Source organism: Prionailurus viverrinus, chromosome X, assembly GCF_022837055.1.
Source record: "Prionailurus viverrinus isolate Anna chromosome X, UM_Priviv_1.0, whole genome shotgun sequence".
NCBI classification, from domain to species: domain Eukaryota; kingdom Metazoa; phylum Chordata; class Mammalia; order Carnivora; family Felidae; genus Prionailurus; species Prionailurus viverrinus.
In genome coordinates this window covers 83,215,669-83,359,847 of record NC_062579.1, presented here as the reverse complement: position 1 = coordinate 83,359,847, position 144,179 = coordinate 83,215,669, and the positions used below count along the sequence as shown (strand labels likewise).

Genomic DNA, 144,179 nt, shown 5'->3' with positions numbered 1-144,179 from the left:
CGGAGCACAAGCGGGGGAGGGGCAAAGAAAGAGAGGGAGACCCAAAATCCGAAGCAGGGTCCAGGCTCTGAGATGTCAGCACAGAGCCCGACACGGGGCTCAAACCCACGAACCGTGGGATCATGACCTGAGCTGAAGTCGGACACTTAGACGACTGAGCTACCCAGGCGCCCCTCAGTTCAACACTTTAAAAATATTTGCTCACATTTACTCAATGAGAGTAGGGAGACACTGAGTTTCTATTAGTAAAAGTATATACCTTTTTTATTATTTTTGAAATATGGCCACCACATGCACTTATCACAACAATAGCTATTATGTATTGAGCACTTGCCATGTATCAGGCAGTGTGCTAAACGCTTTACATGCATTATCTCACTTAACCCATCATCATCATCATCATCCCCATTTAATATGTGAGGTCCAAAGAAGTGAAGTGACTTTGTCAAGGTCACACGGATAGTAAACTGTGGAGCCAGGATTTAAGTTCAAGCCGGCTGACACTTGAGCCTATGAGCTTAACCACTATAGTTTATTGCCTTCAACCATAGCAAGAATCCCAAGTTGACATTTTAACCTGCAGATTTGTTTCATTTCTTTTGTTTTGTTTTGTCCCTCAGAACTGACTATGATGGAGATAATTTACAGGGATATAATTGTAAAACCACATTTAAAAGATTTTAGAATTTTGCCTGTGTTTTTCCATTTTCTTGATAATAAACCATTTCCTATTCTCCTGAGGCTCTTGTTTTGCCTTTAGTTTCCTCTTGCAACTTTCCAAACCAGGCAACTTTCAGGGAGGTGTACTAGAGGATGAAAATTTTATTTTTTTAAAATTTTTTTTAATGTTTATTTATTTTTGAGAGGGAGAGAGACAGAGTGTGAGCAGGGGAGGGGCAAAGAGAGGGAGACAAAGAATCTGAAGTAGGTTCCAGGCTCCGAGCTGTCAGCACAGAGCCTGATGCGGGGCTCGAACTCACAAACCGTGAGATCGTGACCTGAGCCGAAGTCGGATGCTTAACCGACTGAGCCACCCAGGTTCCCCGAGGATGAAAATTTTAGATAAGGAAATAAACCCTTCAGGGGTGCCTGGGTGGCTCAGTCAGTTAAGCATCAGACTCTTGATTTTGGTTCAGGTCATGATCTCATGGTTCATGAGTTCAAGCCCCACATTGGGCTCTGCACTGATGGTGTGGAGCCTGCTTTGGATTCTCTCTCTCCCATCTCTCTCTGCCACTCCCCTGCTTGCTCTCTCTCTCTCTCTCTCTCTCTCTCTCTGTCTCAGAATAAATAAACTTTAAAAAGTTTTTAAAAAAGAAGAAAAGAAACCACTCTTTTCTGATAAACAGCACTGTATTATTCTGTTTCACAATCCTAGCTGATTGTGGAGAGTTGATCACTTTAGGCAACTCCCAGCTTGTTAATCTCACAGTTGGTGGCACACCCTTCAGCTTGCACGTGCTCATCACAAAAACGGTGTGGTTGGCACCATTGAGGGCTGGCTTCTTTTTGCTTTTGATTTTTTTACTCAAGGGCCCCAGCCTCCTTCGTGAAAGAGATGGCCAACTTCCATCTCACCAATTACTTTGGGAAGCATTGGCAGAAACCCAGGGTAGTCGGCACCATATTTATGATGTATCCCAGAGCTTTCTAAATACCCCTTTTTAAATTGGCAGCCCAGAATGTTGCCTGCCTGGCCCATGGCTTAATCCTTTCTGTCTCAGAAATCCTGTTTTCACGATGGTGTGGCAGAACTCCAGCGTTGGTGAAGAAGGAGGGTATGGTTTGCATACATGCATATTGACTCAAATATTAAAAGGCAATTTTCTGAGTTTTGGTAGACACTAGTGGGCATACAGTTTCCAGAGAAAGCCCCATTTGGTGGGTTTCCTCTCCCTGCTATTTATAAACAGGTGAAACCAGATTATAATGAATGTCAGAGGGCAGCTGTGACCTGCAGGTGGAATACTGATGTTGACAGCTGTGTAATTACAATGGCGTTTTATTACTGGGCATTTCATATGTATGGTTATAATGAAGTGTGGATAATTTAGAAAAATGACTGATCATGAGCAATGCCAGGGCATCTACAATCTGAACTTCACCTTTCTGTTAGTTAAAGCAAAACTTGCAAACAGGACTAGAAATGAAAGGTAACACACCTGGTGAAAAGACTCCCCTGACCCTGGTTTCTAGTCTGTCCATTCATTGCGCGTACTTCTGTGGAAAACTAAAAACTTAATATTGGCTGAATACATCTGGGTTCAAGATCATACCTCTTCCTCCACCCTCTGCCCTGCTAATTCTTCATAGGCACCGGTCTGCTTTGAGTATTACTAAGATGTCTCTAACTAGGATTGAGGGTTTCGAATCAAGTGCAGGGATTGGAGGCAGTTTTGTGTCTTGGTGCCTGAAAAAACAAAGCCTCCTTCAAAAGCTGAAGAGAAATGCACAGTGATCGCATTTGGGAATTTCAAATGGGAGCGCATGGTCTGAAAATGGAACAGAATATTTGAAATCAGGACTGCCCCAGAAAACTTGGATAATTATAGCTGTCATGTATTTCAAGCACTTACTATGTGCCAGGCACTTGGAAAAAATACTTCCCATGTATATTATCTCATTTAATCCTTTCAACAACTCTAAGAGGTAGGTCCTAGAATCCCCATCTCTGCAGATGAGGAAACTAAGGCATGTTGAGTTTAAGACCACTTGCCCAAGGTCATATAGCAATTATATGCCAGGCCTGGGATTCAAATGCAGTTGTAAGTCCAAAAACCTTTCTCTTGATCACCAAGGGGGTCTGCCATTCTCTTAGATGTTGAGGCTTTAAATAGTTTCTTTGCAGAAGTGATTCACAGGGTAGGAGTCAAATAAGTATTTCCATCTGTGTATGACCTGCACAGTTTTTTTTTGCCATATCTGTGGACAACATAAATTATAGGAAGGGCGTTCAAGCAGGATCTCTCTAATTCCATGGGGGTGGGGTGGGCAGCCTTCTCCACCTTAGCCTTATCCCCATAAGCCTACCCAGGATCCTTCTTGGCCATCCCAGTTGGTCTCTGGAAAGTGAACTGCCAAGACTATACTACTTTCACCTCAACTTAAGCAATAGAAGTCATAAAATCATGAGTTGGATGATAGATGTATTTTTAAATCTTTTAAAAAAATTTTTAATGTTTATTTTTGAGAAAGAGGGAGAGAGAATGTGAGCAGGGGAAGGGCGGGGGTGGGCAGAGAATATGAAGCGGGCTCTGTGCTGACAGTAGAGAGCCCAATGTGGGGCTTGAACCCACAAACTGTGACACCATGACCTGAGCTAAGTTCAACCAACTGAGCCACCCAGGCTTCCTGATAGATGTATTTTTAAATGTGCATCAAAATAGGTAATGTTCATCTGTCACGACCCGAAATCACCTCATGTACTACCTGATCTGGATAATCTCTAACTGACCTTCTAACCTTGACATCCAGTGCAACAGTTAACCTCTAAAAAGAGTTAAGCCCCTGCTTAACTGTCCTCCATTTTCTGAGAGATTTGTCACAGCTTTTCAAAAGGAACTGGGGACTTCCAAGAGAACAAGCTGCTTCTATTTCCACAGCTTCTGACCTTCAACGTCCATCTCAGATGTCACATCCTTAGCAAAGCTTCCTCTGAACACCCAATCTGAAGTAACCCCCCTCTAATATAACGTAACCCCTGTCTTATTTTTCTCTTAGTACTTATTGCTATTTGAAATCATCTTGTCTGTTGACTTGTATGCCGCCATAATAGTAAATGTTCATGGGGTATTAGTCAAATGAATGCACATGATGAAGTAGGGATTCTAAAGTTAGGGTAAGACCATGGAGCTGATCAAACAGGCAACATAAGGAAAGCTAAACTTTGGGTGATGTAATTTATCCAACAAGGCAATGATCCAAAAAGGCATAAAACTGTCTGAGATGCTTACATCACTCATTCCTTCTTGAGCACTTACTGTGTTCAGGACACTTATACTAAGCTGTCCCCTGTGGACTGGGTACTATTCAGCTCTGGGGTCTATGTCATTGGTAACCCCCAGTTCCATTAATGTAACTCACGTTTACTGAGTGACTACTGTATGTCAAGCACCGTTCTATGCTGGGATACTGTAGTAAACCGGACAAAGTTCCAGCCCTCTAGTGAAGGTCAAATCAAGAGCAGGCACACACCTTTATATAGTTTTTCCCAGATGGCATTTCCTAGTGATACTTTACCCTTCTAGCAAAACCAGATCTTTGCTTTGAAGGTGGTCCTAGGTTCACCCTCCCTGACCCACTTATATTTATAACAGCTACCATCTATTTACTGAGTATGCATGATGTGTCGGGCACTATGCTTGAGGGCTTTATATGCCTTATATGATAGAATTTTTCCAATAACCCCACAAAGAAAGAACTAGTATTACCCCCCATTTTATAGAGGAGGAAATCAAGGCTCACTGAGATTAAACGGCTTGTCCAATGACATGTAGTTGTTATGTGGTAGAGTGGATTCAAAGCTGGGCAGGACGCCCCCTGGAGCTGTGCAAACCAGCTCCTTAACCAGGAGTGTGCAATGGTGCCTCGTATGAGTGACATATGGCCTCTCTTCACTTAGGAAATCTACCTCTGAGATTCTGACAATGCAGACACTCTCAGGTACAAGATTTGCCTGAGGAGCTGGCAATGAGATAGGCAGAGGGGTTTCAAGATCTGCCTGTGTGGTTCAAAACACGAGGCACTAGCAGATATATGTTATGAAGCAGTTGCTATGATTCATTACACCCTAGGAATAACACCGACTCTCATTAAAGATCAAATTATCGGAGATATAGTTCAAAAGGAAAACTATATTTCTGGACTTATTTCATTCGAAAATGATTAACCACAAAGCAATTAAAGAAAAGCTGAGGAAAACCGCCAGTGCATTTGTGGAGAAAATATTAAAACTATATCTCAATATAGGCGACTCAGATTAAGAGAATAAACACATTTCTGCTATCAGTTTTATCATCATATATCATGCAGGTTCAGTATAGAACTGAAAGCTAGAAAATATGTTTTGGTTTTACACCGATTCTGCATTTTACTGAAATCCATTGATTTGATTAGCAAGTTTTCAAAGCAACTTGTCTTGTCTTCTTTCATTTAGGTCTCATAAAAACCTTGTAAGGTAGATCTTAGTTTTAGAAAAGTCTACATTTCAGGTACAGAGTGGACAAGTAAGTTTCCAAGAATACCAAAATAGAATTAAAGCAGCGAAATTTGGTCTACACCACCAGGGCGCAACAAAATGCCACATTTTTAAATCTCCCTACAACAAATGAGATCTGCTCTGCGCCTTCCACTTTTCCAGCTGGCTAAAAATGCACTCTCGTGCATGGTTTTTAGAGGCCTTCCCTCTGCCAAGGTTGTTGAAAGCCCTAGCAAATCGTGCAGACCAGAACTTTCAGGGCAAGCCCTCTGCCTTTTGTCCATACTGATAAGTTTATCATGCAAATGCACAGGTCTCTTGCGGTAAGATGTGTCACTTGCTTCTGTGTCACCCTTGGACATTGGTGAGGGGGTGTCTTTGCTGATGTTGGCAGTCTGATGGCCTAGTATCCAGCCTCTCTTAAGTGTACCATGCAGCCATTCTCTCTTGAGATCCTATCTCCTCTTTGGGCCACTAAAAGGGAACAAGGCTAGTCCTCGCTGCTCAAGGAATCTGTCATCACTCCCACCTGCTCTCAAGTCTTGGACTTTAAGAACTTCCAGGTTGGGTAGCTTTGGCCACCTCTACTCAGAAGTGCCCATCTCTCTTTTTTTTTATATTAAATTTATTGTCAAATTGGTTTCCATACAACACCCAGTGCTCATCCCAACAGGTGCCCTCCTCAACAGAAGTGCCCATCTCTTAACCCTCTGGGACAAGCCAGCATAATTCCTCTCAGTAAACCTTTTGAAATCAAAAGCTCTGGATTCAGGTGATCTTTGAGGTGCCTCTCAACTTCTGCTTTTGACATTGTAAAACAAAAGCTCCCAAGACAAGGGAACAGAAAGACTTGGCTATGTTTCGATGTGGAGGGAGGGAAACATACCTACCATAGCAGAAACAAATTATAAAAAAAATTAATGTGTCTATAAATAACCCTACTGAAAATTTTGTTACAGTTCCTATTGGCAGGTTTTTTTTTTTTTAATTTTAGGCATGTTATTTGTAAGTCAGCAGTAACGATGGGTCTACATTTTAGCAGCTGATTTCAATACTGTGCCTGTTTGTTAAACATGCACAATTCTCCTACTACTATACTACATATTGTATGGCATATGTAAGGAGAAAATGTATGGTTTTGTCTTTGAGATGTAAGGAAATGAATTCACAATGTGCTCTTTGACAATCTCTTGCTGGTGACTTTCAGATCCCACTATCCCAGGAGCTAGGATTTTCTTTTCTAAAGATTATGGCATTCACAGGGAGTGTCTCCTTTTCTTTTTTCCTTTTTTCTCTTTTTGCATTCACTTGAGAAACATTATATGCTAGCCATGGGGCCAGGGCTATGAGGAAATGGTGCTGTCCTTGCCCTCAAGAAGTAGAAACTAGGTGGAGGAAGAAAATAGACCTGCAATATCAGAGTAGCTTGATAGAGGAGGCTATATTTAATTTAGGGCATAAAGGATGAGTTGGAGTTTACTAGAAAAGAAGTGGGAAGGAAAATTCCAGAAAGAAGTAACCACATGGGCAAAAAAGGGAAAACATTCCCTTAAAATAAAAAATTAAAAAAGAAAGGAAATGAAAGAACATAGCAAGCTCAGGGAACTCTCAATAATTTGATTGGAGTACAAAGTCTGGGGGTGGGGGACAATGATGAAAGACAAGGCCTGGGAGCTAGTCTGGGTGTGATTCAAAATGTTCCTATATGCAATGCTAAGGAGTTTGGGATTCTTCTTAAAGGCCATGAGAAACCAACCAAAGGCTCACGCATGGAAGTGGCAAAACCAGAACAGCATTTTTTAAATGCTCTTTGTGGCAGAAGTGCCAAGGATAGACTAGAGGAAGGTGAGACTAGATATGGAGAGAGTAGTCTTGTGGCTCTTGATGAGAGTTGATGAAGTAAGTCAAGAGAAGTGGGAATGGATTTGAGGTAATATTGATCACTAAAAGGTGAGAGAGCCAAAGATGACTCCCAGGCCTGGGGTGATCAGGTAGATGGAGAGGACATTAACTAAAATCAAAAATACCCGAGAGGGCCACGGTTGTGTACAATGAGTTCTGTTTTCGGTATGTTGAATTTCAGGTATCTTTGTGATATCCAGGTGAAACTACCTAATAAGCCATTTGAAGGATCAGCCAGCAGCTTGTTTAGAGAAGTCAGGGTTGGAGTTAGAGACTTGAGAGTTGTTAGAGCACGGTTGTTGAATAGACTATGGCAATAAGCGTGGAGAAAAAGAAAAGGCGGAGTCTAGGGGTTTGAGGGACAGGTAGCTGGAGTAAGAGAAAACCCCAAAAGAGACTGAGAGAAGCAGCAATCAGATGAGGGCAGGAAGAGAAAAGGGGCATGGAAGACACAGGTAAAGACAGGTCCTGGAAGGAAGGGGTGGTCATACGTAACAGATGCAGAGTAGAGGTAGGTGAGATAGGACAAGGATTGGAAGGGCCATCATGAATTGCGCAACTTTGACTTCACCGGTGGCTTTTGTTGGAGCAGTGTTTGGGAGCATAAGGCAGACTGCTGTGGTGTGATGACATAAGAGGAGATAAGGAAGAAGAAAATAGTGTATGAGGTTTATTCGGTCGAGAAGCCCGGCAGTAACTGGAAAGTGAGAAATATGATGGCAGCACAGTAGGCAAAGTTAAAAGAAAGATTGTTGAATGTGGGTGAATGCCTATGGAGAGCGAGAGGGAAGCTCTGGGAGAAGAGACAGCTGATACATGGACTTGAGTCTCAGACAAGTCAGGGGAGGATGAGTTCTAGTCCAGTACTTCTCAAATGGTCTGTGATGAAGGATCAGCTTTTTAAATTTCCAGACTGGTACTCGTGTGAAATGTAATAAAAATTGCTAGGAAAATGCAGTAAAAAACATTCAAAATATAAGCCCCAACTTTTCATTATCAGATCCAATAACATACAATTATCTTATCAAATTGCTATCGAAATTTCTAAATTCCTACCCTTGATTTCAGTGCTTATGTTGTTGTGGATCACTATCAAACAGTTTGAGGATTGGAAGGGGTCACCACCATACTTTGTATAGCACAATTCTAGACCGTAGGACCTAGAAAGGAGGAAAGAAAGAATACTCCTTCTTCCAAGAGAGAGGAAGGAAGAAAGAAAGTACAGGAGATTAGAGAGAACACTTAGGAGTGGAATGAAGGAGAGTTGAGGGAATTCCCACTGGCAGATAATTTTTTTTTTTTTGTAGTGAAGTAAAAAACCTGACCTTTTCAAATGAGTCAAGCATGAGAGGATTTGGTGGGAGGATTGGTGGAGTGTAGTAATGGGTTGAAACAGCTGCTGTGGGAAATGAAAACTGGAACTGAATAAAGATGAATGAAAGAGTTGTAAAAACAATAGAAGGAAGGCCCAGCTGAGGCTGGAAATCATAAATTGGTTGTGGAGCCAATCAGTTCAATTTTGTGATTTTTTTCTCCCCCTAGCAGTTTTGCAGCTTCAGGGCAGGAGCAGAGAAACATACAGTAGGGTTCTGGTAATTTGGTGGGCTCTGTGTGCAAACTGACACGCCCACAGAAAACAACTAAAAATGCTGGATAAAATGCAACACACATCTTAAAGGTATCGAAGAGCTGGAAAGGTAGTAAGGAATTATAAGCCCAGATTGTAGTGAAGGCCAATTGAGGTAGTTCCTTCTTCGAAAAAAATTTGCTGAACTTAATTTAAGCTTCGGAGAATAAATCACCAGTGATGTGAAAACACAGAGTCAGGGGCCTACCCAAGGTGGGGAGCTCCTCCCCAGAGAAAACTGGCGTAACAAGGAGCTAAACCATCAGTGTATTCGTGAGCCAGAAATAACCCCCTACACACCCATAGGGAAACTTTGAGGAAAGAACCCTTGGTACTGAGTGGAGGGGGAAGCATCTGCCCCGAGAGGTTTAGATACAATCTCATCTAATAAAGGTTTGCAGCCTAAATTCACATTACCCAGGTGCTCCAAAAGACCTCAAGCTCTGAATTTAGTTTAGAGTAGACCCCAACTAGTAGTGCCAGGAAGCACCTGGCATATCGCAAATCCTCTCTGCAGAACCCACCTCCTCCTGAACCTCAAAATAGTTTCACAAATCATTTTTCAAAACAATGAGAAGATCTTAGTTGAAAATCACTAAACACACAACAAAAGGAGGCACCATGCATAAGGCAAATCGGAAGTTCAAATGAGACAGACCTGAATCCAAATAATTCAAGTAATTACATTGAAATACAAATTGACTAAATGCTTATGTTAAAAAAGAGACTAAATTTAAAAAGTCTCACCATATGCCATTTACAATAATTACATTTAAAACATAAAGATACAGAAAGATTGACAGTAAAAGGATGGGAAAAGATATTCGCACAAATACTAACCAAAAGAAAGCTGGTACTACTATCTTAGTATCAGACAAAATAGATTTTGAGGCAAAAAGCACTGCTAAAGATATATAGGGTCATTTCTTTTGAATAAAAGAAATCTTTATAAAAGATTTAATTGAATAAAAATTCAATCCCACAGGAAGATATACAAATGTTAAATTTTCATGAACCTAGTAATGGCCTTAGAATAAAGCAAAACTCAACAAAACTATAAGGAGAAACAGACAAGTCAATAATCATAATGAGAGCTGTTAACACACCTCTCTCAATAATTGATAGAATAGACCAAAAATATCAATAAGTATCCAGAATATTTAAATAACACAATTAACAAAACTTATCTAATAATAATGTATAGAACACTGAACTCAACAATTACAGAATACGTATTCTTTTTAAGCCCACATAGAACATTCACCAAAATTGACCATATACTGAATCATGAAACAGAGGATTAAGGTAATAGAAATGACATTTTATGATCACAGTGCAATTAAGCCATAAATCAACAAGAAAATGATAACTAGGAAAACCACATATGTTTGAAAATTTAAAAACATACTTTTTATTTTTTTAATGTTTATTTATTTTGAAAGAGGGAGAGCCAGGGAGGGGCAGAGAAAGAGGGAGAGAGAGAATCCCAAGCAGGCTCCGTGATGTCACCGCAGAGCCCTATGTGGGGCTCAATCCCACAAACCGTGAGATCATGACCTGAGCTGAAATCAAGAATCAGACACATAACCAACAGAGCCACCCAGGCTCCCCTAAAAACATCCTTTTAAATAAACCACGGGCCAAAGACAAAATCATATTGGAAATTGTAAAATATTTTGAACTGAACCAAAATGAAAATACTACCTATCAAAACTTGTGGGATGTAACTAAAGCACTACTTAGAGGAAAGGCTATAGCCTGAAAAAAAATTACATTTGAAAAGAAATAAACGGGGGCGCCTGGGTGGCACAGTCGGTTAAGCGTCCGACTTCAGCCAGGTCACGATCTCGCGGTCTGTGAGTTCGAGCCCCGCGTCAGGCTCTGGGCTGATGGCTCAGAGCCTGGAGCCTGTTTCTGATTCTGTGTCTCCCTCTCTCTCTGCCCCTCCCCCGTTCATGCTCTGTCTCTCTCTGTCTGAAAAATAAATAAATGTTGAAAAAAAAAATTTAAAAAAAAAAAAAAAAAAAAAAAAAAGAAATAAACGTTGAAAATGAAAGACCTAGGCATCTATCTTGAGGAGCTAGAAAAATAAAAACAAAATAAACCTAAGAAAATACAAGGAAAAAAAAACATGGTGAAGTTGATCCTGGATTAAAGGTTAGCAGGGCAGATGTGGTTGATGGCAATAAGTGTGAGGGAATTGTGGAAGCTAGTGGAAGTATGGTAAGAGATTACTGCTAATGGGAATCAAGCTGAGCAGAAAAGGAGGTGAGCAGAGGTGGGGAAAGGAGAGGATGTAAGGAAGATTGGAGAACAGATATGGATCCAGGGACATGAGGTCACAAAGCCATGAGATCCTAAAGCAGTTCAGTGGGAGTTAGGAAGTGACAGGTGATTGCATAGGAGTTTTTGATTAACAAGCTATCCATAATTTTTTGAAAGCCCTCCTTTGACCCAACATTCCTCTCTAGCTATCCTTTCATTTTTCTGACCCTCTTTGAAGCCATATGTTTCAATCGGGTTGTCTATATACACTATCTGCAGTTCCTCATCTCCCTATTCACCTTTCGAAGGGCTTTACTCTGGCTTCTGGCACGTCCACTCCAATGAAACTACTCCTGTTACCGCAACAGGCAACCTCCATATTGCCAAATCCAAAAGACACTTCCCTACCCTCGTCTTACTTGAGCTTCCTGCAGCATTTGCCAGTGAACGGTTTTTAAAAATTTTTTTAAATGTTTATTTATTTTTGAGAGAGAGAGAGACAGAGCATGAGTGGGGGAGAGGCAGAGAGAGAGAGGGAGACGCAGAACCCGAAGCAGGCTCCAGGCTCCAAGCTGTCAGCACAGAGACCGACAGGGGGCTCAAACTCACGGGTCTTGAGATCATGACCTGAGCCGCTGAGCCGAAGTCAGGCGCTTAACTGACTGAGCCACCCAGGCGCCGTATCCCCCGCCCCACCCGGCAGCATGTTAAAACATTTTCTTCTTTGGCTATTGTAACATGACGCTGCTGGTTTTCCCCCCTACCTCACTGACTGCACTTGTTTAGTCTCCTTTGCAGATTTCTCCTAACATTGTGATATTTCAGGACTTGGTCCTTTTTCTTTATATCCCTTCTCTAAGTCAGCTCATCCAGACAGGGTGTATAATACCATCTGTATGCTGATAACTCTCAAATTTGTTTCTCTAGTCAATATACTCATCTGAGACCATGACATGCAGATTTGACCATCTCCATTTGGGTACCTGACAGATACCTTAAATTTCTTATGCCACAAACTCTTTTTCCCTCCTCCAAACCAGCTTCTGTCCCTATCCTTCCCCTCCATCTCAATATGTCACCACCACTTATTCAGCTACTTAAACAAGAAATCGAGGCATCATCTGTAATTTCTTTCTTCACCTCGCCTCAGGAACATATCTATATTAGCCTTATTGACTCTACCTCTAAAATTTATGTGAATACCTCCCTTCATTTCATCTTAAATGCTACCACCTATGTCCAGTGGGGCCTAACCTGGATTGTGGACATTTCTTGACCGATCTCTTTACCTTCTCTCTGTTTTCCTACTACATTCTAATTATTCTAATTAGAATATATTCTAATGTATTCTCCACCCAGCAGCAAAACTGATCTCATTGAATCCTTCAATGGCTTCTCATTTGGCTCTTTGCATAAAAGCCAAATTCTTTACTATGGCTATGCATGATCTACTCTTGCACCTAAATAAGTAAAAAGAAGACTAAATAACACTATACAACAACTAAACCTAACATACATCTGTAGAGCATTCCACTCAATAACAGCACAATACATAATCTTCTCAAGTGCATATGGAACATTCTCCAAGATAGACTATATTCTAGGCCATAAAACATCAAACATTTAAAATGATCTAAATCATACAAAGTATATTCTCTAGCACAAAAGAATAAAATTAGAAATAAATAAAGAGATTTGGGGAATTCACAAATATTTGGGAATAACACACTCCCAAATAACCCACGGGGCAAAGAAAAAAAAAGGAAATTAGAAAATATTTTGAGATTAAAGAAGGCAAAACTACAACATACTAAAATTTATGTGATACAGCTAAAGCGGTGCTCAGAAAGAATTTATAGCTGCAAGTCCTTTATTAAAAAAGAAGAGGGGGGGCGCCTGGGTGGCGCAGTCGGTTAAGCGTCTGACTTCAGCCAGGTCACAATCTCGCGGTCCGTGAGTTCGAGCCCCGCATCGGGCTCTGGGCTGATGGCTCAGAGCCTGGAGCCTGTTTCAGATTCTGTGTCTCCCTCTCTCTCTGCCCCTCCCCCATTCATGCTCTGTCTCTCTCTGTCCCAAAAATAAATAAATGTTGAAAAAAAAAATTTAAAAAAAAAAAAGAAGAGGGACTCCTGGATCAGCCAATTAAGCGTTGACTCTTGGTTTCAGCTCAGGTCATGATCTCATGGTTCATGGGTTTGAGCCCCACATCAGGCTCCGTGGTGACAGTGCAGAGCTTGCTTGGGATTCTCTCGGATTCTCTCTCTCTCTCTCTCTCTCTCTCTCTCTTTACCCCTACCCTGCTTGTGGTCTTTCTCTCTGTATCTTTCTCTCTCTCTCTCCCTCTCTCTCTCTCTCTCTCAAAAATAAATAAATAAACATAAAAAAGAAGAAACAAATCAATAACCTAACCTTCAACTTTAAGAAACTTGAACAGAAAAGACATCCAAACATGAAAAAAAGACAGTAGGATAAGAAACAGGGAACAATGGATTTACAATACAACCAGAAAACAATTAGCAAAATGGCAGTAGGAAGTCCTTACCAATCAACAATTCAATGTAAATGGATTAAATTCTCCAGTCAAAAGACATAGAATGGCCAAATATATTGAAAAAAAAATCCAACAATATGCTGATTACAAGAAACTCATTTTAGCTTTAAAGACACACATTAACTGAGAGCAAAGAGATAGAAAAAGTCTTTTCAATAAAATGGTAACAAAAAAAGCAGAGGTAGTATCAGACAAATTAGACTTTATTTTTTTAAAAAGATTTTGTTTTTAAGTAATCTCTACACCCAATGTGGGGCTCAAACCTACAATGCTGAGATCAAGAGTTGCACACTCTACTGACTGAGCCAGCCAAGAGCCCTCAAAATACACTTTAAACTAAAAATGGTAATAAGAAACAAAGGTCATTACATAGTGATAAAGGGGTCAATCTGTCAAGAAGATACAACAATTGTAAATATTTGTGCACCCAACATTGAAGCACCTAAATATATAAAGCAAAAACTAACAGAGCTAAAAGGAGAAATAAACAGTGAAACAATAGTATTTGGGGACTTTAATACACTTCTCTCAACCATGGATAGATCATATAGACAGAGAATCAATAAGGAAACAGTGTATTTGAACAATGTTTTAGACCAAGTGGACCAAACAGACACATACAGAACATTCCATCCAACAATAGTAAAATACAAATTCTTCTCAAGAGCACATGGAATATTTTCTAAGAAAGTAGAACAGAAGAGCAAATTAAAGCCAAGCAAACATAAGAAAGAAAATGATAAAGATTAGAACAGAGATAAATGAAATAGAGAATTAAAAAATAGAGAAAATTAACAAAACAAAAGTTCGTTCTTCGAAAAGACCAGCAAAATTGACAAGACTTCTGTTAGACTGACCAAGAAAAAAAGAAAGAAAATTCAAATTGTTAAAATCAGAAATGAAAGAGGAGACATCAATACAGACATTACAGAAATAAAAAGGATTAGAATAGAATATTATGAACAATTTTATCTCAAAAATTAGTCTAGATGAAATGGAAAAATTCTTAGAAACACACAAACTACTGAAACTGACTCAAAAAGAAATTGAAAATCATAATAGACATATAGGAAGTTATAAGATTGAGTCATTAAAACAAAACAAAATAAATCCCAAAAAAGAAAACCCCAGGACCAGATGGCTGGTCCAGATGGGCAGAGAGAGAAGGAGAGAGAATCCCAAACAGGCTCCATGCTGTCAGTGCAGAGCCTGACGTGGGGCTTGATCTCACGAACTGCGAGATTATGACCTGAGCCAAAATCAAGAGTTGGACACTTAACTAGCTGAGCCACCTAGGCACCCTGAACTCTACCACATTTTTAAAGAAGAATTAACACCAATTCCTCTTGAACTCATACAAAAAATAGAAGAAAAAACTTACTGGCTTATCCTATGAGGCCAATATTATCCTGATACCAAAGCCAGACAAAGATGTCACAGTAAAATTCAGACCAATATTTCTTACGAATATAGATGTAAAAATCCTCAACAAAATACTAGTAAATTGACCTAGCAACATAAAAAAGGGTTATACACTGTGACCAAACAGGATTAATCCCAGTATTTGCAGGTTGGTTTAACATTCAAAAATTAATTAATGTAATACACCATATCAACAGAATAAGGGACAAAAACTACATGATCCTTTCATTAGAGAAGCATTAGACCAAATCCAACCTTTCAGGATAAAAAGACACCCAACAAACTAGAAATAGAAGGGAACTTCCTCAATCTAACAAAGGGTATCTTTAAAAATCCATAGCTAACATCATACTTAATGGTGAAAGACTGAAAGCTTTCCTCCTAAGATCAGGAATAGGACAGGGATGCTTGCTCTCACCAATTCTTTTTGACATTGTACTGGAGGTTCTGGCCAAAGCAATTAGGTAAGAAAAAAAATGCATCCAGATTAGAAACAAAGAAGTAAAAATATCTGTTTGCAGAAAATATGAACTTGTATATAGAAAATCCTAAGGAATCCAATAAAAAACTGTTGGAACTAATAAACTAGTTTAGCTAGGTTGTAGGATACATGATCAATATACAAAAATCAGTTGTGTTTCTATACAATGAATAATCAAAAACTGAAATTAAGAAAACAATACCACCTATGATAACATCAAAAAGAGAAAAATACTTAGGAATAAATTTAACAAAAAAGTGCAAAATTGTACTCTGAAAACAATAAAATATTGTTGAAAGAAATTAAAGAAGACCTTAATAAATGGAAGAAAATCCTATGTTCATAGACAGGGAGCCTTAAAATTGTTAAGGTGTTGATATTCCTCAAGTTTATCTTCATTTAATGCAACCTCTATCAAAATCCCAGCTGGCAACTTTTCAGAAGTTGACAAGATGATCGTGAAATTAACATGGAAATGCAAAGGTCCCTGAACATCTAAAACAATCTTGAAAGAGAAGAACAAATTTATATGGATCATACCTCCCACTTCCAAAATTTATTACAAAGCTACAGTAATCAAGACAGCATGGCTTTGGCACAAGGACAGACATATAGATCAATGGAATAGAATTGAGGGTCCAGAAATAAATCCTTTTATTAATTTTTTATTTATTTTTGACAAGGGTGCCAAGACCTTCAACAGGAAAGGTCAACAGGGATGGAAAAGTCTTTTCAACAAATGTTTCTTGGATGACTGGATATCCACATGTAAGAGAATGAATCTGGACACCTTCCTCATAATATACACAAAAGCTAACTCAAAATGGCTCAAGGACCAAAATATATGAGCTAAAACTGTGAAATTCTTAAAAGGTAACAGGTGAAAATCTTCCACGTGGCAATGCTTTCTTAGATATAATACCAAAAGTATAAGAACAAAATGATATATGGATTACATCAAAATTAAAAACTTGGTTTCGAAGGACAACATTAAGAATGTAAAGAGACAAGCCACAAAATGAAGAAAATATTTGAAAATGATAGGTCCAATAAGGGATTGGTATCCAAAATATAAAAAGAATTCTTACAACTCAATAATAAAATGAATAATTTAACTTAAAAATGGGCAAAGGAGGGGCACCCAGCTGGCTCAGTCTCTAGAGCATGTGCCTCTGAATCTCAGGGTCACGAGTTCAGACTCCACATTGGGTGTGGAGCCCACTTAAAAAAATGGGCAAAGGATTTTAATAAATATTTCTCCAAAAAAAGATACACAAATGATTGATAAACACATGAAAAGATGTTTATGTTAGTCACTAGAGAAATTCAAATCAAGACTACATTGAGATACCACTTCTCACCCACTAGGATGGCTACAATAATACATTTTTAAAAAAGAAAACTAGTGTTGACAAGGATGTGGACAAATTGGAAGCCTCATACACTGCAGGTGGGATTTTTAAATGGTGCAGCTGGTTTGGAAACACTATGGCAGTTCCTCAAAAGATTAACCATGGAGTCACCATAACTCAGCCCTCCCACCACTAGGCATATATACACAAGATAAATGAAAACACACATCTACACAAAAACTTATACACGAATGTGCACTGCAGCATTATTCATGAAAGTCAAGAAGTAGAAACAACTAAAATGTCAATTGATGAATGAATAAACAAAATGTAGTATATCCATTTCATGGAATATTATTCAGTCATAAAGAAGAATGAAGTACAGGGGCACCTGGGCAGCTCAGTCAGTTAAGCATTTGACTCTTGATTTTGGCTCAGGTCATGATCTCATGGTCGTAAGATTGAGCTTCGAGACAAGCTCCACACCCAGCATGGAGCCTGCTTAGGATTCTCTCTCTCCCTCTCCCTCTCCCTCTCCCCCTCCCTCGCTCATGCTCTCTCTCTCTCTCTCTCTCTCTCTCTCTCTCAAAAAAATAAAAGAATGAAGTACTGATATATGTTGTGCCAAGGAGGAAACTTGAAAACATTATGCTAAGTAAACTTAAGGCAGCCACGAAAGGACAAATATTGTATGACTCCATTTATACACAATGCCCAGAATAGGCAAATCTGTAAAAACAGAAGGTAGACTATTGGTTTCTCGGGTTTGTGGGAGTGGGAGGAAATGGAAAGTGACTACTAATGGTTATAGAGTTTTTTGGGGGATGATGAAATTATTCCAGTAAGTAAATAAGAAGAGATGGCTGAATATCTGCCACAATCATTGTGCATTGCCCATTCTGAGAGAATAAACTGTAAATTATGAACACTTCAGCCGTGGATAGAGTGGGGTGCAATGAGGTACACTTCAAACAGGATCCAGTCAAGGTTACGGGGCTCAGATTTCCCCCTCCTCGGTGCCATGAGTGAGCCTTAACTTTAAATCAAATATTTGCACAGAAGGGACTTTTAATTCAGAAGATCCTTTTTTAAAAATATTTTTATGTGTATTTATTTTTGAGAATGAGAGAGACAGAGCACTAGGGGCAGAGAGCGAGGGAGACACAGAATCCCAATCAGGCTCCAGGCTCTGAGCTGTCAGCACAGAGCCCAACGCAGGGCTCGAACTCACCAACCATGAGATCATGACCTGAACTGGGGTTGGATGCTTAACCGAATGAGCCAGCCAGGTGCCCCAGAACATGTTTTTATATTTTAATTGGCAATGTTACTCCTCACCCATCCATAACTGTGCCTTCAGGCAACTGGAAGAGGTGTTCCAGAACATGATGAATGCAGTTATAGAAAAATAACTGTATGTTTATGATTGAATTTAGAGGTTGGGCACAGCTGTGGTATATACATTTTCTTTCATACCCCATTGTATGCCTAAATAAGAGTAGATGAAGTCTTTAAGGAGGAGAGAAAAGAGAGTCACGTAAAGATTGTCCAAACTATGTTCGACACCTTCATGTTTTAGTTGCATGTGACTCCTCTCACTACCCAAATATTACTCTTTTTGATCATCTCCTCCCTAAAAAGCTTCCCTCTCCAATCTACAACTAGCTAGCATTGTTAATTCTTCCGCATTCAGTGTAGATATTGCATATCTAAATGTCATTAAGGAGTTTATATAACTTTGTCTCAAGGAAATAGCTAGCAAAACAACATTCAACAAGTTTGCACTCCAGTTGATGATAGAAGATACAAATGAAACAACTAGAAAACGGTCCAAAGTAGATCCTGGTCCTTTGGCTCTTTGATGTGTTCATGGGATAAAGAAAGGACCCAGGAGGGAAGATCTGTTTTGTCATGAAGAGAACAAAATGGGATTTATCAATTTGAATTGAAAAGTGGGTAAAGAATCCCAGTATTTATTCACATATTCATTCAACTATAAAAGGGAACTAATCACCACCTCCACCACCACAACCATGTGTTACATGTGTACAAGGTTAGATCAAAGTGGTAGCTAATAATATTACATTCTGCAGTTGTTCAAGAATGACAGTTGAGAAAGTTTGATGACAGAGGATAAAAATAACACTTGTTTGGGCATAAATGGAAGTTTTTTTTTTTTTCATTGAACCATGGGAACATTCTTCGTCCCACCCACACCCCCAGAAACCTAAGAAATAATTTTGTGACATTAACCAGTATTTACTACCTGATCAAATTATAATGATTGTCTATTTTCTGAAATTAAAAAATGACTGTATTGGTAAACATGTGGATACACTGAGGTAATGATAACATAATCAGTAACTATTGGGTTAAACTCAATTTTGAGTTTTCCCAGTAGCAAATAATGTACACAACCTTTGTTCAAGAGGTTTTTAACACTTGTATAATAAAACATTTGACAAGAGTTAGCTAATAGCAATTTAGAGGCAGATGTACAGGCAGAAATGCTTATAGTTTGAATGTGCCTTGTTGACAAAGAGATAATGGCCTGTTTATCATTTTTTTTTATTTAAAAGAAACATGGAATCTTTACCTCCAGCTTGACAGTTGGTTATAAAAAGCAGAAGACACCTTAAAGTTTCCTCTGGAGGGTATTATCACTTCGTTCCAGTATCAGTGGTGGGTAGAAACACATATGCTCTATCACACTTCGACCTTTACACTTCAAGTCAAGAGAATCCTGAGTGAGGTCAGTTTTCCCATCTAGTGTGCACTTTGCTTAGATGTAAAAACAAACAAACAGGCAAGAAAGCAACCAAAAAACCATTTTCACAGAATTTGATCTGTAGATTTCATTTACGCTTGAATGAAATATGTTTGTTTCTACGCTGGTGACTTTGCAAGAAAACAGGGCCAGGAGAGGCATTTCCTCAAAGGCTAAAAGGAGGCATTACCACCACCACCACTACTTGCCAGGGGATTTGCAAAGCATGTTGAGGCTCAAGGTTAGCATGGGAGATGAGCCAGGCTCAGGAGAAGTTAACACAGAAAAAGGTTAGAGTGTTTTTTCCCCTTACAACAAAGTACTTCAGATAGTAACTCCTGGTGGTCAGGTAACGGTGTGTTTTCTGCAATGATCAGGTTTGGGATTGTCTATTTTCTTTACGCTTGTGAGGTTTGAAATTGGCATTTCAAATCCTTGGGGGGAAAGCTATTTTTGTAATTCAGCTGGGATGTCCTTGTCTTAGGGTTTCCCATTGCATCAGTCCCTTAGCCTGGTACTATAGCCATGAGAGTGCTGTGTCTTTTAGATGAAATGCAGAAATAAGGACATGATTATGGTGCTTATTAAAGATTCCTTGCTATTTTCACAAGAGTAGGGGCGTTAGACTCTTGTCTACTGGCCAAATTCTAAATTGGGAGATTACATTCTGCTTTCCTAAATCCCCCTAGCAGAAGCAGCCATCCACGGTATCCTACTTTGCTTCCTTTGCTAAACTGTTGTGTGATATCATTGAATGGCGCTGGTTTTCTACTCTAGAAGTGGTTACTTCATAGTGGAGTGGTGAGGAAATCAGTACCTATTGTCTGATATTGTGTTTGACCCAGTTGCAGACAAGTTAAAAAGTAGGCTCTGAGAGTTAAGGATGAAGTACAAAACAAAACAAAACACCTTAACAGTGTAGCAGTGATTGTGGAACATTTTTTAAAAAATGAATCTGCTTTCTCTTCTGCAACATAGACCAAAAAAATTAATGTTTTTTTTTTCACTCCACTGGTAGTCGATAAGGAATAATCATTTGCTTCAAATAGGAAGATAGTTCTAACAGTGATGATGAGGTTTGAGAGGATGAGATCACATATCACAGAACAGTTAACCCATCTCTTTTGTCCTTAGGCTGCTGCTAACCATTCTAGACAGCTGATCCATTTCATAAAATCTCTTTTTAAGGAGGTTTTTTTTAAAAAAAAATCTTTTCTTGGTAATATATTTTAGTGTTCCTCAATCTTTCCATGACAATGAAAAATTGTTTAATGTCACCATCTTTTATCCATCGCTAACCTTGCTATCGTGTCGTGGTTTTGAGAGGCAGTATAGCACAATGGCATGGTTTTTGAAATCTGACATTTAAATCCTTGCTCTATCACTTTCTAGGTGTGTGATGTTGAGTGATTTACTTCTAAGGTTCAATTTCCTCATTGGTAAATGAGCAACCTCAGAGGGTCGCAGTGAAGATCAAGTGAGAGGATATATTATTTTGAAGGGTTATGGGGTAAGGTGAAGCATAGTATTCAGCACCCAAAAAATAGTGGTCAATAAATATTGGATTGTGTACACAGATCTGACTTAATTCATAAACTCTTTGAGAGTGGGAAGCATACTTCCTGGATTTCTACATAAGTACAGTGTTGTGCACATAGTATGGTGCAGGGGATCGATATTTATTGCATGAATGAACTTTTTTCGTTCCTGCGTGGAATAAACAGCCCTCAGCTATTTGCAAGATCCCATTTAGCTCAAAGATGACAAAATCAATCAATACTCTGATGTCTCCAAATGTACTGACACCTTACTTTGTCTAGATGTTTTGGCATGGTGTAGATACAATGCAAATAACTTACACTTTCTATCAGGCTAATTTCTATGAATTTTAATACTTGAGTTGTCTTAGGTGCCCAGAATGGGACTGACTCCATCATACGCTTCCTCATTCATCCAAGCCTTCTTTGATTGAGAATTTTTTTTTAATGAATACTAAGAACCATCTAATTATACACCTGAACGAAACCTTCCAACTTGTGACTAAGTACACTACCTGCCCTATTTACCTGTAAGATCTGTGCTGACTACAGATATATTTCAAACTGCTTTGCTCCCAAGCCAAAAAACCAAAACCGAACAAAACAAGCACCTACCGCCGCAAGTTCCAGAGCACAATCAACATCCTTGAACCAGGGAGATATTGGTTAGGACTTTATTCTTTGCTTTTAAACGTTTGCACGGGGCTAGGAGGGAAAGTTGGGGGAACAAGGGAGAGGTACATAGATTTAACCAGGCTTGAATATTTGTCAATAAGGAAGGAGTATTGCTCTTCGCCATAATCTTGGAAAACCCCTGGTGTGTGCTTAGGTGGGCATTAAAACGACCTCAGTGTGGCCATTTCCCTGATGGCTTTGTACATACTTTATAGGGGCGGTCTCAGGTGTGGAGCTCCAAGCACCTGCTTGCTCAACTCCCGCAGTTCAGAGACCAGCGTATTTGAGGCCGGTGGCTCAGGTTTCACGTAACTCGGCTCAAGTGTCACTAACACTATGTGCAGTGCCGGTCATCGAGCTGTGCTTTGGGACTTGGATACTTAACTTCGGACTTTCTTCCCCCCCCCCCCCCCTCACTAGTTTTCCTTTCCCTTCTTCCTCCCCTGGAGTGCCCACCTCCTTCCTTTGCTCGCACTCTCTGCTTTCTCTTTCTTGTTTCCTTCTCCTTCCTCTCTCTTAGGCTTTCTGTCTGTCATCCATCCTCTGAGGGCCACAGTGCTTGAGGCTGTGCGGCTCGGGGAAGGCGCGAGTCCCCGCGGGACAGGCGCGAGGTGCTGAGCGGCTAAAGCGCGAGGCGCGCGCCGGGCCAGGGGCGCGCGCCGAGCAGCCGCGTGGCCGGGCGGCCGGCCGGGAAGCGGCGCGCGCGCGCCCCGCGAGCCCCTGGCGCGCCCCCGGCGGCCGGGGCCGCAGCGTGCTCGCCCCCGCCGCCAGCTCGCCTCACTTATGGGTCGGAAGCGCTGCGTGGGGGAGACTGTTCCAAGATGGCGGCGGGTTGCTGCGGGGTGAAGAAGCAGAAACTGTCCAGTTCGCCCCCCTCTGGCTCGGGTGGCGGTGGTGGCGCCTCCTCCTCCCACTGCAGCGGAGAGAGCCAGTGCCGAGCTGGGGAGCTGGGACTAGGAGGCGCCGGCACGCGGCTCAACGGGCTGGGAGGTCTAGCCGGAGGAGGTAGCGGCAGTGGCTGTACCCTCTCTCCCCCCCAGGGCTGCGGCGGCGGCGGCGGGGGGATTTCCCTGTCGCCACCTCCGAGCTGCGGAGTGGGGACCCTACTTTCTACCCCGGCCGCCGCCACCGCTTCCTCGCCCTCCTTGTCCGCCGCCTCGTCCTCATCGCCCGGCTCCCGGAAGATGGTGGTGTCAGCGGAGATGTGCTGCTTTTGCTTCGATGTGCTCTACTGTCACCTGTACGGATACCAGCAGCCCCGGACCCCCCGGTTCACCAACGAGCCCTAGTGAGTACCGTGCCCTCCGCCGCCCTCTCCCTTGCGCTCGGGATGGGGCTCAGAGTTGAAGCAAAGTACGAGTCCGCCTGCCCGCCGGCGGTGGCCCCTGCCTCTCTCTCTGTCCGGGTCCCCGGAGCCACTCGACCTAAGTAAGGGAGGGCACCCCGCGCTTTCTGCCCTCCGAGGCAAGCACCCCACACTTGGAGCAGGGTGCTGCTGCAAGAGATGGCTCACTGGTTCCCAAAGGTAGTTCGCTTTCTCTTTGCGATAACTTCGAGGAGTTTTGACCCTTTCCTTCTCTCCTTCGCCACCCCGCGTTCCCACCGCCCTGGTTTTGGAGATCTGGATTACTCAAGGTGTTGACCTCTCCTCACTTTGGTTTCCATTTACCCCACGTGAAAGCCCCGCCAGTATTCCCGCCCCGCGTACCTTGCACAAGGAGAGTTACCATCCCATTGCAGGGTGAAAGCAACTATCCAACTTCTGTTCTGCTAGTGATGGAACTTAGCTCCGGAGCTTATGAGGTTACCCGTCTTTTCCTTCGGGTTTCCTTGAGTCCGGGGGAAGGAGGAGGTTTTTTTTGAAAAACACATTTTCCCTTCCTACCTATTTTTATCCGAACATACCCATTAAAATGTGTTTCTAGTGAAGCGCACCGCCAGCTCTCTCACAGAAGAGTGAGACCTCTTTTTTTTTTTTTTTTGTTAATTCCACCGCCTGCGTAATAGCTCATTCAGACAGAGAGCTGTCCCCTATACAGTCACTGTCAGTTTGTACGTTAAGCGTGCATTCGCTTTTGTGTCGATTTCACTTGTAAAAAATCTATGTTAGGCTCCACGATTTGAGAGATAATTAAACAATCCCAACAGTAAGTGTGTAGGAATTTTTATGCTTTCTTTTGGCTTGTGTACTTTCAGTTATTTTACCCTTCAAGTGTGTGGTTGAAATTGTTTAAAATAGCAGTTACAGCTAAAAGCAGGTTAATTCTAATCCCCATCCATTTGGATGTGTGGGAGATGGGGCATATGGTTTTTTTTTTTTAATGTGTAAACTGAGTGTAAACTGATTTTTTGAGTTAAATGCTAGACAGAATGTAAAGCCCAAGGAAGGGCAGAATGACAAAGAGGGTAATTGTTTTTATTATGAGTTCTTAGCATCATCAACAACAAAAATAATAGAGAAAAATTTCTGTGAAACTTCTACTGAAAACCATCAACCCTTTTCCTAGCTAACACAAGTGCCCCTTGTCGCCATATCATAAATACCTGAATTGATGTTCTTTTCAAACTGCTTCTTTTCATTTTGTGAGATTAGGGGATTAGACTACTACTGGATAAGTATAAACACTTCTGCCTAGACTAAAAATATTAAATTAATATGTAAAGTGCAAATTGCAATAAAGTGTCCTGGTAATTTTAAATTTGTATTGTTTGTTTTCTTTGGCTTAGTACTTTAAATGTATTTAATTTTGTATTTTTGCCACTGTTCTGTGGTCTGTGCATTTTCATTCTGACTTGCTTCATCTTTGGGCATTTATTCATAAAAAATGCATGAAAGAGCATCCAGACTGACACTTTGCCCAGTAAACTAAATATTTTAGAAATTTCATAGTTTTAATTCTGGGAATGTACATCCTAAACCCACACCTTTACTTAACCAATTTGTTTTTTTTTTTTTTTTTTTTTTTTTTCAACGTTTATTTATTTTTGGGACAGAGAGAGACAGAGCATGAACGGGGGAGGGGCAGAGAGAGGGAGACACAGAATCGGAAACAGGCTCCAGGCTCTGAGCCATCAGCCCAGAGCCTGACGTGGGGCTCGAACTCACGGACCGCGAGATCGTGACCTGGCTGAAGTCGGACACTTAACCGACTGCGCCACCCAGGCGCCCCAACCAATTTGTTTTTTGGTTAAGAAGTCAGATTCATTTGAAAGAAACTGCCATGTAAAAAAAAAAAAAAGATCTGTGAAATATTTATTAGCTTGAGTCACTTATTTGTGACTTCTCTGCCTTCTCTTGGATGTCTATGATGTATTAAAGCCAGTCGTGGGATGATACATAGGTTGGCTCTGCAAAGTCATGGGACTGCAAAAATTCACTCCTGTTCAGTTACATGACTTTGGCAAAGGCTGTTTTACTATTCACGCTCCATTGCTCCAAAGCATATGAGAACACACTTTCGGGAGGTGCTATTTTCACACATTTTCAAGTGAGTTTGGGTTAACTGAATGACTATAACGAGAAGTTTAAAAGGAAAGTGAGCTTGACCAGTTCACACAGAAAAGGGTTTTGACGCTGTCATTTTAACTGGCCACTTGGCACATGTTTTTAAGGTATTGCTTGTCTTCTAATACCCCATCCCCTGGATTTCTTTTTCATGGACTTAAACAGATAAGGCACACTTTTCACCATCACAGATATGTTGAAACAGTGGTGGAAGAATCATAACCATTACCATCTAGCAGGCCTTGAATGTGTCATGTGTTCAACAAAACAACTAATTTAGAAGAGACACTGATCACGACCAAAGGGAAGACAAACGTTTACTTAAGGGGAAAGAGGACTGCATCTTATTTTCATTTGTCTTAAAGTCATTTTTGAGGTGTATTGTGGAAAATTCGAGAAAATTTCCTAAAAGCAGTGTTTGTGGGAGTGAAGTAACTAATCTCTTGACAGCGCCTTCATGACCACCACACATTTTCTGTTTTACATATTACGTATTTAACAGCATCGTATACTTATTAGTGGCTTTGTGCTGGGGGGGCGGGGCATAAGCTGTAAATGGACATACTTCTTTTTTTCCCTCAGTTATTAGTGTCATGTCATGAGCAGCAGTGTTTGAGGTCTTGTCTCTGTCCACCAAAAGACATGCTTTCAACAACTCAGATTCTCACGTGTAAAAGCACACGGCTTTCACCCCTTCCCAGGGCCTTTCTGTCACAATGTCTGTACGTAGTGAAATCTGCCTTTTACAGGTTTAGAAGTTCTAGATCAAATTACGCTTCCATTCTGAAAGATTATTAGAAATTTCCTCTATGTGTTTCAGGTTTGGGGAAAGGATGTCAATGTATGAACAGGCTGTATGGATACAAATTCTTCACTGTTGGTGGCTGTTTCTTGGAGTACCTATTCACCACACAGAGGTGGCAGTAGCTACAGCTTGAGAGGACAGTGAAAACTTGTTTAATGGAAGACAAATAACATTCATGTTGAAAGTTAGGAACGCATTACTAAATCCCTGGTCTCCGTTGTACAGGCCCATTTGCCCACAGAAATAAGGTTTAAGACATGATTTTAAACGTGACTTTGGTTGCTTTTTACTATTCAAAATCCGAGGTCTTGGACTCATGTGGGAACCCAGACAGTCATGTTACGGGAAGCCATTTGCTACAATAAAGGGATCCACTGTGCCAAGTGTTGAGCCGATTAGATTCGAAGCGGCGGTTCTCAACTTTGGCCACCCAGTGGAATCCTTGGGGAATTATTCAACCTATGGATACCCACCCCACAATCCCAGAGATTCGGATTGAGTTGGTCCTGGATGGGGCCTGGACATCAGGATTATTAAATGCTCCTCAGGTGATTTTACTGTGCAGCTGGGGCAGAGACCCACCCGTTGTACAATATTCAGCTGGCCCTGTCTCCTGAGATTCACATGAACTTGGTCTGGGGTGGTGCCTGGGAACCCGTATTTTATAAGCAGCCCGGTGTATTTTTGGTAAACAACCGGTTTCAGAAACACTGGCAGTGTGGCCTGCTGAAGACTTGACCCGGGAGCTTGTGTGACGTGGAGGCTCTCAGGTCGCACCTCAGACCTGCTGGATTTGAATCTGCATTTGAACAAGCTCCCCAGGTGATTCGTCTGCACTTTAAAGTTTGAAGGGGAGTGGTTCTCCAACTTTAAAGTACATCAGAATCTCCTGTAGTGCTTGTTAAAGCACAAATTGCTGGGCCCCATTCCCAGAGTTTCTGATTCAGTCTTCCTGGGGTGGGGCCCTGAATTTGCATCTCTAACCAGCTCCCTGGTGAAGCGCTCCTGCGGTTCCCAGGACCACAGGGCTGAGACCCACTGGGTTATAGGGTGGTGGGGACCCCAGGAAAGTCCTGGAGCAACTGTAAAGGGAAGGGCAGTTTCCACCGCCAGTTTTCCAGTAAAGCACTTCCTGCTTCCATGTCACTATCCTTTGTCATGTTCTTTCTAACTTAGCACCAGGGAGATTGAATGCTGCCAAGATCATAGTAAGAGTCCCAGGTTCTTGGGATGGTTTCTGTCTGCAGTAGGGGGGAGGGGTGACTCTTAGAAACCGGTGGTGTGATTTTCGGTCTTCCCCCACCCCCGGAAATGGTAAACGTGAGGGGCACATTTTAGGGGTTAAAAACAGCACAAATATGGTATCTTAAAGTGAGTTGTATTGATTTTGGTAAGGAAAGCCCCCTTTTGTTGCCATAAAAAAAATGCTTTGATGATTAGCTCAACTAAATAACACGTTGTGATAACATTTTAAAAGCTTTTCCTTACACTTATGCTTGCCGGATTGGATTTTAAGAATTTCCCTCATTAACAAAGAAATATAAAAGGATCCTGCCAAGGCACTGGGATTGTTCAGTCTTCTATGTTTAATGCTGTGTTGCATGTCACGTCCCATGAACTATTTGTTTTAATCTCCTTACCACCTTTGAAGTTAATGCAGCCCTGCATTGTGTATAGACCATGGCTCATAAAAGATACTTTACTATTAACATCAATACTATGGTTTTCCATTGCAGTGAATGACATATAGTTTTAAAAAATCCACCCCTGGACAGGCAGCTCTTGAGAGACTCCAATCAGGTGTTTGAACAGTTAACTCTTTCTTGTCTTGTCACAGCAGTCAAATTACTGTTTTCCAGCATACTTGGGAGGAATTGGGTTGTTTTAGAAAGGCGAAGTAGTAACAGTCCTGTGACATGTTTAAAAAGGTGATTGGACAGTGCAACTCAGGTCAAAGTGATATTAATGCAGCCTTTTAAACACAAGCTATTATATTTCTATTGTGTCTTTTTTAATGAAGACTGACCAGAATAGCCAGAAGGTTTATCTGTCTATTGCAGATGATGCTACTGGGCCAGTACAGATTTCCCTACCTATGTTGGCATAGTGGTTGGCATAATTTTTCTTCAAAAAAAAAAAAAACACCACACATCTTGTCTGGAAAATTGCTGAGCACTTTTAAAGGTATTATGCAGGTTGTTCTTCAACAATGTTGATTTCCATTGGAGGGCAATCTAGTGTCGTGTCTTATAGAAAAGAAAGCAGGCATGCCCCCAGTTTGTCATGTATTCTGTAAAAAAAACAGCCAGTGACTGAAATGGAAGGATGTAGAAATATAAGTTACAAAATTATTTTTATATCCATGCATAAAGGTGTATGTAGGACAAGGTATATTTAGTTAAAAAGAAAAACTCAAAGCTTATTTTACCTTCTCCCCCATATGGCCAAAGGGAGTGATCATCTAGCTCATAATTTTGCTTGCTTAGGAATAGTGTTTGTGCTGCATCAGGTCCCATTGAGTGGGTGGCAACCAAGCAGGGATCTTTGCTGGGATCTCTCAGTCCAATAGGAAGAAAGACCACTGCTGAGAAAGTGACAAATGCTCTGTTAGCCCATGCGCATGAGTTGTTGGGGTGTTTTTCCCTAAGTACGGGTTTCACAGAGACACGCTAACGTTCACATTGCTGTCTTTAAAAAACTGTATACACTTTTTGAAATTGTGTTGAAACACTACACCTTATTATTGCAAAGGATTATAATTTTGAAGTCAGTTGGGCTTCCCACTTAGAGACCATCTTACTTTCTGAGAATGTGTATGTGTGAAACACTAAAACTTGTGCAATGAGATTAGTCAAAGTTCCCTATTTCAATAGGCGTTATTCTGTTCTCTCGATGTCACACATGCTTGCCTGTTTTAAAGCCGCACAATGACCGGGGCTTTTTACATTTAAATTTTCTTCAATGGTCTTTTTTTTTTCTTTTAGAACTTGTGTAATAATGTCTCTTTTTGATACTGTTCTGAATCAATTAAGCTAAGTAAGTGAGGACCAGCAGTAAAAGCCAGGGGCTGCCAAGAATGGACTGTCAATGTGTAAGCTGTCTTTCCCCAATCAGTAATTGGGCGGTTGCTCACAGGACACTGGAGACAGTGTGGGAAGCCAGCGGTTGTGCAGGTGGGAAGAGTAGATTCCCCAACAGCAAACTTAGAGGTGAGCTTCTGTAGTTACAGTGCTGCTAAGAGCAAAAATGAGCTACAAGCTTACGTAGTAGAAATAAAAGAGCCCGAAGGAAGAAGCGTGGTGTAATAGCGTAGCTGGTTGGGTGGAGCATAGTTTATATTTGGTCCAACAATAAGTGGCATCTTTTCTATCTAGTGTGGGTGTATTTTCTGCAGCCCTTAATGTACCATACTTGCAAACTTGCTCAACCTTAAAAATGTTAGTTTTGAAAAGCTGCGTGGAAATTTTATGTCATTTTATGTTATTTTATGGAAAAAAAAACCCCTGTTATTTCTTGTAGCATGTACGTTAGGCCGAGTTCCTTGGTTGGAAAGCGAAGAAACAGTTCTGTCCTCACAGAGCTTACAGTCTTGTTCAAGGTGTGGTACAGACATCAAAGTCACTTCAAATGCTGACACTGCAATATATACATGATTGTATATGAATTAAAACAAAATGGAAAACACCGTATGTAAGCATGGTGATGCCATGGAATAAAGGAGTGGTTAGGAAGAAGGCTTTTGGGAGAGGATGACTCCTGAGCCAAGTTTTGAAATGGCAAGGGTACAGAGATCACTGGTGAAGAGTCTGGTGTGACCAGTAGATCTTGAAGTCTTACTGGCGGTTCTCGAACTCATTGGTCATCACCATACCTCTTGTTACAGTACGTGGGGATTCCCAGCAGCTGTCTTCAGCTGCCAGCTTGCACCCTCAGCATTCTTCATACCACTCCCCTTGCTCTGGTCTCAAAGATCAGAAAACTTCAAGGAAGCTCCAAGTAGGCTTTTGTCTTGGGAACCCTGTGGGAAGGCTGGATAAACGATAAGTGGATCTGGTTGTTGTTTTTCGTGTTAGGAAAAGAACAGTATTTACAGAAGAGCCCTCTGGGATGTAAGGTGAATTGGAAGGAGAAGAGTCTCATGATAGGGGATACCAGCTAGGTTTGAGGTCTGAGGGCACTAGGAAGACTGACATTGGAAAAGTGGGGAAGCCACCCTAGGGGCAGAGTTCATGCATATAGGAATGTGGCAAAAGCAAGACGTGGAAGAAGGTATCAGCATATGCAGGGACTCGCACTCCAGGGCCAGGTTTTGTGTGGGAGTGGAAAGATTGCAGCTCACCTGTTTTTTGGCTGCCATCCTTGCCTCCTCTTTTCTTGGCTCTGGGCCTAGCTATTCTTGTGCTCAGGAAAAGTTTGTTCAACAGCTTAGTTGGAATGGCTATGAAATTTGATCACAAGTGTAAGAACCTCCCCTCCCCCTTCACCTATTCCCAGTTGTATCTAAATTTGAGAGAAAGGAGAGGAAGACACGTTGGTTTATAGAATTTGGATCAAGTGTAAATATCCCTGAGATAGCTTTTGGGTGAGGACCTGAAATTAATTGACTGCATGTAAGTAAAGAGGCATTGCAGACAAAGAAAATTCTACCAAATTCCCATTGCTGGGGGAAGTGAAAGGGAGAGAGGCTTTGAACATAATTTTGTTTACAAGCCTGAGGAACCAGGAGGATGGTGGTCCCACTAAAAACATGGAGCTGAAGGTATGGGAAAAACAAATAGTTGGCCAGGTGAAATCAGATTTCTCATTATGTGGTTTTCGAGTGTTGGCAGTTATCAAATGTCATTTCTTTTTCAATTAACAGAACCACAGAGCAGCGACAGAGCTATTGTGAGGGTTTGGTCAGTCTCTTGGATCCCTACAGCCTTCCCTGCCCTAGTTGGGACTTTGAATGCTCAGATGAGTAGAGATCAATGATAGTTTTCAGCTTTGTGTTGCTAGTAAAATACTTGACAGAATGTTGGGTCTCCTGAATGTAGCTATATATATATATATATATATATATATATATATATAAAATATATGTGTGTGTGTATATATATATGTGTGTGTATGTGTGTGTGTATATGTGTATATATATATGTGTGTGTGTGTATATATATATGTTATATGTGTATATATATATATATTCCATTTGTAGAGCAGTCAGCGATTCTTATGTTTCCTTATGTGAATATCCTAACAGAGCATTCAGCAAAAATAGAGCCTCATGGAGGACCATCTCAAGAACTTATAGTTTCAAACCTTGGATTAAAGGAAATTTCTGAAGGGCTGGAAGTACGGTCTGGTACTAGATTCTCGGTCCTGTGTCCTCAGGCTTAGCAAGTAAGAAATCAAACTGGATCCATTTTGCAGCTTTGCTCACAGTGAATGATAGATGCTATCAATGGACAGGACTGGCCATATTGCTTCACAGTCATTGTGATCTTCAGTGGATGGGCAAATGTGAAAGCTCTGCTTGAGTCCAGGCCTACTAATATTAGTTTTTTAAAAAATGAGGTCTGTGATAGTCTTGATGATTCTTGCCTTTCCTCTATCTGTTTCATTTTACAGATAATCCACACTGTGACCCAAAGCCACATGCAATGCTGGGAGAGCACAGTTGACTGTATTATGCAATATCCTGCCAGAAGATGCTGACCAGCTCTCTAGTAATGGAAAGTAGTGAGATTGACTTAACAGCCTATGTAGCTTGCCTGGCCATTCCATATATTTTCTGTAAGCATATGACACGCAGTTCTAGTAACGTACCTTGTATTGAGATTTTGGATCGCTGCAAGGTGTCAACACCAGATTCTCTGCTTTGCTTCAGGCATGAGTTGATCTCTGAGTCATTCTCATTGAATGGAATCTATGAAAAATTGGTTTTTGTGCTGTCAGCCTCTAGGCCCCACAGCACTGTGACTGCCTCAAAGAGATGCTTATGTGTTAGCCACACTAGTGTGCTGCTTCTCTGTGACATTATTATGGCCTATGTAGCCTAACAACCATAGAGGCATAGATGTTTGGGGTGTAAGCAAGTGATATAGCTGGTGAAACTTGGGTCTCAGTATATATGTCACTGTAGTAAGAGAAATACCTTTCATATCCTGATTTTGAACAACAGTGAGGTAAGTGTTTAGATGATGGGTCCTTTTTTACATCCTTTTCAAATTATTATTTGGTAAGTGGAAGCTGATGTTGGTAATTTGGTCACTAAGGGAGAATCTCACGAAGTCTTCTGGCCTTTTTCCATGTTAGAGAGAGCATTGCTCTCAAGGCATTTTATGAAGTTTCCCATGATTAAAACAAATCGACAACTCTCCATGCTTCCTTGGCACTCCAAACCCAAGACTTGCCATCAGCGTGGCATACTTGGTTTCTTAGTTCATGGAGTAGCTCTTTGATGTTAGGACTAGGTGTCAGGTAATCAGTGAGTAAAGGTTTTTGCATCTACCCCACCCTCTTGTCAGTTCAAAAAGCTCTCACAACAACAAATGGGAATGCTACTGTTCTCTTTATCTGACACTAATAAGGTGATGATGTGTGGTTTCTGATGCGTTTTACCCCACAGACTCCTCAAACCATTGCTCTGTTTGGCAAGTCCTTTTGCAGAAATCTACTCTTTCACCATGGGAAAGCGTTAACTCTGTGGAGAAAGAGAGTCACAGAGGGCTGGAGGCAGGAATGGAGGGCACATGGGAGCCAAGGAGGGAGAAAAATGTGATTATCGTCAAGTGAGGTGAAGCCTGGATTCAGGGAAGAAAAAGAAGACCTAGTGCCTGGTCTGGACTAGGGCTGCCCCAAGAGGCATATTTTGCAATATTACAAACCCGGGGATACCTCCTTTAGAACCAGTGGCCATGGTGCTCTCGTTAAAAAAAAAAAAAAAAAAAAAAATTATTCCTGAGAAACAGATGCACAGCGTAAAATATAGTAATACTAGAAGACTTGTATATGCACCCCCTGAGTACTTCCAAGAGACCATGTTGAAATGAGAATGAGGTCTCTGGGCAAGTTTGGTGGCCATGGGACAGATAGCCTAAGTATACCCCAAACAGATAAAATGTAGGCACTCTCTGATCATCATTGTTTCTTTTTTTCTTGGCTTGTCTCCGAACATAGTTCTAAATCCTCAGGTGTTCAGATGTGTCTTATTTTTAGATCTGTGTTTTTCGGTGGTAAGAGATGTATGAAGTTTCATTTATAGCTTGCGCAGTTATTCTCCATAACCAAGATTATGGAGCAGATAATATTAAAGGATAGACTCAGCTATAATTTCAGACTGCAGAATGCGGTTATGCATAGGAAGGCATTCTCTTGACCAGATTCCGGTCTTCTATACCTTTTCTCCAGTGTCTCTCAACAGGACATACTATGGTCCATCTAATTTGCCGACTACATTCTCACAGATAACTGGAGGGTCGACCATTTTCAGTTAATCAGTTTCTCTTTAATCATACAGATGTATGCTTCTTTTAGAAAATTAATTGATATATCTATTAATTAGTGGTTAAAAAACCACATAACATGAGACCAACCCTCTTTCCAGATTTTTAAGTGTACAGTACAGTACTGATAACTGTAAGTGCCATGTTTAGCTTATTTTTTAAAGATTGTTTTTAAAGTTTATTTGTTTTGAGAGAGAGAGAAAGAGCATGCATACGTGCACAAGCTGGGGAGGGGCAGGGAGAAAGAGAGAGAATCCCAGGCAGGCTCCACGCTCAGCTCAGTGCGGAGCAGGACACAGGGCTCAATCTTCTCACCAACCGGGAGATCATGGCCTGAGCTGATATCGAGAATCTGACGCTTACCTGACTAAACCACCCTGGTGCCCCTAGCTGATTTTTTTAAGGTACGTGGTAGTGGCTCTACCCCAAAGCAACGAATGTTTCATTAGAATTTGGGAAATCTCTTAAAACTTAATCTTGCAAACATGTATTAGAGATGTACAAAGCTTATTGACAGGAGAGCCTAATTGAGGCTTTGAAGTATTTATTTTTCCAAGCTTACTGAACAGTATGAGTAAATTAGATTAAAGGCATTAGAGTCAGAAAGAACCGTTAAAAAATGTTTCACTCTAGTAGGGTGTCAGTATTTGACGTGGCATTTATCATTCACTTTATTAGTATACTTAATACCACCTATCTGTATTTGAATAGAGCTTGATTTTCTAGCTCTCTTTTTGCTATCCTCTGTTCTTTATGGCTTTCTAATGAATTTGCTAATGATCATATAAGGAAACATCTTTGATAGGTAGGAACTTTGCCATTGTTTACTCAGTCTTAACAGTGAAAGGACCAAGGGCCAAGGCATTACAGGGGAACGTTCGTTTTGACAGCTGAACCTGATATATCTGAGGAAATGTGTTTTCTAGAGAGATGGAAAATTGGAAAACACGTTGCCTAATGGGATACCATAAGTAAGGCCTTTTAAGTCCATATGTGTGTATATAAACCACTTTAGTTAAGCACTTCTTGAAATTGCTTCTTATTTGCTTTAATGAAAAGCTCATATCTAAAGCCAGTAGTGGAGTACTCACTTTGGGAGCACATATACTAAGTGTGGTAGTGGAATCTGAAATAATAGGTATGGTCAAGTCATGGGTCTTGAAAGTTGTTTATTTGCCTCATTGTCTACGCAACCAATGCAAGATTCTTTAGCGGAGGTATAGACATTTTTTAATATTCTCCCTCAATTGTGATGCATTAATTTGGATTGTGGAGCAGTTTCTAACTTCTTCCATTTAGGGATGGCTTTGCAGCTTTAGAGAAGAAAGTAGAATTTCCACTATGATTATCCCTTTCCTTGCAGACCTTTTAAAATGAATATTTGTTTAAGCTTCAAGATTTATTTGACAATATTATCTTAAGATGGTGTATTTTACATCAAAACCTATCGTTCACACCTGGTACTGCTCTTCATATTGTAAATTCTCATATTTCAGTTCAACAAGTCATATAGTGGTTATGGGTGGAACACCATGGGTGTAAGGTAGAGGTCTATAAAATAGGCATAAGCCATGATTCCTGCCCTTGAAAAGCTTGCAGTCATATTGAGGAGGTTCATGAAACAGATAATGGGGTCACATGATTTAACGGCTGAATAAATGATGGAGACAATGAGGTCTGTAAGAGTTTGGACAAAGACTAATGTGGGCTTGGATTATACAGGAGGGCTTCATGGACAAAGTAGGATTCAGGCTGGGAAGACCTTTCACAGATGGATAAAGCATTCTAGACAGGGAAACAACTTAAAGACACAGAGGTCAGAAAGAGCATTATACAGTAGTCAATGGGTACCAATCAAAGGTATATTGAAGCGGGGGAGATTGTAGCAAGAAAAGGGACTCGTCAAGCGATTGCTATAATTCAAGCATTGGGAAATGAAGGTCTGCCAGTTGACAATTTTAAACTATTAATGGCCTGTGAATTGCTTCTTTCTTGGTAAAGTTTCCCTTTTGTCCAGTTAATTATGCCTCAGCAGCTCCTTTAATGTCATGAATGTCATGAAGCCTGGACAAGAGACTTGGAAATAACGTAAGCAGGAGTCTGCTGTGTAGACAAAGTGCTTTCATTTATCAATAGACATTCAGCATAAGTCAGTTAGATTAACACTGGTTACATCACCCTTTGCCTGAGTGCCTTCTACATTCAGTGTTCTTTTTTTCTTCGAAACTTCAGTGTCTCAAATGTGAAGTTGAGAAAGTTGAGTACCAACAAAGATTGTGTAATTTAAAAAATAAGCTACCCTAACTATTATAGAATTAAATGGCTTTAAACCACTTTTTTTCTCCTTAAATGAATGAAGAGATTTTACTTGGATGTTACAATTGTAACTCACATAAGGTGGGTCCTGGAAAATGATAATAATTATAGGAGAATTGTGTGCTAATCATTGAATGATGTTATTTATCAAGTTAGCTTCAACATAGATTAGTCTAATGGGTATGTTCTTTCTGGTTCCTAACATGCCCTATTCTAGAATGCTACAACTCTAAGACACAAACTAGATAAACAAAATCTGTAAAAGTTTTATAGTGTTACCCAAAAACAAAATTCTAAAATGGTTTCCTGAATTACAATAAAACAACATATTTTTATTTTATGTTGAACAAGATTTGCCCGTTGAAGAAGAAAGAGCAGATTCTTAGTATTTTTGTTGATGATTTGTCTGTAATTATATGAGATATACGTTTAGGACCCAAAACAACTTTTTCAGTGATCACTGTAAAATTTAGTTTCCTTTCATTTTATTTTAGTAACTCTCTTCTTTTTTTCCTCCTGACTATGTTTCAGAATAGAAGAAAATTATTTCCTAACTGTTAGACTGATCTCTGACAGGGTCTAGCCACATAACCATGAGTGTTGTGGCAACATACTCAGGAAGGAAAAAAACAACACTGGCACAGTGCTTATTAGCAGTGTTCTCTGCCTAGTCAGTTCAGGGTTGTCGTTGTTGTTGTTGTTTTTTAATAAGTAAACGAGCTCTCCATGTCATAGCCTTGAAGTATGAATAATATGTAATTTGAATTACATATTACTACAGTGAGGTAAAGGAATGCCAGATGTTAAAAGAAAAGAGTGGTAGTGAAGTCTTTTTGTGTCCAAGCTTTTGAAGAAGACGTGGACTTTGACCTAGGGACACGATCGTAGACCTTTATTAATAAAGGTGAACACTCTCATCAAGGGAAGGAGAGGTGATTTTGTTTATACAGGGTTGCACCGTTTAGATGCCAATTTCACTTTTCACAGGCTTCAAACAATAGGCACGTTAAATGGGCAGTGGCCTCCATAGTGTGGAGCACAATCAAGGAAAAAAAAAAGGCAGTGGTTTTCCGTTTTGGCTATGGCAAGAGAACAAGCAAATCCTATTTTAAAGTGAAAAAAATGGGTGTGGGTCCAAAGGGTCCTGGTTCCTGTCTCCATTGGCTGCTCTTAGAACCTTTGCTGTGTTTATTTCAGTACAGTCTAGAGAAATTCAAGTCAGTTTTTACAGAAGAGGAGCATTTCAGTCTTGAAGCTTTCTTTCACTTCCATGAAGAGTATAATTATTCACCATCCCATCATAACCATGTGTTAACCCTTTGCTAACTTAATTAACTTGCACCAGCCCAGCAGAGCCACTGGTGCTGTCTTGTTCTCAGAATTATTGTTATACTTATTTGTGTATTTTTGACTCCTTATCTCTCCCACCCCAAAATTGAAGTATAAGTCAAGGAATATCCTTCTCTTCCCCTTCCTCAACATAATTTCTCTTCGGAGCTTTGTCACTTTTGAGAGAAGCAGTCTTGAATATCTGAAGACTTTATAGCAACTGCATTAAGTAATTTTTGCCACTTAAATTCTAGTAGTGTTTACCACTTTGCATTATCTAGAAAGCTTGCTGGTTCTGCTAGTCTTCCAATTTGGGGAGGTGGTGGAGTGATGAGGAATAAGAGATTGTAAATTGATGACTTCTAAGTTTTTTCAAACAGTGGATTTGAATATCTAAAGGAGTGTGTTTAACTGGACTGATTTTCAATTTGGGGCAGTGCTAGATCTCAGAGATTTCTAGAAGTTTTTCTAAGAGGGTTTTAAAGCAGAGAATGAGAGATGGTCCGTTGGGTTCCTTCCTATGCCTTACCTGAAAGTGAGGATCTTTGTGTCTGTATGCATAACTAACACCAAAAGATCTTTGTGGCTTTATTTGATATTGTTTACTATTTGAAGACTGACCTGGCTATATGTAGTTATACACAGGATGGACATGTGTTTATGATTCTTAAAGAGGCATAGCATAGGCTTTAATTGCCTGCTTTTACTCTATGATTCCATTCATATCGAATGTTGGAACACTTGGAAGGCTATTTGGTACTATTTATTTTTCTGGTGTTTTTAGTTGGTACTATTTATTTTCTGGTGTTTTATTTTAAACTGTAGGTTCCCATATGTTTAGATAAATGCTTCCTACCTAATATTTCTACAGTCAGGAACTTTTCATCTAATGTCTAAGAATGGATTTTAGGGGGTCAGCAAACCACAGTGGATATCCTACATTTGGTGAAAAAAAGGAATACCTTTATTTGTTTTTATGGAAATTCTTGATGTGTCTGTTCTCACATTAATATAATTTAGATGAAGGAAAACAGATTTGAAGAAGCCTGACCCAAGGGATTTTAAGTTATCCTGAAAGCACAAATAATATTTTAGCATGTAATTTCCATCATAAAATGTTTTATGGCAGACTTGTTTATGTCATAGTTCTGAGTCAAAGCTGAATTCAACACATTAGTCTTTAACTTATCCACAATTAATATCTTCTGGCTACGAACCAACACTGCTTCATGACTCTTAAACCATTTCCTTATATTAATCACCAGCTGTAGAAATGTGCTTTATTTGGGGGGGCCATTTAAAAAAAGAAAATGAAAAAATTTTTTCACTTCCTGAGTTACTGCATAGTTTACAATGCAAAGAAAACATCCAAGCGTCGTTGGATAACAGGATAGTTACTAACCTAGCAACTTATTCACCCATTTTAGCCTTAAAGTACACAAGATTCAGATTCTTCCAGTTACCGTCTCAGCAAAATGAAAAATCGTTTAATCAAGGACTTTAATGGTTGCTTATAAATTCCTGAAATTGCAGATTTTAAGTTCATGAATTCTAAAGATACATAGTAGGAAAAGCCTACCATGTTATATACCTTCATTGTATGCTGATGCTGGTTTAAAAAAATATGTATGCAATAGGACAGGGAAAGTAAATGATAGCATCATAAGTATCAGTGAGACTACTATGGATTTGTATGAGTGATTTCCTCTATATTAAGGATCTGCTCAATTTAAATTGGTTTTCTTAGAAAAGATTTGAATGGCTTTGTAGTCACTCTTACAGTGTTTCAAACATTTAGTGAGTGATTCTCAATATTTTTCTTCCTGAAACACGACTCTGTGCCTTGCAGCATAATTCCCAAACCCAGCGTTTCGCATACAATTCCAGGTGCTACTTTAAGAGGGGAAGGTCGGTTACTTTGAAAGTATTATGCATTTGTTCTCATTCTTCTCCCCACTTCTCCCTCCCCTTCTCAAACATACACACACAAAGGTATGAACAGGTTGTTTTCATATCATACCTGCAGCTAAATTCATTCAGGACTCCCAGAACTACCTAAATGAAGAACCACTTATAATATGTTTGACTAGACATCTCCTAATTTAGTATGAGGATAATGCTACCATTGAGATCAAACTTTTTCACAACTTTGGTTTGGCAACATTATAATGAATCATCAATTGTGTGGGGTAAAATAGTAAATTTTCTATTAAAATGAGTTTTAAAATGTTTATGATTCTTTAGAGAGTTCAAGACTTAGAGCTTATAATCACCATCCACCTCATTTCATCTATGGAATATATTGAGACCTTTTCTTAGTAACCTTTCATCTGTTACAACTCTAGGCATTGAACTAGATTCTGTGCTTTCAGTCTTACCATGAGTTGGATAAGTCATCGTCTCTCTTGTCCTTTTATTTAAAATTAACATATGTGAATCTTTAAAAAGTAATACTTAAATAACACTGAAAATGCAGCCAAATGTTGATAACAATAAATGCCTTTTTATCGCATCTATTATCAAAAAACACATTTATTTCCTGGTAGTCACCAAAGGTAAAATGGAATGTAAATCTAGGCTGATCATATTTTCTCTCTTCTAATTTTATAGATGTTGATGAATACTTTAACCTAGCAATTTATGTGTAGATCTCACCAAGGACCCCCCCTATATTTCTGGGTACTTTTAAGAGCTGAAGGTTACAGTCTTTTTAGAAGACACCAGTCTCAGAATGATTTTCAAACTCAAGAGGGGATTTCCAGAATATTGGCATAAGGATCTCAGAAAATCTACTCCTCTACAAAAGCAGCGTGGACACTGGCAAAAATTTTCAAGACTAACCTTTTCAGAATTCTTGAAATTAATCAAAGACTTCCAACAACCTGAGGAGCATTTACTCATTAAAAACAGCTGATTTCCATGAGAACAGTGAGCTTTGTTGTGTTTTAACTTGCCCTATTCCTGTCTCCTTTTGCCCACTTCCACAGGGAAACCAGCAGCCATGCAACCACAGTAGCTGTGAAAACCAGTAGCCACTGGAGGGGTCAAGCTCCCCAAATATCCCTATCACCAAGAATTATCACTATTTGACCTGCCGAGCAGCTCCTGGAAGGGCTCCGTTCACAAGGCTTGTCTTTATTTGACCTGACTCATCCTTGTTCAGTGGAAAAGCATTATCAGGGCAGTTGTTGAAAACAGGCAAGGGCAATTGTTTAACATCGCATCTGCCTGAGCAAGTGATCCCCGGGGAGGGCAAAGGAGAGGCTGGCCGAAAAACTTAAAAGGAGGATCTGGGGGTGCGATAGGGGGCTTTAACAAGCTCCAGGATATTCCTGGGTATCTAGAAGATCACAGACATGTGTAGGGCTGTGTGTATGCCCAGAAAAGACTTAAGGAGGCCCTATTTGCTCACCACTGGTTGACTTTAAGAACCTACGGAATCAGGAAATGAAGGCTAACGCAGAGTTGCAAACTGCTGGAAGGCATGCCCCAATACACACACACACACACACACACACACACACACGGTCTCTTGACATACGATGAAAGATCTACTGGTTCAAGACATTTTAGAAAATCTCTTTCCAATCATTAGCTGACCCCTAAGCTGAGTGGAGACTTCAATTGGCCACACATGACAGGGAATACAGATTTGACAGAGTTAGTCCAGGGAAGTCACTAAACAAACAACAAACCTTGGGGAAGGACCTGATTTCCAAACTTGCTATGTTACATTATTTAAAATGTCCTCTTTTCAACAACAACAAAAAATAAAATACAAAGACATAGGAAAGTATGACATACAGGGAGATGAACAGTCCATAGAAACTGTTTCTGAGGAAACTCAGATGTGCTTATTAGTCAAAATTTTAAATGAACTATTATAAATCTATTAAAAGGAAATCATGTCTCAAGAATTAAAAGAAAGTATGTGAATGTCTCATCAAGTAAAGAATATCAATAAAGAGATAGGAATTATTTTAAAAGGAACCAAATGGAAAATTTGGAGTTGAAAATTTCAATGACTGAAATGAAAAATTTACTGATGTAGTTTAACAGCAGATGTGAATGACAGAATTAAGAATCAGCAAACTTGAGGATAGATTAATTGAGATTATATACTCCAAGGACCAAGAAGAATGAAGAAAAATGAGCAGAACCTAAGAGACCTGTGGGACACCGGCAACTATACCAATATATATATAGTAGGAGTCCCAGAAGGAGAAGGTGGGGCAGCAGAAAGAATATTTGAAGGAATAATGGCTGAAAATGTCCCAAATTTGTTAAAACAACAACAACAACAAAAACACATTGATCTACAACATCCAAGAGGCTCAGCTCAAAGTAGGATAAATTCAGAAGGATTTACACCTAGACACCTGATGGTCAAGTTGTTGAAAGCCAAAAACAAAGAGAATCTTGAATGCAGCATAGACAAGGGATCCTCAATAAGATTAACAGCTGATTTCTCATCAGAAAGCATGGAGGCCAGACGGGCAGTGGGATAAAATATTCAAAGTGCTGAAATAAATGGATTGTCAACCAAGTATCTTACATCTAGCAAGACTGTCCTTCAGAAATGAAGGAAAAATTAGGACATTTCCAGATAAATGAAAACTTAGAGAATTTATTGCTACAGATCTGCTCTACAAGGAATACTAAAGGGAATTCTTCAGGCTGAAATAAAAGGACACTAGATAGTAACTTGAATGTACACAAAGAAATAGCACTGGTAAAGGTGACTACATAGATAAATATAAAAGACAGTGTAAAGGTATCCTTGTTTGTAACTTTTGTTCTATCTGATTTAAAAACCAGCTCAGGGGTGCCTGGGTAGTTCAGTCAGTTAAATGCCTGACTCTTGATTTTGGCTCAGGTCATGATCTCATGGTTGTGAGATCGAGCCCTGCATCAGGCTCCATGTGGGGTGTAGATCCTACGTAAGATTCTCCCTTTCCCTCTCCCTCTGCCCCTCCCCTGCTTGTGCTCTCTGTCTCTCTCTCATATCAATCAATCAATCAGTAAAATAAAACACAGCCAAGTGAAGCAATAATTATAAAACTATTGATTGGCTTATCATGTACAAAGGTAATTTTAATGATGATAGTAGCTTAAAGGAGCAGGGTAGAGAACAGAGCTATAATGGAAGAGAGATTTTGTACACTGTTGACATTGGTCACTATTAATCTGAACTAGATTTTTTAAAATTAGATGTTAATTATAGCTCCCAAGGCAGCCATTGAGAAAATGGCTCAAGCTAGAGTAAAGAATTGGTAGTTAGCTTTAGAAATCTCATTACTTTGCCATGCAGGTTAGATTCTGGGAGTGCAATTATAGATTCTTTATTTTCAAAGTGAAGTTTTATTTGAAAGTTTTTCATATGCTGTAAACAGGTTGAAGTATATTGCCTACATAGCATATTTTGGGCTCTTTCCAGGTAAACCTTAATAAAATACTAAGAAAACTTCATACTTACCAATTCTCAGAACAATCTCATGAACTAAGAGTTTGTTCTTACCCAGTTTTTAAGATGGGAAAACTATAGCAAAGAGAATTTAAGCCTTGCCTGTTTCTTCTTAGCAGGATTTCTAACATTGTGAAAGTTGCAGTACTCAAGCTTTGGTTTTATAACTTAGTCCTCCCCTCTCCTAAAAGTGGTTAATGGCACATATTTATCTTTTGATATTAAAATTAATGTGTTTAAGGGGCACCTGGGTGGCTCAGTCATTTAGGCATCTGGCTTCAGCTCAGGTCACAATCTCATGGTTTGTGAGTTTGAGCCTGGTGTCTGTCTGCTGTCAACAGGAAGCCCACGTCGGATCCTCTGTCCCCCTGTCTCTCTGCCCCTCCCCTGCTCACATTCCCTCTCTCTCTCAATCAAAAATAAAAAAATAAAATAAACACTTAAAATTAATATATTTAAGGTGCACCTGGGTGGCTCAGTAGGTTACACATCCGACTCTTGGTTTTGGCTCAGGTCATGATCTTGCACTTCGGGGGTTCAAGCCCTGCATTGGGCTCTGTGCTGATAGCATGGAGCCTGCTTGGGATTCTCTCTCTCCCTCTCTCTCTGCCCCTCCCATGCTCACGCTGTCTCTCTCTCAAAAGAAATAAATAAACTTAAAAAAATAAAAATATGTTTAAGAATTTTATGACACCTCTCAAGGTTAACTGACAGTTAAAAATCCCTCCCTGAGCTTGCTTCCCTCTCTTCTAGAACTAATTCAAAGAGACCTTCAGTCTGATGTGTAGCATCTGTCACAAAAAGTATATATCTATTGCCTAGAAAGTTGTTTTTAGGGGCCCCTGGGTGGCTCAGTCATTTAAGTGGCTGACTTCGGCACAGGTCATGATTTCACGGTTTCTGAGTTCAAGCCCTGCGTCGGGCTCTGTGCTGACAGCTCAGAGCCTGGAGCCTGCTTCAGATTCTTTGTCTCCCCCTCTCTCTGCCCCTACCCCACTCACACTCTCTCTCTCTCAAAAAATGAACATTAAAAAAATTCAAAGAAAGTGGCTTTTAGCTCAAGTAGAGGTCTTAAGAGACTGTGGGAAAAAATTTTTTCTTTTCTGAAATAAGTATAGCACATCAATTAAAAAAATGTTGAAGTGTTTTCACAGAAATTTTGAATTTTAGAAACAAATCATCTGTCAGTCTGCAAATTAAATGCATCCTTGAAAAAGTTAATGCAAATAAGTATTTGTTAAGAATTTACTATGACCAAGGCATTGCAGGAGATTGAAGGATAGGTAAGATGTTTTTCTTGCCCTCATCAAGGCTTGTTATTAGGACAAGTGTGAAGTGTTGTAATATTTAATTAATTTTATATTAATGCTGACTTCAAAAACAAGAAAGAAGAACTGTAGAGTTGTAGTATAACCTAACCTCTTGGAATGTTCATAACCTAACAAAGTACGGAATGGACTTACAGGTCTAGATGATAAATTCCGTTATAACCCACATTGTAACACTGGTGACTTGTTCCTACTGGGAGAAAATCAGCTGTAACTTTGACTCGCTTTCAGTTCTGTTGGTTTGAGGAAGAAGTAATGTGGCCAACACCAATGACTCAAAGCTCCGGACAGTTTTGAATGGATCTGGAAGCGGCCGCCAGTAGCAGGAAACCGGGAGTGCACTGCTTCTGGGGGGCTGGCTGTCGAGAGCTGGGGTGTCAGGCAGAAAAAGCGGGATTCCTTGTAAGTAGGAAGCTATTGAACCCGTGCTCTCAGAAGGGACTACCATCTTCTCTCCCCACCCCCCAAGGGATCTTAGTCTCCTTATTTAGCATTTGTTTACCAAGCTTAAAGAGAGTAGTTTAGCAATTTTGTAGTAATGTTTGGGCTTAGCAGCAAGCTGTGCGTGGTTGAGGAAGAGAGAAAGGAGGCAGTTCCAGTATACAGATAAAGAAGGTGCTGGTGTTACCTCCACAAGGCCAGAGCAACACCCTCGAGTGATGCTGCGGGTTGTTTATGATAGCACAATTCCTGTCTATAATATACTTGTAACAGTCTTTTATTTGCCCTCACAACAAACCCACTGTGCTATTTTAAGCAAATTAGTTCAGTTATAAATTAAATTATTTTTTAAGTTATTTAATTTTTAAATTGGCAAGTCTTAATTAAATGAACTGTTCAAAGATGATTGACCTAGACATTAGTTACTTTGGGAATAATGAGATAGATACAGCTTCCCTGCCCTTACGAAGTTTATACTCTAGTAAAAGAGCTAAGTTATGCACTGAGATAACTGTAATACAAATAAGTAAACACCTTATAGAAGGACAAATAAACCCTACAGAGGTTAGAGAGTGAAGGGTGTGGATGGAAGATTTTAGCTAAGATGACTGAAGCGTCATCTGGTTCACAGACATACAGAGGTGAAAAGGAAAAGGAAATTTACAAACCACCTATATTCCCATGAAAAGTCTTGGCTTTACCAGAATAAGCCTGCATCTTTTTGAGCATGGCTGTCTGGGGATAGGCAGTCATCATGCTAATGAGAAGTTAATTTTCTAAACATCATGCCAGGGCAGGGGCAGAATCAATGGTAAAGAATCCTTCCAGGCCTGGGGTTTTAAGAGTAGGTCAAAAGGGACAGGATAATAGGTCAAATTAACTCAAAGGTAGTCTGTGTCCCTAGATGTGACAGACATTGTGCCAGGTACAGCTAATGCTGTGGTCCCTTGCCCTCAAGCAGCTAGCTCACTGTCTGGCAGGAGAACCCAGAATGCTGGATCAATGGAAGAACCTATCCCTAAATCCCACTCCATAATCCCTAGGCCTTCTAAACTGGGTGGAGGGGAATATATCAGATAGAAGGGATACTTTAAAACCTTCTGGTCAGAAAATTGTGCCCCCAGGATGAACCTTTTTCGAAGAAGTAGTATGTGCACATGGTATGAAATTCAGACATCACAAGGGGACAGTGACATGGAGCTCTCCCTCCCCCCCACCCCCATCTCCGGCTTCCCAGTTCCCCTCCCCTGAGGCAATCACTGCTGCCACCAGTTTCTTCTGCATCTTTACAGAGATAGCCTATGCACAGACTAGCACGTATGCATATACACATACCCTTTTGTGTTGCACAAAGAGTAGCATAGTATAATACTTTTCTACATCATTTTTGCAGTTAAGAGTCAATCTTGGACATACTTCTATATCAGCACACCTAGAAATGCCTAGTTCTTCTATTTTCTCATTTAACTTTTAATTTTGAAATAATTTTAGACTCATAGGCTGTTACAAAAATAGTACAGAGAGGGGTGCCTGGGTGGCTCGGTCAGTTGAGCATCTGACTTTGGCTCAGGCCATGATCTCACAGTTCATGGGTTTGAGCCCCACGTCAGGCTCTGTGCTGACAGCTCGGGGCCTGGAGCCTGCTTCGGGTTCTGTGTCTCCCTCTTTCTGCCCCTCCCCTGCTTACACTCTGTCTCTCTGTCTCTTGCTCTCAAAAATAAATAAACGTTAAGAAAATAGTACAGAGAGAGTCCCATGTACCTATCACCAGCTTCCCCCACTAATGATATAACTATAGTATATTAACAATTTAAAAAAACTGATTGCCACAGTATAATTAGACTATAGTGCCTCTTTTTTTTCAATGCCTGCAAGATATTTCATTGTATGGATGTACCATTTAACCAGTGCCTTATTGATGGATGTGTAGATTGTGGCATTGCTGGTATAAAGACAGGAGACAGTAAATATCCATGTATTCAGGGCCGCTGCTAGCACATATATTGCCTCTGTGTGAATTGCATGTCTATCTCCCACATTGGATGGTAAGCTCCTTTGATAACAGAGACCTGATATTTTCATCTTTGTATCTTCTTTCCCTTCCCCTCCTCACTCCACTATTATCCACCTAGATGGAATATTGTTTTATATAAAAGTGTTGAGCAAATTTTTGTTAAAAATTTTTCTTAAGCCAAGGAAGTTAACAGGTGATTTTTTAATCTGCCTCTTGGTACTGCAGAAGGTGTCATAAAAGTTTTAAACCCAAATTATTTTGAATTAAAATACCTACACATCCCACATTTGTAGGAGAGAAAAAGAGTGTGTCATGAAGTCAGCCAACTAATAATGGGGTACTGCAATTTCAAAAACATAAAGGCATTATAATATTGAAAGGAAGAAAATAGAGTAGCTGCACTCCTTGAGAAATTATAAGCAGGTTATTAGGTTCTGTCTGGTTCCACTGAATGTTAAAAAATAGCAATGAGAATAATCCCTGATAATGGCTTTTTAAAGAACTCATAATGGGTACAAAGGAAATATATGCTGTTATAGATAAAAGAGTTTATTTTTAAAGCTCTCTTAACAAAGAACCTATTTTACACGCTTATGTTTAATAAGTACAATTTTGAGAAGTTGCATAAACCTTATCCCCTAAAAATACCTAATTTCATCAGGTCTTAACTTCCTATGCCATTGGTTTAGAATGAAAATCACCTGTTTTCACCACTGGCCTTTTCATTACTGTTAAGTGCCAGAAATATTTCAGGCAATGTTAATTACATTAATATTTCATTAAAACTTCCATCATTGGAGCCATACGTGTACATATCAGTGCTTCTATGAACACACAAAGAAGAACGGAAATGTATTATTAAATCATCTTCTATTGTGTAGACTTTATATAAACAGCGTAACTAAATAAAATCAGCAGACCAGCCATACAACCTAATGGGCATAAACCTTCAACAAGTGACAAGTTAAAATAGATAACAGTATTTGCAGAATCACTGGATTCTGAAGATTACGTCCATGGCATAGGCAATAAATGGACTTGACATCTATCGTAGTTATGTTTGCTTGTGTATAAATTTAGGGAGGTAAGCCTTGGGGGTGTGCCAAATAAAACTGGGGAGGGGAATGTCTTCGGATCTGAAGTTCACAGCGAATTATCAACTGAGAGAACTATCAACTGAGAGAATTATCAACTGCTTTGCCAAGAGCACACAAATATTTTTTCATTACAGGGAGTGACTGTTACTGGAAGATAATTGAAGAAAACATTGGTTTTCCTTGATTTGTTGTAAATAATTTTTTATGTAACTGAATCAACAAACTACTGTGCGTTCATTATGAGAAAGAGCATTGTTATTTAGACGCTCTGTTATCCTGACGTTAACTATACTGGGTTTTTACCTGTATTCCAGGAAATAAAGCAAGTTGGATTGATTCCAGTAGGTTTTAATTTTTAGCTTTAGTGCTAAAATCAGATTGTGTGCAACTCTGAATCATGGTTCTATAAATTCTTGGCTATACTAAGTAAATTACAGTATATCTTCCAGTACAATTATAAGAATGCTGTAACATGCAGGATCCTTTGCTTGAGTGTTTTTATGATTAAAGATTAATTTCCAACTGCACGTGGCTGGATAGGTTCCCATTCAGCTAGTATTGAAGATCACTGTCAGCCACCACTTGAGTACCATCTGTGTATTTGACAATTTACTGCAGACTAATAGGAGTATAAAGAATAGCTTGGTTTGGCAAGTTTTCTTACAGGGATGAACAGGTGGGCATGTTTACCTTGTAAGTATGTGGGTTTATGTGCACACACATTTCATATTAATCTTGGCCTATAAACTACTAGTATACTTATAATAATTTACCAACTTGCTTTTCGCCGAGACATACATAAGTAAACCATCTTTTCTACGTAATTAAGCCGTAGCTAGGGGGTATATTTCAACTTTTAATATAAATGGACGTAATTACATTTTACATATATATGTAATCACCCCTCATTATCCCTGCTTCTGAAAGGGACTTTAATGCAAATAGTGCAAAATAGTGACTTCGTTGCCCCTTTTTCTTGACTTTTTCCCACATTTTTTGTAAGCTATCTATATGTCCCTTCCCTGTCATGCTCCATCTAGCACATTTACCGCAGTGGGCATATATATCCTAAGCCAGTATGTGAAAAGAAGGGATATGGTCACATGTGGATATTTGGGAGTTGGGTATTCATGATTATACGTGAGAATGGCAGAGGCATATTAGTCATACTAAAGTTGATGGACTGACTTATTAGGGAAGGATTTTGAATTCACAGGTGGGTTTTTTTTGGTTTTTTTTTTTTTTTTTTTTTTTTTTTTTTTTTTTTTTAAGTAGGCTTCACTCCCAGTGTGGGGCTTAAACTCATGACCCTGAGATCAAGAGTCAGGTACTCACTCTACTGACTGAGCCGCTCAGGTGCCCCTAATTCATTGAAGATTTTGAATTATGTTTGAAATCATAGGGATGTGGAATTTTATTTGGGGGGAATGGACTACCTATTCTAATCGGTGAAGATCATAAACAGAGTTGATTGAGTAGTTTTGTTCTGGGAACTATCAGGAAATGAAGATGTTTGAGAAATCTTGAATCATAGGTGGTTGGGGGGAGGCTTGGAATTAAAGCATCTGTTCATTCATTTTGACTTGATTTTTTGACTTCTTGGGAAATACAGGCATAGGAGTTGTGTGGTTGAACCAGAGTGAAAGAATGGTCACATTTGAAAACAGACTCATTGTTGAAGAGAAGATTGGAGTAGGTTAGCTTAGGACTCTGGTTTACATAAAGATTTGCTGTGAAGTTAGGTTTGAGATGAAAGGGTAGGTGCAAATAGTGGTGCAGGAATGAAATGGTATAGGTTGGCTTTTTACCGAATAACGTGGGTGGTGATCTAGAGGTTCATGTTAGGCTCACACTGTTCATCCAAAGAGAAGGGCAATGCCATTGCCCAATGGATTTTGAAGAGTTCTGTCAGCCATACACTGTTGAGGCCCTGAAGAGTAAGGTCTGTATTTTTTCCTCCAGCTATACTTTGGAGATCTCTAGTTTTTTCTCAACTCCTGAGAGTGCACAATCTGATTCCTGAAATTCTGGTAGAGCTTGGGAGGAGAAATCAAGAACAGTGATGTTTGCTGGGCATTTCTGTGGCATACACCCTGCTGAGTGTTTTACACCCACTCTTCTTTCCCGTTTCTCCACCAAATCAAAAAGTCTTTTGTAAGGGTATATGTGCAGATGGATGGGTGAGTGGACATTGTGCTGAGAGAAGTCTCCCCGCTGTCAGAATCTTAGTCAACTAAAGAAGTCCAGAAGCAGTGGTGCTCCTTCAGCCCTGACCAGGAGCTTTCTAGCCTTCTCCCTTCCTTTTACTCTACCTTTGATGTGTACTATCTGGTGGCTACCAGCCACAGATCTTGAGCTACAGTAATTTCCCCCATCATGGTCCAATACTTTCTTGCTTCCCTGAACTCCCACATTAAGTGGCCTTCTTCTGTGCCCCATCACTTCTCATTCATAGCTATTTCTTATCATTTGCTGTTTTATATTAAATTCTATTTATGTGTTTCTCTCCTTCACTTAACAAACTCTAAGCTTCTGACGAGTCGGGTTGGTCTTTTTCATTTCTGATCCCTAGTGCATAGCATATAGTAGAGAAGGTGCTTCATAATGGTTTGTTGCACTAAATTGACCCTATCAAGTGTACTTTGGCTTCTTATCTTGCTTCTCCCTGTGGGATGGCCCCCACCTTCTATTGAGAAAGAATGGGGCAAGGAAAACCTCTTAGCTTTCTTTGTAGTCTCTCTTAATCCAGACAACTGTATGCCCCAAAAACCTAATTCTGACGTGCCTCCAGACAACAGACTCTGTCCTCCAAGGGCATAGTATACCCAGCCCTAACCTGTACTACACAGTGTCAGGTAGACTAGTAACTTGGAAGATCAAGATACAAGAACTGGTTGAGGGGAGGAATTCTGAGCAGCAGTATACATGCTAATTTCTTCCTCAGAAGGATGGTACTCAGGAAACCATGGAGCCCTGGGTTACCTAAGGAGGTGTAACCGGCTCCAGATTGAAATTAGATCTAGTCCTGCTAATTGATGGTCGTTTGTGTTCTTTCCAACTCCCAACAACAAGGTGGCCTCTCTTTTCCAGGGTTGGAGAGGAAACCAGAACGATTTGAAATTCTTACTCAGCTAGGTCCGCAGACATAGCCATTTTGCTGAAGTGGGAGATCCTCTGGTACAACAAGGCCTCCTCAGTCTCAGGCACATCAGATGCCTGCACAGTTAGGGTGTCTCTGCATTTTGATTTCTATGTGGGAAGAGCATTCCCAGAAGGAAAATTGACAGAACAGGAAGAGGTGGCTTATCCTTCATCCCCCTCTTTTGACATCCTACTTGGAAATTCTAGTAGATAGAATTCTCTTATCTTTCTTAAACCTGCTACTTTCACAAAAAGGTAGATTGTTCAAACTCACCTACCTGTGACTGACTTGAAAGCAGCAGGTCTCATAATTGAGGGAATCACTGGCAGTGAGGCCCTTGACTTTTCTAACCAGCCTTGTTTTTATAACCAATGGTTCTAAAATGCTGCTTGGCTATCCATTTGGATCTCAAGAAACTGCTAACTCATGAACATGATTCAGTATTGAAGGGCCTTGTATCCCTTCTTACCATCAAAGACAATGAAATATTCCAAACAGAACTCTTGAACTGGTATTAAAATGCATTAGTAGCTTTTCTAGGATACTTGAGATAAACCTGACAATCTTTTACTAAGGTCTCCAGATTTTGGCCAATGAATTTATAAAACCAAAAGGATCTGGTAGAATGGAAAGAAAGAAAAGATGACCCTAAGTAACTTCTCATACATGCTTCTAAGTTTTTAGGGGTCATGTGCCCATACAGCCTTCATCATTCAGGGTGAGTCATAACCAGAGACTGTATGAGGGTATTGTGAAATTCTGTGCAGTTTTGAGCCATACGGGTATTGGGTTCTTTTAAAAATAGACCATTTCCAGACAGTTACCTATATATTCTGGATTTCCTGGGGCAGCCCTGATTTCAGTTTGGCCCATTGTGTCCATAAGTATGGTCATATTCATTAGGCTGTACCAATTTTTCGTGTGAAAAATATAGATGCCAGACGTATAAGGACTTCCTTCTTGCCAAATGAGAAGAGTCCATCACAGCATAATCTCGTTCTTTCAGCTCTATCATTTTTACCGCCAGCGGTTTTCACCCACTGCTAGCAGTTGCTAGTTCTGTTCCCATCTTGTTTCCTTCCCTTACTTTAACCCTTCAGGAGTTAATTTACCTCTTTCCCTGTGGACTCTCTTTCCTCTGGAGTCCAGCAAATGGTGTATCCTTACACTCTCACGAAGCTACTTGTATTGTAGCATTTGGGTGCTACCCTTTGGGGAAATAACACGCTTTTCATTCTTTCCAGGGCATTCTTGGAGGTTGAAAACTGTGCCTGGGAGATGCTCATCTTCACAGGCCTCCAAAACAGATTAAGAAGAAGCACCACTACCATTTATTGAGTGTTTACTGTGTACTAGAACTTGAGTATTTTTTTTTAATCTCACTTTATCCTTACAACCTGTGAGGATGGCATTAGTCCTTCCTCACAGATAAGGAAACATGCTTAGAGAAGTTAAGTAAGCTGTCCAAGATCTCTCCTTAGTAGCCTCTATTTGGAAATCCTTGCTACATTCCAGATAAAATATTAGTTGTGTGCATACCAGACTCAGAATTGTGGATGACCTGGCCAAGCATTCCAACCCCATGTTAGAAAAGAACCTCTACCTTTATACTTCCCACTACCAGGAAATGCATATTTCTGTACTCTTGATAGTTGAATTTTTATACATTCTTCTTATATAACAGTGGTCCTCAAACTTGAGCATGCACAAAAATCACCTGGATGGCTTGTAAAAATGCAGATTGCTGGCCTCACTCGCAGAGCTCCTGATTCAGTAAGTCTGGGGTGGGGCCTGAGAATTGGAACCTCCAGCTAGTTCCCAGGTGACCTCAATGCTGGAGGTCCAGGGAACACACTTAGAGGATCATTGTAATAGGCTGCTTTTTATTAAACAAATTATTATTTGGCATTTACTCTGTCCTAGGCACTGTGCTAAGCACTGGGAATATAGTAACAGAAATGGCAGACAGGGTCTTTGTTCTCATTAGGCTTATAGTCTAGTGGGGGAAACAGATGACTAATTTTATTGGGGGTAAGTAAACAGGGTTCAACACAGTAACAGAGTTGCTCTCCTCTACGTAGGTTGTGAGAAAGTCATTTTGAGAAAGTGCTGTTTAAGACTTAAAGGATGTGAAGAGTTTGCTATGGCTTTCAGCATTGGTTTTCTCAGCTCCAACCTCTGTTGCTGGCACTGGTGATGACCACCCTGGGAGAACCCCACGAATTCCAGACTGACCTCTGGGCAGTGCATTCCTTGGGCACTTTCTGTGGCCTTGCTCAAGCTCGATTCCATACTTGCTCTATGACTGTTTCCCTCCTCTTCACCTCAGCCTCCCCCCACCAACACCCAATAAAGATACAGGGGTCAGAGGAATTTGAAGGGTAGGCTAATTTTGTCTTCTGGCTCCACCTAGGTCACATTCCTTGGTATCCGATGGCTTGGGAAGAATATATACCAAGGATTGGGCCTGTGAACCTACCATTCATGGTCACTGCCTTCACCTTGTAACGATTAGTGACATTTTAGGATTCTGCCTTATTTGCCAGTTGGCAGATTTGCTCGGAAAGGAGTGGCAGTATAGGAATCCACACAACTCCCTCGCTACCCCAATGCTGGGTTTCTTTAAAGAGAACTCCCAGATTCTTGTGGTCTAAGAGGATGCTTTCTGCTTTCCAAAAGGCTAACAGAGCAACACAAAACCAAACCTTGCTTCTAGTTGTTGACCAAACCTGGAAAAATTCTAGGCATTTGACCATGACTATGCTCCCAGCTCTCCTTATCTCTTGCTCTAGATTTTTAGCCCTGAAATTGGATGATTTACCATGTTTTGTTTTGTGTGTGTGTGTGTGTGTGTGTGTGTGTGTGTGTGTGTGTGTTTTGTGTGTTTTTGTTTTGTTTTTTGCTCTGGATATGCCCTGTCAATTTTTAACTAGCTTTTTTTTTAATGTTTTTATTTATTTTTGAGGAGTGGGGGAGGCAGAGAGAGAGGGAGACACAGAGCAGTCTCCTGGCTCTGAGCTGTCAGCACAGAGCCCGATGTGGGGCTCAAACCCACAAACACAAGATCATGACCTGAGCCGAAGTCAGATGCTTAACTGAGCCACCCAGGTGCCCCAAGATTTAACTAGCTTTTGCTTAGAACCTTCTGCCTCTGGAACCATTTCCTTGATGTCCAGTTTTGCTCTGTTTTGATTAAACATTTCCTCTGGTATTCTGTTCCTATAGAAGTAAAGGGACTCTTACCAGGTATTTCTGTGCGTATTTTCAGGCAGAGCATTTCTTTTGGGGATAACAGACTTCCTTAGTCACCTCTCTATAAAATCCCTGAACCCGAGGTTGTTTATCATATGGGGAATACTGGAAATTGACTTTTCTGGTTGCTGAGGATATCCTGAGTTTACCTAAGAAATCCTTTAAAACAGTCATCCAGTGCAGGAATACCCACCTGCACCTAGGGGCCAGATGTAACTACTTCTCCCCAGATTGAGAATCACCCTTTCCCTGCGTATTCAGAATTTCTTACTGTTTATCTGGTTCCTGATGGTATAGAGTGGAGCAGCATTTTTTTGTTAGCCCATATATCAACCACAAGAATGACTGAAATAACACAAAAAGGAAATGGTGCATAAGCTCACTTTTATCTGAAGACGATAAACCTTTTCTGTGGCTTTGGAGTCAGATAGCCCTGGGTGATAATGTCAGGTCTGACCCATTCTAGCAGCGTCTTAGGCTTAAGTAAACCAGCCTCTCAGCCTGTTTTCTCATCTGTAAATGCCTGTTGAAAACAGTGTCCTTGTGAAGAGTAAAATGCTGTTTTATTCCTGTTTGCCCCTAGTATGCTCTCCCTGCATGTCGGCTCTTACTTCCCTCCTAAATGTTCTTAAAGTCCTGAACCACTTGACTGAGCAAGGTGCAGTCCCTCATGGTGCACCTGTCAGCACCAGAATCTCACATTTCCCAAGAAATGGAGTCCATTCACAAGCCACCTGTGAAATTATAATACTTACTATAGCAAATTATCACACTAAATTATAATACTCAAGTATCCCTGCCTCTCCTAGGTATCCAAAGAAGGGATTTAGCAGTTATTGAGGGGCTACTTAATAGAGGTCTCATTGGTCAAAATGATAACAATAATTATACCTTTATTGTTACAGCATCATCATACTTGGCAGCTTCAGGACCTTTTACAGGGCTAGTGTCTTTGGATTCCCATGGCAGTCCATCAAGCAGACAGCACACTCGTCCCTATGCTGCATATCCTTGTCTAAAGCTGAGGGAATTGGATGAGTCCTTCCAGGCCTTTAGATTAATGGATGGTGGAGTTGAGCCCTGGCCCTGTGTCTTTGGACATCCCATCACTATTTCTATGCCCTCCCCACCCTCTTCCAGCACTTTTATCCTATTATACCACACTGATTGGAACTCTGAGGTCCTAGTACATGATTTATCCGATCACTAGAATTCTAAGAATAAAACATGTCTTAGGTTTCCTCCTGATTTTATCCCTGAGACATTTATCTTCCTACGATTTCTCTCTAAAGTATGAGTTTTAAACTCTATGTAGAGGCCCAAGAAAGCTGTTCATGCCTTTGATATCAATTCTGTGTGTCACGGTTAGAGGCCCACGACACACTTGAAAACAATATTTGTGGGGCTCAGACCCACAACAGTCCCTTTTAGTGTGATCCTCATTAGATCTTTTAAATTATTTCCTTGATTCACCAAACATATATTTAGCCCTTACTGTGTGCCAGGGGCTAGGGATACAGCCATGCAAAAGACAAAGTGCCCCCTTGGAGCTTACAGTCTAGTAGGTCGACAGGAAACAAATAGTGGCATGCACTGTGAAGAAAAAGAAAACACCTTAAAATTTTTGCTCAAACCATGAGATTGTAATAGTTACCAGTGACCCCCGGTAGACTGTCTGAAAGAATCAGTTATTTGAAAAATGGCCTCAGAAAGGAATATTGCCTCTGACGCCCCTTAGCAGTTTCTCCTTTTCATTCTTCAGACTAAGACCTTGCTTTTGTATATGGTTGTGAGTAACCCTGGTAGAGCTGGACTGTAAGCACATGGCCAAGTACTTAAAGACAGATGGTAGAGGAAGGCCATTGAGGTATAAAACACCTCCGGGAGAAGCAGTCTCACAACAAACACTTTGAGAGTTGTGTTCATCTTTTATTTTTTAAACGTAATGTTTTGCCTTTATAGGGTGTTACATGAAAACATTGAAAATAGATAGATTTTTAAATATTTTCCAACTATGCTCTGTTTAAGCAAACACAGTATAGGGGCACCTGGGTGGCTCAGTCAGTTAAGCATCTGATTTTGCCTCAGGTCATGATCTCACAGTTTGTGAGTTTGAGCCCCTCATCAGGCTCTGTGCTGACAGCTAGGAGCCTGGAGCCTGCTTCAGATTCTGTGTCTCCCTCTCTCTTTGCCCCTCCCCCACTTGTGCTCTGTCTCTGTCTATGAAAAATAAACATTAAAAAAAAAGAAGAAAACGGTATAAAAAAGCAGCCTCCTCAGATGCTTCTTGTTTTATGGCATAAGACTGTAGAATAAGTTTTTGGGTTTTTTTTTTGGACATAAGTGTTTCAAAAGTTTTGAAGAACAGGGAGTCTGCAAGTTGGAAGGAGGCCATTCTTACCATGAGGCAAATATACTTGAGTTTAATTTTTAAACTATAACTGCCGTTTGACCTTAAATTAAGACAGTCTGTTTCCATTGTGGTGTTTTACTGGTTTAACAATGAGAACATTTAAAGCAGCTGCCACCAATTAAAATGATTCATAAATGCTGGTTGTAAATAAATATTCTTGAAGTTTTAACTCAATGAAGTCAAAATTTTTTTAAGTGGCACTGTCGTTCTGGAAAGCAATTTGATAAAATGCATCAAGAGCTTTAAAAAATGTTCATACACTTTGATCTGGTAATTATGTTCTTAAAAAAAAAACACCTTATCCTTAAGAAATCTAAGATCTGGATAAACTTTAATGCACAGAGATGTTCCCTACAGTTTTAACAAGAAGGAAATGATTGTCTAGATTATGGTACACCCATATGATGAAATATCATGGAGCCATTAAAATATTTTTGAAGAATCTTAAGCATGTAAGATAATGTTCATGCAATTCAGTTGAAAAACAAACTATCCAAAAATATACAGTATGGCATTAGCTATGTGAACCCATTTTCATAGAAAATGACTATCAGGAAATGTAAATTTTCATTTTCTTTGGGTTTGAGATTATGTGTGATTTTTATTTTCTCCTTTCTACTTTTCCATATTCTTCAACATGTTCTTATAGTGAACATGCCTTACATTTGTAGTAATTAAAAAATGTTATAGAAGTGTTTTGATTCTTTCAGTGGGATGCTTTTTTTTAATACCCAGTCCATTTATATGATCATGACATAATTCTTCGCAGATTTTCATCTTTACAGCACTTCTTTTTTCTAGTGTTTCATGTTTGAACCTTCTGTTTCTTTTAATTTTTATGGTATACACAGTGTCAACAATTGTATTTATGCTTGTGCTAGTTTCCAGGTGTTCCTCCTTAAAGCCAGTAATTCAGTTCCCAGTTGGAATACTATTTTTCAGGTGGTTTATATCAAACAATACACACACATTCATAGAATGTGATAAACAGAGGTGGCCCTGGGGCCACACCACAATACCAGGCTCCAAATCCTGACCCCACCACTTAGTAGCTACGGAACTACTGACAAGTTAATTGTCCCCTCTGATCCCCAGTTTATCTGTAAAATGGAGGGTAATACTAGTATCTTCCTCATAGGGTTGTGGTAGGGATTTCAAAGAATTCTCACATGTAAACACTTGAGAAAGACCTGCCACATAATAAATGCTTGGTAAAAGTTAGCTATTTTTAGTAGTGTGTGTGTGTGCGCGCGCGCACATATATAACCACATACATATTGTCATGATCACTTGCAAAATACTGCTTTTTATCTGGCTTTTATTCCTTTATACAGTTGTGATTTAAAATTTTTAATCTAATTATCTCATTCGTAGGTAGAGTTCGTTTTCCTGTTATGCTTTGAAATTATTTTTTAAAGCTCCATAGAAATCTTATTGATTTGTCTTGCAATCACATTTTCCTTTTCCATATTTGGAATTGATGATCGTTCATGTGGGCTGGATGGAATGAAGGTTGGCTTTGTTCTAGGTATAAAAGAACTTCCATTTACATACAGATAGTTGATGTACTCATTAACAGTTATTCTCATTGGTTGAATTATTTACCTTCCTTATTAAACACCACCTTAGAGAAGGAGGGGATGGGCAGTTAAGTAGGAGCTACCCCGAAGTAATAAAACTACATTTGTTTCATTGGAAACTCTATAATCCAGATGTCTCTAATTCATAAAGATTTTTTTTAATGTTTATTTTTGATAGACAAAGCACAAGTCGGGGAGGGGCAGAAGAGAAGGAGACACAGAATTTGAAGCAGGCTCCAGGCTCTGAGTGGTCAGCACAGAACCCGATGCTGGGCTCGAACTCACAAACCGCGAGATCATGACCTGAGCCGAAGTTAGAGTCTTAATCGACTGAGCCACCCAGGTGCCCCTGGATGTCTCTAATTCAAATTGATCCTCTCATATTTGGGGTGAAAAGAGAGCTGCCTTTTAGGGAATCCTGCATTGGGCTAGGCACGTATATTATGCAATTTTGTAGTCCATATGAGAACTATTTTATTATAAGTAGAACAGTCATTCGGCAATTTTGTTGTCGTACGCTACAAAATGAGAAATGTATTCCTATAGATAACTTGGATTTAAGTGATTAACTGTTCCTTATAGCTATTACAATAATGTTGCCATTGCTCGGTTTCATTTCTTTAAATTAAAAAAAATTTTTAATGTTTGTTTATTTTTGAGACAGAGACAGAGCATGAACGGCGGGGGGGGGTGGGGGTGGGCAGAGAGAGAGGGAGACACAGAATCCAAAGCAGGCTCCAGGTTCTGAGCTGTCAGCACAGAGCCCAATGCAGGGCTTGAACTCATGGACCCTCACGGACCCTCACGGACTGTGAGATCATGACCTGAGCCAAAGTCGGTTGCTTAACTGACTGAACCACCCAGGCACCCCTCGGTTTCATTTCTTTAAAGAAGAGGTGCTTCTGTGGCATGTTTACATTGGCAGAATGAGGAAAGACGCTGGGCGAGTTTGAAAGCATTAAGCTGGTCACTGAAGAACTGTTTTCAGATAAAAAGATTTTTCATCAGTCTAGCAGTAATCAGTGGAGACATGTAGAGTCCAGAGATCTGCATCTTTAACTGGAAATTTGGTTAGTGTTTAATGTCAAGAAGGGGTGGGAGAGGTAAGCCCGATGAGAAATTACATTTTCCCTGGTCTTTGGTTCTACAGCTATATAGAAACACTGGATTGAGCGTGAGGTTCCATAGGTGATTTTTAGATCTAGAAGTAGAGACAGCTCGAATAAAATACTTTATATCTGTCATATTTATCTGAAAAGCAAAGGCTTGGGGTATTTTTGCTGGTTTTAAAGAAGAGGACTAGGTAGGCTCAAGGGGAAAAAATTAGCTTTCAGAGATGAGCATGTTCAGTGGCTCACGCAGGTGGCAAATCTTTCTTTCTTGTATTGCTGTAATGAGGCTGAGTAGGTCACCATCATTTCCAGACCCTGTGCACCACCTTTGGCTAATCTGTAGTCTTCCATGTACCTAGAAGTTCAGCTGGAGGCTTTTTAAACCAGAGTATTTAAATATACAGAGGAAGTTGTTGTACTGGCTCTCTTTGGTAGGGCTGCTGTGTTCCTTCTTATCTTCCCAGGGAGTTTGGTCCCTTTGTTTAGCTTCTGTTTCATTTGTTTACAAAGTTCTAGGCTTTGAAGTAGGCAGTTCTATAGGACTACCTAAAGAGAAGTGTAAGGTAAGAAGGTCAACAATTATTCTTCTCATTTCACTACCTTATTACCTCGGTTTCTCAGCCAGTGCCATTCATGGATTTTGCTTTTTTTCCCACAGGCTCTGCCCTGGCTCCCGTACTGCTATCCTAATTTTCTGTGAAACCTTGTTATTTTGCGCCTCCCAAACTAGAAGCTGGCTCAATTTCCTTTTTGAACATCGAGCTATCATGATGTTGCCTGATGTGTTGGTTGTAAAATAATTTTTGATGTAATTTCATGGCACACACCACATGATTTTTCTGTTTGCTCCACCATAAAAGAAGTTGGTGTATTTGAGTTCCTTGTTCTTAGGTGACTGCCCTTCTATAGGTATGGCTTTGTGATTGCAAGAGTTGTACTGTTAAGACTATGATAAACTTTGTGTTATCTAGTACAGTAGTGAGGTAAATAGCTGTGCCACTAAATTGTTTAAATCATCATAGCTGAAAAAATAGCCCTGTGAATATAGCAATAACAAAACAAACATACATCAGACATCATTCGTGATTATTAAAAACTTCCTCAAGACTTTTTAGGTGTTGTAAATAAGGCTGTTCAGATTGCATTTACTTTTTTTTTTCCATTTTAACTTGTATGGAGGGAGAATAAGAGGAGCGAGCTATTTTTGGCATCGACTTAGAAATACCAGTGTGACTGTTAACTGACACTTGCGTCAAGTTCAGTTTCAACCTGACGGTCTTGATTTTTTTTTTTTATTTCATTACTCTGGATTTTAGAGCTGTTGAGTTGATATTTTTTTAAGATTGGCATCTGTAACCTTTTGGTTCCGAGCAGTGCGTTGCCCCTGAAATTGGTTGAGTCACTTCATTTTCTTCTAAGAGTTCACCACCTGTCACAGCTGAAGAGATCTGTCCCTTTTACTTTCTGCTTCCCAATCCATTTTCCTGTTTACTGTGGACTTTATTTGTGGGAGGCTTTTTTCCACATTTAACATGTGAAGCCTATTACAGAGTTTGACCCTTAAAGTGACTCAGTTTTAAAAGTCTTCGGGGGCACCTGGGTGGCTTAGTCAGTTAAGCATTGGACTTCGGCTCATGTCATGATCTCATGGCTCATGAGTTTGAGCCCCACATCGGGCTCTTTGCTACATCAGCTTGAAGCCTGCTTTGGATCTTCTGTCTCTCTCCCTCTCCCTCTCCCTCTCCCTCTCTCTCTCTCTCTCTCTCTCTCTCTCTCTCTCTGCTCCTCTCCTCACATGCGCACATGTGCACACTCCTCTCATAAGTAAACATTATTTAAAAAATTAAAACAATAAAAGGCTTTGGGAGTTCCACTTCAGTGCAAGAAGTTGTAACTGGTATAACACTTGTTCCCTTCTGCCTCACGTACCCTGTAAACCACCAGGAACTGGACAGAAGGTATTAAACAACTGTTCTCAGATGTTGGGCAACAGGTACCACAGAACTGAGAAAAAGGGAACAAATGAAATGAACCCTACAGTCACTCTGGCTTTTTCCCTACAGGCAGTTTCTGGACCATAGCATTGTAAGAGGGAACCCAAGCAGAGCCTGCAGTGTTGTTGAATTGATGAGACAGAGATAGAACTCCGGGAGGTCTAGGTGGCAGGAATTTGTAGAGCAGAGGACTGGGGGTGGGGGCCCACTCAGAAATAGCTCCAGAAATCTGCATAAATGTTCCCTTTATCTTTGGCTGAATATGAATTTGTGCATGTGTTGGGAGAACCACCATGGGGCGGGGCAAAAAACAATTGCTCAGGAGCTAGAAGTTGAAAATTTACTGGAGTTCATACAGGACCGAGAAATATTTGAATTCTTACAGCAAGAGGTAGGAGACCTTGTTGAACACCCAGAGTATTAAACAGAGACCCCAGGAAGGTCATACGTTAGTAATAGGGTGAATGTTAGCCCTAAAGTAAAGGGTACTCGGAACCCAAACTAACAAAACTTCAAGCCAAGCTTTGAAAAATAATTAGCTACAAATAATTTAGATGCATGACAAAACAAACTTCATTTCTTTGAAGCAAGACAGTAAAATCAAAACACTCAAAAATATAATGATTATAATATTAGATATCCCCCAAATTATTAGACAGTCCAAGAAGCATTAAAAATGTGACCCATAATCAGGAAGAAGTCAGTCAATAGTAACAGAACTGAAAATGATGGTTATAGAATTAGCAGATGAGGAATTTAAAACCACTATGAAACTATGTTCAACAATTGAAAGAAAAGCTTGAATATAATGAGGAAAGAAATTGAAGACCTATAAAGAACCAAATAGAAATTCTAAAGCTGAAAAGTATAGTATATGAAATGAGAAAGTCACTGGATGAATAGCAGATTAGATTGCACTCTGGAAGAAATGATCAATGAATTTGAAGATCTAACAATAGAACTTATCCAATCTAAAACAGACGATGGAAAAAAAAACAAAGAAAAAGAGTTTCAGCAAACTGTGGGACAATGTCAAGTAGACTAGTATACATGTAATTGGATTTCCAGAAGGAAAGGGGAGAGAAGGATAGGTATAAAAAAATAGTTGAAGAAATGATGGCTAAAATACTCCCACAGATCCAAGAAGCTCAATGAACTCTAAGTGGGGTAACCACAAAGGAAACCACACTAAGACTATTATAATTGAGTGCTGAAAACAAGTGTTAGAGGGAGCATTTGAAAAGAAGAGGGAAAAAGAGACATATTACATACAGGAGAACAAAGATAAGAGATCCTGTATACCTCATCAGAAACAATGCAAGCAAGAAGACAGTGGAAGGACATCTGTAAGGTGCTAAAAGAACAAAAGTACTGTCAACCTCAACTCCTGTCTCCAATGAAAGTAAAAAATTAAAGCAAAAAGAAACAAAGGTGAAATATATTTTTTTCAGACAAACAAAAACTGAAAGAATTGTCACCAGCAGACCTGAACTACAAGAAATATTAAGGGAGGTTCTCCAGGATGAAGGAAAATGATTCCAGATGGCAATCTGGATCTCTACAGAGTAATGAAGAGTGCCAGAGAAGTGCAGTAAGTGTGGGGTAATTAAATAAAGACTTTTTCCCTCATTTTAAAATGTCTTTAAAAGTTAAGTGATTGTTTAAAGCAAAATTAATAATCTGTTGTGGAATTTATTTATAAGGTATATAGATCTAAAAGATATGATAATAGTCCCAAGGGATGGAAGGAATGAAATGGAAGTATGCTGCTAAGGTCCTTATGTTAAAAGGAGAGCAAGGAAAAGATGGGGAATGTAAAAACAAAAATATAAATATGTAGACTTAAACACAATCATTTCAAAGTTACATTAAATATAAGTAGTTCAAATATTTATGCAAAATGCAAGACCCAACTATGTATTATCTATAAGAAACCAACTTTACGATTAAAGACACAGGTTAAAAATAAACAGATGGAAAAAAGATATGCAAATGCTAGTTATAAGAAAGTTGGAGTGACTGTGTCAATATGAGACAAATTAGACCTCACGACAAGCAGTTTTACCAGGGAGAAGGAGGGACATTTCATCATGGTAAAGTGGTTAGTTCATCAAGAACACAGCACAATACTAAATATGTGTGCTCCTAACAAAGCTTCAAAAGACATGAAGGAAAAAAAAAAAAGATACAACTGAAAGTATAAATACACAAATCTACAATTAGATTTGGATATTTCAGTGCCCTTAACTCAGTAATTGATAGAATATGTAGACCAAAAAAAAAAAAAATCAGTGAGGAGTTAGAAAACCTGACCAACACTACTATACCTAATCAACTGTATCTAATTGACATTTATGAAACACTGGAGCTAAAACTACCAGAATACATTTTCTTTTCAGATTCACATAGTGCATTTACTAAAATAGACCACATTCTGGGCCATAAAACAAGCCTCAGTCTATTCAGAAAAATTGAAATAATACAAAGTATATTTTCTGACCAAAATGGAATTAAATGAGAAGTCACTACCAAAGGGATAGCTGGGAAATTCACAAATATTAGGAAATTACACAGTACACCCTAAATAAACCATGGATCAAGGAAGAAATTATAAAAGAAATTAGAAAATATTTTGAACTGAATGATAATGAAAACACAACATTAAAATTTGTAGGATGTAGCTTGCACAGTGCTTATTGGGAAATATATAGCTTTAAAATAAGATCTAAAATCAATAATCTAATAATCCACCTTAAGAAGCAAGAAAAATGAGGAGCAAATTAAACCATAAAAGGAATAAAATATTAGAAGAGTAGAAATCAATGAAATAAAATATTAACAATAGAGAAAAATCCATGAAACCAATAGCTAGCTGTTTGAAAAGATCGATAAAATTGATAAACCTGTGGCTAGACTGATACGAAAAAGATAAAAGCACAAATTACTAATATCAGGAAGGGAAGAATAGACATCACTATAGATCCTACAGACATGAAAAGGATAAAGGAATGTTGTGAATAAGTTTATGCCAATAAATTCTACAACTTAGATGAAATGGAAGAATTCCTTAAAGGATACAAATTACCAAAATTGACTCAAATAGAACTAGAAAACCTGAATGGCCTTATTATCTATTAAAGAAGTCGAGTTTGTAATTAAAAATCATCCCATAATTAAAATCTAAGCTCCAATGACTTTAATGTGAATTCTATCAGATATTTAAGGAACAAACCAAACTTGTAGAAAATAGAGGAGGACAAAATTCTTCCCAACTCATTCTATGAAGTTGGCATCACCATGATATCAAAAACTGAGAAAGCTATTACAAGAAAAGAAAACCACAGACCAGTATTCCTTATGTTTATATACACAAAAACCCACCACCAAATATTAACAAATTTAAAAAATGAACCTCACAGTATACACAAAAAATAACTCATAATGGATCATAAACCTAAATGTAAAAGCTGAAATTACCAAACTTCTAGAAGAGAATAGGATAAAATCTCCATGGCCTCTGGATAAAGATTCCTCTATCAGACACAAAACATGAACCAATAAACAAAAATCCATTAAGTTAAACTAAATTAAAATTGTGTGCTCTTCAAAAGATACCATTAAGAAAATTAAACGGCAAACCACAGACGAGTAAAATATGTTTGTAATAGACATTTGTGATAAAGCTTGGTATCCAAAACATACTTTTTAAAAACCTACAACTCCTGTAAAAAGAAGACAATCCAATTTAATTTAAAAATGAGTCAGGGGTGCCTGGGTGGCTCAGTCAGTTAAGCTTCCTGACTCTGGCTCAGGTCATGTTCTCATGGCTCATGAGTTTGAGCCTCACGTTGGGCTCTGCGCTGACAGCTCTGAGCCTGGAGCCTGCTTCACATTCTGTGTCTGCCTCTCTCTCTGCCCCTCACCTGTCTCTCTCTCAGAAATAAACATTAAATTTTTTTTTAAAATGAGTCAATGAAGTTAAACAAGCACTTCCCAAAAGAAAATATGTGAATGAATAGTAAGCATTTGAAGAGATGTTCAGTATCCTTAGTTGTCAGAGAATTGCAAATTAAAACCACAATGAGATATCCCCTCACACATTAACTTGAATTAAAAAAAATACTGAGTGTTGGTGAGGATGTGTAGCAACTTGCACACTCCTACAATGCTGGTAGGAAGTGTAGTTGGTATGGCTACTGGAAATTGGTACAGCCACTTGGCTATTTAAATAGTTTGGTCGTTTCTTATAAAGGTAAAACATACACCTACTTATAGCCCAGCAATTCTCTTTATAGGTAGTTACCTGAGAGGAATGAAAACTTACGTTCCCACACAAATTTGAATGTAGATATTATCATAGAAGCTTTATATATGATAGCCCCAAACTGTAAGCAAACCAAATATCCATCAGCCATATCCAAATTGTGGTATATCTATTCAGTGGAATACTACTCAGCAATAAAAAGGACCAAACACATGCATGAATGTCAAAAGCATTATTTTAAGTGGAAGAAGCTAGACCCAAGAGAGTGCATGTTGGATTATTCCATTTATATGAAATTATGGAAAAGGCAAAACTATAGGGACTGAAAGCAGGTTAGTGTTTGCCAGAGTCCAGGAGTGTGGAGAGGGACTTTATTGCAGAGAGGCACAAGGGAACTTTTAGGGGTGATGGAAATGTTCTGTAATTTAATTGCACTTTAGATTATGTGTATGTACACATTTGTCAAAATTCATTGAATTTTACATTTGAAATGGGTGCTTTTATAGTATAGAAGTTCTACTTTGGTGGGAAGTAGAAATAAAGGTGATTTTTTAGAAAGCACTTTGGAAGTGAGGATGTCAATTCCATGTTAAAAAGAAAAAAAAACAAACCCTCACCCTCTTGGGCATTTCAAAATAGAGGTTCTTGCAAGGTTGAACTCTTTCCTGCAAGGTAAAAGAGGGGAGGGGACAGGGGAAGGTAAAGGCAACCTAAGCAGCCCTGATACAAAATATGGTCTCAGTTGAGTGCTTTGCCCCTAGATCCTGCCTTTCTTCTAACCCCTAAAATGAGAGAATTCCTGCTTGCAGAATTCCTGCTACAATAAGCTGAGTCTCTCCAGCTCTTTTCTCTCAAAGGAGCAAGTAATCCAATTCAAGGACCTTGAAATCAAAACAGTTAACCTTTCTAAACCCCGAAAACTTCATAAACAACTACATCACAGATTTATTGCAGGTCTTATGAACCTGACAGATTACACTGGATCTCCTTGGAATGGGCAACAAGATGGAAATCTAGAATGAAGGAGCTAGATAGATTACTTTACAGCCCTTTTTATATTAGTGTTTAAATCTTTCAGCCTATTTATTTCCTATCTATTTCTGGTAATTGAGTGGGTTCTGAGGATAAGACAAGATGGTAGAGAAGCTAGATCATTAGCTGGGAAGTTAAGATACAGGTGAAAAACAAAACACAACAAAACAAAAAACCTTTAGTTGTTTTCATTGTTTGAAGTATTAAGTATTCCCTAACCACCCACCATACGGGTTATAAAATGGAACCAAACATTTGGTACCAAATACAGTTCCATAAAAGTTTTTAATTGGCATAAAAAATAAAAGTTGACTGTATCAAAGCATTCTAAAACCCCTGAATCCAGTTCTCCTAGCTCTCTTAGTTTTGCTTATATTGAGTTTAGAATACATAAGACTTCATTAGAGGGTCTTTTTTTGCCTGGTCTGTTTTATATTAAAATAATTAATTCTTTTCATAGTAAAGGCAGAGTCTCTACCCTTAAAGCTCTTTGAGCAAATTGCTTCAGAACAGGAATTCTGAATATAAATTATTTCATTTTGGAAATCTATAGCAATTTGTCATTTAAAGTTTATTTTATGAGTTTATGAGCCTCATCCTTAAGGTGCTACCTATATTAAGTTTAATACTCACTGCAGTATAAACTAAGACTAGAAAATATGTGTAAATTTAGTGTTTTTTTTTCCAATGCAGGCAGACCTTCTCATCTAATTTGGGGCCCTAAAAAATAAGACAGGCTATCTCAATGTATCAAGTCTGAGACTGAATTTGTCTTTTAACTTTTTTTTTAATGTTTTATTTATTTTTGAGAGAGAGAGAGAGAGACAGAGTACGAGCAGGGGAGGGGCAGAGAGAGAGGGAGACAGAATCCACAAAGCAGGCTCTAGGCTCTGAGCTGTCAGCACAGAGCCCGACGCAGGGCTCGAACCCGTGAACCACAAGATCATGACCCCAGCCGAAGTCGGACACTTAACCGATTGAGCCGCCCAGGCGCCCCTGAGACTGAATTTTTTTTTTTTATGTTTATTGAAAATCATTGATTTGGTCTTGCTAAAAGGAAGAAATGGTTCTTTCAGGTAGGAATTTGGCAGAATCAATCTAATCCCTTAAAGGATGCTTGTGATTTGGCTAGTTGTTTGCTGGTGATCATTACACTTGATTTATAAGACACACACACACACACACACACACACACACACACACACACCATTCAACCTTCCCAGTCATCTGTAAGACTTCAGGCTGTCTCTCTTCCTCTGGCATTTGCCAGTTAAATTAGCATTATAAAAACGAGGGAGGGATATAATGCTGCCATGATAGAATTTCTGGGAACACCAGGCAAAGTACTGAAAGGTTGGTAATTCCCGATTCCCATTTTCAGATATTTGTGGTCTTCTCTACTAACCCATGCTGTCTGTTTATGTAGGGTCTCCTTATTTTCCTGAGCCCCACGGGATACAGGCTATTTACAGAAGTTGGAGAGAGAGGAGTATTGTATAAGGCTGCAATGATGATTTGGTGTTTTTTCCTTATCTGCAGTAAAGGATTGGTGAGGAGGAGAAAAGTGTAAGATGTATTGGAACCTTACCTTCTCCGCTCACCCTCCCACCCCCATTTACTGCCTCCTACTGTTCTCCTTTCAGGGTTTCTTAATTTGAATTTCAGATTATCTGGAAGAGTTAAGCCTCATTCATCCATTAATGATTCATTCATTCATTTAAAAGCCTTATTAAGTAATATGAATTAAACAGATCAATACCTAGCTTGGTAGTTGCTAACCAGTGGTAAATGGAAATTTTCATATGGCGGGAATTTTGACCTGGCAGAAATTTGTAGATATTAGAACACTTGACTTTGATCTAGGGTGGCTAGACAGTAGGAAAAAAATGAAGGAAAAAGGTTGAGAGGGAGTCAGAAAGGGTGTTGGGAGACCCCCCAAAGATAAAATAGTAGGTTTTGCTATGGGCTTCTAATGGGAATAGTATAGAAGCTTGTAAACTGTATCTAGTGTTTCTGGGCTGATCCAGCATTTCTAGTTTGTCCTGATATCTTAGCTAATCTCTCCTTTCCTGGAAGGAGGAGAATGAGATTTGTGCTTACATGTTTACCTTTGTCATATTCCTAAGAATTTCTTATTCTCCAGTATCTTAGAAGACATCTAGCCTTGCTACTCACAGTTTTGTTTTCCTGCACAAGAAAGAAAATTTGGAGTACTAGCCAGATTTTACAACTAACTAGCAAGGTGACTCTGCACTTAGTCTCCCTGGATCACTTTTGTTTTTCACCTGTACAATGAAGAGGAAATAGGCAACCTCTTAAAATTTCTTTCAGCTAACAACCTTAGATAATTATATAAACTTTGAACTATGTGCTCAAGCTCTTGTAGGGGGTTGCTATGGACTGAATTGTGGCCCCACAAAATCAATATGTTGAAGCCCTAACCTCCACTCTGATGGTATTTGGAGATAGGGCCTGTAACGAGATAATTAAGGTTAAATGAAGTCATAAGGGTGGGCCCCTGATCTAATGGGGTTAGTGTCTTTATAAGAAGAGATGCTAATTCTCACTCTTTCTGAATGCTCGGAGAAAAGGCCAAGTGAGTACAAAACAGTCCTCTGCAGGCCAGCAAGAGCTCTCACCAGAAACAACCCTCTGGAACCTCGATCTTGTACTTTCCAGTCCCCAGAACCATGAGAAAATAAATTTCTATTGTTTAAGCCGCCTGGTCTGTGGTAGTTTGTTATGGCAGCCCAAGTAGACTAATACAGGATTTAACCACATTGAGTGCCTTTTTACAAATTGAATCTGTAGTTTGTATGACTTGTAAATGAGATATGTCACTTCCCTACGCTGAAACAGGAAGTGAAATGTTTTAACCTGGTGGTGGAGGGAAGACTCCACCATTTCTGTTTTCCCGTGAGCTCCTAAGTTCTGGGGCAATTATGGTATTGAGTTGGGTGTTATGAGTATTTCAGTTGGATTATTGAACTGCGTAGCAGAACCTGAGCATAGTTGAGAAGCAAGCATTCTTTGATGGCAAAAGAAAAGAACCATAACTAGGTAGCTTCTCTTTTCCCATATCTGTGTATAATACGAATAGCCTTGTTGAATACTCCGTTGTAGTCAGTAGCGTTAGACTGGTGGGGATCGATACCAGATTGTTAACATTACTAACTAAAAATCTCATTCTAGGGAGAAAAAATTGCCAGATCGGGGACTTGCAAATGTCTAAGGCTATTTTGTTTTCACCTGTTTCTGCCTTGGTATGGAGGAGATTTGTGGTAAAATATTGTTAGGTAAATATACCTTTTTCATAGCTGTACGTCTCCCACAGAAATCTGTCTTAATCTGTTCTGGTCTGCTTCAGTAGTATCAAAAGAGGGATGTGGGAAGTGGCATGCAGCTTGGACTGGGAGTATCCTGTTCAGATTTACCTTGCTTTTCTGTACTTTTGCTCATTCCATGCAATTACATTTCCGTGAGAGCCACTACTATTTGACCTGATGGTATTATTGGCTGCCAGTTGGCAGAGAGGATTCACCTAGATTAGGTGGTTACTTCCTTTTCCTGTCTGTAGACTTGGAAAAATGGAGAGAGTTTACTTTCCTTCAAAAGGTTTCTCAGAACGTAATGGTACAAAATGTTCACAAGTAGGAAAATTCCTTAAAAAGCTCTGTCTGGTTACTCTCAGATAAACATTTCCATTAATATTTCATTTCATTTTGAGCCCCCTTCTAGTTTGTAGTATTTTTTTTTAGTGTATGTAGGTGGCTTCAAACCATATGGTAAAAGTATTTTCCAAAAACATTCAATCTTTGTCTTACTCTGAACTGTTTTCCTTATTTCCTTGTCGCCAAGCAGCTCCTCTCCACAGGCACAAATCCCTTTTTCTACATTGATCTATCTCTGATTATGTTGATGTGGTGCGTCCTTTTGGGAACTCATACATGTTTAAGTAACACATTTAAGAATGAAATTGCCTATTCCCTCTGTGCATTGGGAAAAGAAAAATTTTTGTTGCTATTTTTAGGTAATACGGATTGAATGTTCCCATCGTCATTGCCCTGTACAGAGTCATTATCACACACAAGATGCAATCTCGTGTGCTCAGTGATGTTTATTCTGTTTCAGTCTACTTGAAAATTCTTTACTTCCCAAGTTCTTTCCCCCATCAGATGTTGTGTGTAGGTATTTTGGTTTATTTTAATCCCATGTATGTGTTCTTTTTAAAAATCCTCCATTGAAGAATAATCATAATACAATACTCTATTAGCTTCAGGTATGCAACCTAGTAATTCAGTATTTACAGACATTCTGAAATGGTCACCACAAGAAGTCTAGTTAGCGTCTGTCACCATACAAAGTTATTACAATATTATTGACTATCTTCCCTATGGTGTACATAACATAGCCTTGTACCCTGTAACCCCCTTCACCTGCTTCGTTCATCTGCCTCAGCCCCCTTCCTTCTAGCAGCCATCAGTTTGTCCTCTGTGTCTCTGGGTCTGTTTCTGTTTTGTTTTGCTTGAACACGTATGTGATCTTTATAAAGTACACCGGATAAGCATTTGTAAATGAGAAATTACTGCCCGAGATTTTGAAGGCATAGTTTGATTCTGTCTACCAAAAGGCTGGTTTCTTCCATCTTCAGGCATCTATCTTAAACACAGTGCAGTTATAAAGTAGCAGCCTCTCCCATAGTTGACACACACACTTCCCCACGATACCAACCCCCAGAGTGGATGTTGCCCCGGGGCAGGTAAGGAACAGGGGAAGTACGGACAGTTCTGCATCTGCATTACCTGTTGTGAGGTAAAGAGAGCTCTTGAGAGCAAATAGTCCGCAGCGCCTAAAATTCATAAAATGTTAAATCTGAAAGAGACCATGGCATGTTCTCGAGATTCGCAGGCTACTTTCCGTTCCCTCAAAGTGCTGTGCTCTATTACATCTCCATGCCCTTGCTGATGATGGAAAGGAGTACCTTTTCTCCCAGGCTACCTGGCTTACCCTCTCGCACCCCTACCCCTTGAATTCAGCGATAGCATAGCATTATAAGAAACCACATATAACTTTCCCTACTATGTGTCTTGAATGCCCTCCAATGTAGTTCAGAACCTAGTGATTAATTTGTATTTTTCTTCTGTTTACCCTTCAAATTTTGAATGAGTAGATGAGGATTATAGTAAGAATGATGTGCATATATATTTTAGTGGGATAAATAAGATAATTGAAGGCAAAGCACTTTTAAATATATTTTTTAAGTTTATTTCGAGAGAAAGAGAGAGACTGAGGGAGTGTGTGAGCAGGGTAGGGGCAGAGAGAGAGAGGGCAAGAGAGAGAGGGAATTCCAAGTAGGCTCTGTTCTGTCAGCTCAGAGGCCAACGTGGGGCTCAGTCCCAGGAACCATGAGATCATGACCTGAGCCAAAATCAAGAGTAGGTTGCTTAACTGACTGAGCCACCCAGGCGCCAGGTAAAAGCACTTTTAGATGACTTTCATTTCTCAGGTTTTTGATAGGGAATGAATTCACTCATACCTTTAGGTTTCTCAAGTCACCGAGGAAGAGAATATACCACTTAGTTCTGTGTCGTTGAGAAGCCATCATGGTATTTTAAAGACATGTTCGTATATGCGTTACAGTGTGATTCACTTGATTCTGAATCTGCCAAAGGACGTGTTATGTAGAGATGATTTGTGTAGGTGCTGTTATGGGAGAAGATTGGTATCTTACTGTCTGTGTAATGGTTGCTGACAGCGACTCTACCAAATTACAAAGTGAGAAGTAAAGAGATGAAATTCACCTGTAAAGAAAATATGTGGATTTTAGGATAGTAGTATTCGTATGAGTTAAACATTTAATTCTCGTCTTCCTGATAATTCTTAGTTAAGAGCAGTTAGAGAAATGGTCCCACTGGAGCATCAGTATCTTGTCTCAGGTTATTAGATGTTTAGGTACATATGAGTGGAAACAGGAAATCTGGAATCTTCTGTTTGCTTTTCATCTTAGTACCTTTAATGTAGGTCATCCAAAACTTGAATACTAACATTGATAATAATTTGGCCTTATACTTAAGTCATTTTTTTTCACTTCCTCTGGGCATTTGGTTCTTGGAAGAAGGTAGTACTTAGTACTGTTCCCTGCTTTGTATACGTTGTTTATTTGGGAACCTGTCTGCCCTTGTGGCTACCTGTCAGAATTCGGCATTATTTAAATGTTTGAGATGAGCGATTGAAGTACTTGAACAGGATCTTTTCTCTCAATTGCTAACTAGCGAGTACTTTAAATACAGAATGTGTTCTCCAACTCGAAAGCATATTATTAGAAATATATGACATATGGTATGTTCCCCTAAAATTTAAATTTTTAGAAAGCAGAAATGTATTATATTATACCAATAATACTGTGAATACTCAAATTAACATGAACCACCCCCAACTCTAGGGTAGTTCTCTTTACACAATGTGCTAAAATGTGTAAATTAACTTACTTTATAAAAAGTGACATACAGAGTTGCTTCTAACCAGAAAAGAATTGTTTTTACACTTACCCATTAATTGAGGCCGTCGCTGGTTTGCTGCAGCATCCAAACATCTACTGTACTAAACTTCATTTAAAACTATATTACTTTCTTGATGCCATTGTATTTGATGCTTAAGAGATTGTATTTGTTGACAGTAATTTTATCTAAAAGTTAAAATAATTTTTCTGGTTTCAGAGCATTACTTTGTTAATGTTTGCTCTTGCCCTTTACCTCTCCAAACCCTACTCGTTTTTTCTGGGCCAAGCTGAAGATAATAAAACTTGATGAAATTTTCTTCTGTCCCCGTAGACTAATTTATGGCATTTTGGGCACAGTTGAGAATACTTATTTTCTTTTGCCTTGTGTTAGTTAGCTGTGAACATGCCTGCCTTCTGTACTGGCTCCTACGACTATGCTTTAGGCAACCTTGTATTTCCCATAACTGCTTTCACAGTACTTTGCCCTGATATATTCAGTATTTGTTGAAATTTGGGTGGTGTGGGTTTTCTGTTGTTGTTGTTGTTGTTTGGTTGGTTGGTTTCTCTAAACTGGACTTAACAAATCAATTAGTAACTTGAGGTTTAAATGAGGACTCAGGCAGTCAGCCATGCTGGCGAAGGCTTTATAGTCAGGACTGCCCAGGTTGATGTTCCTATTTCATTATGAATTAACTGTGGAGCTGCCTCATCTGTAAAATAGGAATGTTGGTAATAGCATTACTCAGCGTCTGAGAGTTGTTGATGAGGATTAACGTAGATAATTTGTTTAAAACATTTATTGTGCTACCTAACTTATAGGATACACTCAATATATTCTAGCTATAGTTATTGTTAAATGCAGTCCCATTGGGCTAGACCCAGCCCCTTGGGGGCCTTTCATGTGGTCTTCATATCTCAGGCACTTAACCCTGCATATAGTAAATATTCAGTAAATAACTTGCTTGAGTTGAATTGATTGATTGACCCTATTTTTATCTTCCATTACAGCCCACTGTTTGTAACATGGAAGATCGGTCGAGACAAAAGATTGCGTGGATGCATAGGTACTTTTTCTGCCATGAATTTGCATTCAGGACTCAGGGAGTACACACTTACCAGGTGAAGACCAATTTTCGTTACCTCTGCTTCTACATTAAAAAAACAAAACTTATGAAACTTGAACCTGATACCTTCTTTGCCTGTCCTAAATTGTCAACATTCTTGACTCCTTTCACATCAGATTTTTTTCTTCTCTTCAACCATTTGCCTGATCTCTGGTGAAATGTTATTGCTACATATTACCATAATATAAAATACCGTGATTACATGTGTTCTGCCGTAGACATTGTGAAGTGTTTACCTTCAAAGGCCAGCTTTATTTTGTATAACTCGAAAACAAGTGGCCAGATGTCAGCGGCTTACCAAGATGTATTATTTCCACAGTAACACTGGGTCTCCTTTCTTAGGCTCTTTAAAAATTGTTGAAGTCTATTTCATCTTATACATGTTGTTACATACCTTTATGTACTTTTGAAATGAAAGAGGGGACCTAGGAAGAAAGTGATACCGCAGCCTGGTAGCCCTAAAATCATTCACCTCACCCAGAATTAATTGTAGCTTCCTTATTTTCGTTTCCTCTAACATGAGGACAGAGTCATGAATGCCCCATTGCAGTTGCTAAGACTTTGTCTTTAATTTCCAAACTCACAAAGAGCTATCGAGCATGCCATCTGATATTCGGGGGTCCAAGTTTATATTTGTTCCAAAATTATTGCAAAAGGAGAAAACTCCTTAAATAATAAGCTATTAGTAAAGGAATTTCCTGTTTTTGCTCACATTTCAGGGTGATTATCTGATAGTTTCTGTGGCTGTAATATTGTACATGTATCTGTCCAATAGGAAATTGGTCCCTACTGACTACTGGTACTTGGGGTATGTTGCTTAACCTCCAATAGATAAAGTAGTAATTACAGTATTTTGTTCTATCTACTTCATAGGGATGTTAGGGAGGTGTCAGGGGAATGTAGTAGTATTCAATCATTGCTTTGCTTCTGGATTAACATTGTGGAACATTCATTATTTTATTACAGAATTGCATAAATGTAGCTCATAGTACCAATTCATAAAGTGCTGAAATGTAGCTCATACTACCAATTCATAAAATGCTGGTAACTGAGTTTAGTATTCTTATATTTAAAGGTGTAGCTCACAACTATACTGTTTTCTTAGCTTACAGTGCAGCCCAGAAAGAAAAGCATAGGCATAGAGGGTCACCTTCATTTTTAGACCGACACAGGTATTAGAATTGAGTGTTTGGACTTGATTAAAAACCTACAGGTAGTAAAGGGGTCAAGACACACATTCTGGAAATGACTCGAACTTGCTAAAGATAGTGTAAATGCTGGCTGAAGCAAGTTGGATTTTTTTTTTCCCTGACCTGAAATATCATGGACTCATTTTGGGACTTTAGCAAATTCTGCCAGTGACTGCTTCTTTGGGACAGGTACATATGAAATTACTCTTTTAATAGCTAATCAGAGGCAATTTATTATCCCTTTCCAAAAATAAGTTGTTATAAGGAGCCCTGGTTCCTTGGTTATTGCTTTGAAAAAAAGGATTCTGTGGCCAAATTGAGTTTGGGGAACACTGGCTAAACAAATTTAAACAGCTGTGCTTACTGCAGGACTTCTTAGAACCTGTTATGTTAATAGTGTTGTGGACCTCTAGGAGTGAGATCTAGAATGTTGTGTTTCCCAGACTTCCACTTTTTTGACCACAGAGCCCTTTTATCCTCCCACTCCATTCATTGTCTTATGCCATTAGTATCCCAATGAGCACATTTTCAAAAACGTAAGTCTGTCATAAAATTACCAGTTTTCTTTCTAGTTGGGGAGTCTGAGTGGAGAGTATAGAAAGCCTTTGTACTTTGTAATGAAACTGTGGCAGAAATCCCAGTATCAAATATTACGTACTTTAGAAATCCTTAGTAGCGGTAACTGTAGTAGCGGTTTGGTTTTGTTTAAAGAAAATACGAAATTCTTTTGCCTCCATTGATAAGAAGGGATGAAAATATTCAACTTCTCCGGACTTGTGGATCTGTTTCCTAGGGGTATTGCCAGAAGAATTATAGTGTATTTTTCGGACAACAACGTGATTCTGAGTGAATCAGTCAAATAGTTGAGCTTGGAAATTTGCCTACATTTGTATACGTCGCTACCCTCATTGCAGTCTGTGGCTCTTCCTGTTTATTTTTCACCTTTTTTCTCATGTTTTTTACACAACTTCCTGAAATAGCATATGGCAAACAAGACATACGTACGTACGGGTGTGTGTGTGTGTTTTTTCATATTTGTCTGGCTCCATTCCTATTGCTTACATGACCATAAGAATGGAGTTATTTGGGGGGCGCCTGGGTGGCGCAGTCGGTTAGGCGTCCGACTTCAGCCAGGTCACGATCTCGCGGTCCGTGAGTTCGAGCCCCGCGTCGGGCTCTGGGCTGATGGCTCAGAGCCTGGAGCCTGTTTCCGATTCTGTGTCTCCCTCTCTCTCTGCCCCTCCCCCGTTCATGCTCTGTCTCTCTCTGTCCCAAAAATAAATAAACGTTAAAAAAAAAAAATTAAAAAAAAAAAAAAGAATGGAGTTATTTGGAAGAGGGAAACAAAAGAAAACACTCCTTACAATATACAATTGCTCTTTTTTCTAGATTCATCTTAGAGTCAAAACTGTGGAGTCATTGAGAAAAGCTGCAGTATAATATCTTTTGGTCCAATAGGGGGCACTTATCATTGCTACAAGCTGCTGTTGATGGTATTATTATTAATAGCTGCCCATTTATTAAAACTTGCTACATGTTGATACTGCACAGGGGCTTTGATTTATATGCATGCTACTCCCAACTCGTAGGTAGTAATAACCATGTTTTAAAAATGAGGAAACCGAGATGTGCAGAATTTAAATAACTTATCCACTCCCACATCTGGTAAGTGGTAGAACCAGGATTCAAGCCTAGGCCACCTGACTGCAAAATCCAAGCTCTTAACCATGACATTTAAGAGAAGACAAAATAAATTGTTCTGAGAAATTACATTTTGCAGCTTTGTCATGAAAATATTGAACTTGAAAGAGAGTTACTATAAATTGTATAAATCATGGATTGATAATTCTTCACAAATTCTAGATAGGAGTTAAGATTGAAATTTTGGAACATTATGTCAAATTCCAGAAAATCCACAGATGGAATTATAAAAAGTATATAACACAGGGCTGTATAGACTAGCTGGAAGAAAACTAACTTGGATTAATACTGTAGACAAGGACAATGCTTATTACAAAATTATACCTCTATATGATATAAAATTATACTCTGGCCACATGTAAATAATAGACTAGACTTTGAGAAGAATACATTTTTAAAAAATGTAACAATTGGCCTTGAAGTTTGTTCTTCAATCTTAAAACCCCATAAATCACAAAATTTACAGATGGAATGAAATGAACTTTGGGCTTTAGGAATAAAAGGGAAGGACAAAGCAAGATAAAAAATAAACGGTGAAATTGAAGATTCACTGGGTAGAGATGTCTTTTTTAAAAAAGTAGAATATCTGGTTTTCTCTGTCTTCATCTGTGATTCGGTAGACTATTATTTTCAGGATATTACTCAGATATACCCTTTTTTATTATGAAATATATATAATGTGAAATTTACCATTATAACCAAATTTAAGTGTATAGTTCTGTACATTGATATGCAGCCATCAACACCATTCATATCCAGAACTTCTTTATCCTTCTCAACTGAAACTCTGTACACACTGACTTCCCATTTCTTTACCCCCCAACCCCTGGCAGCCATCATTCTACTTTCTGTCTGTGAGTAGGACTCTTCTACATGCCTCATATAAGTGAAATCATACAGTATTTGTCCTTTTGTGATAGTCTTATTTGGTTTAGCATCATACCTTCAAGGTTCATCCATGTGGTAGCATGTGTTAGAATATCTTTCCCCTATAAAAGGCTGAATAGTATTTCATTCTATGTATCTACCACATTTTGTTTATCCCTTTATCTGTGGGCATTTGTGGGACTTCAACCTTTTGGCTATTGCAAATAATGCTGGGGTGAACATGGGCATACAAATATCTGGTTGAGTACCCTTTTTTTTCTTTTCTTCTTTTTTTTAATGTTTATTTATTTATTTATTTTGAGAGAGAGAAAATCTGAAGCAGGCTGCATGCTGTCAGCACAAAGCCCAATGCGGGGCTCAATCCCACAGACTCTGCCGAAATCAAGAGTCAGACATTTAACCAACTGAGCCATCCAGGTGACCTACCCTTTTTGTTCCTTTTAAAAAGCTAACCATTTTATAGAAGACAGTGATCTAGTTTGTTTGTGGTCCCTTAATCTCTAAAAGCTAAATCTAAAAAAGGACCGGGTACTTTTTAAATGAAATGCCTATCCTTGATTAAGTATTTATAAACATACAGTTTTAAAATTGAACACCTGTCATAGTCAAGTTTTATGTTCTCCTAATTGAAACTTTGATTATAGACTGAACGAAAAACTAATAAATAGGCTAATTTCCTCCCAGTTGTAAAAGTGCATAATTTCTGTATAGACAGCAGAAAGACTTTGTGAAGACTTATAACGTAGAACCATTAAATAGACTATTCCTTCCTTGTCCTTGGAGACTAAGTAAAAGCAGGAAAGATTAGAGCAAATAGGAAGCAGGATGGAGAGCTCAAAATTACTGATAGAAGTTTATCCATGGTGACATACTAAAGCCCACAGATTACTATATTTCTTAGTGGTCAAATCTTCAAAGTAGAAATATTCCTTGTCCCAGCTGAAGAAGAACACTGTCTAGTATTTGCCAAGCTACTTGCATTTATGGCTGTTACATGTTAGAAAGCAGAGGCAAATTTATTTCCTCTCTTTTAGTACTTAGAGTATATACTTTAATATGGAAGAGAATCACAACTAATATAGATGAACACAAACGTCTCAGACAAAGAAGATTCATTAACATTTTGGCCATTAAGTTGCCCAGCAAAGTGTAGGTCTATTTCTTTATGTAAATTCAAGTTGGTGGTAATTCTTCTAGAACATATAAGTGATTAATAGATGTGCTCTTATTTCATAAAACAGAAATGTGGTCTACCATTCAAGGTTAACAGATCTTTCTTTTTGTTTACTCTGTTGTACTTACACCTCTTAGCAGTGAAATAATTATGCAGGTGTGTGGGCAGTGTCTGGAGCTTGATTCTTAACAAAGCTACTTTGTTGCATTACTTAATTCTGAGGAATTAGCCATGGAGGTTTGTTCTTTTCTAAGGAACAGGGTGACCACATAAAAGGTGATGTGTTTTGTTTAGGGGTTTGTTTTGTGAGAGTGAGGTTTGTTTTGTGCATGCGTGTGTGTGTGTGTGTGTGTGTGTGTGTGTGTGTGTGTGTGAGAGAGAGAGAGAGAGAGAGAGAGAGAGAGAGAGAGAGAGCGATCGATTGCATGTTACAAATGTTCATTTTCTATTAGGATTTTTGACCTATTAGAAATAGCTAACAGACCTACTATATTACTTTCAAAGGTCCTGGCTAGATTGGGTTCTTCTGGGTGACTAGATTTGTTGTAAACCAAATTTGCTTTTGTATTTAGTGTTATGATCTGTCATTTTTCTAAAGCAGTATGAGTTTAAAACCACTGTAAGCAGCATAATTATATTTTTCCCTCTCAGAGTGGACTATTTTGTCATCATTCTTATTGATTATTTTAGGTAACTGGACTTGGCTCATGGAGAATAATTAGTTTAAACAAGCCCCCCCCCATTTAATATTAGTCCTCATGGTAGCATCACTCAGATTGATATTTCTTATGAGAAGAAAAGCTGTACATGAGTCACTTCTAACTGCACTATTGTCACGGAAGCTTATTCTGGAGATGGTAAGGCCAGACTGTTTTTGGCAAGTGTCTGTGGCGACTCCTGACTAAAATACACTTTTTGGAGAAGTAAATTAGACGTATCAAAAACACTGTACAAAAATAATTAGCTCAATTTGCAGCCTACATTTTGGTGCCTGTTTACAAAAGGCAAGTTGGCCTGACTTCTAAAACTCGTACCTAATTTGTTAGTTTCAGTGTATAAATTACCAAATGAGAAATTGTTTCTCAGATTTCATAAGCATTTAATTTAAGGTGTAGTTTGGAACCTAAATTGTTATATACCCTTTACTCAAAATTATTCATAAGTTAGCATGGCTAAATAGAATCTGTGGAAATCTGGAATCCTCTTTCTAAATGCTAGTTTAATGCCCTCTATCATCATTGCATATTTGTGCTAAGGTATAGAGATGTGGCCAGCAGAATGTGGAAGGAGAAACTAAAGAATAAGAACCATTCCCAGTATGGGTAATGGCTCCTGAATTAGAGAGAACTATCTGAATTCATAAAGCACCTACTACCACAGAAATTAAGTGTAGTGAGTATGTCAGATTCCCAATACCTTATCACATCTTTCAGATCTTCATAGTCTCCAGCTGGAATCCCCGGGTGGCTTTAAAGAGCTACAGGCACAATGCCTTTGCCTAGAAAAGCACGAAAGGCCATCTGTAAAGAGCTGAAGGTGGAGAGAAGCTGAAAATAGGCTTTTGTGATGTCAGAGCTCTTGATTCTTGGCCTTTCATAAGAAAAGGGGAAACTACAAGGAATTGACCCTATTCTTACATCTATCTATAAACTTGACTGCTTTGTACTGGGAGGCTGCTATTTCCCCTTTAATCATGTTTAAACAGTTCATCCTGCAAATCTGGTCTAAATTTTGCCTTAGAAATTTATAATATAGTAGGAAAGGTAAGTTATATAAATAATTATAATCTGAGATAGAAAGTGAAATTTGCCAGAGTCAGAGGTGGCACTGGATAAACAGATACTCTGCATCTGTAATAAAAGTAGAAATGTATTTAAAGCAACTTATGACATCATTTCATTTGGCCCATCCCTTGTCCACTTTGAGCAAAAACAAAACACTTTATACCATTTTTTGGTTTGTTTTTATCCGATATGGATAAAGAAGTCCAAATTCCAGGGATGAGTATAAATTGTTAATATCAAAGGACCATATACAAGGTATTGAGTTCTTTTGAGAGATTAATAACACATATTTTAAAGAGAAAAATGAACTTACTGTGGAAAAAATTAAAACCTCAGAAACAGAGCACACTGAAAAAAGAGTGTGTGTGTGTGTGTCTGTGTCCACACACTCACACAGTTCACCAAAGTGTAACTAGAACCAGTTGGGTTGTAGCCCTGGTGCTTGGCAAATAAAGAAAATTAAAGGTTAATAGTTTAGTTTCAATTTCTCTCTTGTCCCATGAAAATGAATTCATATTTTGTTTCAGTACAGTAAATTGATATCTACCTCCTTTCATGAGAAGCATTGCTTGAGATATTCTTCTCTTTTTCAGATGAAAAACTGAAGTGGTAGAGATAAATTAGAACATAAATGTTATATGAAATCATTATTATATTAGATGCAGTCTAAAATCACTCTGTAGGCATTTAATAATGTATTTACTTTTGTCTGCACATTTACAAAATAAATATTGAGTCTCCTTATAAGTATCTCAAGTATTTGAATCATGAGGACGTGAATGAACAAAAGAAGAGATTTGCATCTTACTGTCTTAGAAGAATAAGATGCTTACACCAATATATGCTCAAGGCGATTACTCCCATCTAGAGTATCATACAGATAATATGTTCTTACCGCTTCTAGAGGACAATGTTGCTAGTAATTTGAGTACTTGAAAATAATTGAATGTTTAGACATTGTGTGGCAAATAATAGTAAATTTTTAGTTGCTATTTTATAAGCATGAGAAAGTACTTTTTCGAAGATTTCCTTAAAAGGCAAAGACAACAAAGCCCTCGTCCGTGATCTGTACCCTTCTCTCAAACTTGAAACTACCTCAAATGTGGAAGGCCCAAATAGTGGCCTTTGGAAAACTTTCCTTTTCATCATTGATAACAATTTTATGTTCTTTAAATGCTAAACACTTATTGTTAGCCCTTTCATCTTGCGTTATAAATATATTTGTTGTAGAAACAACTTTCAGATTTTTTTTACATTCTCTTCAACTTAAAAAAATTTTTTTTAGTGTTTATTTATTTTTGAGAGAGAGAGAGAGAGAGAGAGAGAGAGACAGAGTGCGAGCAGGGGAGGGGCAGAGGCAGAGGGAGACACAGAATCCGAAGCAGGCTCCAGGCTCGGAGCCGTGGGCACAGAGCCCAATGTGGGGCTTGAACTCATGAACCGTGAAATCTTGACCTGAGCCAAAGTTGGAGGCTTACCGGGTGGAGCCACCCAGGCACCCCTCTTTCACCTTTTAAATAAAGAGCAAACATTTGCTATAAAAGGCTTGTCCTAAAGAGCCGCATTATCTGAGCTGCTTCATAGCAAAAGAAATTTAAGAACTCATACTATATAATAAAATGGGCATGGACAAATGGTAGCTTTTTAAAAAGTTCTACTGGAGCAAGAGTTTCATGGGTGCTAAGAATTGTTAAAGGTGGAAAATGGTATTTAATGCATTCTATTGAGAATGAGTATCACATTTGCCCTTCCCATATGTTTAGAATTTTAAAGTGAAGAAAATGCCTTAGAGTCATAAAGCATAGATTGACAATTTGTCTCATGTTCAGAAAACTCATTTTTATTAATTTTATACTATTTACCTCAACTCCGAAAATGATCCTGTAACTACATATATTAGAACTATAGGTTTCATCATTCAAATTGGATCAGCACGATATCAGTCCCATTTTGAACCCTCCTTTTTATGTGTATACATGCAAATGCCAACTTTTGTGTCCTTCCTAGTGGTAAAAGAAAAGATTCGAAAAAGCCACAAAATAAATTCTTCAGAAGCTTTAATTAATTCTGGGATTGCCCAGAACTCAACTTCCTTTTGCTATACACAGCTACTTTCAGGACTGCTTTATAGGCGACACAAAGCTGATTCAAAAGGTTCTAGATATTGCTACTTCACTGAGAAGAAAGAGAATGTAATTCTTCAGGCTGGTGGGTGGATGTATGGCTGTGTTAAATCACTATATCATACACCTGCAACTAATATATGTAACTGTATGGTAACTAACTGCAATTGAAATAAAAACTTAAAAAAATCCTGAGGCTGCTTTCAACCTAAGCCATTCTTCTAAGACGACCTTCTCTTGCTCCCTAGCAAAGGGGGATTGATTTGCTTACCTAGGTCTAGAGAAGTCTGCTAAGCCTTTGAAATGAGTGGAGCCATGTTGCATATGAGCAGCAGTAAATAAACACACACGGCCATTAAAACTTATACTGCTAATGAGGTCATGGGTTCGATCACCATTTGGGCGAGTTCGCTTTGTTTAGCTGAACACACTGCACCCAGTTACAAGGGGGCTCAAACAAGAGCATGTGGATGACTCAGTACCGCACCCAAAACTTCAGCCTCGTGTCAGCATATGAAACATGCTGCATTTGGAGTACCCAACACTGAGCTTTCTCACAAATAGTTCATTCTAACAATAATTGCTTTGAATACAACAGAAAAAAATGAGAATATTTTTTAAATGTTAATTTCTTTTCAGAAGCCCTCTGGAGAGAGCCAACACGGTGTTGGGGGGCAGGCAGGGGGTAAAGCTCTTTGGAGTGGCAGGTGGAACTGAGAACACAGGATGGGTTTCATTGGGCCTGGAAATGTTCTGGACAGAAGGGGAGATTTCTGGTTGGGTTCCTGGCCTCACAGGAAGATTTGTTTATTCGTTCCTCTTTTCTGAGTTTCTACTTCTAATCCAGAGCAGTGGCTGGGAGCAGTCGTTGGGAATGGGAGTTGTTGCAGGTAATAGTGGATTTCAGCTTGAAGCCACTCTATTTTTTTTTTTTTTTGAGAGAGAGAGAGCACAAACAGGGGAGGGGCACAGAGAAGGAGAGACAGAATCCAAGCTGGCTTCGTGCCATCAGCACAGACCCCTATGCAGGGCTCGAACCCACGAACTCTGAGATCACCACCTGAGCCGAGATCAAGAGTCGGTCGCTCAACCGACTGAGCCACCCAGGCGTCCCAGCTCGAAGCCACTCTTAAGTCCTTCTACAGTGGAAGGACTGTGTTAAGTTCACAGATGTGTAGGTACATGCTATAAGATATAACTGCTCTTTCCAAAAGTACATGTTTTTAAAAGGCTGCATTGTCAAGTTGTTACCTGCGGCATACGGAGATGCTCCTGTGCCTCATGTATGAGCTCACTAAGGTGTGTGTCTGTTGTCTGAGCATATGTGCACCCCCTCTCCTGTCGTTGTAGCTTCCTCTTCAGGGCTTTCATTACTGTGCAGAGCAGCACACTTAACCCCGGTAGCCTTACTGGCCATGAGCACACCCATGGCCGTGACTAAACTCTCCTCAGTTACTGTTAACCCTTATGTCTGAGACAAGAAGTCCCCCTGTGTCTGCCCGTCTTGCCCAGAGTAAAAACCAAAGTCATTCCAAAAGCTCTGTTTCACTTAAAGTTAGGGCTCTACAGTGCCATCATGCTGTCTGCCCCTGCCTCTCCCCCCGTCTCCTGCTCCTATCCTTCCTAAGAAGCACGGCCTTCAAGGCCCTAACCTCACACTGCAGCCATGCACAATTATTCACCACTCGCCAAGTTTGTCTTTCATGTCTCTCTGGCTTTGAACATTGTTTTTTTCCTCTGCCAACCACGCCTCTCTCCATTTCTACCCAGCCAACTCCTACTCACCCTTCAAGATGCAGCTTGCTCATTACTTCCTGTATGAAATTTCCTTGACACTCCCACAGAAAACTCGGCCAGTCTCTGTATTCACACGGCACTTTGCTCAGGCCTCTAGGATGACACCTAACATGCTGGTTTGTAATGATTAGCTTTAAGTGTTTGTCTCTCCCTTTTGAAATTGTCCTCAGCAGTAGTTTACCAAGCCACATCAAAGCAGATAAATAGGAAACAATCTCATCACTTTGTAGCCACTTGATCCTGATTCCTACTTTCTTCCTTTCTGTGTGCTCCTGTTGGCTTAGGTGTGTTGCCTTTCCCTGCTGCCACCGTACTTGAGCTATTGGAAGTTTCCGATTCTGATTGGTAGTGAGAAGGATAGCTTAAGGCCAGTTGGAATTAGACCGATCCAGAAGACAGGGATTCTTATCCAGAACACTTTAGAAAGCAAGTTAACATAAGGTTGATCTCTTGTGATGGCTGCTAGAAGTGACTAAAGCAGCACAATGTGGATTGGTGCTCACCCTGGAACCATAGAGCTAGAAGGAATCCTTTTAAGTCCTCTAGTCCAACCCTTATCAGATACTTTAATCTCCCATAAAACCTCCCAAGAAATGGGCATCCAGCTTCTATCTGAGTGTCTCCACTGACTCGGAACTCCCTACCAGTTAAGTAACCATTTCCTTTTTGAACACCTCTAAACCCACTGCTATAACTCTGGTTACCACATAGCTTTAGTTGAAGTGCCAGAAGTCAAAGATTGCCGATATTTAGCACTTTACTCTTTATAGAAAGCCACATTAACCAGCAGTGGTTAAACTTACTCTCTGCGTAATGTGAGCCCTTAGAAGTTGAGGAGTGGTAAGATACACAGCTTTACAACTGACTCCCATCCACCCACCCATAACAATTTTAACTGGCCCCTTATTACTGAAACCTTTGAAGCTGCTGCCACCACGGCTTCCCTCACTGCCTGCCTACGTTAGACTTCCGGAAATGGCTGGGCCAGAGAGTCCATAGATTCCGAGATAGAACTGGTACTTGATCCTTTAGCGCCCTCTCACAGTTCAACTAGTGCCAAGTTGGAACTAGCGTTAGAACACAGGTCTTCTGACATTGCCTGGGACCGTCACTACAATTTTCATGACAGAAGGGCTCAATAAAAACATTAAATGAATTTAGATTACTTTCTTTTTAGGAAGCATACCGTTCCAGGGGGCCCTATAATAAAACAATCGCTTCATAAGGTAAAATCTCACTCTCACGTTATCTGCCTTGTGTTAAGTTTTTGGCATATTTCCACAAAATGAAAAATATCTGGAGCTAGCTATTCAACCAAAACTACAAGAGTAACAGAATCTGTTAGACAAACCCAAAGCAGAACCCAAAGCAAATATATATATATATATATATATATATATATATATGATGCACACATACACACATATTCATCTATGTATACATATGAAGTTGATCCTTCTCTTAGATTTCCCTTTTCCTCAAACATGGACTCCAACATACTGCAGTTATATTTCCTAATCACAGTAACCACTAATAACTTGTTTTAAAAGTTTTTTTTTAATGTTTTTTTAATTTATTTTGAGAGAGAGAACATGCAAGCAGGGGAGGGGCAGAGAGAGAGGGAGAGAGAGAATCCCAAGCAGGCTCTGCATCGGCCATGCAGCCCAATGGGGGGACTGAAACTCACAAACCGTGAGATCACGACCTGAGTCAAAATCAACAGCTTAACCAACTGAGCCACTCAGTCACCCCACTAATAACTTCTATTTGTGTGTTTTTGTGTTGGACCTGTCCGAGGTATTTTCTATAAGTTACGTCATTTAATCTTTTCAATCATTATGTGATATTGAAGGTATTTCACGTATATCACAGGTAGTGAAAAACAGGGCTTAGGTTAAGTACCTTGCTGAATAACAGTGAGTTCATGACCGCACCTGAATTTGCACCTGCTTTTGTCTGGCTCTAAAGTCTGTTTTCCCAACCACTATGTGGACTACTCTCCTCCAGTAACCTCACTCCCTCTTCCGTGAAAGCTTCTTAGAGCCAGTTGCTCTACTAACTCAACTGGTATCCCCTGGCCTCCACCCAAAGGTAAAACCAACCAACAAACAAACATTGGATAACTTTTCCCTGCGTTTAGGGACTCAATTACTTAACTCACTACTCCAAAAATCTCATACCTGCAGTCTGTAATTTCCACTCTCACTCAGCTTTTCCTGGATTGTGTTTCCTTTTAGAATCCTGCAACACATCATCTCCCTCACATGCTTCTTTTCTTCCCAGTCCCGTTTGGTGTCCGAATCCCGAGTCCCATCAGAATGGCTCATTTACTCAGGGATACCCCCCCCCCACACACACCTAGCTTTGATTGTTTTTGTGTGTGCCACACCTGCACTTAACCCAAGCAAGTTTACATGGAATACTAGTTCAGCCTTCAGGTTTCTGGTCAGCATAACCCTCTGAAATCTAGTAGGCCTTTTGCAAGGGTTCAGGGAAAGCTTCACCACAAAGGGATAAAGGCCCTGGCTCTGCCCCTCTCTACAACTGGTCAAAAGGGAGACATTTCAGGGGTAAGAAGTTAGTCCGTTCCTTAGAAATTGTCATTAAGGAAAGAAATTCCAAATTTCTAGGTAATTTATATCAAATTTATTGCTGTAATTTTCATTTTTGCAATGTGATGTTCCTTGGGGCAACTTAACATAAGACAAGAAACAGCTATGTAAATGGAGGACACGATGACATTGTTCTCATAGAAATGAAAAAGGGATTTTAAGAAGGAACTGTTATGTATCTGGTCATGGGTTCTGTCTGTTTTTCCATTCTTTGATTTCTTAAAATCATAGGGCTTTTTAAAAATAATAATAAAAATTGTCCAGATTGTGTCTCTTCCTTACCGCATTTGAGATTTGGGGATCTGAGTATTTGAAAAGCAAGGTCGATTTTTTTAATGTATTTTTCTTTTTTACTGTATACAGGTCTTTAATGGGCACATTATCTCTTTAATATTTTGAGGCAAGCAGTAATGAAAACTAGAACCTTGGGCATTGTGAGTATCTTGGGTTTTGTTTTTATTTTTTGCCCTTGATCCAATTTAAATCTTCTTTATCTGAAACAAATAGTACATCACCAGAAGTCTGTTTCCAGGATAGGTATTTTAAAGTTTGGCAGGAAAATAGCTTTCAAATTTTTTATTCACATACTGCCTGTTAATGATTATAAAATGAATACCAATGTTTCTGGATACATTGTCCATGCCTCGTGTTTCCTAATAGGATTTCAAAGAATTTTGCCAGCACAAGAAGCTGTCACCTCAGCTGTATTCAGGTCGCACATACCAGAGACTCATCACAGCAAACCATGGCAAATTAACGGTGCAGCGAAAGAGAAACCAGCAAATGGCTGGAGGTGCTTGCCCAGAAATGAACAACATTTTTAGTCTCTGGGATGTCAGGGAGGCTAAACAGTGCCCTTAAGGGTCATTTGTAGGCTTCTGTCATAGGCCAAAGAAGTGAGAGGAAAGAGTGACGAGTCCTGTTAGAGCAGAAACTCTGCCAAACAGTTGACTGTCAGAGTTGACTGCCGCCGTTCTGTCTCTTGCCCAAGGTGTATCCCATTTTAAGTTCAAGACTCCGAAAACCGTCCAGAAAGAACATTTTAGATTTCCAAAGCAACGAAGTGAGTAAAATACTCATGGCTCTATAGTTCCACAGGGCAGATTTCTTCTGTTTCCCGAAGGACACACCCAGGGTTTTCCTCAAACCCCCAGAGTTACTGCTTCTTCCTTTGTGTGCTCATTACACACTGCCTTGCCGCACACTTAATTTTGGATGCGATTCTCTCCCTTACTTAGATTGGCAGTCCCTTAAGGACCTGAGCTAAATTTTTCCCCGCTATGCATCCCTTCGGTGGCTGTGGGGGATTAGGCATGGCTCAAAATCCATGTTTGAATAAGAGAGAGAGTTCCTTTAGTATGCCAAAGTATTTGTTTACTAGGTGGGTAAGGTAATTAAAGTATTAGGAGCCACAGCCTATGCAAAGGAAGTGAGAAATGAAGGATAAAGATCTCTGAAAATGGAAGCCATTGGAAATACAATTAATTTTCAAAAGCAACGTAGTTTCAGGGCGCCTGGGTGGCTCAGTCGGTTAAGCAGCCGACTTCGGCTCAGGTCACGATCTCGCGGTCCGTGAGTTCGAGCCCCGTGTCAGGCTCTGTGCTGACAGCTCAGAGCCTGGAGCCCGTTTCCGATTCTGTGTCTCCCTCTCTCTCTGACCCTCCCTTGCTCATGCTCTGTCTCTCTCTGTCTCAAAAATAAATAAACGTTAAAACAAAACCAAACAAAAAGCAACGTAGTTTCAAGTTTTTAGGAACCTAGACATAAGCGTAAGGTGAGACACGCCTGTATTTCGTTTTCTATTTATAATTGTAGATCAAGGAACTTTTTGCCCATGATTTGCCTTATAATCACATCCGCAGTCATTTGATAAAGGATGGGAGCACTCAATTCCTATGAGAGACTTTAGACGGAATGTTTAAGATATTCCAGTTGTAGCCATGAAGGTTTGCTCTTATGAAAAAACTGAAACTACGAAAAGTTTAACATGTGCTCTGCTAGAAAAACTTACTAATTCTACAAATGAGATGAGGAACAGAAATAGCCTAGGGTCCTGTATAATACTTATAGCACCTGGTGCCATAAGGCTGCCTACTGGAATTGTTTCGTGAAGGACACTTTATTCACAGTGGGACTAGTGTCCATGTGTTTTTTGTTTTTTTACTGCTCATAAGACAGGGATGGCCATTTCCGTGAAGCTTTACAGTTCCTAGTCTTAAAAAAGGTTGGGTGAGTGGGTGATGGGTTGTCAGAAATGATCTTCCTGTGATGGCTGAATGCCTTGGGGGAGTGGGACCAAAGTTTCAGGTAAGCATTCCGAGCTCATGTCTCTGCGTTGTGTCTCTTATTAATATCTAGTTAATTATGCTTAATAATTATTTTAATGAAGCCACGTAGAGAGTCTGTGTTGACACAGAAATAAAACTTGAATTCAACAAAGCAGTACGTTCCCTGCCCCCTGCCCCATGTTCCCAAGGAAGAAGCTTTGGGCTAGGGATGGTGACAACATTTGGATCGTTCTATTTAGCGAGTTTCAAGAAGTCCTTTTGAGGGATGGGGACTCTAGGAGCTCTTGTCCTCAATTATCAACTGGGGGAATATTCACTCCTGAATGGATCCCACCCTATTCTGAGCTCGACTTTCCTTGTCATTCCTCCCCGCCATACACATTGTGCAATGAACTGTCTGTGTAATGAATAAACCGTTTGGGGATTAAATCGAATGCTCCATATAATAAAGCCCGCTTGCAGTGGAAAAGAAGAAGCAATGTTGATAAGCATTTGATAGGAATGTGTTAATGTCAACAGAACATCTGGTATGAAAAAAAAAAGTTGCGAATGTAGGACCTTTGTGAGGGGGTTAGAGAAGGAGAAGGGATTTACTGTGCTTAACAAGTGCCAGTAGTTAAGCCACTTCCAAGTTGTGATTTTGTCAGACTTGGAAATTAAGTGGGATCAAGTCGACTCAGCCCTTCAGTGGGAGTAGATCCAGATCCATCTGGAGCAAGGAGCAGTTACTGATTGAGAACTAAGGCTCTACCCAGTGTCTCCTAGCTAGTTTTCACTACCATGCTTAATATTGCCCTTTTTATATTCTGGTTGGAGAAAAAAAAAAAAAAAGACTGTCTTTGTGGTCTATTGGCTGAACTTGTACAGCTGAATCTACTGTAAAAGGCCTTTGTTCATCGCCATTATTTTACTACAGATTTCAGTGTTCTTGCTGTTCGACTTCTTTTCTTAATAAGGTAATTCAAACTTAGAATAGTTACTGTAGTTTCAAAGCTTGATTGAAAGATGCATTCAGTATTTTCTCTAAATAAGCAGCAATTATAACAACACAGCTGTAGTTAAAGATAGAATTTATTATAAATACTGACAGTCTTGCTTCTCAATTACATCAGGCTGAAGTAAGGTCTGTTCAGTTCAATTCTACATTTATTATGCCCATCACTCTGAGCAAGGTACTGTGTACCAGGTACTTCTGAGGTACAAGGATGCACAATGTGTGCTGTCTTCCCTCTGTGAGCTTGTAGTCTTGTAAGAGAGACAGCGCGCACAAAAGAACTACAAAGAAGAGTGTGGTAAGTGCTACCTTAGACGTATACACAACACAACTGGAAAGTGAGGGAAATTGGCTGTGGTCGGATATACTGGGGAAGGTTTTACAGAAGAACTGACATTTAAGCTGAATCTCTGTGGACATTCAAGACTCAATTTCCACATTCAAAAGTGAGGACGTGGAGAAGGTATGCATTATGTGTCCAAAAAGTTTCTGAGCCAAATACAAGGAGACGGAACAGTGTGTGTTGTTTAGGGGAGAACCGTAACCCTGTGTGGCTGGAGCTCTCTCGTGACTGAGAGTGGGAGATACAATGATAGCCTAGGGCTGGATTTTTTTTCTAAAAGCAAAGAATTGGCATTGAAAGCTTTTCAGCAAAGTAATAATGTCATTCAGGGATGACTCTGGCTGCTTATAGATACAGGATGGAATGGAAAGGATAGGGATGAGAAACAGAACAGTTAGGAGGCTCATTTTAAATATTCCACACGAGAGTTGCTACAGATGTGAATTCGATTAGTAACAGGAAGGATGTAAGGAGACATAGAACAGAGACAGGGTAGTGCCAGAACAAGGGGAGACTGTATGTGAGGAGTGAGGTAAAGGGACGGGTTAAAGACCGCTCCAAAGGTTCCTTCTTCCATGATGGGGAGATGACGTCATCAATAGGCAGCCCAGAAAGAGGCATACCTCTCACACATTTGCTTGCAAAAGAGTCATTTTTAACATCAGAGTAATTTTGACTTTCATCTTAGGGTCGCTTTATTTCTCCATTTGAGCACTGAAGAGTTTTCTAAATTAAGAGTTGATTGAAAATTGCTTCCTTTCAGGATACAGTAGTGAGAGAGGAGTCTATGATCTAATACATTATTACATGATATAGTATTACCATTTAATATTTTATGTAAAGGTGTAATAAAGGAAAGAGAGGAGCAAGACCCTTGATATTGTTCTTTTCTTTTAGCCCATGCCACAAAGCAAAGCTTAGAAAATAAAAAATAATTTTTATAGGGCTGCCACTTGCTTGGAGGAACACCGACATTATAACGTTTGTTAAAGTACAGCTGAACCCTCAAAATTCCTCCTTGCAACCATATATACATTTTGTGGAAGAGAAATCTACAAAGAAATAAATGTTTGTAAACACTGGGCAGTTGTTATGGAATTTAAATATCTGTACTTATTACCTAAGATGTCTGGGTTTCAAGGCTGAGTTAAAATAGATTCCAGGCTTCCTTAAAGGTAAACAGCACATCTGCTGATTTGTCCAGGACAATGGAAACTGACTTTTGTACTATGATAAAAGTCAGCATCTTCTCTTACCCAGAAGTCATCATTTCTCCTGTGGGGAGCTTCCCAGATGTTTGGTGAAGATGATTCCAATTTAGAAGAGTTGTTGTTATAATGTAGCTGAGTGATGTTCTAACTCAAGCTCTTAGACTGGTGTTTTGCTAGCCCGGTGACACTTTGGATTTCTTCACTTGGCTAGATTCTCAAAGCTGCCTGTGGGGGCTGATGCCTGGCGTGAAAGAATCCAGCCCCTGTGGCAGTAATTTCCATTAACAAAGAAAATAACATTTCCAGGTAGCAGCCGGGGTCACTACATTGGGAGTGATGTTCATGTAGTGCTGTGAAAATGAGCAGTTAGCACCACAAGATGATTTCAATTGTTCCCTAGGTACAGATGTTGACTTGTCTTTTCTGGAGGGAAGAAAAGCCCTGAAATGTAAGGAAAATGACAGGGTGGTTGCTGTTATGCACATAGTTTAAAAAATTTTTTCAAATAAAAGATGGCAAACTTTTAAAAATGTCGGTGTATTAGAATTCCCTAGCATGAAGTAGTGAAACTTTAGACAAGTGGCCAGTGTGTGTTATGACTACATTTGTTTCTTAATATTTATTTACCAAATTCGTGGTCAGTGCTTAGTTTTATCCAGGTGTGGATTATGCTGTTGATGATCTTCCATAGAAAAACCCTCCCAAACCGGAACAGCCCTAAGCTGCCTCACCCCGCCGAGCAGGTGGTTTGTGCCCTGTGTTTGCTGACTACCTTCAATATTTTCTTAAGCCAGGCAAGAGAGAGAGACAGACAGACAGACAGACAGAGAGACAGAGACAGAGTGGGGCACCTGGGTGGCTCAGTCAGTTGAGCATCCGACTTCAGCTCAGGTCATGATTTCACAGTCTGTGAGTTCCAGCCTCGCGTCGGGCTCTGTGCTGACAGCTCGGAGCCTGGAGCCTGTTTCAGATTCTGTGTCTCCCTCTTTCTGCCTGTTCCCTGCTCATGCTCTGTCTCTGTCTCTCAGAAATGAATAAACGTTAAAAAAAAATAAAAAAGAGAGAGAGAGAGAGAGAGAGAGAGAGAGAGCGTGAGCATGCACGCAGGCGGGGGAGGGGCAGAGAGGGGAGGACAGAAGATCTGAAGCCGGCTCTGAGCTGAGAGTGGTGAGCCCAATGCGGGGCTCGAACTCATGAACATGGGAGATCATGACCTGAGCTGAAGTCGGATGCTCAACCCACTGAGCCACCCAGGCGCCCTGCCCAAAACCATTTTGAAGAGGTTTTTTTTCCCTTATAAAATTTACTGGCTAGCATTTCACTTTGGAACATTGACCTATGATTATTTTATTCAGTATTCTTGTGGGATCCCTATCAATTTTAGTGTCCCAAATTTCCTTAAGCAAACACATTTGGTGGTTCTGGTTATTTTCCGAGGTTTCTATAGAAACTGGAAATCTTAGAGCCTTTTTTTTTTTAATTGCTCCGATTTACAATTCTGTATATGAAAAGAGGGAGTCTTATCACCCCAAACCAAGTGAAATTAGTGGAATACTCATCCATGATGTGCTAATTCTGTGTGTTGTGCTTAAGGGAAACCTGTCCAAATCCAGGAGCATACAGTATAATCTGAGTGGTGAGACCTGTCCTTGTGATAAGGTAACTGGGCCTCTGAGACAGTGAGCCATGCTCACAGAGTAAAATGAGAGCCAGTATGGAAGTGTGAGGAGTGTCTAAGGATGTTCCCTTTGGACAGTGATACTACTTCATTGGGCTTTCAATTGACATTTGTTTCATAACGACTGAATATTTAGTACTTATAGATTTTCCAGGAACTTTGTTGCTTTGCCTCACATTTTGTTTGTTCTGGCGTGTGGGTCTATAACCTCAGGGATATAAGCGTTCCCCCCCCCCCCCCATTTTACAACTAGATGTAACCCAGGGTATTAAAAGTTTGTAACTTCTTTAGTTCAGACAGGAAGTGGCCAAACTCAGTCAGGAGGCTTGGGCCACATTTCTGATTCAGTTATTAATGATGTACCAGAAAACTTGGACTTCCAGGTCTTTGAGCATGACTGTGACTGTAGGTGAGGAACTAGCAATACCAAAGTGGAAATAAAAGCTTCCTAATTCAAAATAATTGCAGGAAGTCCAGTATGATCAATAAAGAATGAATGAATGTGTATTTTTAAAATAGTTGTGCTTGTTTTAATGACAGAGAACTTGAAATGAGCTAGCAGAGTACTATCAAGTAGATGTCTTCAGAGAGCTGGTTTTTCATCTACAACAAAAGGTTCCTAATTATGATGTTACAGTGCACAGAGATGGCTAATTCCTTAGTCCTGAAAATAGTTCCTCTTTCAGCAAGTCCTGTACTTCTCTCATAACCTTAATTACAAAGTTGATTTGTTTAGCGTAGCAGACCCTTCTTTTCCAGTCAGCCTAGGTCTGTTTGAATTAGCACAAATTTTGAATCAGTGGAGCCCAAATTAATGATGTTTTATTCTGTTACGAAGAGTTTGTTTTCCATCACCGATAATTATTTCCAGGAAAGTTAAGTCCACAGAAAATATACTCTCAGTTTCCTTAATGTTGTTTACCAAAGTCTGAGAAGTGACTTTTAGTTCCATGGGGGAGGGAGAAGACATGGCAGCGGCAAAGGAAAATGAGGTGCTGTCACCTCGTCTCTCAGATTCGTGGAACGGGCTCTGGGCAGCCTATTCTAAACCAATATTATTCCTTGTAAAAGGCAAACCAGACCTGGGAATTTACAAGTCTAATGTGATTGAGAGAACGCGTGCTGGTGCATACTAATCCTTTAACCCCTATCAGCCTGGTAAGTTGTAGAACCTCTTAGTTGATAAACATTCTGACGGCCCTACTAGAGAGGTCTATTAGTCTTCTTCTCTGGAGCCAGCCCTTCTCCCACTAGAACATTCTCATGGCTCCAGAGGGTTGATTTCCATCAAGTCCCCGTTTCCCTTTGGATGCTTACTCACCTGAAATCCCACAGAGAACCCAGAGAGGGGGAAGAGGAATCTTTCAAAGGATTTTTTTATTTGTGAACTGATGGCTGAGTTTCTTTAGGCCCGTGTTCTTTGAGGGAACGTTACCTTGTGCTTCTTTTCTCTGAGCCTGCCCTCGCTGACTTGTGATTCATCCACTTCATAAGATGTTCCTTTATCCCAAAGTGTGAAAGGCATAAAAATAGACCAGGAATATGGGTCCCTATATGTTTCCAACTACAACGGAATAGTAATAATCACCCCAGAAACATAAGAGGCCATCGAGCTCCTTCGGGATGCGAGGCATCTGTGTTTTCTTTGGGGGAAAAGGCCTGTGAGATCAAAGCAAGCCTGTGACTCTATCATGAAGGTGGATTGTTGTCTGTTTGTAGCGGTGGTCCGTGAGTTTTAGGTAGAAAAATGTTGCCAAACCATGCTGCCCTCTGGATGCACAGCAACTTAACTGACTAAAAGACAAAAAGACGAAAAGGACGAAAAAGAGTGACCACCTAAATGAGACAGGGGAAAACACACTTTAGTGTGGACAGTTTTTAAGTTGATGAATAAAAGGATATTTAGCGTATAGGGCAACGTTTGCTATTTAATACAGTAGAAGCAGTAGGGCCATTTTAGTGTTAATTATATTACCAACACATGTTTATTAAATCTGGGACTACCTTCCTATATTCCGTCTTTTACTCCTTCAGTGTTTCCTCAGCAGCTACTGAACACCAGGCACTGGGTATACAGTGGTGAGCAAAAATGAGCACAGCGGCCATACTCACGGAGTTTATGGCCTAATGAAGTTACACGTATAACACGTATGTGGGTATGGAAGAGTCAAAAACTTAGTTATTGGATTTCCACAGGGTCTTGCTAAGCCTGGTAGATTTTCTGCAAACAAGATAGCATCTGTAGAGTGAAAAGTAGTAAGGCCTTGTGAATTTAGGTGCTTTCCTCTTTTGGGGGCTGATTTTTTGTTTGTTTCTTTGCTTTACATGTCTAAAACGTGAGTCCATTTATGAGATCTGTACTTACGGTAGGTGTTCCGTGTTGCTCATATAAATGCCGGTCACGTTAAGGTGGTGTAGTAAGACTTCTGTGAAGTCAGGTGTTCCACAAAACTGCAGTTGAGCAGTGCTGTGCCCCTGGCTGTATACCTGTGCTTGGCACATAGCAGGCACTGACTAAATATTTGCTGAATTCATTAACTCACGTTCATAGATACTCCCTTCCAACAGTAATCATTGGGGCTGCCACTTATTCGTGGCAGGCTCTGCCGTGGGGACATAGCGTTTTGTCACTTGACCGTAACTTAAATTGCGTGCCTTTTATCCATTGCATTTTTTCCATCCCCAAATGATGCTGTTTCCTTTTAGTATCTATTGTGGTTTTCCTAATATGTACTATAGTACCAAATCAGCAATTGCCGTGATTTCAGCAGCATTTTGCTAGAGCTTTTCCAGCGTATTTTATTACCCCATGTGCTTGTTTCAGGGAAACACAATCAGAGTAAGGACCTTTTTCAGTGGGAGAATGAAGTAATTTTTAATGGCAGTAGAATGGAAGACTATACAAGTGAAAGTTTTCTTGGCCTTTGAAAATTGGGTTTATCAAGGTGTGACCAAACAAGAGATGAAGAGCTAAAATACCCTGGTCCGTTGGATCCGGCTCAGTTTAAACATATCCGTTGAAAGGAATAAAGCAAAACCTGTTCCAAGACTGGAAGGTAGGTTGGATTAAAGTCCGAGGGCTTTAGCAGCACATCAAGAGCCACATATCTCCCTCATGCTCCATCTGCGCATGGCATTGTGATATTTACTTGAAAATGGGTGTTGAGGTTATCTTGCCCTGACCGCCTTATAAATTTGACTTATTTATACACGTACAACCAGAACATACGGTGGCATTTACAACAGGGAAAGAGCCTCTAGTTGTCAGAGCTGGAGAAAAGGGCATTAAATACGCTATTTTTATAAAATGCATAACTTTTCCGCTGAACGTTCCTTCCCTGCAGCTCAGCAACTATGGAGAACTGATGGGATGGAATAGATGGACTGTAAGGGCAAAAAGAGCAAAGAAAAAGCACAATCAGGAAAAAGCAACACGTCCTAGTGTGTGAGAGCAAAGCAGGATGAGGAGGGGGTGAATTAGAAACACAAAGGAGGGGAACAGTGAAGACCTTATTCGAATTTGCCACCCTCACGGGTGTTGGCTCTGGCGCTCCTGCACCCTTATCTGCTCAGTTTCTAGATTCTGCATGGTTTCAGCTTACTGACAAGGGCCAGGTGCCTGGCAGCATTGGGTTATGCTGGGAAGCTCACTGCTTTATCCTAGCTGTTCCCTGATGCCTTTGGCATCATTTTCTTCTTTGCTCCTTGAACATCCGTTCTGGAATGTTATTGGATTAAGACCGAGGCGGTCAACAAACATGTGAAAGGTCAGTGGATGGGGGACGAGGAAAGTCAGGAGACGCGCCGTACAGTCACTTTCTGCTCTAGTTCCCCCAAATGTCAAATGAAGAGTGCAAACTGGATGATCTCGGAGTGCTTGTAGCTTTGACAGTGGATGACCCTATGACTGTAGGGGGCCTTGTTCTTCAAGGGCATCTAGTACGGTTTCTAATGTAATGTAGCATTCACTTTGTCTACTTCAGGGAGCTGTTTTGAGGGTCAGCTAGGATAAAAGATGTGAAGACCCTTGGGAAACTCTGAAGAATCATATAAAACAAAGATGACAGGAATGATTGAAACTCTTCCCCGAAGGTACCACACATTGATACAAATTAGAATAGTTCCACTTCAGTCGGTGTAAGGCAAGTGACAGAAGCCTTAACAACAGACACGTGGTTCTGATTCATCATGGAGAAATCTGCCACTGGAAAGTATACAAATCCGGGAGCTGATTCTAGACCCATTGCCTGTTTGAGCGGTGAGGGGGCCGAGGCCCTCGACTTTTCTTCCCAGCACCCCTTCTGCTTTTCAAGGTTACCTTTAAGACCCTAGAGAGAACCAAGCAGTGGATCTTGTACCTTTCTCTGTCACCGTCACCTGGCTACTCGCCAAAGGCTGAAATACAACCTTCAAACCAGTACCAAAGGGAATGAGTCATCTTGACCCCATGGCAGAGCATAAGAACCTGCGGTTGCCTCACACCCTGGCCTGTTACAGTGTCCGCTGGGGGCAGCAGCTCTGTGCCTTTGTCTTAGTGTTATCCCTATCCCTCTTTTCTTTCATCTCCTCCTTATCACATGTTCCTATTCTATCCTCCTTACCTTATTAGCGTTGAAAGAGGAAAGGACAGAGGAAAACATCCAGAAGTTGGGGGGAGGGGGAAGAAGAGAAGGAAACTAAAGATGAAAGACATCTCAGTGAGGCAGTGGGGAGGGCTGGATTCCTTCTCTCTCTCTCTCCCTCAACCATGACCGAGTTGATAAGTTTACCTTGTACCTCATCTTTAAGACCGACGACATTCTTCTCCTTTGTTACCTTGAGCCCCCAATCAGTGACATCTGAGAAAATGACAGACCCCACAATAAGAACTAGCCTGCTGGCTCTCAGCAGACCTGTAGCATTTAGGTCTGGCAAAAGTTTCAGAGAGGACAGTTAGCCAGTGGGTAAGGCCAGACCACCCTAACGTGGCACATAAGTTGCAGTGACAACATACGTTTCGCAGTTTGGGGTTTAATTTGTAGATCTGATTACCATGGAAAGAGGGGAGCAAAGAAATTGCAGGACTTTTGTGGTGAGGATGACAGAGCTTTTTCATTCAGGTTGGAATAGCAAAGTTAAAAATCAGAAACAGGCCCGCCAGTCTAGATATGTCCAAAACTAGTTCTTTGGTAACGCTATTATTGACTTCCAGCAGATTAAATTTCAAATTGTGGAAAGGCTTCAGAATAGGGGAAGGCTTAGTGTCTCACTAATAGGGCTTATTAAATTTAGATAAAACATGTTTTTCAATGGCAGCAGCTCTGAATCACCAAGATCAAAATGGAGAAAATGAGAACAAAAACAAGCTAATACTTTGACTAAAAAAGTACCATTTATCTTAGTTTCAGAACCTGCTCACAGTTATAACCTAAAGCGTCCAGTTAAACCCCAGGGGAAGCAGCACTAATTGGGGGAAAATTTCCTTAAAACTGATGAAATGTGTGTGTATACATATATGTTGATTTGCTAACATTCTAGAAGTGGTACCATGCAAAGAGAATGGGCTCTAGAAACAGGCAGCCCTGAAGAGTTCAGATGTCAGCTCTGTTACCTTATTTTTATGATCTTCGGCAAGTTGCTTAATCTCACCAAACCTCAGTTTCCTCATCTACGAAATGGGGTTGTTTTGAAAACTCCAGCAAGGTAATACTTGCATAGTACCTGGCTTACAGTAGCTACTCAGCAGATATTGGCTTTTTTGTATTTAAGGCTGACTTTGCTCGTAATATCATGTGTCTACGTATATTAGAACCAGTCTGCTAGGATTTGATTAGGAGCTTTAGATTTGCAGTCTCCAAAGAGGGGTGCACCCAGACCATCCACTGTGGGGTGAGAATAAAAAAATTAGAAATTCTATTTATGATCCTTTTATCTAAAATAAGATACCCACTAACCTCCACTAACACTTTGTGTATAGATGGCCCCTGGTGTCCTCATTTGGTCTATACCTGAAGGTCACTGTCATATACTCTAAATGAGGGATCTTGAGGAAATGTATGATATCCATGATTTGATGGAAATTGATAGTGGTATACTCCTTTCATTCACTTTCAGCATATAGCAATGTATTTTAGTTTACATGCACCTGCTTAAGTGGATTCATGGTTCTTAGTATTATCTTCAACCAGTGGTTTCTTTGTAGGAGTCTTCTGAAGCCATCTGACCATTGTTCATAGGTTAGCTAAAGCTAGATAAACTAACCCATGCAGGATGGACAAGTAGCTTAAGACGATTCCTGCAAAGGAACAATGCATTGGTGATAATAGTAACAATATAAGCACAAGGCAAAGACAAGAAAATGGTGGAGCTAGCTAACCCTTCTACAAATTACCTTATGACTTGGTTGGACAAGTCCTAAACTAAGAATGAAGATACCCTAACAAGATGTCAGCCTCACAATAAGAAATGATCAAGAACATTATTTATAATATGTATTTATACATGCTATCTTTAACAACAAAGCTTACTCAAGCATATATTGTACTTTGGATATATTAGCTAGTGATAGTAGTACTTATAAATAAATATACATATTGGGGGTATGTGATCAAACTTTTCTTACTGATAAGAATCAAAACATTTAAACCAGGTATTTAGAAGAGGAAAGCACATCTCATTCTGTGTCTGTTATTCAGAAAGTGTTTTGTTTTGTTCCTAAAAATTTTGATGTAGCATAACCAGTACAGTAGATGATAATATATTTAAATCCATTGAAGATAAATTGATAACAGTTCAGGGAACTGCATTTCTTGGTAAATGATTCCTGTATGGAAGTAAAAGACCAATCCCTGCCCTGGAGATTTTTAAAAATCTAGCTCAGGAACACTAAAAGTCACAAAGCAACATAGGAATGCATACCTGTAGAATAATAGAAATTCTTAATGAAGAAGCACATTACTTGATATAGTAGATTTGTTAACTAGAGAAAAGTATGTATACATTTCATTTCTGTAAATTTACCTATAATTCTGGGTCACGTGTTAACCAGTAAACCAGTAGCAGAGAGTGTAAAGCAGATCCTTCCAGAAAAGAAACGAACCTTATCTGACCATTCCAGCATTCTTATTGTATGTGATTTTAATAAATCTTTTACACATACCCATATATTATTTTCTAATCTATTCTTATATCCTCATGGCTCTTCACATGATCAGATGAATGTAACAGGTACATAATAAGTATTTTGAAAACTAAAGAGGGGCGCCTGAGTGGCTCAGTCAGTTGAGCGTCCAACTTTGGCTCAGGTCATGATCTCATGGCTTGTGAGTTCTAGCCCCGCATCGGGCTCTGTGCTGACAGCTCAGAGCCTGGAGCCTGCTTCAGATTCTGTCTCCCTCTCTCTCTTCCCTCCCCCCCCACACTCTGTCTCTCTCTCTCAGAAATAATGAATAAACATTAAAGAAAAAAGAAAATGAAAGAAAATGAAATTAAGCCTTCTCAAAAATACCATGCCTGGAAAAGTAGTCAGTATTCCTTGAGACGGCCACATTTAATTCCTAGAGAAGATAACTTGTTTAGATTCCCCTGTATCAAGGTTGAAGGGTCATTCTTATTATTGGGCTCCCTTTCTTTCACCCGAGTCATGATATGGGGACAGTCCTGTGACTATAAAGTTACAGTGAAAGTTCTTTGACAGTCACTACTTATTGAGCACCTAGTGGATACAAAGCACTTATGCAGGTGTTATTATTTTATTTACTTGTCACAGTAGCTCTGTGAGGTAGGTATTATTATTATCACCATTTTATAGATGAGGAAATTGAGGCTCATGCAAGTTAAGAGACCGGCCCAGATGCCACCCAACTAGTAAGTAATGCAGCCAGTATCCACATGCAGGTATATCTGACTCCAGGATACAAGGTCTTGACCATTCTATGAAAATAGAAATACAGCATGCCAAAATCTATGAGGTGTAGCAAAAGCAGTTTTAAGAGGGAAGTTTATAGCAATACAGGCCTACCTCAAAACAATAAGAGAAATCTCACCTTTGCACCTAAAGTAACTAGAAAAAGAGAAACAAATGAAGCCCCAAAGTTAGTAGAAGGAAGGAAATAATAAAGATCAGAGCAGAAATAAATGACATAGAGGCAAAAAGACAATAGAAAAGATCAGTGAAACTAAGAGCTACTTCTTTGAAAAAACAAAATGGACAAATTTTTAGCTAGACTCGCCAAGAAAAAAAAGGGGGGGGCTCAAATAAATAAAATCAGAAATAAAAGAGAAGTTACAACTGATACAACCGAAACACAGAGGATCATAAGAGACTGCTATGAACCAGTATACACTAATAAATTGGACAATCTAGAAGACATGGATGAATTCCTAGAAACTTACAGTCTTCCGGGGCGGAATCATGAAGAAATAGGAAATCTGATTAGACTGATTACTAGATCACTAGGGTAAGGAGATTAAATCAGTAATCAAAACCCTCCCAACAAATGAAGTCCAGGACCAGGCAGTGTCACTGGTGAATTCTACCAAACATTAGAAGATTTAATACCTACCCTCCTCAAACTCTTCCAAAGATTGAAGAGGATGGAATGCTTCCAAACTCATTTTATGAGGCCAGGATTACCCTGATACCACAACTAGAGAAGGACACCACAAAAAAAGAATTACAGGCTAATATCCTTGATGAACATAGATGTAAAAATCCTCAACAAGATATGAGCAAACTGAATTCATCAGTACATTGAAAGAATCCTATACCATAATCAAGTGGGATTTATTCCAATTCAACATCTGCAAATCAATCAATGTAATACACCACATTAACAAAGTGAAAGATTAAAATCATATGATCATCTAAAAAGATGCAGAAAAAGCATTTAACAAAGTTCAACATCCATTTATGATAAAACCTCTCCACCAAGTCCATATAGAGGAAACATACCCTCAACATAATAAAGTCCGTACGTGACAAACCCTCATGTAATATAATACTCAATGGTGAAAAGCTGAAAGCTTTTCCTCTAAAACCTCTAAGGCAAGGATTCCTACTCTAATCATTTTTAGCAACACAGTATTGGAAGTCCTAGCCAAAGCCGTTAGGCAAGAGAAAGAAATAAAAGACATGAAAGTTAGAAAAGAATAAGTAAAACTATCACTATTCGCAGATAACATGATACTGTATATAGAAAACCCCAAAGATTCCACAAAAAACTTGCTAGAACTAATAAATGAATTCAGTAAAATTGCAGAATACAAAATTAATACACAAAAATCTGTTGCATTCCTGTACACTAACAAACTATCAGAGAAATCAAGAAAACAATCCCATTTACAGTCATATCAAAAAGAATAAAATACCTACGAATAAATTTAACCAAGAAGGTGAAAGACCTGTGCACTGAAAACTATAAAACATTAATGAAAGACATTGAAAAAGACAAAAAGAAATAGATATTCCACACTCATGGATTGGAAGATTTAATATTGTTAAAATGCGCATACTACCCAAAGCAATCTACAGATTCAGTGCAATTCCTATCAGACTTCCAATGGCGTTTTTCACAGAACTAGAACAAATAATTCCAAAGTTGATATGGAACTACCAAAAAACCCCTGAATAGTCCAAAGAGTTTAGAGAAAGAAAAAAACACAGCCAGGGGTATCACACGCCCAGATTTCTAACTATACCACAGAGCTGTAGTAATTGAAACAGTATGGTAGTGGCATAAAAACAGACACACAGAACAAGGAAACAGAATACCAAGCCCAGAAATAAACTCATGCATGTGTGGTAAATTACAACAAAGGGAGCAAGAATATACAATGGAGAAAGGACAGTCTCTTCAATAAATGACATTGGGAAAACTGGACAGCTATGTGCAAAAGAATGAAACTGGACTGATACCTTACACCATATACAAAAATTAACTCAAAATGGAGTAAAGACTTGAATATAAGACCCGAAACCATAAAATTCCTAGAAGAAAACATAGATACATAGGTGGTAAGCTTCTTGACATCAGTCTTAGTGATAGTTTTTTTTTTGGGGGGGGGCAGGGATCTGACCCCAAAGGCAGGGGAAGCAAAAGCAAAAGTAAACAAATGGGACTACATCAGAAGCTTCTGCACAGCAAGGGAAACTATTTTTTTTATTTTTTAATGTTTTTATTTATTTTTGAGACAGAGAGAGACAGAGCATGAGGAGGGGAGGGGCAGAGAGAGAGGGAGACACAGAATCTGAAGCAGGCTTCAGACTCCGAGCTGTCAGCACAGAGCCTGACGCAGGGCTCGAACTCACGGACTGTGAGATCATGACCTGAGCTGAAGTCGGACGCTTAACCAACTGAGCCACCCAGCGCCCCAGTAAGGGAAACTATTAACAAAACAAAAAGGCAAACTACTGAATGGGAAAAGATATTTGCAAATCATAAATCTGATAAGGGGTTAATATATAAAGAAGTCATACATCTCAATAACAACAAAAATCCTTTTAAGTAATGAGCAGAGGATATGAATAGACCTTTTTCCAAAGACATACACATGGCCAAAAGACATAGGAAAAGATGCTCTACATCACTAATCATCAGGGGGATGCAAATCACAACCACAATGAGATATCACCTTACACCTATCAGAATGGCTGCTATCAAGAAAACAACTAACAAGTGTTGGTGAGGATGTGGAGAAAAAGGAAGCTTCATGCACTGTTGGTGGGAATGTACATTGGTGCAGCTGCTATGGAAAACAGTATGGAGGTTCCTTGAAAAATTAAAAATAGAACTACCATGCGATCCAGCAATTCTACCAGGTATGGGAGGAAAATGGAAACACGATTCAAAACAATAAACGCACCCCTGTGTTCATTGCAGCATTGTTTACAATACCCAAGATATGGAAGCAACCTAAGTATACATTGACGGATGAATGAATAAGGAAGAAGTAATAACATGCACACACACACATACACACACATAATGAAATACTCTTCTGCCATAAAAAAAGAATGAAATCTTGCCATTTGTGACCACATGAATGAAACTTAAGGGCATTATGCTGCTATAGAGAGATATAAATACCATATGATTTCATATATGTGGAATCTAAAAAACAAAATGAAAACGAACAAAACAAAACCCAGATTCATAGATGCAGAGAACAGACTGATGGTTGCTAGAGGGGAGTGGGGAGTTGAGCAGGGGTGAAATGAGTGGAGTCATGGGATGTAATGTACAGCATGGGGAATATAGTAAACGGTATTGTAGTAACTTTGTATGGTGACAGATGGTAACCAGGTTTACTATGGTGATCCTTTCACAGCGTATACAAATGTCAAATCAGTATGTTGTATACCTGAAACTAATATAATACTGTATGTCAACTAAACCTCAATTAAAAAAAGATGAACCTGGGTCATAAATTATGTTCATTATACCCAATGGATTTTCAGCAGAAAAAATAATTGAAACAAAAACTGTTCCTGGTAGTTCATTTCTAAGAACAGGATAGAGTAAATCCAAAAAGTCTGCAGACGGCGTTAGGTAGACATTATACGGAGGGAAATGAAGAACACCTGCCATTCACACTAAACATGTGGCCATCTGTTTCTTTATGTATCTTATATTTTCCAGTTGTAGTTCTGCTCCACTAAGTCAGACTCAACCCAGTCTCCTCATTTAAAGGCGAGGTGAGGAACTTCTGGTGAGGGAGGCAGATTCTTGACAGTATTGCTGTGGTCATCACAGCATGCAGCTTAGACAGTATTTTTCCCTCCTGGTGGGCAGCTACGGCTATCTCAGAGAGTAAAGCCTTTTAAGAACTTGAGGTTAGAGCAGTTCAAGAAGTTTACAGTAATCATGGGGCACCTGGGTGGCTTGGTCGGTTGATTTCAGCTCAGGTCATGAGCTCGTGGTTCGGGCTCTGTGCTGACAGTGCGGAGCCTGCTTGGGATTCTCCCTCTCTCCCTCTGTCTGTGCCCCTCCCCTGCTCTCTCTCAAAATAAATGAGTAAACTTAAAAAAAAAAAGAAGTTTACACTAATCAGAAGGCAGTGGATGATACCACGCTAAAGCCTAAGTGAATCCTATAGGATAGGAGCCAAATAATATATATGAAAACCTGCAGGACCAATTGCACTTTTGCTCTCTCTCCCTCCTACCTTCCACTCTTCCTTGTTTTCTCTGTTTGTCCTTTTGTGTGTATGTCTCTCTCTCTATTTTTTTTACCCTTTTTTTTTGCCTCCCACTTCCTTTTCCTATTTCTTGTTTTCCTCTCCATCTTTATTTTTGTCCCTCCTTTCTTTCTCTTCCTTTTGTTCCATCCCTTAGTGTTTTCCTCCACTCCCCATCAATTACCCATCATATCACATTTTGTAATACATGTTAAAATCAATACATTTTAATGTTAATATGCATTGAGCACTAAGTAGGTTGTATTTAGTAGTCTAAAGGGGAAAAGCGTCCCCCAATTAAGTAACACTTACCTGTGGCTTACAATTGAAAATTTCCTTTTGGATCACTGGCCTCACTTACCAAAAGAGGGTTCCCTTCCTCCTTCCTTATCCATAATCCTGTCCTCTGTTGCTCTTCTGTATCCTTAGGTTTGATGCATAGTCACTTTTCTGCATTCTGGTTTACATCTGTTATTTTTTTTAATAATGGGAAGCTAAAATTGCTTCTTAATGCGAAGTAGAGCTTATGGATAACTTTTGAGATTTAGGCTTAGGATTCTAGCATTCTAAGTTTCTCAAATTCAGACAAGCCACACGTGTTCCAGAATCTCTGATAAGGAATGGAAGAATTTCCAGATGATTGAAACCCCTCATGAAAGAAACGTTTTTTTGTTTTAATTTCAGACTAATGTATGCTTGATTTGCTTTTCTTCACCTATCCAAACAGATTTTTTTCATTTTGGTTTTAATTGTGTTTCCTTGTCCTGAAAAATGATGGCCTGTAATATGAAGCCCTTCTCAGTGTGGTAACTTTCCACTGGCTAGCTGATTAAAGTCCTCAAAGGTTTAGAAAGTGGAAGGAATGAAGGAACGAGTGAGTAAATGGCTAACTCACTAGTTTCACTTAAATCACTTCTGTTGCATGCTATGTCGCTTATGATGAACCTTGTAAAATCTAAGGTTTTGTCTCCTTTCGGCTGTTTTTTTTTTTTCCTTCATAGTTTCCAGGCACTGTCACAAACTTTGATTCTTTGATAGCTAAACTCTTAATTCCTTTTTTTAAATGTTCGTTTTCATTAAAGTGCTATTTAACATTAGATATTAACTTTGACAGACGTTAATGCTGCTTCTCAATTAGGTAAAATATATTCTTGGTAAGGTGCCAATTTGAATTGAATATATTTGAATTTGGTATGTGAATTAAACTGTTGTTTAAACCTTACCCATCCATCACATGTGTGATGGAGCAGCCAGCTGGTTTTGTATATAACTGGGTTTTTTTCCCCCTAGCAATATTTAAACATGAGAAAATGGCTTCCTATTGTAGCAAAGAGAACTTCATATGAATTTAATACAAGATCTCCTTGTTTGTCAGGTTCTTAGACTGCCTAGAATTTAAATTGGCAGACACTACTTTGGTATAAAATGTTTTCCATGGATGATATTAATATTTTAAAATCCTTTTTGCTCCTGCAGATTTCCAGTAGACAGGAAGTCTAGCTCTATTTACCCTTTGGCTACTAATGAATGCTATTAAATTATTATTTATCTTCTTTAGGCAGAGGCAGTACAGGTATGAGATCAGAATTGCCAAGTAAGGCAAGCATTTAACTTTAAAATTACAGAAAATGCTAATCCATTGACAGGTGGCAACTGAAGTATGGATACTAGAAAGTATTTTGGACCCGAGTCAGAGATTTGGGGTTGTATTCCACCTGTGTCACTAACTTGCTGGGTTGCCTCGACACCTGTGGGTAACTTGCTGGGTCGTCTTGAGCAAGCCACTGCCCAACTCTGGATGGCATATCCCCTCTATAGTCTCAGCTTGCACACTACACCAGCCTAGCAGCTCTGACCGAGGTCAGTCTCCAGCTGCATTTTTCATCTTTTTTATAATCCCTTAAACCCTTGCTAGGCTTTCATTGCTAGTTCTTTTCCCTAGGATTTTGCATTTAGAAATACTGAGGGCTTCCTACCTTTTGGAATTTTTCTATGCTCATGAAATTAATGAAAAGTTACTTAGAGTTACAAAAAAAAAAGCGCCAGAATTAAAAGTCTTGTTTGAATGACTGTTTTGGTAAAATCAGACTGTTTCTATCATGACTAATGTACCTTCACTATTTCAGTTTTGAAGCTAATACATTTGAGTCCTGGTATGGCGAGGCATGATTATCAGTTTGTCTCATTACCCATGCTAGTATTCTGTCACTTACTCATTGTTCTAATTAATCTTTCCTTTTTTTTTTTGCCCAGAATGATTGAGCAGCAAGGCTCCATATCATGGGAGTTACATTTTAGGTTCTTGAAAATTTCATTGACTTGAAATAGTTTGAATTGCACTAAGCTAAAATTTACCTTTTGTTGGTTTTCTAGGAAATAAAGTAAACAAAATGACTTGCGTCACAGTGTTGAGAAATTAACTGTTAATTTCAGGAGGTGTCTTGTTTTAATGTAAAAGCTAGAGATAGATTTTTTTAAAACCTCTTCACTAAAGGAGATCTAGCACTATTACCCAAAAAGGCAGGCAATGACCAGTGTTGGTAGGAATATGGGGAAATGGAACCTCATACGTTGCTGTTGGCAATGTAGAATGGTACAGCTACTGTGGGAAACAGTTTGCTGGTTCCTTAAAAGTTAAACATAGAGGGGCACCTGGATGGCTTATTCGTTAAGCACCTGACTTCGGTTCAGGTCATTTTCTCGCCGTTCATGAATTCGAGCCCCATGTCAGGCTCTGTGCTGACAGCTCAGAGCCTGGAGCCTGCTTTAGATTCTGTGTCTCCATGTCTCTCTCCCTCTCTCTCTCTCTCTCTCTCTCTTTCTCTCTCTCTCTCTCTGCCCCTCCCCTGCTTGTGCACGTGCACCCTCTCTCTCAAAAATAAATAATCATTAAAAAGAATTAAACATAGAATTACCATATGACCCAGCAATTCCACTCTTACGTCTCTCCCCAAGAGAAATGCAAACATATGTCCACACAGAAACTCATACATGCGTGTTTACAGCAGCATTATTCATAGTAGCCAAAAAGTGGAAACAGCCCAAATGCTTCTCACCAGAGAAATGGATCACAAAATGTGATATGGCCACACGATTGAATATTATTAGGCAATTAAAAGATGAAGTACTGATACAAGCTCTACAGCTTGGATGAAATGTCCAAAATATTATGCTAAAAAAACAGCCACAAAAAGCCCCACATTGTACGATTCCACTTACATGACAACTCCAGAATGGGCAAATCCATAGACAGAAAGTAGATTAATGCTTGCCAGGAGCTGGGGGCAGGGAAGAATGGAGACTGACTGCTAACAGGTATGAGGCTTCTTTTCATGTGACAAAATGTTTTAAAATTGGATAGTGGCGATGGTTGTATAACTCTGTGAATAAGGTAAAACCCATTAAATTGTATACATTAATGGGTGAATTTTACAGTATGTGAATTATATCTCCATAAGTAGTTATATATATAAAAACATTAATGACCCTATTATAATTATTTGAAATTATGAAAGTATATTTAAATTACACTTTTGCTAAGGGCTGGAAGGAAGGAGGAGTGGGGAGTTCATATTGAATGAATACTGTGTTTAAGTTGGCAAGATGATAAAAGTTCTAGAGATAGATGGTAGTGATGGTCGTACAACACTGTGAACGTACTTAATCACACAGAACTACATGCTTAAAAAGAGTTAAAACAGCCTTTTTGTTGTAATGTGTGAGATTCTTCTATGTTTTAGAACTTCTGTTCAGTATGTGTGTTTGTTAGGGGCAAGGGTGTTGGTTATACACACATATACATGTCTTTATCTTGGCTTTGGATGAGAGCCTGAAAAAAATATTTTTAATTTTATCTGCCAACAGGAAAATAAAAGAGGCCAAACTCTGGAAAAGTTATGTTGTTAAATTATAAAATAGTGAAATGCTGTTCTCAGAGTATAAATTATCACAGATTTCCTGAATTTCTTGGCTAATCTTGGCTCCTTGAATGGGAAAACACCTTTATACTTTATATAGTACATATCTTTCTATAAGCATTTTCCTTTGAATAGTAGGATAGAACCATCACCAAAATGCAATGAGGGGCACCAGAGGGGGCTCAGTTCATTGAACTGCTGACTCTTGGTTTCGGCTCAGGTCATGATCTCACGGTTCATGGGTTCGTGCCCTGCACTGGACTCCATGCTGACAGTGTGGAGCCTGCTTGGGATTCTCTCTCTCCCTCTCTCTCTACACTTCCCCTGCTTCTCTCTCTCTCTCTCTCTCTCTCTCTCTCTCTCTCTCTTTCTCAAAATAAATAGACATTAAAACAATACAAACATAGGGGTTATATTTTAACAATACAATAAACAAGTTTCAGAATGCAAAGGAAGGGATGGAAAAATGAAAAAAAAAAATCCAGCAATGAGGAAGTCCCTGAAAAAGGTATTAAGTGATTTCTAAGGGCCATGGAACTTTTTTATAACCCCCATGCAGTTTGTAGGCTCTAAGTTTGAACTTCCAGGGATTAATCTGTGAGAACATTTTCTGAGTCTGGCTGCTATATAGGACATTTGGATTTGAAGACTGGAAGATCGATGGCACAAATGCCAGCAGTGCCACTAACATAAAGTATAATCAGAGGTGTGTTTGTTTTTCTTGACCAGGAGGTAGTTTCTTTTAAAAGTATAAGAAACATACAGCGTCTCCGTGTGTGTGCGCATGTCTGTGTATTTTCTGTCTTTTCTTCTGTTGCAGGGAGAATTATGGTCTTCCAACATCTTTGTCCTTTACAGTAGGGTTTTTTTCTAGAATTTGGCACTGTAGTATATTACCCTTGATTACAGGATCCAATCAGAGTTGATGTACTCAGAAATCCATTGATGTGATTAATGGTCTCCTAATCATACTTTTATTTCCTAGATTAGCCCAATTTCCTGCAGTTTCACAATTTTTGAGTCATATCTTGAATTACCCTTTATAGGGGGCCTGAAAGCCCTGTATTTTTAGTCAGTAATTTGCATGATTATTTTAATTTTCTTTGATTTCTTTTGCTTGAAGAAAATGAAATTTTGATCGTTTTTGAACTCTGAGTGCTGTTCTATGGTAACTGGCCAACCTAGTGTGAACTTTTTTTTAACTATATATATTTTTTTCCACCAGCCCTAGATCTAGAAGTCTTCCCCAAAATTTCTACTGGTCTGGTTTTTATTCTTCTCAAAAGTAAACTAAAATATTCTCAGATTCTACAAGTAACAGGAAGTGCACCAGGAAATGACTGTACAGTAAATGTAATTGACCATTCACTCTTTGCAATTGGTCACAGGATTGGCTGATAAACAGTCTATTGAATGAAAAAAAATGACTTGTAAAATCTTTGAATACATTTGAAGATCATTGGCATCTTTGGCACCTTACTGATTTTTTTGTGTGTCTCTTAACCTTTTTCAAATGATTGCATTTGAAAGTAGGAGTCTTTCATATCTAGTGGTTGCTTTAATGTTTGCTTTGTTTTCAACAGTGCCCTTAAAGATAGCCGTTTTCCCCCAATGACAAGGGATGAGTTACCACGGCTGTTCTGCTCAGTGTCTCTGCTCACTAACTTTGAAGATGTCTGTGATTATTTGGACTGGGAGGTAAGACTATAGAAATTTCTTAAAGAAAAATGAAGGTAATTCCTGAGTAAATGTTAAAAATTAGGCCCAGAAAATAACTCTTTCAGCCCATTCTCTAGTGGGGTGGAGGTGGAGAGTCACATGGATAAATAAACCTCACATCTGATCAATGAGATATCAGTGAAGGAGTTGCTGTTTTTTGGTTTTTTTAAGGCATGTGTTGTTTTAATCCCCAAACTGAAGTTGCTGTTTGTTTCTATCCTGTTACTGTACCACAGCACCTCACAAAGCTGTTAATAAGTAGTAAGAAGGACTGATTAGAATTTATTTCTCCTCTTATTTCCATTCTGATGTATTTTGGTCATAACGGCCTCCAAGCAGCTAGGTGGTCAGAGGATATATCTCAGAAGCAAGGAGCAAGACAGGATAATACAGCAGTTGGGGAAATCAGCATGTGGATACACACAGGGTGTTGGATAAATACACTTAAATCATGTCAATTCATTCTGGGCTACCTTAATTTATGCACTTAAACACGCTGACAAATAATATTAAGGTCACATCTCGGGTATCTCTTGAGCATTGTCGTTATCGAAATAGCCTACATCGATCATATTTTTTATTGTGTAGTATGTGGGGCTGGCTTTTTAAGGAAGTTTGGAGGTTCTCACTACGATTTGTTTTGGTGGTTGGGAGGAGATAGTTAACCATATTTCCATGAAATTTCACACACAAATGTGCACACATTACTGAATGCATACTACATTCAAGGCACTGTGCTACATACACAAAAGTCCTCAGATTTGGTCCCCACCATAAAGTGTCTTATAGTCTACAAGCAGAGAAAAAGAAGTATGCACAAAGCGTAAAGAAATAAGTACTCCAAGAGTGAAACAATGGGACTGCAGTGATACACGTAGCATCCTCTCACATAAACACTCATGAATGACGGGACTGTATCTTTTTTTTTTTTTAATTTTTTTTTAACGTTTATTTATTTTTGAGACAGAGAGAGACAGAGCATGAACAGGGGAGGGGCAGAGAGAGAGGGAGACACAGAATCTGAAACAGGCTCCGGGCTCCGAGCTGTCAGCACAGAGCCCGACGCGGGGCTCGAACTCATAGACCGTGAGATCATGACCTGAGCCGAAGTCGGACGCTTAACTGACGGGAGCCACCCAGGCGCCCCGACGGGACTGTATCTTTACGGTAGAACACGTTTTAATTTTTCTGCCTTTTTAGAATGGCTACCTGCCATGGTAACTGAGATACTTTTCCTTGTGGACAGATCACTGTCTTGATAATTGATGGGACCTGAATTTTATTTTTGGCTTTGCCCTGATTCCTTGTGAGACTTGGGACAACTTATTCCACTGCCATTCAGTTTTCCACCTATAGAATGTGACATTTATAAAGTTCCTAATCTTCATTGGAAAAAATCTCTATGATATAAATTATTGTTGTTATACCTGAGCTGTTAAAAAGACATTCTGCAGAGAGTAGGACAAAAGAGTTCCTTTTGAGTTTTGTAGTACATGGGGTTTTTTTGGAGTATTATCAGAATATGAAAGCATTTGGGGATTTTTTTTTTTTGTAAAGGAAAAAATAAAATCACTTGCTACTGTTGATCGGAGCCAAGTTGGATGGTGTAAAACCTTTCATAGCATTAAAATGTCCTAATTGATTGTTTTCTAGAAGTTCATCGTTCCTATTTGAATTTTTCTTAAAGAGAAGTCTACCAATATCACGGGAGCATTCCCCAGTGTTTTAGTTTTAAATGATCCCAAATTATATCCCTCACTTATTAACAAATATTAAAATTTGGGTGGTTCTTTGAATGTTTGAAGGCTACTCCTTCCTCTTCTCTAGCTAGAATTTTATTTCTGCTTTCTGAATTGCAGAGTGCCATCTGTGTAGGGGTAGGGGTAGAAGCGATAACGGGGGACAAGCCTGAAATCTAAGGGATGACTGAGCTACAAAACCACTCCTACTCTTATTTGCTATCACTGAGTTTGGTTGTGGTGTGTGGGGGTTTGCACATGCGTGATTGTGCATGTGTATGGCATGAATGTATATTGCATAAATATGCATACATGTCTTTTGGAGAGAAGGAAAAATGGGAGAATCCAATAGTAGTTAAATCACTACGGGCAGGTGCACAGTGCACCACCCTCTTCTTTAGCCCATGTCAAGTATGGTCTACAGCTAAAGTTAACCTTCATACGTTGTATATTGTATATTTGTTTTATTTTAAATTGTTTTAATGTTTATTCATTTTTGAGAGACAATGTGTGAGTGGGAGAGGGGCAGAGAGAGAGAGAGGGAGACACAGAATGGGAAGCAGGCTCCAGGCTATGAGCTGTCAGCACAGAGTCCGACATGGGGCTTGAACCCAGGAGCCATGAGAGCATGACCGGAGCCGAAGTTGGATGCTTAACTGGCTGAGCCACCCAGGCGCCCCTGTATATTGTATATTTAATGCATTCCTTAAGGCTTAAATATTGACATCTATTTACTGATAACCTTCTGGTTAAACTAATAACAACAAAAATACATGTATATTTGTACTTGTAACATACAGGTATTTGAAAGTGAATTAGGGACTGTCAGAATGGCTATGCCTAGAGGAATAGACTGTCTTGGTTAGTTCATCATAGCTTGAAGTATTTAGCATAAGAGAAATTTGTTCCCAAAGAGTAAAGGTGAAAATTATATTTTTTTAAGTACAAGAATGTGATTTGGGCTTAAAAAAACATACCATAGTCAGTGATTAAAAATGGTATGGTATTATTATGGGGATGCTGTCATAAGGGTTATCCTTAATAATTCTGGAAAGACACTCGTTACTTGAAATACAGAATACCAAAGTAGAATTAAAAGCATTTTTTAAAAAGTATGTGTCAAGCCATTTGCACTCCTAGGTATATACCCTCCCCCCAAAAATGAAAACAGATGTTGAAACAAAAACTTGTACACAGATGTTTATAGCAGCACTATTCATAATAGCCAAAAGGTACTGACACAAGACAAATGTATATCAACATATGAATGGATAAACGAAATGCAGTATATCCATCCAATGGAATATTATTCGGCCAGAAAAAGAAATAAAGTAGTGACACATGGAGGAACCTTAGATACGTTATGTTAAGGGAAAGAAGCTAACCACAAAGGGCCGCATGCTGTGTGGTTCCTTTTGTATGAAATACCCTGAATGGTCACCTCCATAGAGAGAGCACATTAGTGGTGGCCACGGGTTGGGGGAGGGGCTGACTGCGTTTAATGGGTACAGGGTTTCCATTCAGGGCGATGAAAAAGTTATGGAACTGGATGCTGTACAACATTGTTAATGTACTTGGTGCCACTGAATTGTACACTTAAGAAGGGTGAAAATGGTAAATTTCATATTATGTGTATTTTACCAGAATAAAAAGGCATATATGCCTATGCACATACACATTTAAACCTATTGTCCATAATAGTACAGTGATTCTAATTTATTGAACAAGAAAACTTTGGAAATTCCAAAATTATAAAGAAAGGCAAGCCATTTGTAATTACACCGTTCTGAGATAACTACTGTTAACATTTTGGAATATTTCTTTAAATTATTTTTCTGTGTCTTTGTATCAATAAATGTGCATATTCATGTAATTGAGGCCATATTGAATATACAGTCATTATTAAAAAGGATTGTGGGAAAGCCTTTGTTTATGGTTTATCTTTATATATAAGTTAATTACTTGTATTGCAAATTTCCTTTACAAGGGGGTCAGTCTATATTATGAAAGCATACGTTTCACTTGGAGAAATTTCCCACTGTCAAATAGGTATCCCTTTTCTTCCAAGAATGAAATCTCGTATTCACCATAAGTATCTAAATTTAACCTGAACTGCAAAGAGCTGCATATGTTTATGCCACAGGGGGAAACAGGAGATGATTACAGAATTTTAATAGAGAACTTTTAAGTCAAAGATCAGTAACGAGTATGTTTTATATAAGCAGAAGCCTCTAACATAGGGCTTTTCTGGTAGAAGGGCAGTTGGAGAGTTGACCCCCACCGGTGAAGCGTGTTACTGCAATCGAATTCCTAATTAAAGGGGCGCAAATGCCCAGATCAAAGCCGGAAGAGGGCTAAGTCTAGAGGTCCCAAAGCATAGAGGTGAGTAACTTCAGTAACAAGAGAGACACCCCTGTGGTCATGAAGACGAGGGACGTGACCGGTGGTAATAGCCACCTAATTTTCAAATGATGAGGAAACAAGTGAGCTACCACAGAGCCAGCTACTGCCCTCCTCTTTTTCTTCATCCGTGGTTTTTAACTGAGCCTGTTTGGGACCTCTGTTTTGGTTACATGTCTCTAGTTTTATAATGGAAGTTAATAAGAAGGTGGGATTTACATCAATCGGACGTGGTTTTAGAGGCTAGAATGCTTCTCTTTGATACTGTGAGGGACATTTGATAAATGGTTTCACAAGTAGATGTAATTAACTTCGAGTCAGTGTTGAATTGACAGAATGATCGGTGATGCTTCCATGTTCTATATCCTCAAATAATAATCATAACATGTAAAATGAGTGTCTGTAGGTGGCCTGTCAAGGAATCTGTGTAGTGATTTAAAAACCAACAAAACCATCCTCAAAGACCATAAAGACAAATTGGAACTCTGGCCCCACCCTTCTGAGAAATGCTCATTCTTGTCCCCATTGTGGTGTACTTATTGCCCTGGTAGGTATGTATGAGAAGGATGAAGAGTAAATGATATGGGGGAAAAATTCATTAACTGATAAATTGAAATATCTATCTGTGAGGCGAAAATGGCTGTTAAATGAGGAAAATTGCTCCCCTAGGGTGAAATCTGAAGTGATCTGCCTGGTGTTTGAACACAAAAACTTATTACCATTGTTCTGTGTTCTTCAGTTGACAGGATTCTCTTAATTCTGAATGACAGGATGATGGGCAGACATGGTACTTCAGACAGAAAGAAACGCTCAGGCAGTATGTTGGAGTCCTTGAAAATAATACACAGGCTAGAACATGTATAGTTATACCATTTGGGAGCCATGTTTGTTTTTCAAGATCTGAAAGGATATCAAACCAATGACATTACAACAGCTGCAGTCTGACCTAAGGGGTGACTCTAAGTGTGTCATTTTCAAGATGATATAAATGAGTAAGCTTTTTTGCTTGTAGGAGAACTTGTATAGCCGGTATATAACCAGTGATCTTGCAGGAGCTCATGTAGCAGTTTGCTGACAAAAGACAAAGTATTTTCTAGATTATAGTCAAGCATCCTTTATTTCTGTGCTTCCATTTTGAAGGCATGAGGAAGAATTCTAAAGTAGACCGTTAGGTCATATTTCAATAGATTAGTAACGTTTTCACAAACCATAAGGCGCTTTTTGTTATATCTAGCTCCCTGGATCACTGATACCTCAACTCTGTATACCGCTGTCACTTGGATCGTGCACTGTTCCTTTTTAGCACCCAGCACTTACATGAAATCAACCCGTGCTGTGTGGGGCTGGCCAGCATGATTCTAGTCTGATACCAAAAACCTATCCCCAGAGTACAGAGCTAGACCCCAAGCCCCTAGTCTCGCTCTGTCCCTAAAGTACCAAAACATCTGTCATTGTGGGTGAGCTTGTTAGAGTCCTGGTACTCAGAGTGAGACTCCCGGTACTCAGAGTGGTGTACTTCACTTTAAAAAGCACACCTTCTGAGCGATCACAGCTCCATTTCTGACGTGTTTGTTTGCAGTTAATAACATTGTGCTTTTGTAATCACCTTCACAGGCGTAAACAGATGAGTAAATTGGCTATCGTCATTATCTCTCATATATTTTAGAAGGTCACGATCTCCTTCTCACCCTCCCTTCCCCCCCTTAAAGGTTTACATTTTTCTAGCTTCTCTCAATGTACTGCTGAAAACAGAGTTCCCATTCAGACACAGATGTTTCGCATGACTCACGTTGAAATGAAACGGCTTCTCGTTGGATATGTTCTCTTTACCTCCCCCTCATTATTTTTCCCTAACTATGATATAACCATGCTTTGCTTCTACATATATATATATTATATATATATAATATATTATATATATATATTATATATATATATGCTTTGTATTTCTCAGGGACATTGAGATTTTTGTATAAGATGTGCCACTATTGTTACAATAATTTAGTCTTCGTCCTGATGCTGTACTTGAAACATTATTTTCAAGTGCCGTGGAACATTGGGAAGGGAGTGCTTCAAGCTTCCTGGCCATCTAGTAAAGCATTTGCTGTGAATCAGCACTTCTGTGTATTAGAAGTCTAGTGGGGAAGCAAGCCAAACAAAGTAAAGTAACTTCTAGAAGGTGATTTGATCCATGGAAATTTCCTGTAGCTATTGGTACCGTTGGTGAAATGGGCGTGCACAGTGTGGTCTGTCGTCAGGCCTCCTCCACTTGCTTCCTGCTTTTCTCCCAGCGTGTTGGCTGGGGGGGGGGGGTCATTTTCCTGCTTCTTCCCCCAAAGCCACAGACCCTTCCAGCCTTTTCCCTCCTAATAGTTGCATTATAGTCTTCTCCTCCCTGGATCTCTGTTTCCTCACCAGGATGCTAGAAAAGTTGGACTAAATAATACCTAAGGTCTCTCCGGAGGCTGACCTCCGTTTGATGCTGTGACCACCCCCCTTTTCAAAATGGCTTCTGTTTGATTTTACTACCAGAGAATGAATCACCACTAACCCTTTAGAAGTCATAACAGAGCCCTACCTTTTAAAATGGGAGGGTGGCAACAAAGGTGAACAACAGTCCAGTTTTTCAAGCTGTACATTCTAGATTTCCTTTCCACCAAAGATTTCTCTTTCAGAAGAATACTATTCTAAACAGCTAGTGCTACATTTTATTACTGCATCATCCCCTGTTTTAAGTCAACATTACATTTATAAATCTAAATGAGGTAAATATATTAGGGAGTGACTGTTCGCTTGACAAAGATATTTTGCTTTGCAGAAGGACTCACTATAGAGTTTCTTTAAGGCCTTCCTGGTGACTTCAAGATTAATCCATTTACATAAATTCAACACATATGTAACCTTTTAGGAACAAATCTCTTTTGTAGCCTGAGTAAAACTGTATCGAGTCCCATACTCCATGTACAGTTCTAACCTGTATAAGATTTTTCTGTCTCTTATCAGGCAAACAACATTATTTCATATTAAGTCTTTGCCAAGAGGTGTTTTTCTTCCACAGACTTTGAAAAGCACACTGATTCACATGTCTGGATTTTAAGAAAATTTCTTGACTTGAGTTCTCTTTGCCTGTAAATTCACTCCCTTCCTCATCCCCTTAAAAATGGTAGGAATGCATTTTTCTAACTTTTGATGAAAAGCAGGCTTTTTATTTAAAGGTCACCTGTGTTGCCTGAACTTTCCTTGGAAAGCTTCAGGATGTTCAATTTTTAAGGAATGCTCATTATAATTAATCATTACAGAGAATTGTTTTTTTTCCTTACTTGTACACTGAGCTGTCACTGCATGTCTGCAAAACCTTAAGAACAGTTTCTTTCATTGCACATGATCTATAAACATGTTTGGCTTCACAGCTTTTCAAAGCACCTCCTCATTAGCCATGCTTTATTTAAAATCTTAGCTAATTCTTTAAAAGTTCATGGGGGTGATTATTAGCTAGCTCAGGTATTTTAGAGCTGTGTGTCTGTTATTAGTTAAAATAAATGTTATCAGATTTTTCAGTGGCTTTTGTGAAATAAATTGGCAGGCTTGCATTCCTGATAGACAAGATGTCCGAGGCTCCTACAGGAATCAAAATTGGCACTAATTGGTCCTTTGGTAAGCTCTGCAAAAGCCAAGAATCAGTCCATGGAGACTGAACTAATTTCTAAATCTACAGGTGACTAATTTGCAGGGATTTTAGAAACGAGCAGTACATATGCATTTTGGTCAAGGAGACCTTTGTGGTTGCTTTCACAAAATAACAGTAAAAAAAAATAACTTCAGGTGAGGTTGACGACAAAACAGAGTTTTCAGGGTAGAATATATTAAAAGGTTACTTGTGCCCGAATGATAGCTTTGCAATCGGTTATCCTTTTTGACCAACTTTTCTAGTATTTCTTCCATTTCTAAAAGCATCTCACTTAAAGGAGATTTGAAAACAAGGGCAGCTATAGACATGGGTCAACTGATGGATTAAAAACGGTCTAACAGGCTAGTATACATATCCAATGGAATATCACTCAGCAATCAAAAAGAATGAAATCTTGCCATTTGCAAGTACGTGGATGGAACTAGAGGGTATTATGCTAAGCGAAATTATTCAGTCTGAGAAAGACAAATATCATATGATTTCACTCATATGAGGACTTTAAGACACAGAACAGAAGAACATATGGGAAGGGAAGCAAAAATAATATAAAAACAGGGAGGGGGACAAAACATAAGAGACAAATAGAGGGTTGCTGGAGGGGTTGTGGGAGGGGGGATGGGCTAAATGGGTAAGGGGCACTAAAGAATCTACTCCTGAAATCATTGTTGTACCATATGCTAACTAACTTGGATGTAAATTAAAAAATATAAAAAATAAAATAAAAAACGGCCTAACAGGTTAGTCCATGATGTTGTCTTAGTTGGTTCAGAACATTATTTTTCTTTCTTTCTTTTTTAAAATTCTTTTGATGTTTATTTCTGAGAGAGACACAGAGAGAGAGAGAGAGAGAGAGAGAGAGAGAGAGGGAGCAGGGGAGGGGCAGAGAGAGAGGGAGACACAGAATCTGAAGCAGGCTCCTGGCTCCCAGGTGTCAGCACAGAGCCCAATGCGGGGCTCGAACTCACAAACCGTGAGATCATGACCTGAGCTGAAGTCGGATGCTTAACTGACTGAGCCACCCAGGCACCCCAGGACATTATTTTTCAAGTCACTAAGGCAAGAGTTGTTCCTAGGTGGTCCTAGGATTGCAGAACATCTTTATTTTCTCTTTTGTACCTTTCTAAAGAGATTTCCCCCCCTCCCCGGTAATATGTGTGTACTCTTTTTATAAACAGGAAAAACAAATCCATGTTTATGATTGTTGAGGTTTACAGAAGTAAAACTGAGTTAAAAAAAATGATTTGCAACAATGCTATTTTTAAGATGTATGATATGGCCAGACTCTGAAGTGTTAATTGCTAACAATTTTTAAGCGTTCATTATTAATCAGATGGGCACCTTCCAAATTTCAGACGTACTTCTGAAATTGGTGGGTGGATTGAAGTAGTGCAGATTCACAACTCTGAGGATTTGATGCGCAGATCTGGATAATATGTCATCTACTTTTTTTGTTGTTTTTAGGATCAGGATTGAGGAAAGTGATTCATTAGGATTTGTACAAATCATCATCAGCCTTTATGATTAAAATCTTAATTTTTCCTGCCCCAGTGAGAATTATTCAAGATGATACACATAAAGTAGGACCAAGAATAATGGAATATTTTCCTTTTTTACGGTGAATTTGTTTTCACTGGGAGAAGGAAGAGTCACTGTCTTCAGAAGGCTGAGCTGGAGGCGTCCAGAAGCCTCTGTAGGGCTATGAGGGAAAGAGTGGAATGTGTGGCATTGTGGTTTGGGGGCTTTTAGGAGAAATACCGCATATGGCTTTTTTCTCCCAAGAATATAAGAAACTCGAGACTCTGGGTCAGACCCATGGGTTGTCCAATGCAGTGCTTGTTTCTGTCCGTGGTACCATGGGCTGTTTTGTGAAAGAGCATGTGTGTCTCCTATGATGCCAGCCTCTAAAGGTTAGAGGGTGTGCCAAATATCCTGAGCTTCTCTCATTAGGAACAGAGTCCTTTTATTCAGTTCAATGGAACTGGCATATTGAGCCTGGCAGGTCAGTCTTATGTGAATGACCAGTGACTGGCTGTTTTGTTAATTGCAAAGCATATTTTGCCAAATGATATCAGGAACAAAGATATGGTCAAAGCACTTTCAATTCCTTGACTTCCTGAATATCTATCTATCTATGCACACACACATACATGCGCGCACACACACACACACACACACACATATACCCACATGTTATGTATATATGTATATATACATATATACATACCCACATATACATATATATTTTTAAATATATACACATAAATATATATATATATATATATATATATATATTTTTTTTTTTTTTAATTCAAGTGAATGCACTGAAAATCAGTGGACTAAGTTAGGGCCATAGCGTTACAAGGAAACCCAACATTTGGTCACTAAGACCCAACATTTGGGGCTAACTGTGGCATTTGCTAAGGCAGGATGAACCTGAGGAGGTGATTGGTTTTATTGGCCAGGATGTGTTCAGGGGCAGATTTCGCTTTGAGGGTCAGGACTGTGGAGGTAATTGTGGATCCAAATGATCCCCGGCTTGCATGGAGCCTACCTGATTTAGCCAGAGCACGTTTTATGCTCACTGATGCTTTTAGCCAGATGACTCCTTCTTATGGTTTAGCATATCCAGATTGTTGGCTTGCTGATCAGCCTCGCGAGTACAAGTGAGGCCCTTTGGTAGTGCTGCTGGTGGATTACACTTGCCTTACAGACAGACTAAAGTGTATCGAACTTTGTGCAGTTGTGAGGAGCAAAATATGGACATGTGTCATAATGGGGTAGGAGGGGGCACTTTTTAAATGCTCCTGTGTTGAGAGTCGCTGCATTAGAGGATAATAGTTTTAAATGAAGCCACATTTCTAACAAGGGACCAGATAACAAGGATAAATGAAAGCTGCAGACAGTCTAGAAGCTTCATTTTAGCCATTATTTATAATCTCTTCTCCTATGAAACCTTTTGCTACATAGCAAAATTGATTAATTTGCATGTATCTCTCTCTCTGGGCCCACATGCTCTCTGACAGAGGAGTGAACAAATAGCGGCATGGACAAGGGAGGAAGGAGGACGGGGCCAGGTGAATAATCAGCTCTAGACTAATCAAGATACATTTTAGGGTCTCAACATTAATCTTGATATTTAATCTTTCTGGGCGATGTTAAAAACGAAAGATTGTATAATGGCATTAATAAAAGTCACTTGCTATGGAACGGTTCCGAACAAATAGGACTTTCTTTTTAGCATGCAATAGGAGTCTGTTGAACTGGCCTTAATGTTCCTCTCGGCACACACAGATATGTCTCTGTTTAATTCCATATCCTCTTATCTATAAGTCCTACATTTCATTTACTACCATTCGAATTGATTTATAGCTTTGCTTAGCAAAAGTACAGTCTTGATTAAAAGGACATTATCACAGCTGATGGACCTTGAAAGCATTTTTTTTTCTCAAACCTTCTAATAACATTTGACTCCCATAAGGCTCGATTTGCAAGTCCCCAGTTTTTGTGCACCTGGCTGTACTTCGGGCAGTGGCAGTTGGGTGTATGTTAGGGGTACTAGGGGTGACATAAGGTTTCCCCGGTGCTACCTCCTTATTCATCCCTGAAACGGAAGGTTAACTACAACGCTGAGGTAGAGTTTTAGTTTGGTGTAGGGAATCTCAGTACCCTGGTGAGCTGATCTCTTCTCTAGCTGATCATTGCCACTATAGCCTTTGTCTCTGGGGATGCAGCTAGGCTGAAGGATTCTCCAGTCTAACAGAGGATTCGATTATCATACGAATATCATGTTTGATTATTACGATATGAGGGTTGCATTTTGGAGTCGTAGCTGGTGACACATTCCTCCCTCAAAACAATATGGGATTAGTTTTCACGCTCATTGCAGTCGAAAGGAATTAATTTGCAAAGCCACTGATTTCCACGGGTTGGCCACATTCGGTCATTCTCCACAGCAGGCCATGTTCCACTCCCCGGTTTTGATTGCGCAGTATGACTCTTTGGTGGCGTCTGTGGTTCTGGGAGTAAAGGAAAATGCTGTTGCTCAACAGGTGACAAAAAGCTATTATGCTTTGATTCTGGTCAGAACATTATTGCCATTCTCCTGGATTCCAACGGTTGAAGAAATGAGTCACTGTGGTTTTGGATTTCTGTCACTCTGGAGTATTTTTTTTTTTACCTATGAAATAAGTTACTTCTCACAAAAGGTTCACTTTAAAATCACCATACTTACATTTCAATTTACAGATACTTTCAACTGTTCAGAATCCTAGGAACATAGAAAAGAACTAAAAATTGTAAATGTGGTACTAATTCTAAATGGGAGAAGTTTGATTATTTTTTTGGTCACATTAAGTTCAATGGTGGGCCCTTCTGAAAATACAGAAGTAAACGAGTCGTTTTTATCTTGGTCAGCATGTCTTTCCAATTCAGTCTTAACCTCTGTCACCTCTTTCTTTCTACTTACATAGTCATATATATATATATATATATATATATATATATATGTATATATGTAAATATATATCTGTAAATGTATCTACACACATACATATATAAGCTTTAGTGAGATACCGTTCATACACCATGCAGCTGGTCGTAATCACCTTTAATTGTTAAATTACTAGGCTTAAAACTCTCTGAAATTTTTGTTAAAAAACACAATGCACTCCTGTGAAGAAAGGATTTAAGTGTCTAAATCACCTCCAATTTGCCTAAATCACTTTTTTTTTCAATACCCAGCCACAATCTGTCAGAGCTAAACCGATTATTAGAGGCTTTCTAGTTAACCTAGAATAAAAATCACCTGCAGAGTTGTTCTTTTTCCAAACTATACTTGCTGAAGCATGAAACCTTCTGAGATTCTGATAAACTTCACGGCTCCCATTCCCCCCGCCCCATACCAGTTAAATACCCCTGATTTTGTGTAACACTCTCATCTCACAAATAGCGAAACCTTCTTCTTCCTCTCACAGTTTTGGTTAGACACCTTAATAAACACCAAAATTCTTTCCCATTTTAACATGACAGATTTTTGATAAATTGAGTCAAAGATTCACTGCAGTGAAGGACGGGAGCACAAACTATTTCTGCTGTATATTTTTAAAAACAAGTTACGACGGAGCTGATCTTGTTGAAGGAAAGAGACTTCAAAGTCACAGATCAGAAAGTCCGTATACAGAAACTGTTGCAAATTTGTCATTGTGTCAGTACCGTGTCAGACACTGGGGAGATTAGTAGATGTCCTTTATCCTGGAAATGCCTGATAGCTAAGCCTCATATTTCTTCTCAGCTGTCCACAGTCATTTCCCACAGGTTATGGGAGGCCTTATTGTGTTAGTTTCTAAACAGCTGCCCTGAGTGCATTTTCAGCAGAAGGAGATTCATAAGAACACTGATATTAAATAGAAGAAATCGCCACACAGATAGCCTTTCATAAAACAAACTTCTCAGAAGATCTGGCAGATTGTAATATATGGATGTGTAAAGAGGCCCCGGGGAAAGGACAAAATGGATTTTTTCAGAGGACTTCTGCTTCCCTGAGAAACTGGGAAACTTCAGGCTAAGGGCAGAACAAGCAAAAGAGGTTTTCGGGGACTCCTGCTCTTCTTCTAGACCTCAACATGCATATAGATGGAAAGAGTCCAGGTCTATGACTTCACTCACCTGCTCTGAAAAGAATCCTCTTTACTGGATAAAAATGTTTTCCTGGTCTTACATCCTCCCTCCAGTCCTTCGGGTGACCTTACACTCCCCTGGGGGACCGTTGATCTAAAGTGACTGTAGGTTTGGGAGAATGGACTGGAGTTGTTATACTTTTGAAATTTCATTTTTACTATCAGCATTTACAAAGAAGAAACGCCCGTGATCCTCAGTTCTGTATACCAGTCTGCAGGATATGAGGGGGAAAGACAGATTCCTTCTGACGAGATGCTAATCAAAGTATATTACTTTCTTAAAACATTAGCCAGAAATTGCCCACACTCAGAGAACCCCCTCTTCTTAAGGCATCGCCAAAAGTCTGCATGCTTCACATAGAGTTAGTTATAGTGGTCTCTGTATTAATAGATAAGAAACTGCAAAAATGCCCTGCCCCAAAGCGATTTGAAATCCCTATCACTCATAAATTTAGCAGTAGCGTGTAAGGGTAATGATGTAGACAGACAGTGAGGGTTTGCCACAGGCCCACCGTAAGCCATGACATATATCTTAGAGATATCATATGGAATGGGGTGATGATGTCGGATCTGGTGGTGGTTGGCTTTTTTCACTCTTACCTGGGTTTGCTCATCTACATACAACTCAAGGTTTTAAAAAGACTCAACAGTTTGGGAAGGGAGTCAGCAACCCCACGAGTTTCAGAACTGAATCTGAAGTGGCAACTGTACCTGAAAAGAGGATGTGTATCTGCTGTCTCTTGGGAGTCAGCTTCCTTGGTCTAGTTCCTTACTGTCATGAGCCACAGTTTGGGAGCAGGGGCAGGATTCTTGCCATCTGCTGTCTCATTCTACATACAAGCCCCAGAATGGGTGTTCCGGTTCCAAACAGAGTAGCATAGCCCAACACATGTTGGGCACACGTAAATTAATGTTTTCTGTCTCTGTGGCCATCATAACGGCCCTCACACCCAAAGTCAGGGCTGCTTTGGAAAGAGAAAAATGATAGGCCCTTTTAAAAACAAGGGGAAAGGAAGATTGCATTCTCTTGAGAGTTAAATTATAACTTTTTCTTTCTGTTTCTATGAAGAAGACTGTACTAATAAAACTGCCAATTTCTTTCAGGTGGGTGTACATGGCATTAGAATAGAATTCATCAATGAAAAAGGATCAAAACGCACCGCCACCTACCTACCGGAGGTTGCAAAGGAGCAAGGTCATTGTTGTACTTTATTTCGTATGATCTGGTGAAGAATTTGAACACATATACAAATTGCAATGCGATATCTGACCTTGCAGTTATGTCTGATAATTGATCAGTGTCAAATCATAAGAAGTGATTCTTCCATCACTGCCACTGCAATGTCTGTATGAAATTGGTGAATTCCTCACACAGGAGTCGAGTCCCTGCACTAAAGTTTGATAGCAAAAACACACAACAGTGTACTTTCACAAAAGCAAAGATTTGTAAACTTTGGATTTTATTCTTAGGCGATGGCTTGCTACGAATTTGAAGTGCCATATTCCCATATTCCATTGTGCTGTATAGCCTTTTGGCACAAACAAGCCTTTTGTTTGACAGTCAGCCAGCCAGCCACTCAGTTCATTGTCAGTATCAAATGTTTCATTCTTAGGTGGTTGCCTGTTACTCATTTGCTATTAGCATTGTAGGTTTCCCATTAAGATCTGGAACACTGAGATTAAATGAAGTATTAGTGTCTGATATGCCTGCTCTGCGCTTCCTAATCAAAAGTTTTTTTTGTTTTTGCAGATGTAGCACAAACCTTTATGAACCACCACTGTAACACAAAATAAGTCTTCACTCTGTAGTATCTGGTCCTTTCTAGCCACTACTGAATTCCAATCTCATGTTAGTTGGAATGAATATTTCTTTATCTTATGGAGCTTATTTTTCTCATCAGAAAGCATCTGTCATTTGGTTTTCTCACGTTTGTTTCATATAAATGTGAGATACATCACAGTAAAGTCTAATATCATTAGATTTCCCCCCCCCCTTTGCCCCCCCATCCCCCAGACAGGAGAGTTAGATTTGAAGACAGCTATCTGAAGATTTATTTGGGTTGCTGTCGAAAATGTCTTAATCCTGTAGTTCTGTTGGCTTCGTAAAGCTTACAGAAGAGAGAGGGCCTCGGATATTAGTATACCATCCCATGTCAGAACCAATAAAAATGCCTCTGAATACTTCACACAAATAACACTTGACTGACCACAGAAGATACCATTAAGAACAATAATTACCATGAGTTAGTGTGGGAGTCTGAATTACTGCTGACTTGGCAGAATGACATTTAGGCCTTTCCCTCCCTTTTAGAGGTGTCACTGTTAGAGGGGAGTACGGTGTCCGTGGTTTGCTACCTAGACATGACTGAGCAGTTACGGCCAGCCTCTTAGATTTCTGGTCTTTGTGGTTGAGATTAAAAACAAACAAACAAACTAATGTTGTTGGCCATCATGGGTGGCTAGAATTTAAGGTGTGTGATGGTAGATGTGCTTCCGTACAGGAGGAGACCGTAGCCCTTCTGTGTGATTGTTTTTAGGACCAAAGGACATGATGGCATTTGGTGACACTGATAGCTGCCGTCTACAAAATCGTTTTGTATTTAACCGAAAGTCCTTGTTGCATGTGTTTGACTGGTATTTTATCTGGTCTGCTCTCCACAGGATGGGACCATATTCAGACCATAGACTCCTTGCTGAGGAAAGGAGGCTACAAAGCTCCGATTACTAATGAATTCAGGAAAACCATAAAACTGACCAGGTACAGAAGGCATTTTCTAGCACAAGGCTAACCAAGACATTTTGATGCGTATGTCTATAATCCTTTGATTTCTTTGGTCTCCCTTACTTCTCTTTTCTGAAACAGAATGGAAATGAATGGCAGGGCCGGACTGAGGGTGGATACAGTGAACTCTGGTGGGCAGTAGGGCCTGTATGATGTACGAACCCATCCTTCCCATCTCTAGCTCTCTGCGATTACTCTGGCTTTACATGAGCAAGCCCTCTGAGCCTTTTTCAACTACATTATAGATGAAAGTCACCTGAATTAGCGATTGGCTAGCTTTTGAATGGCTTAGCAGAAGCCCCGGATTCTGCTAAGCAGTCCTCAAATTTGAATTTAACCTTAGGATGTGGGCAGCGATAGAAGTCTACCGTGAAAGCTTACTAGAAATCACAGTTGAGCTAGACTTACAAATGCCAAATACATTTCTACGTGGGATTATAGGGATACTTTTTTTTTTTTAAATACCCAACATTTTAGGAAAATGGATTGCTGTTTCCATTTGTTTCAATTCTGTAAAACCACACTGAATGCCTGTAGTCTAAAAACGGACTTTTCTCAGCTCTGAGGAGTTACAGATTTGAAAATGCCTTCCTCTCTGCCTTCCCCGGGTTCAGCCTAGGAGAATAGAAGGGCATGCACAAGAATAATTATTAATATAAGGCAGAATGTGATGGGTGGTATGAGATCATACAGTAGGGAAGGAGGAATATTCCAGGAGGGATATAGTTTTGAGGCTGGGCTTGAAGAATGGGTAGACTCTTTGAGGGACAAGGGGAGGGATTAATTTAGTGAGTCGAGGCAAGTTCTGAGGAATGTTCAACAGTAAGATGCGGCTGGTCTTTCAAATAGATCTGTAAGGAGGTGGTCATTAGAGCAAAACACGGCCGAGAAGGTGGGTTGGGTCATGTGACGGAGGGTCTTGAGTTCCAGATGAAGAAATTGAGACCTGATTCTACAGGCAGTTAGTAGCCATTGAAGGGTTTTAAGCACGTGGATTTGCGAAGGTGTAAGACTGGAATAGGCAACAGGAAAATTAGGAGGCGTTACTGCTACCCAAGAAGCTGTGGGAGCAATCCAAAGGAGGTGAAATGGGAGCGTTACTAAGAGCTGTGGCGGGAGGATGAGAAGAAAGGAGGAAACAGGTGAGAAAACACCGTGCAAGAAATGACAGGACTTAGTAACTATCATTCAGAAGTAAGGAACAGGAACAAGTCAAGGCTTTATGTAGAAAAGAAGGACCGAGGCAATCCCTTTGACCCAGGGAGGGGCCACAGGAGGAGAGCCCCGTTTTGGCACTGATTCTGGAGTTAAAGCGCCTCCTGGGGTGTCTGTGTAGAAACGTCCGGTATGTCACCGAAAATGTACACGTGCAGAAGTCATGGCCAGCGATGGTGACTTGGGATCATCTGTCAAGAGGTCATGGTTGAAGTTGTAAAGGTAGGGCTCACGGAGGGGGCACAGAGCATGGGGTCAAAAGAGCCGAAGGCAGAAACACAGCAAAGTCCGACAAGGCAGGAAGGAGCAGGAGGAATAGAGAGATAAGGAGCAGTCTGCAAGACAGGGGGCTGGGGCGGTGGAGAACCAGGGAAGTGCGTTATTGTAGAACCTGTGACATGGGAGAGCTTCAGAAAGGGAGCGGTGGGTGGTATCATACTGGAGAGGTCAAGCAGGAGCAGTTCAAACAAGGAGGGGCAGAATAGAAAAGAGCGCTGGACTCAGACTTTGGATTCCTGGGTTCTGACCTCAGCCTTGCTACTTAGTTGTCTGACATTGGGCGAGTCACTTGCTTGTCTCTGGACCTCTGTTTTTCCTGTTGTGTAAGGTTATCTCTGAGGTCCATCCTAGCTCTGAGTTCAGTATGTCATCTGTTTCTTGATGTTAACTTTGTCTCTTCCCTGACTTTTTCAGGTACCGTAGTGAAAAGATGACCCTGAGCTATGCTGAATACCTTGCTCACCGCCAGCATCATCATTTCCAAAATGGCATTGGGCATCCCCTTCCGCCATACAACCATTATTCCTGACACTGAGCCGCACAACCAGTCACTGGGCCTCTCTGCAGACCTCTTCCCAGGAGACCCTACCCCTTCTTGGTCTAGCTATCTCTTTTACTGTACCATTTTATGATGATAGTTTCCGTTGCCATGATGAAGCTTGGACATCGTCTGTTAAGATCATCATGGTAACGGGTAGGAAAATGGCATTTGTTAAGAAGATTCTGTTTTATTATTTTAGGTCATTGATTTTTTTTTTTTTTTGCAGCATATATAACTTCTGGGGTTTTCTTTCCTCGCAATATTGCGTAGGATTTTGCTTTGCTCTCTCAATCAGGTTTCTTTCTGTCCTTCTTACCTTCCTCCCTGTCGTCTCTCCTTCCTCCCTTCTGTCTTCTCTTCCCTCCTTCTTTCAACTGTGGATGGAAGAAATTGTGCAGTTTTTAAGGATTTTATTTAGATTTTTCTTTAGTTTTCTTCAGTGAGATAGATAATTTTTGATAGCTGAGTTTGGGAGCAATTCATATCAAATTCAGGTATTTGTATAGGACTCTGGAATTTGCCTAAAATTCATTTTGCTATGAGAGCTTAGTGTGTGGATCTTCACTCCTTAGGTGTGTGTTTTTCCCATGGTTGAAATATATGAACTTTAGTTCTAGTATAGAACATTCAAAAGTCCATGATAGGGCTTGTCACAGAGAGTGAGAAACCATTTATGCCTATTTTGCTGGTTATCATAGAAGAGATGGCCTCATCACTTTATAAAATCAACTTGCAAACAAAACTACAACACTGTTTTAAGAAAGTGCAAGTGGCCTTTCAAATATGCTACAGAAATCATTTTGAAGAGCAACAAATATCAGGAAGAGAGCAGATACAGAATTTAGTGCCTTTGAGAAGAATTTACTTAAATGGAAAGGAGAGAAGTTGGGGCAGGGGGGAAGGCAATTTAGAGAAATATTCTTATAAAATTTTATTGTTTCTATATGTGAAACAGCAGATGAGACAAATTCCTTACTCTTAAGTATTTTTTTAAGGTGAAAAAAATTTATTTTGAGCAATTAACCAAAAAGAGACATTTGTCTATGATATATTAATTTAAATTCGTTAGCTTTAGGTTTCAAGAAGTCATGATTGGCCAGAGGCAATTCTAGCTACTATTTAAAGAAAATAGTAAAGAGAATCTAGTGAAACAAAAGTTCATATATTGCCATGATTTCAGATTATGTTTGTCCTGGGGACAATACTGGAGTCTTTCTGCACTACATACTTCTGATAGAAACACCTTGACTGTGTTGGTAAGATATTATGTCACACCTATAAAAATGGCATTTAGAGATGATATAGTCCTCAGAGCCCAGCCCGTTGGCCAGGCTGGTCTTCTTCCCCTGCTGCATTCAAAGAGAACTTCCTACCATCAGTAGGAAGTCCGTGTGGACATCCCCAGGAAAAATGACAGATGATTCTGGAGAAAGATTACCTTCACTTTACTATAATAACTGCGTGTGTGTGTGTGTGTGCGTGCCCACGCATGTGTGTGGGTGGGTGTGTAATTTTTTTCAAACAGGAAACTATGTCAAATGAGGAATAGAAGTATGGTGCAGAATATATAGTCCAAAACTACAAGATGTCACTGGATATCAAAATGTCAGAGCTTAGGTGACAAGCGACAGACTGCTAGTTCAGAAATCAAAAACCCTTTTCTAGCTTGCAAGGGAACTGCCTGAATCCCTTCTGCTTGCCGCTGTGGCAAAGCACACCGCTTTAGTTTTTGATGAGCATTCTTAGAAGTTGGTTGGTATTCCTTCATCCACAGCCCCCATTATTGAAATAACCATTTTCAGTTGTGATGCCTTAACTAAGAAGCCAATTGTTAGCCTGAAATGCAATCTCGGTAGCCGGTTTCACTGAGCATCGAGATTAGTCAGAGAAAGCTAGCTGTTGGTCTTTTGAAAGGGATTTTGAATCCTTTCATTTCTACTTGGGAGCATTTTGGAGCAGATTAGTCTTTCAGTGTAAAACCAAGTGGCAACCTAATAGAGACTTATTTCTTGCCCTTATAGGGAAACTGAGCACAAGCTGAATGCTATTGTCTGCTGCAAAAAAAAAAAGGGGGGGGGGGGGTAAATAAAACAAGCAAACTGAAAAGACAAAATAGACCAATATTGACCCATCCTATCCATCATCTCATCAATTCAGCAGGCTCCTCGTCCTGGGTGAGCTCATGGTTAGAAGTTGTTGTGTTGTTTTTTTTTTTAAGAAAAGATCTATGACATACATATGTGTGTGTGTATATACATATACTTACACATACATACACACATATGTGTGTTTATATATTTAACGGTGCTAATCAATCTTGAGCAGGTCACGTGACTGGTCATGCGGACTCTAAAATCATATCAGATTTTTTAAAATTCTTGATATATGCAGATGTTATACAGATTTTTCTTAAACCAGTGTAATAATGTTATACTGAAGAAATAACCATCCTGCAGGCTTCAGAGGACGAGGTCAGCAATATTTCCCACCATGGCTTGGGGGAAAAGGATAGTTTTGTCTCCTTTTGTTTTCAAATTAATGCACAGTGCATTTTTGTCTCTAGCTGTTGACTAAAAAGATTTTGTAGCTTTGTAAAGGGTGTTATACAAACTGTAATGGTGTGCTTCAAACAAACGCTAGACCCTTTCACCTCTGTCGTATACTACAAAGCTGTCAAATATGTGGTTTGAATTCACTTCGAACATGTTGAAATATGTAGCATGTGTCTTTAACTCAGACGAAGATTCTGATTGCACACGTTGTTTTAGCCAGTTGTGGTTTATTTGTTCAGAAACACAAATGTGAATTGCACTCTTATCACCAGAATATTGTATAAGTCAGCGATCTTTAAACAGCTCGGAAGTAATACTTGAACTTCATTTGAGTAGCACAAAGTTTACACTGCCCCCCCTTTTAAATGTTAATTAGTTCCATTTCTGTTTTTTGTTTTTAAATGCAACTGGGTATTTTTCCTCTTGGAAAACAGTAACGCGTTTTACTTTTTGGTATGTAGCAAAAGGCTTCCGTTTCTGGAAGGTTTTCTTGTTCTTAAACAAGGTTAGCCAGGTACCAGATTCTAAAAGAACAATTGTGCCCCCTCCCCCCCATTAAGTGGCCTTCTGACTGCACGAGAATGTGCTACTACCCGCTTCAGTCTCCCATGCCGCAAGAGGTCGGTGTATTTGATGGAGGAAGTGCAAGGCTCGCTCTTCCCCCCCCACCAACCCCCCCCCCACCCCGCCAACCCCCTGTAAAGCAGTTGTAAGATTTTCAGCGCAGCACACACAGTCCCACCGCCCAGCACACCGGAAGTTTGTATACTGGCCTCTTTTCATGTCTTCAAATGTGCAGGAAATTTGAAACTGTCATCTGGAATAGGGCTCCGTCTCTTAACGTGTGTTAGATCAAACCAAAGAAGCCCCCAGCCATGCCCAAATGCTGCTCTAAAAGCCTGCCTTCCAGTCCTTACAAAAACCTTGCAGGATTAAATGTGTTCACTTTTTTATTTTTGTACAGTTTCTAAGTGATTTTTGCTAGTGATGTTAAATGGAATTAAGTTTATTTGAGTGGTGCGAGCACCTCCTCCATTGAAATAAACTGGTGACTTTCCTTTTATTTTTTAAAAGCAGAAACCCATTGTGTGCCTCTCGATTTAAGGGTTTCCGATTACATTATTCTTAAGACCAGCATCGATCCTTTATATACAAAGATATGTTTTCCTTGTTTTTTATTACTGTTTCAGAAGAAAAGAAGCCTTTTATTTTGCTCTGGACCCAGTAACTGCGCTGGTACATAGACGCACTGAGAAAATAAACTTTTGTAACCACCTCTGACTGTTTTTGTATATCGAAGTCGATTACTTTTGAAATATTTGGATCTAGTTTCTAAGTTATTTTAGTGTTTTATATGTTCCCCGAAATTACTTTGAATCGGTCACCAGCATACTGAGTTCTTGGTGATACAGTGGTGAGACTCGTAACAAGCAAAAGCTACCTGGAGTAGCTCCTTTTCCTTCTTTCCTAGTCCCCTGGTTTTGGATTACCGTGAGACATCACAGATCACCTGACACCCCTCCAGGTATAAACTAGATCCTCGTGCCCTCCACATTTAATTGCTTAATAGTTTGAAGAAACTATTGGAAATGGGCATTTTATATGACATGTATAGCTTGAAAATATTAAAACTGAGCGAAAGGAAACTTGAGAAGGTTTACGTGGGTCTGTAAGGTATGGCTGTGGAAAGATATTGTAGTAGTTTTGACACTATTGTTACTATCTTTAAAATCATTTACCCAATAAAATGTTAAAACCGAGTTAGCGTCGGTCGTCTGTTTCTTTAACCTGCCTCATCATGAGGATCTTGGTCTCGTGGGGGCTTCTGACTAAAACGCAAACTGTGGAAGACTTTGAAATCATACACTTCGGCCCTGATGCCGATGTCTTTCCAAACTCGCGCTCGGGAAAGCTCAGCTGCCCGCAGCTGCTCCCTAGCTACCCCGTGATCCGCCTGGGCCATCCTTTTGCCCAGCCCTGAATCCGGGCTTGGCGACTGAGTCCAGCCTTTATAGGACAGTCCGCCCCGGCCGCGGGTCTGAGGCAAGCATCAGACTTGAGTTCCGGTGGTAGTGTAGATGTGCACAAAGCCGGCTCCAAATTCCTTCCAGATCACGGTGTTATCGATGGGTGTTTCCCCCTCGTGAGCTGGTAGGGAGCGACACCAGCGCTACCCAGCGGGAGGAACCATCTCACGGGGTGGAAAGTCTTTCCTTTCTTCTGCCGTCAAGGTTTGCCAGGTTCTCGGTATGGGACAGAATCTCAAAAATGCCCAAGATGTGGCTCCTCAGAGAGCGTCCACACTCCTATCCACACCAGGCCCTGCCACACGTTCAAACGTATTACCAGTTACTTTTCTGGTTCCAGAGTTGTATGAGCTCTCCTCCCACCCGGGGCTTGGGGAGAACGCCTTGAGCACAGGGCAACAGGCGCTGCTGGCTTTCCAGGGCCAGACGAGAGCCTGCGTCGAGAAAGAAAGCTCTTGAGGCACCTGAGTGGCTCAGTAGGTTGAGCATCCGACTTCGGCTCAAGTCATGATCTCCCAGTTCGTGAGTTCGAGCCCCGCATCTGGCTCACTGCTGTTCGGCACCGAGCCTGCTTCGGATCCTCTGTCTCCCTCTCTCTCTGCCCCTCCCCTGCCCACACTCTATCAAAAATAAACCTTAAAAAAAGAGAGAAAGAAAGCTCTTGGCGTGCCACCTCCATCAGCTGTTGCCTGATCTCTCTCCCTATGGAAAGGCTACCGAGGACATTGCTGAAATACCTCTGGCTTTTTCTAAATCGCTGGCTTGTCTCAGTACTAAATCCTATGCCGTCTCATGCATATCTCGGGATTAATTGCTAGTATGTGCGGGATAATTTTCGGTTACGTTGCCCCAAAGCCCCGCTCCCCATGTGAATTTGAGGACATGTGCTTATGTCAATCACAGTGGCTAAAAACAGCCAGCTCCGGTCCTAGGGGGCCACTGCGGTTTTGAGTGGTGCTCCATTAAGGCGGCCATCTGCCAGAGGTTTACCCAGTGCCATCATTCATGTTTAATGGTACACGGGATTTTTTAATGATTTAGACAATATTAATAGGCTCAGGTAGAATGAAGTCCTTGAACAAGCCCACAGCATTCATTTTTATCGCATTAGTGGTTAACTCAATGGTCTGGACAGATTTCAACTTCAGTAATTACACTCCACCTACCTAAATTCTTCACAGAGCTTCAGCATTTCCTCTCTAGATTTCATGCCCCACTAGGCACCTCGGAGGACAAGTGTGGCTGTATGGGATGCGGCAGTTTCCTATTGATGGAAAACACTCTCGTGCCCAAGGGGTCCTAGCCGTCCGTGTGAGCTGGGGGAAGTGTGCTGTGCAGAAATCACACCCGGCTTCCGAACTGCCAGTCAAGGGAGCTAGTGAGTGCCCAGAGAATGGCTTCTCCCACTGGCTGCAGCTCTGACCACAAGAGCCCGGACGACTGTGGCTTTGGGCTCAGCTAGCTGTCATGGCTTCGTACCTGTTTGCCCAGGCTTTCGACGTGCAGGAGGAATGCCTGAACGGGAGGACGTGACTCAGGCGGGCCCTGGGTCTGCTGCTTTGGCTACTACGTTACATGGCCTTCCTTGATCCCGTCGCTCAGGGTACGACCCCCCGTTCCAAACCCCAGGCCTGTTGAAAGAAATCTTTCCAGACCGGGGAGGACATTGCCTTAGATCCTCAGCGCTGTTCAGAAGCCAGTCGACCTCGCCCCAAGAACTTTGGTTGCGACTGTGTTGAAAACTGACCCTTACCGTCTCCTGTTCAGATCGTACTATCTCAAATCGCGTCAGTGAACCGGCCCGGAGGCCGTGCACTTTATAGAACTGAACGCTGACCTGCGCTTGCAGATTGCCATCGTGACAGATGATCACATTAGCTCAACAGAGGTTAGATGTAGGATGCGCTAAGTCTGGAGCACGCAGCGGGCGGTGGCTGCGTGACGTGCTCACCGAAAGGGCCCTGGCGTCCTTGAGCTCACGCCCCCATTCTAAAAGGACACAGCTGTGTCACAAGGGGCCGGTAATTTGTTCAGCCTTTGGTCTCCCTCCACGGTGCCAGAATCTCTCTGCTTTTTAATCCAAATCTCAGCTGACGTCTCATGACGTGAAACGGAGGAGATTAGAAGCAGTGGTTTGTGATAAATTACAAATGCATACCGGTTACGTATGAAGCTAATGAGAACGAGGCTTGCTTGGATGACTATAAAAGCTTATAATCGGGGCGACAGATCATCGAGGCACTCAGAGCCTCGGCACCCCATGTGTTTCTGTATTGCTGTTGGGCGGCAAGAAGGTCCTGGTTTGCACGGAGAAGAGGTGGGATCTTCTGTCGTTTTATCATCGTGGGTGTGCATAGAGGCCCAAGCAGGGAAATCCTGGTGCAGTCACAACCTTCTTCTGACCCAGGCCTGACAAGGCCTACCAGAAGTTCAGGCACTCCTGACATGAGAACAGAGAGGAGTCAACCCAACAGCTCCTGCTAACCCACTGGTGGCCTTCGATGGTCATTCCAGATGTACGTTAGGTACATGGTCATGTTTTTCAAGTTACTGTATTTCAGGGTTGTTGGTTTGTTTTTGTTTTTGTTTTTTTTTGGATTGCAGTTTTTAAATACTGTACATGTACACACACGTCTTTCGGAATCACGTGTTTACGAAAGCATGGATCCATCGAACAGAACCCCAGGTCCCACAGGATAATCGGAACACCACTGCTGGAGCCCCAACACGCTGTTATTTTGAGAGCCTTTGGCAAGATGTCATTTCACCTCCCTTTCCCACTCTGGCCTTTTCCTCCCAAATGTCAGGCTCAGTGCGATCCATCAATATTTACTGAGTGCCTGTCCCCACAGAGGTATGGTACCGTGCTTGGTTTGAGAATGAAGACGGTGTAATCCTGTAAGGCAAATTGACAATCCACTCTGAGCTAGGAGCTGTGGGGGCATGCGAGTTTGGTCTGGTTGGGAAAAGCCATTCTGACTGGAGCCCAGGCCACATCGGGCTGGCTCTATAGGGTTCCCCTAAACGGCTTACACCCCAGAGTGGCATGAGGGCAGAACTGTGGCTTCTTCCCCCATTGGCAGGTGGCATTTCTTTGGCCCTCCAACATGTCAGCGGCACCCTGCACTGCGTGCAAACGTGATTTGCTGAGCTGGGGAGACTGCTTCTGTCCCCACAGTGTAGCTGGCCATCTTGTTCCCTGGCAGGAAGATGCAAGGTGGTTGGGAAAGAAAAGACGTGACTATAAAAGAAACGGGATTCTTCTGTACACGCAGGACGGCATTTGTGGCGGAAAGTTTTGCTTTGTGCCACGAAGCTGCCCTCTGAAAGGCTTCAGGCCCTTCCCGTATCCAGGAGAGAGGGAACAGAACAGAGACTAGGCCGTTTGCTCAAACAAGCCTGGAGGCCAGGGTACAGAAGGAAGCTTACGGTATGCCTACCGGTGAAAAAATTACCCCATAGGGAAGAAAAATCTCTTCGTGGAGCAGGAAGGGAGGGAGGATGGTAGCGGTAACTGACCCAGAGAGGAAAATCAGAGTGACTTTCAGTGCGACTTTCACCTGCTACGTGGAAAGGCCGGGAAGGCAGGATTACATTTGGAATTGTAAAACAGGAAACACAACTGGTACACAATAGAACGTGTAAATCACATTTCAACCGACAGGAAGCTGCTGAGGGCTGCAGCCATTGCCGAAACAGCAGGCAGATTTGAAAGTTGCTATCGTCACTTTTCACCGAACTAGCATTTCCATCCAAACATTCATTCTGGAATGACCTTAGGTACACGGTATGTGTCCACACATGTAAGTGCATTTGTGCGTATCAGCACAGATGGGGGTTGACCGAACAGCCGGATGGGGCAATCATATTGCCCACTCCCACATACCCTGGCCGAGTAGAAAGGGTGTCTTGCACTGGAAAGGGCGGGAAACCCCCATCTTTCTTTGAAGGACAAGACTAGTGCGAGTAATGCAAACATTTCCCTAAACTTTCTCTACTTCAAACATTCCAGCGAATTCCAGGAACTCTGCATGGAGACACTGCCGCCCCGCTAGCCTAGGCCTCGGCGATGGCCCCTTTCCCAGAACTGTGGTCAGGGATGGCAGTGGGTGGCCATCGTGACCTCTGTCAATGAAGCCGTGCCCCTTGGTGACTTGGTCCTTGTTGATCTTGCCTAGCATATGTGGTCCATGGTACACATGAATGATGGGGTTGAAAAGGGGGCAGGGGGTTTGTACAGTTGTTCAAATAGGATGGGATGGCTCCAGTGGGGTAGATGGGCCTCAGTGGCCCCTTCTTCCTCCATTTGGGTTTGTACCACTCCAGAAGAACCTGCGGACTTGGAGAAGGCCAACTAGAAATCATTAATGGTCTGCCCTAGTCTGGGCAAGTGCAGGCAACACCCTTCATTCTAGGGCCGGCTACACAGTGCGTCCTGCAAGCGGGACTTGAGAGGTAAAAAGACACTCCTTTCCTTTCACCTCCTCTGTTGGACATTGTCTTTATTGAGGCGAAATTCACATAACATGCAATCAACCACTTTAAAGCATCCAATTCAGTGATATTTAGTGTATTTACAATAGTTCTAGTTTACAACTTTTTCATCACTCCATCAAAATATCCATCCCCACTAAGAGGTCACACCCCATTTTCCCCTCGCCCAACCCCTAAGTGACCTCTAATCTTCTTTCGGTCTCTCGGAATTTACGTATCCTGGATATGTAGGATACGCAGGATAGTATCGTATCTACATACTACACGTATCGCCGTATTGTCAGATGTCCTACAAATGGAGTCATACAATATGTGACTTTTTGTCACTAGCTCCTTTTACTTAGCATAATATTTTCGAGGTCCATCTAAGTTGTAGCGTGTTTTAGTACTTCATTTTTATGGCTGAATGATATTTCGTTATATAGCTATACCACAATTGGCTCATCCATTCATCAATCCACGGATGAACATTTGGGCTGCTTCAAACATTCGGCTTTTCTGAATAATGTTTCCATAAACATCCGTGTCTACGGAGGTTTCTGTGTGGACATACGTTTTCATTTCTCTTGGCTGTATACTTTGGAATGGAATTGCTGGATCATAGGGTGATTCTACATCTAACTTTTTGAGGAACCATCAATCTTTTCTACAGTGGCTGGCTGCACCATCTTCCATTCCCACCAGTCATATATGCATGTTCCAATTTCTCCACATCCTCCCCAACAGTTGTTACTATCTGATCATAGTCATCCTCATGGGTGTGAACTGATACCTCACTGTGGTTTGGATTTGCATCTTGTCAATGATCAGTGAGGTCGAGACACCTTTTCATGTGCTAATTGGTCCATTTGTATATCTTCTTTAGAGAAATGTCTATTCAAGTCCTTTACCCAGTTTTTAATTGGGTTGTTGGTCTTTTTGTTGAGTTGTAATGGTATACACACACACACACACACACACACACGTATATATAATGGTATATGTATGTGTGAGTTGTAATGGTATACATATATGTGTGTGTGTATATATATATATGTATATATAATGGTATATGTGTGTATACCATATATATATGGTGTGTGTGTGTGTGTGTGTGTGTGTGGAGAGAGAGGGAGAGAGAGTATTAAATCATTAGAGAAGTAATTTGAAAATATTTTCTCCCACTCTGTAGTCAGTCTTTTTTACATTCTTTATAATGTACTTTGAGGAATAAAACTTTCTGGTTTTTATAAAGTCCAGTGTATCTATGTTTTTCTTTTGTTGCTCATGTTTTTGGTGTCAAACCTAAGAATCTATGGCCAAGTCCCAGGTCATGAAGATGTACACCTATGCTCTCTTCTAATAATTTTACCCCTTGTATTTAGGTTGTTGATCTATTTTGAGTTAATTTTTACATGTGGTTTGAGGTAGAGGCCTGACTTCATTCTTTTGAATGTGGATATCCAGTTGTCCCAACACTATTTGCTAAAAAAGCTATTCTGTCCCCCATGGAATGGTTTGGGAACCCTTGTTGAAAATCAATAGACCATAGAGGTTTGGGTTTATTTCTGGGCCCTCAATGCTATTCCATTGGTCCGTGTCTACCCTTTTGCCACTACCATACTGTTTTGATTACTCTAGTTTTGTTTGTTTTTAATGTTTATTTGTTTATTTTGAGAGAGAGTGAGCAGGGGAGGGGCAGACAGAGAGAGAATCGCAAGCAGGCTTCGTACTGTCCATGCAGAGCCTGATGCAGGGCTCGATCCCATGATCTGTGAGATCATGATCTGAGCCGAAACCAAGAGCTGGACACTTAACCCACCGAGGCACTCAGGCTTAGGCACCCCTGATTAGTTTTGTCGTAAGTTTTGAAATGGGGAAGTGTGAGTCCTCCTGCCTTGTTTTTCTTTTTCACGATTGTTTGAGCTCTCCAAGGATCCTTGAAATTCCTTATAAATTTGAGGGTTGGCTTTTCCATATCTGCAAAAATAAAGGCCACTGGACTTCTGATAGGGATTGCACTGAATCTGTAGATTGCTTTAGGGACTGTTGCCATCTCGATATTAAGTCTTCCAATGCACGAGCATGAGATGCCTTTCCATTTATTTAAGTCTTCCTTTTACCTCCTTGTTTAAATTTTTTCCTAGGACCCTTATTCTTTTGGATGCTATTGTTTTTCTTTTAATTTTTTTTAATGTTTATTCATTTTTGAAAGACAGAGAGCACAAGCAGGGGTGGGGCGGAGAGAGAGGGGGACACAGAATCTGAAGCAGGCTCCAGGCTGTGAGCTATCAGCACAGAGCCCGACAAGGGGCTCAAGCTCACGAACTGTGAGATCATGACCTGAGCCGAAAGTTGGATGCTCAACCAGCTGAGCCACCCAGGTGCCCCTGGATGCTATTGTAAATGGAATTGTTTCTCTTAACTTCTTTGATATATAATCCATTATTGGTGTATAGAAACACCACTGATTTTTGTGCATTGATTTATTTATTTATGTTGAGAGAGAGAGCAAGGGAGGGGCAGCCAGAGAGGGAGACAAAATCCCAACCAGGGTTCGTGCCATCAGTACAGAGTGCAATGCGTGGCTTGATTTCAAGAACCGTGAGATCATGACTGGAGAAATCAAGAGTCAGACGCTTAAGCAACTGAGTCACCCAGGTGCCCCCGTGCATTGATCTTATATCTTGCAATGAACTTTTTTTCCTTCCTTCCTTATACACTAGTAGTGTGTGTGTGTGTGTGTGTGTGTGTGTGTGTGCATTCTATGGGATTTTATATAGAGAGAATCCTATCACCCTGCAAATAAACTTTCATTTTTTTTTTTCCATTTCCATTCTGGGTGTCTTTTGTTTCTTTCTCCTGCCTAATTGCTCTGGCTAGCACTTCCAATGTTGAATAGCAGAGGTGAGAGCTGGCATTACAGTCTTGTTTCTCACCTCAGGGGGAAAACTTTCAGTCTTTCACCACCAAGTATGATATTAGCTGCGAGTTTCTCGTAAATGCCCTTTATCACATTGTGGAACTTGCCTTCTAAACCTAGTTTGTTAAATGTTTTTTTTTCATGAAAGAGTGTTGACTTTTGTCAAATGCTTTTTTCTGTGTCTATTGAAATGACCATTTCCCCCCTTCGTTCTGTTATTAATGTGGTGAGCTGCCTTGGTTGATTTTATATTGAACCACCCTTGCATTTCTGGGATAAATCCCACGTGGGGCTGTGGTATGATCCTTTTAATGTACTGTGGGGTTTGGTTTGCAGATATTTTGTTGAGAACTTTGGTGTCTTTATTCCTAAGGGATACTGGTCTGTGGTTTTCTTTTCTTACGGTATCTTTATCTAGCCTTTGTATCTGGGTAAGGCTGGACTTATAGAATGTGTTAGAAGTGTCCCTTCCTCTTCTGTTTTGGTTTTTTTTTTTTTTTTTGGAAGAGTTTGAATAGGATTATTGTCAAATCCTTAAATGTTCGGTAGAATTCATCAATGAAGCCTGGGCTTTTTCCTAGTTGGCAGGTTTTTGATTCTGATTCACTCTCTTTACTGATAGGTCTATTCGGATGTGTATTTCTTCTTGAGTCAGTTTTGGTAATTTGTATGTTTCTAGGAACTTGTCCATTTCCTGAAGACTAATTTATTGGTATACAACCGCTTATATATAGTGTTCTCTGATGAGCCTTATAATTTTTGTAAGGTTGGTGGTAACACCCTTGCTTTCATTTCCAATTTTTGTTATTTGTCTTTTTCTTCTTAATGAGTCTGGCTAAAGTTTTGTCAATTTTGTCTATCTTTTTAAAGAACCAATTATCGGTTTCACTGATTCTATATTTTTTCTATTCTCTTTCTCATTTAATTCTGCCCTTCTTTTTCTACTTCCTCAAGATGTAAAGTTAGGGTGTTGATTTCAGATCTTCTTTTTTAATGAAAGTGTTCCTAGCTATAAATTCACCTCTGAGTACTGCCTTCACTGTATCCTGTACATTCTGGTATATTGTATTTTCATTTTCATTTATCTCAGAGAATTTTCTAATTTCCCTAGTGACTTATTCTTTAACCCATTGGTTAAGAGTGCATTGTCTAATTTCCACATATTTGCAATTCTTCAGTTTTCCTTCTGTTACTGATTTCTAGCTTCATTCCATTTGATCACAGAAGATGCTTTGTATGATTTCAATCTTTTTAAAACGTATTGAGGATTGTTTTATTTTATTTTATTTTAAAAAAAATTTTTTTTTCAACGTTTATTTATTTTTGGGACAGAGAGAGACAGAGCATGAACGGGGGAGGGTCAGAGAGAGAGGGAGACACAGAATCGGAAACAGGCTCCAGGCTCTGAGCCATCAGCCCAGAGCCCGACGCGGGGCTCGAACTCACGGACCGCGAGATCGTGACCTGGCTGAAGTCGGACGCTTAACCGACTGTGCCACCCAGATGCCCCTTGAGGATTGTTTTATAACCTAACATATGGTGCATCCTGGAGAATGATACATGTACACTTGAGAGGAATGTGTGTGGTGCTCTTATTGGGTAGAGTGTTCTGTGTATGTCTTCTGGTCTAGTTGGTTTATAGTGTTCTTCAAGTCTTCCATTCCATATTGACCTATTATTGTCTAAGGGTCCTATCCATTATTTAAAGTGGGATATAGATGTCTCCACCTATTACTATAGAACTGTCTGTTTCTCCCTTTGATTCTGTCAGTGTTTCCTTCTGATCTTTTAAATCTGTTGTTTGGTGTTTTCTGTGTTCAGAATTGTATCCTCTCAAAGAATCAAGCCTTTTATCAATAAAAATGCCCTTCTTGGCCTCTTGTAACAGTTCTTCACTTAAAATTGATTTGGCCTGGTATGTAGCCACCCCGGCTCTCTTTTGGTAACCACTGCTTCCACTGAGTATCTTTTTCATTCCTTCACTTCCAACCCATTTGTGTCTTTGGGTCTAATCTGAGTATTTTGTAAGCAGCATATAAGTGGGGTCATGTCTTTTTCACGTCCATTTTGCCAACATATTTCTTTTAATTGGCAAGTTTAACCCATTTACATTTAGTGATTAGTGATAATCACTAATTATTTAGGATTTTTTTCTGCTATTGTGCTATTTGTTTCCTGTACGTCATATCTTTTTTTGTTCCTCAGTTCCTATGCCTTGTTTTGTGTCTGATGGATTTTTTTTTCCCCTTGTGAATCATTTTGATTCCCTCTTCCTTTCCTGTATCTTTTATTTATCTTTTTAGTGGTTACCATGGGGATTATGGTTAACATCCCA

At 39.9% G+C, this 144,179-nt stretch overlaps 1 protein-coding gene across 2 annotated transcripts; it reads left to right on the top strand.

The window, feature by feature from the left end:
• Positions 1 to 22,562: 22,562 nt before the first annotated feature.
• On the top strand, positions 22,563 to 134,181 carry AMMECR1 (AMMECR nuclear protein 1). 2 transcript variants are annotated; one of them, XM_047844441.1, is made up of 6 exons: positions 22,563 to 23,065; positions 73,860 to 73,970; positions 111,415 to 111,529; positions 126,157 to 126,247; positions 127,714 to 127,810; positions 129,743 to 134,181. In XM_047844441.1, the coding sequence occupies exons 1-6, from the start codon at positions 22,599 to 22,601 to the stop codon at positions 129,855 to 129,857; spliced, it is 996 nt and encodes a 331-aa protein (XP_047700397.1). In that variant the 5' UTR covers positions 22,563 to 22,598; the 3' UTR covers positions 129,858 to 134,181. The 2 variants fall into 2 exon arrangements, with proteins under 2 accessions (XP_047700397.1, XP_047700398.1); XM_047844442.1 differs by lacking the exon at positions 73,860 to 73,970.
• Positions 134,182 to 144,179: the final 9,998 nt, after the last annotated feature.

Excerpts from the sequence above, each read along its gene's own strand:
- AMMECR1 (XM_047844441.1), top strand. The coding sequence starts at position 22,599 with ATGGCGGCGGGTTGCTGCGGGGTGAAGAAGCAGAAACTGTCCAGTTCG. Across the intron at positions 73,971-111,414 it reads AGGGAGTACACACTTACCAG|TGCCCTTAAAGATAGCCGTT; the intron begins GTGAAGACCAAT and ends TGTTTTCAACAG. Across the intron at positions 111,530-126,156 it reads GTGATTATTTGGACTGGGAG|GTGGGTGTACATGGCATTAG; the intron begins GTAAGACTATAG and ends AATTTCTTTCAG.